Genomic DNA, 108,891 nt, shown 5'->3' with positions numbered 1-108,891 from the left:
TGTCACACTGAGTCCCTCCTCCACTGACTTGTCACTTAGAGACCCTCCCCCACACATGTGTCACACTGAGCCCCTCCTCCACTGACTTGTCACTTAGAGACCCTCCCACACACATGTCACACTGAGACCCTCCCCACTGATATGTCACTTAGAGACCTTCCCACACACATGTCACACTGAGCCCATCCTCCACTGACTTGTCACTTAGAGACCCTCCCCCACACATGTGTCACACTGAGCCCCTCCTCCACTGACTTGTCACTTAGAGACCCTCCCCCACACACGTGTCACACTGAGCCCCTCCTCCACTGACATGTCACTTAGAGACCCTCCACCCATATGTCACACTGAGCCCATCCTCCACTGACTTGTCACTTAGAGAACCTCCCCCCATATGTCACACTGAGCCCCTCCTCCACTGACATGTCACTTAGAGACCCTCCCCCCACGTCACACTGAGACCCTCCCCACTGATATGTCACTTAGAGACCCTCCCCCCCACGTGTCACACTGAGACCCTCCCCACTGATATGTCACTTAGAGACTCTCCCCCCCACGTGTCACACTGAGACCCTCCTCCACTGATATGTCACTTAGAGCCCCTCCGCCCCACATGTCCCACTGAGACCCTCCTCCACTGACATGTCACTTAGAGACCCTCCTCCACACACATGTCACACTGAGCCCCTCCTCCACTGACATGTCACTTACAGACCCTCCCACACACATGTCACACTGAGCCCCTCCTCCACTGACTTGTCACTTAGAGACCCTCCCACACACATGTCACACTGAGCCCCTCCTCCACTGACATGTCACTTAGAGACCCTCCCACACACATGTCACACTGAGCCCCTCCTCCACTGACTTGTCACTTAGAGACCCTCCCACACACATGTCACACTGAGCCCCTCCTCCACTGACATGTCACTTAGAGACCCTCCCCCCACATGTCACACTGAGACCCTCCTCCACTGACATGTCACTTAGAGACCCTCCTCCACACACATGTCACACTGAGCCCCTCCTCCACTGACATGTCACTTAGAGACCCTCCCACACACATGTCACACTGAGCCCCTCCTCCACTGACTTGTCATTTAGAGACCCTCCCACACATGTCACACTGAGCCCCTCCTCCACTGACTTGTCACTTAGAGACCCTCCCCCCACGTGTCACACTGAGCCCCTCCTCCACTGACTTCTCACTTAGAGACCCTCCCCCACACATGTCACACTGAGCCCCTCCTCCACTGACTTGTCACTTAGAGACCCTCCCACACACATGTCACACTGAGACCCTCCTCCACTGACTTGTCACTTAGAGACCCTCACCCCCACGTGTCACACTGAGCCCCTCTTCCACTGACTTGTCACTTAGAGACCCTCCCCCCCACGTGTCACACTGAGCCCCTCCCCACTGACATGTCACTTAGAGACCCTCCCACACACATGTCACACTGAGCCCCTCCTCCACTGACTTGTCACTTAGAGACCCTCACCCCACGTGTCACACTGAGCCCCTCCTCCACTGACTTCTCACTTAGAGACCCTCCCCCACACATGTCACACTGAGCCCCTCCTCCACTGACTTGTCACTTAGAGACCCTCCCACACACTTGTCACAATGAGACCCTCCTCCACTGACTTGTCACTTAGAGACCCTCCCCCCACGTGTCACACTGAGACCCTCCCCACTGATATGTCACTTAGAGACCTTCCCCCCACATGTCACACTGAGCCCCTCCTCCACTGACTTGTCACTTAGAGACCTCCCCCACACACTGAAGCCCCCTCCTCCACTGGGACCTTGTCACTTAGAGGACCCCTCCCCCCCACATGTCACACTGAGCTCCTCCTCCACTGACTTGTCACTTAGAGACCCTCCACCACACATGTCACACTGAGCTCCCCCTCCACTGACTTGTCACTTAGAGACCCTCCCACACACATGTCACACTGAGCCCCTCCTCCACTGACATGTCACTTAGAGACCCTCCCCCCACGTGTCACACTGAACCCCTCCTCCACTGACTTGTCACTTAGAGACCCTCCCCCCCACATGTCACACTGAGCCCCTCCTCCACTGACATGTCACTTAGAGACCCTCCCCCCCACGTGTCACACTGAGACCTTCCTCCATTGACTTGTCACTTAGAGACCCTCACCCCCACGTGTCACACTGAGCCCCTCCTCCACTGACTTGTCACTTAGAGACCCTCCCCCACACATGTCACACTGAGACCCTCCTCCACCTACATGTCACTTAGAGGACCTCCCCCCCACGTGTCACACTGAGCCCCTCCTCCACTGACATGTCACTTAGAGACCCTCCCCCCACGTGTCACACTGAGCCCCTCCTCCACTGACATGTCACTTAGAGACCCTCACCCCCACGTGTCACACTGAGCCCCTCCTCCACTGACTTGTCACTTAGAGACCCTCACCCCCACATGTCACACTGAGCCCCTCCTCCACTGACATGTCACTTAGAGACCCTCCCCCCACGTGTCACACTGGAGACCTTCCTCCACTGACTTGTCACTTAGAGACCCTCCCCACACATGTCACACTGAGCCCCTCCTCCACTGACATGTCACTTAGAGACCCTCCCCCCCACGTGTCACACTGAGACCCTCCTCCACTGACATGTCACTTAGAGAATCTCCCACACACATGTCACACTGAGACCCTCCTCCACTGACATGTCACTTAGAGACCCTCCCCCCCACATGTCACACTGAGCCCTCCTCCACTGACATGTCACTTAGAGACCCTTCCCCACACATGTGTCACACTGAGCTCCTCCTACACTGACATGTCACTTAGAGACCCTCCCACACACTTGTCACACTGAGCCCCTCCTCCACTGACTTGTCACTTAGAGACCCTCCCACACACATGTCACACTGAGCCCCTCCTCCACTGACATGTCACTTAGAGACCCTCCCACACATGTGTCACACTGAGCCCCTCCTCCACTGACTTGTCACTTAGAGACCCTCCCCCCACGTGTCACACTGAGACCCTCCCCACTGATATGTCACTTAGAGACCTTCCCCCCACATGTCACACTGAGCCCCTCCTCCACTGACTTGTCACTTAGAGACCCTCCCCCACACATGTCACACTGAGCCCCTCCTCCACTGACTTGTCACTTAGAGACCCTCCCCCCCACATGTCACACTGAGCTCCTCCTCCACTGACTTGTCACTTAGAGACCCTCCACCACACATGTCACACTGAGCTCCTCCTCCACTGACTTGTCACTTAGAGACCCTCCCACACACATGTCACACTGAGCCCCTCCTCCACTGACATGTCACTTAGAGACCCTCCCCCCACATGTCACACTGAGACCCTCCCCACTGATATGTCACTTAGAGACCCTCCCCCCCACGTGTCACACTGTGCCCCTCCTCCACTGACATGTCACTTAGAGACCCTTCCCCACACATGTGTCACACTGAGCTCCTCCTACACTGACATGTCACTTAGAGACCCTCCCACACACTTGTCACACTGAGCCCCTCCTCCACTGACTTGTCACTTAGAGACCCTCCCACACACATGTCACACTGAGCCCCTCCTCCACTGACATGTCACTTAGAGACCCTCCCACACATGTGTCACACTGAGCCCCTCCTCCACTGACTTGTCACTTAGAGACCCTCCCCCCACGTGTCACACTGAGACCCTCCCCACTGATATGTCACTTAGAGACCTTCCCCCCACATGTCACACTGAGCCCCTCCTCCACTGACTTGTCACTTAGAGACCCTCCCCCGCACATGTCACACTGAGCCCCTCCTCCACTGACTTGTCACTTAGAGACCCTCCCCCCCACATGTCACACTGAGCTCCTCCTCCACTGACTTGTCACTTAGAGACCCTCCACCACACATGTCACACTGAGCTCCTCCTCCACTGACTTGTCACTTAGAGACCCTCCCACACACATGTCACACTGAGCCCCTCCTCCACTGACATGTCACTTAGAGACCCTCCCCCCCACGTGTCACACTGAGCCCCTCCTCCACTGACTTGTCACTTAGAGACCCTCCCCCCCACATGTCACACTGAGCCCCTCCTCCACTGACATGTCACTTAGAGACCCTCCCCCCCACGTGTCACACTGAGACCTTCCTCCACTGACTTGTCACTTAGAGACCCTCACCCCCACGTGTCACACTGAGCCCCTCCTCCACTGACTTGTCACTTAGAGACCCTCCCCCACACATGTCACACTGAGACCCTCCTCCACCTACATGTCACTTAGAGACCCTCCCCCCCACGTGTCACACTCAGCCCCTCCTCCACTGACATGTCACTTAGAGACCCTCCCCCCCACGTGTCACACTGAGCCCCTCCTCCACTGACATGTCACTTAGAGACCCTCACCCCCACGTGTCACACTGAGCCCCTCCTCCTCTGACTTGTCACTTAGAGACCCTCACCCCCACATGTCACACTGAGCCCCTCCTCCACTGACATGTCACTTAGAGACCCTCCCCCCCACGTGTCACACTGAGACCTTCCTCCACTGACTTGTCACTTAGAGACCCTCCCCCACACATGTCACACTGAGCCCCTCCTCCACTGACATGTCACTTAGAGACTCTCCCACACACATGTCACACTGAGACCCTCCTCCACTGACATGTCACTTAGAGACCCTCCCCCCCACGTGTCACACTGAGCCCCTCCTCCACTGACATGTCACTTAGAGAATCTCCCACACACATGTCACACTGAGACCCTCCTCCACTGACATGTCACTTAGAGACCCTCCCCCCCACATGTCACACTGAGCCCCTCCTCCACTGACATGTCACTTAGAGACCCTTCCCCACACATGTGTCACACTGAGCTCCTCCTCCACTGACATGTCCCTTAGAGACCCTCCCACACACTTGTCACACTGAGCCCCTCCTCCACTGACTTGTCACTTAGAGACCCTCCCACACACATGTCACACTGAGCCCCTCCTCCACTGACATGTCACTTAGAGACCCTCCCACACATGTGTCACACTGAGCCCCTCCTCCACTGACATGTCATTTAGAGACCCTCCTCCACTGGAATGTCAGTTAGAGACCCTCCCCCACACATGTCACACTGAGTTCTCCTCCATGGACATGTCACTTAGAGACCCTCCCCCACACATGTCACACTGAGACTCTCCTCCACTGACTTGTCACTTAGAGACCCTCCCCCACACATGTTGTCACACTGAGTCCTCCTCCATTGATATGTTAATTAGACCCCTCCCCCACACATGTCACACTGAGCCCCTCCTCCACTGGAATGTCACTTAGAGACCCTCCCCCACACATGTTGTCACACTGAGCCCCTCCTCCACTGGAATGTCAGTTAGAGACCCTCCCCCACACATGTCACACTGAGACTCTCCTCCACTGACTTGTCACTTAGAGATCCTCCCCCATACATGTGTCACACTGAGTCCTCCTCCATTGATATGTTAATTAGACCCCTCCCCTACACTTGGCACACTGAGCCCCTCCTTCACTGACATGTCACTTAGAGACCCTGGCACTCTCATGTCACACTGAGGCCCTTCTCTCCTGGTGTGTCACTTTGAGTGTCTCCTATACACCTCTTACACTGAGCCCTCCTCCATGGCATCTCAGAGCCCCTCTCCCACCCATGTCACTCTGAGCCCATCCTCCACTGTCATGTCACTTAGAGACCCTCCCACACATGTCACTTAGACCCTCCTCCACTTTCATGTCACTTAGAGTCCCTTCCCCACATGTCACTTAGACCCTCCTCCACGGACATGTCACTTAGAGACCCTTCCCTACATGTCACTTAGACCCTCCTCCACGGGCATGTCACTTAGCGACCCTCCCCCACACGTCACACTGAGCCCCTTATCCACTCGTGTGTCATTTGGACCCCCTCCCCCACACATGTCACCCTGAGTCCCTCCTCCACTGGCATGTCATTTGGACCCCCTCCCCCACACATGTCACCCTGAGTCCCTCCTCCACTGGCATGTCATTTGGAACCCCTCTTCCACAGGTTACACTGAGACCCTCTTCTCCACTGGCGTGTCACGTGGAGACCTTAACCCACACATGTCACCCTGAGCCCTTTCTCCCCTTGTGTGGCACTGTGAGCCTTTCTCTACTTCTGTGTCTCTTCGAGCCCCTCCCTCACATGGGTCACACCGAGTCCCTCCTCTGCCCTATGTGGCACCGAGCACCCCTCATGCTGGTGAGTCCGCTGAGGCCCTTACAGGATCCTGTGCCAGTCTGTGCCGTCACAGTGTGCCTGGGCTGGTCCTGCCCTGGGCGTCACACCCAGCCCTTCCCACTCACGGGGCACCAGGGGGCTTTTCTCCTGTTCCTCTCACTGCTCTCCCCTTTGGGGTTGGAGCTCCTCCCCCACTCAAGCCTTACCGGTGTCACCCCTGCTCCCTTCCCACTGCATGGGACATGGACTCCCTTCCCCCAGGGGCCACATGGACCTTGACTCCACTGTGTCCCAGGGAACTCCTTCCATTCACATCCTCATTGGGCCCCCCACCTGGTGTCACCCTAAGTCACATGGAGCTCCTCTTCCGTATGGTGACATGCAAAGCCCTTGGCCATCAGTGTGTCACTTAGCACTCCCTTTACACATTGCACTGAGCCACCCACGAAAGTGTCACCAAGGCTTATCATCACATGGAGCTCCTTCTCTACGTGTGTGTCACACCAGCCTCGCCCCATGTCATTCTGCACCCTCCTCCACATGTCACTTCTCTGACTCACTGACATGGTGTTCCTCTTTGTACCCATGTGTCACAGGTAGAAGTCCCAGCACCCACATGTGGCACAGATGCTCTGCCCGCTGCTGTGATCGCCCCTCCCCTGCCCTTGCACCCAGGGAGCCCTGACTCCACCCTGGCACTGAGCACCTCACCCTCATGTGTCCTCTCTGCCACTCTGACCTTGGCCCTGCGTGTGCCACACAGAGCTGGGCTGCACATCCACCAAGCACTGCCCGCTGGGCGCCAGCCCCTTGCCCCAAGGGCGGAGCCTGGCTTGGGGAGTGTCCAACGGAGACTGCATTCCCTCCCATCCATGATGTCACTTGTGCCCTGCCCCTGGGACACGCCCAGCCCTCCCTCCCCTGCTCAGGTGTCCCACTGCACCCCACCTCCACTTTCACATGGAGCCCCGGTTGACTGCGACACTGAGTCAGCCAGGAGTCACATGGGCTGCGCCTCCACTCAAGAGTGCCATCGGTGCCAGCGTGAGCCCCAGTGCCGATGTCCCACAGCACCCTCACTTGCCCTCAGGCACCATGCTGACCTTGGGAGGCCATGAGAAGCCCCTCTTCAGCAGCCTTGCACACAGTCCCCTCAGGGTGGCACACGAGCCCTCCCCTCACATGCGGCCCTCTCCTCTCTGTGTGGCTCACAGACGTCCTCACTTACCCCTTGGCCACACTGTGACCCTCTGCCACCATGGCTCACACAGAACCCCAAGTGCCACATGAAACCCCCTTTCCACTAATGTCACCAGTGGGTGACACTGGGCTCCTGTGAAGTTACACCCCACCCCCACTGGAGATCCAGCTTCACTGTTTGTCCCTGGAGACCCCCTCTATCGGGCACAGCCCCTCTTCCTCCCGTGTGTCACCCTCTTCCATCAGTATTTTTTGTCTATGTCCCTGACCTGGACACTCAGCACCTCTGCCATGTGTCCCACCAAGGGAAGTATGTCATCCTGAGTCCCTTCTCCATCCCTGTGTCACATGGAGCACTTCCTCCCCCCCATTCATCACTGAATTCCTCCAGTACCCCCATATGTCAAATGGAGTCCTATCCCTGCTCCTGTGTCACTGTGTCACAGAGCTCCTCCCACACTCAGGTCACATGGAGCTCTCATGTGCCGCCTTAGCTGGGTCACACAGGGTCTCCACCATGTGACACGCCGAGCCCCAGACACATCTCAAGCCCTCCCACTCGCATGTCACACCAGGTACTCCACCAAGTGCCACCTCCCCAGGTAACACTGAGCTTCTCTGTTGGTGACATGCAGGACCCCACCCAGGCCACCCTGTCTCCCAAGCTTGGGTGGCACAGTCATGTCACTGGGCTCCTCCTCGAGCCGACACCAGGAGCACACACTCGTGGTGACACTGAGCTGATCACCCCCTTGGCCGTAGGCAGCACCCTGACGGGCCACACAGGAACTCACACCTCCATCTCTCACAGCGGGCTGGACGCACCCAGGTGTCACAGAAGGCTCCTCCCCCATCCTGTGACAGGTAGGATCTCCCATATCCAGTGTCACGTCAAGCCCACCATCTTTGTCACAGTAAGTCCCCTCTCTATGTGATACCTGGAGCCTCTTCCTAGCATTGGTCATATTGAGTCCTTCCTAAATCCTGGGTCCCCGGGAGCTGTGTGACCATGAGCACCCTCAGCCCATTCAGTCACACAGAGACATCCCCAGCATGTGGCACCAGGAGAGTCATCCTCACAGGTCACAGGAAATTCGCTCTTTACGATGATCAGCTCACCTTCTCGGGTGATACCAGGGTACGGAGAAGGAGTTCCCTCCAATATTAATGTGTCACCGGGACCCTCCCTACTCCTGAGTCACAGAGTCTCCTGGGTGACACTAAACCTCCCCCCTAATGTGTCACAGGGACTCTACTCGGCTCCTGTCACAAGTCACCTGGGTTATATTAAACCTCTTACCTCATGTGTCACAAAGGACCCTCCCCTACTATTGTGGACATAGCCCCCTGTGTTACAGTAAACCCCAGCCCCCACCAGTGTGTCAAAAGGGACCTGCCCTACTCCTGTGTCACAGAGCCACCTGTGTGACACTAAACCTGTCCCCTTATGTGTGCCAAAGGACCCTCACTATTCTGGTGTCAGAGAGTCCTCTAGGTTACAATAAAACTCTACCCTCATGTGTCACAAATGACCCTCCCGACTCATTGTGACATAGTCCTCTGTGTCACACTAAACATCCCCCTTCATGTGTCAAAAGAGACCCTTCCCTAATCTTGTGTGACATAGTCACCTGTGTTGCAGTAAAATTTTCCCCTCTTGTGACACAGGGACTCTCCATACTCTTATGTGACATAGTTCTCTGCATTAAACTAAACTTTCTCCCTCATGTGTCACAAGGGACCCTCCCCACTCTTGTGTGACAGGTCCCCTGTGTTACACTAAACCTGTCCCTCATGTGTCACAGAGACCCTCCCTGCTCCTGTGTGATATACTCTGCTTTGTTACAGTAGACCTTCCCTCTCATTGTCACAAGGACCCTCCCTGCTCCTGTGTCACAGACTCAGCTGTGTTACACTAAACCTGTCCCTCAGGTGTCACAGGGACCCTCCCTGCTCCTGTGTCACAGCCACCTGTGTTACACTAAACCTGTCCCTCAGGTGTCACAGAGGACCCTTTACTCCTGTGTCACAGACTCACCTGTGTGACACTAAACCTGTCCCCTCATGTGTCACAGGGATCCTCCCTAGTCCTGTGTCACAGAATCACCTGTGTTAAACTATACCTGTCCCTCTAGTGTTGTGTCACAGATTCACCTATGTTACACTAAACCTGTCCCCTCATGTGTCATGGACCCTCTACTCCTGTGTCACAGAGCCACCTGTGTTACACTAAACCTGTCGCCTCATGTGTCCCAGAGTCAAAGAGTCACCTGTGTTACACTAAACCTCTGCCTAATGTATCACAGGGAGCCTCCCTACTCCTGTGTCAGTCACCTGTGTTACACTAAACCTGTCCCTCAGGTGTCACATGGACCCTCTACTCCTATGTTGCAGACATCTGTGTTACACTAAACTTGTCTCATGTGACATAGGGGCCCTCCCTGCTCCTGTGTCGCAGAGTCACCTGTTACAATCAACCTGTCACCTTTTGTGTCGCAGGGACCCTCTCTGCTCCTGTGTCAGAGTCACCTGTGTTACATACAACTTGTGCCCTCATGTGTCACAGGGACCCTCCCTACTCCCGTGTCACAGAGTCGCCTGGGTTACAGTAAACCTGTCTCTCATGTGTCACATGTGTCACATGCGTCTCCTGCCCCTGTGACCCCCTCCCTCTCCTGTTATGGGGCAGTTTCTCACAGCATTCACGCAGCTTCCCCGGGTCACAGGAGTCTTTCCCCTGTGACCAGCAGTCCTCCTGAACCCGTGTCCCCTGAGACCCTTGCACTCTTTTATTTAGCAGGTCCCCTCTTTTCCAGGGTTCAAAGTAGCCCTTCTTTCCCTTTTGTCACATTTAGTGCCTTTGCATGCCACCTAGGCCCTCCGTTTTCATGGTGACACTGTGTCCTGTTGGACCTGTCCCTCTTCCTGTGAGTGATTCTCATATCCTGTCTCATGGCTGTGGGCCCCTCTCCTTGTCACCAGACGTCCCTGCCTCATTCATGGCCCACACAGGACCCTTCCCCTTTCCAGGTGGCACAGGGAGCCCTCTGTTATTCATCTGTCCATGTTGCATCTCTGTCAACCCTTTGTCACCCTGAGCCCCCTTTCATGTGTCACACCAGTCCTCCTCCACTCATATTTCACATTGTCCCTTTTCCCTTCCCACGGGTCCCCTTAAGCCTTCTGTGACACTAAACCCCTCCCACATGTCATGGAGCCCCTCCCCCCCACATGACAAGCCTGTCCCTCCTCTGCATGTTAGAGAGGACCTCTCCCATGTCATATGTCACACCTGTCCCTCCTCTGCATGTTAGAGAGGACCTCTCCCATGTCATATGTCACACCTGTCCCTCCTCTGCATGTGAGAGAGGACCTCTCCCATGTCATATGTCACACCTGTCCCTCCTCTGCATGTTAGAGAGGACCCCTCCCATGTCATATGTCACACCTGTCCCTCCTCTGCATGTTAGGGAGGACCTCTCCCATGTCATATGTCACACCTGTCCCTCCTCTGCATGTGAGGGAGGACCTCTCCCATGTCATATGTCACACCTGTCCCTCCTCTGCATGTTAGAGAGGACCCCTCCCATGTCATATGTCACACCTGTCCCTCCTCTGCATGTTAGAGAGGACCCCTCCCATGTCATATGTCACACCTGTCCCTCCTCTGCATGTGAGAGAGGACCTCTCCCATGTCATATGTCACACCTGTCCCTCCTCTGCATGTGAGAGAGGACCTCTCCCATGTCATATGTCACACCTGTCCCTCCTCTGCATGTGAGAGAGGACCCCTCCCATGTCATATGTCACACCTGTCCCTCCTCTGCATGTGAGAGAGGACCCCTCCCATGTCATATGTCACACCTGTCCCTCCTCTGCATGTTAGAGAGGACCCCTCCCATGTCATATGTCACACCTGTCCCTCCTCTGCATGTGAGAGAGGACCCCTCCCATGTCATATGTCACACCTGTCCCTCCTCTGCATGTGAGAGAGGACCCCTCCCATGTCATATGTCACACCTGTCCCTCCTCTGCATGTGAGAGAGGACCTCTCCCATGTCATATGTCACACCTGTCCCTCCTCTGCATGTGAGAGAGGACCCCTCCCATGTCATGTCACACCTGTCCCTCCTCTGCATGTGAGAGAGGACCCCTCCCATGTCATATGTCACACCTGTCCCTCCTCTGCATGTGAGAGAGGACCCCTCCCATGTCATATGTCACACCTGTCCCTCCTCTGCATGTGAGAGAGGACCCCTCCCATGTCATATGTCACACCTGTCCCTCCTCTGCATGTTAGAGAGGACCCCTCCCATGTCATATGTCACACCTGTCCCTCCTCTGCATGTGAGAGAGGACCCCTCCCATGTCATATGTCACACCTGTCCCTCCTCTGCATGTTAGAGAGGACCTCTCCCATGTCATATGTCACACCTGTCCCTCCTCTGCATGTTAGAGAGGACCCCTCCCATGTCATATGTCACACCTGTCCCTCCTCTGCATGTTAGAGAGGACCTCTCCCATGTCATATGTCACACCTGTCCCTCCTCTGCATGTTAGAGAGGACCCCTCCCATGTCATATGTCACACCTGTCCCTCCTCTGCATGTTAGAGAGGACCTCTCCCATGTCATATGTCACACCTGTCCCTCCTCTGCATGTGAGAGAGGACCTCTCCCATGTCATATGTCACACCTGTCCCTCCTCTGCATGTGAGAGAGGACCTCTCCCATGTCATATGTCACACCTGTCCCTCCTCTGCATGTGAGAGAGGACCCCTCCCATGTCATATGTCACACCTGTCCCTCCTCTGCATGTTAGAGAGGACCTCTCCCATGTCATATGTCACACCTGTCCCTCCTCTGCATGTGAGAGAGGACCCCTCCCATGTCATATGTCACACCTGTCCCTCCTCTGCATGTGAGAGAGGACCCCTCCCATGTCATATGTCACACCTGTCCCTCCTCTGCATGTTAGAGAGGACCCCTCCCATGTCATATGTCACACCTGTCCCTCCTCTGCATGTGAGAGAGGACCCCTCCCATGTCATATGTCACACCTGTCCCTCCTCTGCATGTGAGAGAGGACCCCTCCCATGTCATATGTCACACCTGTCCCTCCTCTGCATGTGAGAGAGGACCCCTCCCATGTCATATGTCACACCTGTCCCTCCTCTGCATGTGAGAGAGGACCTCTCCCATGTCATATGTCACACCTGTCCCTCCTCTGCATGTTAGAGAGGACCCCTCCCATGTCATGGAGCTCTTCTAGCACGGGTGATACTCAGAACCCCTTTTCTGTCTCCCCTCTCCGTCTCCCACTCCTCCTCAAGGCCAGGAGTCCTCCCAGGGGCTCTTGCAGGTCCTGCGTCATCAGATCATTCACTCAGCATGTCACCTGTGTGGTGGTTGAGCTGTGCATGGACAGGCAGGTTCTAGTTTTGCCCACTTCACTGTCCTATACTCTATGTGCACTTCAGCCACCTTAAAATGCACAAAGCCGTGTTTTTAGTGTACCCACAGCTGTGTGCTCCCTCTCCATGGCCAGCGTGACAGCCTTGCACTACGCTCAGGGACCAGGAGTTGCCCCCCTCACCTTCCCCCTGAGCAACCACAGAGCCACTGGCCATTGCTGGGACACAGTCCTGCTGGGCTCCAGGAGTCCTTACGAGGTCTCTTGAAGCCCATCATTCCCATTTCCATTTCACAGATGCAGAAGGTGTGGGCAGGATCGAGCCCTGGATGTCCACTCAGCTCCCAGGCCCGCTCCAAACCTGCCCAGCCCCCCTCCTGGCCCGACTCTGCGGTCTCCTGGGGCCCTGTGTAGTGCCCAGCCAAGGGAGGCTGGGGTCCCAGCTGCAGGAGGCAGGGGTGGGCATGTGCCACAGGGCCATGGGTCCTGAGCAGTGCTGCCTGGACCACTGTCCCTTGCCATCACTCCCTCACCACCACTGTCGGCTCCTCCCTCACCTGCTTTCCAGGTGCGCGTCCCTGCAGGAGAAGGTTGCGGCTGTTGTCAGCAGTTGGGGGGTGAGAACGGCTCCATGCAGGAGGTGACTGCTAAATTCTCCAGCTCCTAGATGGTGCCTTTCTTCATCCCCTCCAACCACTTGCCACTGGGGACCCTCCTCTGCATCCTGCGCTGCATGGGGACATGTCCTCCAGCTTGCTCCTGTCGGGCCTGCTCTGCGGACTCTTCTCCCTGTCTCCCACGGCTCTCTTGAGTTCCTGGAAGGAAGGGCCTGGCCTGGGCCTTCTTTGAGGGCCCCTCCTTGGAGGAGAAGGCTGTGCCCCGAGTGGGACCCTCCTTGGGGCTGGGCCCAGGGTCACCCTCTGACTCTGCGGCCATGGGCAGACAGGGCAGAGGTGGAGTTGGGCCAGCCCTGGGGCTTCTGGGATGGTGTTCCCACCGGAGCTCTCTAAGAAGACCCAGCTCACGGGACAGAGGGGCAGATTCTGGAGAGACTGGGGGCAGGGCTAGGACAGAGCAGGCCGCCCTTTGACCCAAGAGAAGGGTTGCCTTGAGGGGCCGCTGCCTCTAACCAGGACTTTCCATGACCAGGAGGCAGAGGCCCCTCATAGGCGGCCTCTTACTCTCTTCTCGGAACAGCCCTCCCAGACACCGTCCCCCTCCTCCCGGACATTCCAGTTCTGCGTGCCCGAGCGGCTGTCCGCAGCCACCCTGTTCTTGCTCTTGTGCCAGGCTGGCATGTCACCTGTGTCTTCTGCAGCCCCTATTAAGAGGTGTGTGTGACCCAGGTGACCCACTCCCAGCCCTGGGACACCAGCATCATCCATGCATTAACTAGCCACGCAGCCAGCTCAGGACACACATGCGTGCCTGTGGCAAGGCCGTGCTACTGTGTGAAGCTGCTGCTGTGGGACAGGGGCGTCCTGCCCCCTCGCCTCCCCCTCCCACGTTCTCCCCTTTTCTTCTCTGCGCCTCCTTCACTGCCTCTCCCCACCCTCCCCCTACCTTAGACTCGCGCCGTCTTCCGTGGTGTTGGGTGGACTTCATGGTCTCTAAAAGAGCTCAGGCTGGTGCACAGAGGTCCCGATGGGTCTCAGGTCACATGGGATGGCCATGAGGTGTGACTTGAGGGCCCATGGGCCCAGCTGCAGGGTTTGGGGTGGGCCGGTGGAGTGGGGTGGGCCGGATTCTGTGTGTCACTTTTTTTGTCATGAAGCGAGCAGAGCTGAGCCCAACAGGTAAGTGGGGAGGTGACCTCCTGCCTCTGCTCTGGCCAGAGTTTGGGGAGCTTCCAAGGCTCCAAGCCCCGGAGTCAGGGGCTTCCCATCTGACCCATGACCACTTGCAAGAAGGACAAGCCAATCTGGGGCTGATGGTGAGCGGGTGGGGATGGCTGGCCAGTGTGTCCTCTGTGGGCTCCACAGCAGGCCCAGTGTGAGCCCAGCTGGAGCCTGGGGTGGGGGAGGCATCTCGTGGAGGGGACAGGTGGGCTGGGGATGGAGAGGGAGGGTGACAGGGGTGGGGGCTGCCAAGGATGGGCCTGGGGGCTCTCCTTCATCTCCTCGATGCTGTCAGCACTGGTGGGGGTGGGGACTGGAGTGACAGAGCCGGCCTTGAGCTTCCTCTTGTTTTTGTGGTGGCCGCAATCTTGTTGAGTAGTGTGTCCTTTAATGTCAATTTTTTTTTTATTTTTCAGGACAGGAGAAAAAAGGTTTGTAATGCATGTTTTGTTGTTGTTTTTTTTTTTTTCCTCTTTCCTGGAAGATGGGGACAAAATAACCTGGTACTTTTCCTTTGTTAGTGGAGCTCTGGGCCTGGGCTGCGCCCTGTCTCTGTGAAGGAGCCATCTCGGGTCTGGGAGGCAGGGGCTGCTCCTGTGCAGGCTACCCCTGTAGCTTGTGTGTGTGTGTGTGTGTGTGTGTGTGTGTGTGTGTGTGTTCGTGCCTGCGCTGTCCTGTGGACAGGCCTGAGTGGGCATCTGGTCCCTTCAGGGCTCTGAGTGTTTGGTGATGACTTCTGCGTGGCTTAGCCTGTGAGGTGGTCCCACTTGATTCTCTACCTTCCAGGAGCTAAGCAGGGAGACAGGGTGGTCCTCACAGGTCCTCACAGCCTCTGGGTCCCCTAGGGGTCACACCATGTGACTTGAGGTAGAGTGCCTGTGCTGGGGTGTGGTCCACACTGGGCCCTCAAGCTCCACTTCTTGGTAGCAGATCTTGGGACCCTCCCCCCTCCGCCCTGCCAAGAAGAGTCTCATCTGGGAACAGTGGGGGTTTTAGGAAGCGACCTGGTGACTGTGTCCCCTGTTGGATGATGGGAGAGCAGGTTGCAAGATGCACAGCCACCCTCTGAAGTCACCCAGCAAGTTAGGGTCAGGGCCTTCGGTGACCAGGTTGCTAGGGGATGCTGGAGTTCTCACAGCTGAGCCTTTGACCTTGACCCACGGTGCCTGCTTGGAGTTGCTGCCTGGGCAGGGTGGACAAACAGGAGAGCTGTTCTGGAGCTCTGGGGCTATTATGATGTGAGCTGTAGGTGGGAGTCATTTGCTTGGCTGTGACCATAGGTTGCAGGGGCAGAGTGGCCCAAGGATGATAGGGCAAAGGCCACCAGATCTCCATTTTAACTCTGTCCCCAACTGTTTGCAGCTCTCTCTGAGCCCCACTTCCCCAAGCTTGTCCTGCATAATTGGCACTAGATGGGCAGGGGGAGTGGCATGTGGGCTGTGCCCAGGACTTTATTTATTGGTGACCCTTCTGAATTGTTACAGAACCCTCATGGGTCTGAATGACAGGTGGGGAAACAGAGGTCAGCCAGTCCAGCAGAGCTGGGGAGGGGACGCTGGCACCTTCCTAGCCAGACAGCAGAGCCTGCCTGGAGGTGAAGCTGATCCCCTGACCTGAGGCCTGGGGATCCTGACCATGATCTCTGGGTGTTGCTGTCGGGGGTAGATGACTCAGACAGATGGACGGGAGGAGGCAGCCAAGCACCCCAGGGATTGTGAGGGCACAGTGAGTCCAGTCAGGGGCCGGGGGAGTGCAGAGGGAGTGGACGAGCTTCCAGCACTGACCTTGGGCTCCTGTGGGGTGTTGTCTCTGTCCAAGGACGCCACATGCAGGAGGGGTTGCACGTCTCGGTGCTGCAGGGCTCCTTGTGCCTTGGCATTCTTCTCGGGGACAGAGTAGGGTCCCATCTGTGAGGCCGCTGAGAACTTGGCTCCGGGACAGGCCCCTGCAGTGCTCTGACCTTTGAACTTGAGCTCTTTGGGTGGTCTCTGGGGGCTTACTTAGGGGCAGATCCCAGGTCAGGGCCTAGATGGCAGAGCTGATGTCCCTAGAGTACTAGGGCCCTGTGCATGGATCCTGTCTTGTCCCCCTCCCAGGGCAGGTCTGGGTTTTGCTGGGAGTGGTCCCAGTTTCCTACGCCCTGCCTTCTTGCGGGGTTCCCACATGAGGGGGGCCAGGGTGGGCTGGGCACCCCTAAGGGTGCAGAGGCCCCTCCTGGATTGGGGGCCTGTGCCAGGTGGTGGGTCAGTGTGTGCTGGATGGGGAGTGGTGAGTCTGAAGCCAGTGCGTGCCACCAACCCCTGCTCTCCTGGCCCTCGGGAGCCTCTTTTCCTTCCCGGGCAGTACAGCCTCAGTACAGCCATTTGCCACTTTTAGGGCAGGGGTCCCTTTGAAATGGGGCTGAGGTGTGAGGCCAGGGCTGGCAGGCCCCCTGGGCGGTGGGCACGGATCACCCTCACTTCCCCTGTGGCTGAGGGGCCTCGGTTTCTGGGCATCCCCGCTCTCAGGCAGAGGCTGTACCCAGCACTCCTGTCCCTCGTGTCCCCTCCCAAGTGCACCTCCCTTCTTGGAATGAGCTTGTGGGGTGAGCAGCCATGTCCACTTGGGAGGAGTAAGTGCCCAGGGCCTGGAAGGGGACACTTTTAGGAGGTAGAAGAGGGCTGCTGTTGTGTTTCATGGGGGCCATTTCAGGGGACCCCCTCCCCCTCACTCCACTTGCTCTTCCCCCATCCATCTGCCACCTCCAACCGCTCCTGCCCCCCGCCCCCTCCTGCCTGACTCCCCACCTGCCCCCTCCCATGCCTGTCTACCCTCCTCCCTCCCTCCCCCCCCCCACCTTTTAGAACAAACCACAAAGTCAGATCATCTTTTATTCTGCTTTATTTTGGGTTGGGAAGCGGGTGGGGTGGGGAGGTGTGGGGAGGGCGTCCTCCGTGGCAAGAAGCGGGGTCTGGTTGGAGCACTCTTGGCTCCTCGGCACAGGGGCAGGGTGTCTGGGCCTTTCTCAGTCTCTCTCGGGTCCCCTCCCTTTACTGGGGGCCTCTGGGCCCTGCACTGTCCAGCTGTGAGCATTGGGAGGGGCAGGGAGTCCATTCAGCACGGCTGCCCGCTCCGGTGTCCCCTGAGTCTCGGGGGCCATCAAGGTGGGCAAGTCCATCTGGTAAGTAGCACTGGCACGTCAGACACTCCTCGGAGCGGCTCTGTCCAGGTGAGTCCAGAGCTCAGGGTCAGATGAAGTCTTTAGTGTCGAGGGAGCCGAACCAGACGGTGGGGGTGGGCTTGCTTGCGGGGTGGGCTGGGGTGGGGGGAGGTGCCTGCAGGACCTCGGGAGGCCGGGAGGGGGTGGGGTGGGGGCCCAGGGGAGCAGGAGCACCGGTGGTGGAGGTAGAAGAAGTCAGTGGAGCACCCGAGGTCAGTGTCCCAGGATGCACAGGGGGCTGCACGCCACTCCGGGCGGGGGTCCCTGGCATCTGCTTGCTTGGCTGCACCCGCTGTGCCTGCTTCTGCTTCTGGCCTTGGGTCACGGGTCATTTCCTGCTCGTCACTGCCCTCTCCTCTCGTGGATGTCAGTCCCAGTTGTGGCCTGGGACCTGGAGAATTTGGACGGGGTTGTGTAGCCCTGAACTGACTCTGGGTCACTGATGACTCGATAGTCCTTTAGCACAGATGGCGTTGCTGGTTGATGAGTCGAAGGAATTTTGCCCTTCACAAGTGGGTTCCCCTTGGGTCAGGAGTGGCAGGAGGGGCGCTGGGTCTGAGCGAAGCTGGCTGAGGCGCAGGGAGCATGGTGGAGACTGCAGGGTGCTGGTTGGAGGAGAGGGGCCTCCTGGCTGGAGAGGAGGTGTTCTCAGTCGAGGTCAGCGTCCTCGAGGTCCGGTAGCTCTTCCAGGCTTGCTGGTTCCCTGGGCTGATGCCCAGCGGCTGGGGCAGGCGGGGCCTGCCTGTAGGTCATGCTCAGGAATCGGGTCAGGGCCTGGGCCACCTGCTCCCTGCTGAGCAGCGTGAGCCTCCCATCGGCACCTCGCACATGGAGCAGGCGATTTTGGAGGAAGTCCAGGACCTCAGGGTCCATCAGGTTGCGTGGGCGGAGAGTGAGGGCACCGGCCGTCTGTGTGGGCAGGGCTTCCTGCGCGTCGTTGTCCTGCGCGTCCTGCGAGGTGTCTTGCAGGCCGTCATGCAGGCCACACTGACGGTAACGTTGCAGGTCGTCTTGCAGGGCTTCTCGCAAGACGACATCCTCATCGCCAACGACGTGCAGCTCCAAGTAGCGGTTCTGGCGTGGGGCAGGGCGGCCACCCTCAGGTGGGGTGACGCGGACACCAAAGAACTCACAGAGTGTCAGCCAGAACCCCGGGGTGAATCGCAGGCCCCCGGTGGTCTGGGGGTGCAGGGCATTTCTCTGCCAGCGGCGGGGGCCCAGGAACAGCTCGGCCATCTCCTGGGCCGGGATGGTGTTGGCGCCCACCAGAGGGGGCATCTGAGTGAGCAGCTGAGCGATGGCCGTGGCCATGCTGCTGCTGGCAATGAGGGTCGAGTCCAGGATGAGGCGCAGGGAGCGCCGAGGTTGGGGCCGAGCCACCGCCATGGTGGGGGCTGGCAGCAGGGCAGGGCACTGTCTCACCCTCATGAGCACTAGGACGGCTGCCATGGCGAGGAGGTTCTTCCAGTAGAGGAGGCCGCGGAAGAAGTGCAGGATGACGGCCCTGATCTGGGCCATGCTGAAGTGGGCCAGGAAGCTGTTGAGGATCTGGTCGATGGGAATCATGGCCAGCAGCTCCTGCTGCAGGGCCTGCTCGTTGAATTCGTCTTGGTCTGGCTCGTTCCCGTTCTCCTCCTCCTCGGATTCGATGGTCTGATCCCTGGGGGATCCTCTTGTGGCATAGAGCAGGACGGGCCGTGTGGCCCTGCCGCGCAGCCCTCGGCGGCCGCGGTGTCTCACAGGTGTCAGGGGGCGGCCCCCGTCTTGTTCAGGCAGCTCCATGACGTCAAAGTTGAAGTGAGAGAAGAAGAAGACCCAATGCCCGGGGAGAAGTACGGTGAGCCTGTCATTATTCAGAGAGGCTAGATCCTCCGTGTTGAGAAGGATCATGATGGGCTCCTCGGTGTTCTCCAGGTAGCGGCACCACACCATGAAGGCAGCCCGGATTGGAAGGACTCTCATCTCCACCAGAGGGTACTCGACCTCGATGGGGGAGAGGTTTCGGGAGTAGAAAGCGCAGGTGACTCTCTTGCCAGTCTGGTCGTCGATTTGGATCAGGGAGGTGTACAGGGCCGTCCTGTAGATGCCCGTTTCCAAGTAGAACTGGTTCTGAGGCCTGGGGTGGTAGAGCATGGGCGCCTTGCGGAAAGCCCTCTTCAGGCACTCGAAGGCCTCCTGCTCCTCTTCTCCCCAGTAGAAAGGCTGGGTGCTCAGCACCTGCCGCACCAGGGGCTCTGCGATGATGGCAAAGCGCTCCACAAAGTGGCGGTAGGGGAACACGAACTCGATCAGGCTGCGCAGGGACTTCTTATTGACTGGGGTCGGGTGCCCCGTGATGATGTTCATGATGTTCTTGTTGAGTTTCACCCCTTTGGGGGACACGACGAAGCCCAGGATTTCTGCCGTCTGCCGGTGGAACTGGCTTTTGTCTAGTGAGCAGTAGACGTTGTGGTGCCGGAAGCGGACGAGGACTTGGCGGACGTGCTGGAGGTGCTCCTCCTGGCACATTGAGTAGACGAGGACTTCCTGGCCGTAGGAGAGCACAAAGAAGCCTAGCATGTCCTTCAGGATAAAGTGGATCACGCTCTGTGGTATGATAGGGTCTGGGGACAGCGCGAAGGGCTGGTAGCTCTTCATGTCTTGAAGCTCCAAGCCGAATGCTGCTTTCCATGTCTCCTCTGTTCGGTGGGCGCTCATGCTTCCCTCCACGATGGTCCCACGCAGCTCTAGTTTTGTGAACCACGCGGCTCCGTGTAACTGGTCAAACAGTTCCGGAATCATCTGTATGTAGTCCTGTCTGTCGGTCAGCATGTCCTGCAGCTCCCAGAATTCCTCTTGCTGCCTGGCTTCTTCTTGCATCCTGGCACCCACAGGTTCCCAAGGCGCGGTGGAGGGACATTCGTAAAAGGTCTCGCTGTGATCACTGTCTCCAGCCTGCTGAAGCTCAGAGGGCTCTGATTCAGAAAGATCATCGGATCCGTCTGAGCTTGGCTGGTCGGAAGTCTCATCATCTGCTTCCTTCGGGTTAAACACGTCGGCCAGGTCTGAGTATGGGTGTGGCAATCCGGGCAGTAGGCTTATGCTGTGTCTCTCCAGTGCGATGCATGGCGGGGGTGGGCGGAAGCAGTTCTTCAGGCAGTAGGGAGAGTGGAAGGTGCAGCGGCCTTTGATCCAGTCGACTTCTGGGGCGTGGATTCGGAGCCAGTTGATGCCCAGTACCACGGAGAAGTTAGGTGAAGGTACGATGTCGAATTCGATGGACTCCTGGTGGTTCTGGTGAATGCACACCAGGGGTTCGGTGTACAGCCAGATGGGCTCATTGCCGATCAGCGAGCCGTCAACGGTCTGGATCGACTGTGGGTAGGGCTTCTCGTACAGCTCCACGTAGTGCTCTTGGGCAAACTTCTCATCCATGAAGTTGCCTTCGGCTCCGGAATCCACCAGGGCCTGGACAGCCACACTGTGGTAGGGGTTCACTCTGACCAAGAGCAGCAGGAAGAGATGGGCGCGATTGATGGCCGGATGGAATTCGCTGGGCAGCCAGCTGCTGACCATCCACTTCTCTGGAGCAGGTGAGTCGATCCAGGTCAGGTTCCGTGGGCGGGCCTCTGGGGGCAGCCTGAGCATGGCCCGTCTCTCTGCCAGCTTGTCTTCTATTTGCAGGATGACCACGATCAGGCTGTCCAGGGAATCCGGTTGTGGGACGCGGAAGAGATAATGCCTGATGTCCTCGTTGAGCCCCTGGCACAGGTGGGCCTGCAGGACTTCGTCTGGCCAGCCCAAGGTAGGTACCAGGCTCTGGAACTCGTTGATGTAGTCGGTGGCACAGCGATTGCCCTGCCTGATGTTGAACATGGCCTCTTCCGCCACACGTAGTGTCTGCCGGTACTCGAACACTTCTGACATGGCCTCCAGGAAGGCGGGGAAGTCTCCCATCAGGGGGCTGTTCTGCTGCAGCAGGGCTTTGGCCCACTCCAAGGCTAAGCCAGAGAGGTGGCAGATGACATACTTCACTCGCAGGCGGTCGCTGTAGAACATTCTCGGGTAGCTTTGTAAGATCAGTTGGCAGAGCACGATGAACTCATGGTATTCTCTGCGATCGCCAGAGAAGCGCTTTGGGGCGGGAAGGCGGCCGGCATTGATCCCCCGTACCAGGATCTCCTCTGCTACTCTCTGTTGTTCTTTGAGGTCTTGCATTCGGAAGTACAGTGAGATGATGGACCGCATCATGGTCATGATTTCTGCGGGAGAGCTCTCGGTCTGGTTTTCCTCTTCGGGATTCTCCTTCTTTTCTGACTCCTTCAGGTCAGTGTTGCCTGCCTCTCGCTTTCCCTGGGCTCCCGATGGGTTGACTGACGCTTCTCTCATTCTCTCAGATGTTTCCTTGAGTGGATCCCCCACTGCCTGGTGTGAACCATAGCATGACTCCTCCAGGTCTTGGAGTAGGTCATTGGGTGGATCCTCTATTTCCTTATGTGGGCCACTGGATGGCTCCTCCATGTCTTGGAGTAGATCAATGGGCAGCTCTTTCATTTCCTGGAGTGAGCCACTGGGTGGCTCCTCTCTTTCCTGGGCTGGGCCACTGGATGGCCCGGCCGCCGCCGCCGCCTGCGCTCCGCTGCCCGGTGTCTCCATGGTGGTGTTGGACGAGCCCTCGGAGGACTCCATTTGTTTTGATGATGGATTCTTACGCTCCATCATCGTCTCAAATGAGTCTTCAGAGGGTTCTATCATTTCGTCGGTTGGAAAGGAGTGTTTTCTGAAGATCGGTAAGGTTGGGACGCCTCCCGTCAGCGACTGGGACTGCAGAGATCAGAACCTAGGAACACAGGGGGCGGAGTGGGGAGTAAAGGCAGCAGTTTAGGGTCTCAGGAGGTCAGGGTCAGGTTCTCAAGCACAGTTCAGATGCCCAAGCAGTCAGAACACAGAAGAGCCAGGGAAAACCTTCCTGTGTCCAAGCCAGCCTCCTTGGCTGGTCACTTGGGGCACCCCCAGGGAGAGACTCCGTCAACCCTGACCTGCCTCCCAGGCGGAGTCTGCCTGCTTGGCCCGCCTACTTCCTCCATGGGTGTGAGAAATTCACAGCCCATAAATTTTGTGGAGCAACTAGCCCAGAGCGGCTGCTGTGGCAAGCAGGCAGGCACCTGGCAGGGTACAGGGCTGCCCCATTACTCCCTGGCACATGTGCCTGGTCAGTCTTCCTCCCCGTCTTTGATCACCCGAGTCACAGAGGTCACATCTCAGTGCCATTCCAAGCCACCCCTGGCAGGCTTGGGGCTCTGGAGCCAGCCCAGCCCGTGTGGTTGTGGAGGCGGGAAACTCCGGCAGAGACGCCCGCTGTGGCTCCAGTTTGGGGGAAGAGGAGAAAACGGGCACTTGGCCACTCTCCCGCCAGCTGGGTCAGCAGCCCAAAATAGCTCTGATTTCCTCCTCCAGGTTTAAAATAAAAAAATACGGAGGGGAGAAATAGAAGGCTGGGTTCTGGCTTTTATTTACCATCCTCCCCCCACCATACATGTTTCCAAAAGGCCTACTATGTGTCGGAGAACTCCACCTCGGTTACCTGATCCTAGGCCACACTTTTTGGGGATTTCTCTTTCTCGATTTGATCTCCTTCCAATGCCATGTTCTCTCCAGCTCTGAGCTGTGAAGGAGATCTTCAGGTAACCTCCCCGCCCTCCTAAGGTCTGCACTGTCTCAGGATTGCCTTCTGGGTCTGCTGGGCTCCTGGAACTTCCCACATCTGGCCTCAATTCCATGCATGCAAACATATTTGCAGGCCTCACCAATCACCTCTTCCCAAGTCCCCTCCTCTGCTCAAGGAGGGGCTGGCCTCCTTCTGGCAGATGCCCCTTCTCTCTGTCCCTGATCGATTTTCTCCTACTGAGGGGTGTATCTGTCAGAGATGTGACCTTGGGTGGGGAGCAGAGCATGGGATACCTTTGAAACCTAAATGTCCTGAAATTTTGGAAAGTCTAGCATGGGTAGTTGTAGTGGGGTGAAATGGAATTTAAAGAGTTGTCTTGGTTTGGGGTTATTTGCATATTGCTTCTCCGGGGCAGAGAAAATTCAGCATTGATTATTTGATAGATAAGTCATAAAGTTATTGCTTTTTATAAATTTAACACTTTTGGTTACTTCTTAGGGCCACTGGGCTGGTCTATTTAAAAAAAAAAAAAAGAAAAAGTGCATTCCCTTTTGTAAAAAATCCTTGCTGGCGAAAATCCAGACTTTCCAACAGGATACAAAATTCAGATCTGCTCTTTCTCAAAATTAAGTATGCCCTTGTTAGCGTGACACTTAAATTTGATCATGCAATCCCTCTGATTAAAGCCTTTCACTGTTTATTTACCGTCTGCAATATTAAATCCAAACCTTTTAGTGTAAACATATCTGACATGTAAACTCACCAAAACCATTCTCTGGATAAAATTTAAAGGTCTTAACATAATATGAAATTCTGACATGTCATTCCTCAAGGCAGGGCCTCAACATTTTTTTAGCATGGTGTACAAATTGGACAAAATCACCGTCATCATCATCACAGAAACATGTAGGTAGCAATTGCATAAATTAGCTCATTTCCTCCTCATGAAAGTCCTCTGAGGTCTGTACTATTGTAAAATTCCAAGTCTCTGATAGAAAATTCTAATTGAAGTACAAAATTTGGCTAAGTAATTCATCTGCCGTCTCATCTATCAGAAATAAAAATCTCAGCTTGTCTCTCCCTTAAAATCCTTGATTGGCTAAAATTCAAATTCCTTAGCAAGATGATTTTAAAACCGTATTATATACTTTCTTAAGATAAAATCTATAACTAATAGATTAAATCTTTCAACTGTCCTGCTTTCAACCTAAAATCTGATCACAAAGACCTTTCCACTCCTTAACCCTTAACATCCAAGTTCAAAACTTTTGCCAAGATAAGTCAAAATCATCCCATAATTTCTGTTTCAAACATAGGAAAGTCTCCTTTTGTTGCCTCTAACATGAAGTTCTGACCACAACATAAAACAAAAACTTTCACCATGTAATTCATTTGCCAACTGATCAATACAAAAATCCTCAATCTCGCCAGGCCAATCCCTGAAATCTTGGATTGGCTTAATTCCAAACCTCTTAGCAAGATATAAAACATCGCCCATGTTATTTCTCAACAGTTTGCAAAGGTCACGTTTCTTGCAAGAAACATGGAATTTGCTCTTGTAGCTTGTGCTTAAAGGTTTATAATATCTTTGAATTACCTATGAGAGAAGGTCTAAACTGTTAGCATAAAATGATACATTATTCGCCATGATTTTTGTGCAGACTGCTCCATCCCACCGCACCGCCCCCCCCCATTCACCATATCACTTGCTCACAGTCTCTGAATGGCTGACATCCAAATTCCTTAGCATGGCATAAAAATGTGATTCTGTCATTCCTCAAAACTGTGTCCAAGCTTCTTAGCATGCAACATAAATTTAATCATAATCTCTCCTCTCTGACCCACCCAGCTCCTCGGCAATGGCGCAGGCTGGGCTCCCTGGGCTGAGGAGTTGCCTCTGGAGGCTGAGGGGTCAGGGCTGGTTCCTTGTGTGGTTCATCCGATTCAGACACCTTAGCTAGAGCATGCTTTGCCATCTGATTCCTCTAGAGACAAAATACTCATCAATTCACTCCTTGAAACCCTCTGCTGTCTCAACTCCAAATGCCTGTGCATGAGGATTCAGAAATGAGGTCATTTCCCTCCTGTAACAGTGCCTTCAGTGCGCACATAAAACCACAGCTCCTTAGCATGTTAGAGAAACTTGATCATATTATCTTAACCGTAAAAATCCACTCTGGCTATGCCGAAATGTAAAAGTTGGAACATGTAACTCCCCAATTTAAACTTTTCAAAGTTTCTTCATTTCCTGTAACATAAAGTCCCAAGTACTTAACATAAAACGCAACGTTTTACCATGTAATTTATCTCCAGACTGGTCTATAAAAAAACCCCAGTCTCACCCTGTCACCCTTTTAAGCCCTTTATTGGCTTAAATCCAAACCTATTAGCATGGTATAAAAATCTGATCATGCCATCTTCTAAAATAAAATTCACACTTCCTAGCACAATACGTTAAATCTGATCTCGTAACTCCTCCTCTTAATTGCGTATGACAGAAAAGTCCAGATTCTTGGCGCGAAATGTGAATTTTATTTCTTAATTTTACTGCATCCTATTTATCCAACACAAGACTCTAACTGTGTCGCTCCCTTTGAACTTTTTATTGGATAAATAAAATTCCTAGGCATGTGCAAAAACCTCATCATGTCAGAGCCTCTAAATAAATTCCAAATTTCTTTGCATATTCACAGTGCTGATCATGTAACTCGTCTGATTAAAACCTTTCAATTTTGGTGTCAACATTAATCAGCTCTTGGCCTGCCCTGCAAATCAGACTTTGGCATTCCCTCAACCAACATAGAAAGTCGGAATGTTTGGGCATGATCCTTAAATTTGTGGCTGTTACTTTTCTGTTTATAATTTTTCAGTGTTTCCTTATTGCTTGTAATATAGAGTCCAAAGCTGTTAGTTATAAAATAGATTTGATTGTGTTTTCTGCAGACCCATCTCCCACAAGCCAAAATCTCACCATCAATTTCTTAAAACTCAGGCAAAAATCCAAACTCCTTAGCATGATGTAAAATTTTGATCCTGTCACCCCTCAAAATAAAGTCCAGATTTCTTTCCATGAGACCCAACTCTATTCATGACACTCCTGCTTAGAATCTTTTCCTGCATTTTCATCACTCATGTAGCCCCCTTGTCTCTGAGTGGCACCCAGACTTAACGATGACATTCTCAGCTTCAAACCTTTCACATTTCGTGTCCACGACATAAAATCCAAATGCCTGAGCATGAAATAGAAATTAGAGCAAGGATATCTCATGTTGAAAATCTTTAGGTTGCCCCTTATTCCTTAAAATACAGACCTTAAATACCTTTGCACAAAACCCAACCTTTTCAGCATCTAGGACCCGAGGCTCCAGTTCTTTCCTCCTTAGGCTTCTCTGTAGACACACTGAAGCCTGGTTTCTCACTCCACATGCATCCTGGTTTTATCGTTCCCAGATCTTTCTGTCTTTTAAAGCTCACAATTCGTGAGTTCATACAGCAGCATACCCTCTTTCTTTTCCTGGGCCAGGCACTGTGCTAGAAGCCCCATGCCAAGAGATGGAGGACCCTGCCCGAGTGCATCCCAGCAAGGAGATGAAAGCCTCACCCAGGTGCTGCAGGAGGTGCCTCTCTACACCTGGTGAGTGTCTCCTCGGAGGCTCAGTTCACAGCTCTGCCCCTCTGGGTGGACTTCAGGCCTCTGTCCTGTGCCCCTCCTGTGGCTGTGATAGTCACTGTGGGCTTCCTGTCTGGCTTCTGTCCTCTGCCAGTCTACCCTACCTCCACCCCGGGCTCTGCAGAAGGAATATACTCAGACCTTCAGATGTTATCTCCCTAAACATTGTTCTCAAACTTCATGCACTTTCTTTGAAAAACAGCTACTGATCAGGAAATTCCCACTTAAAAAAAAAAAAAAATCTGGATTTGCTATTGGGTTCAGAACTGCCCTTCAGATCTTTGATGGGTCCCTCTGCCCCCCCAACACTCAGACAGACACCCCAGCCTCACCACTGTCAGTGCCCAAAGCCTCGGTCAGGTCAGCTCCTTGCTTGCCTCTGAGCAAGTGGCCCATGGGGTCAGGGCTGCCAACGCGCATCTATGAAGGGTTGGGATTGGGGGGGGGCGGGGGGGGGATCCCTCAGCGAATACCTCTCCCTGTACAGTAAAGGAAATCTGATTTTAAAAATAGAGCTTGGAAGAGGAGATGAGAGGATATTTAGGAGCAGAGTTGGGCATGGGCGGGGGGCGGGGGGGGTTGGAGGAATTAGGGGAGAGGTGAGGACAGGGGAGGGGGGGCGGAGGCCCCTCAGGAGCTCAGGAGCCAGGTGAGGACAGAGGGGCTGGAAGGGAAAGGAGGGAGGCTGTGCATGTCCCTCTCCATGACTCCCAGACACCTGCCCAGGGACCCCTACAGCCCAGCTCTCTGGGCTGCAAAGGGGTCTCAGGTGAAGACCCCTGTCACTTGGGCCTCCTTGTAGGCCACACTAGAGCCACTTGAATGTGAGGGTCACAGCCATGAGTCTTGGGTCTCAGTGGCCTTAGCCTGCTGGTGGCATGGGTGGGAGTCAAGCCGTGGGATGGGGCTGGACCCAGAAGCACACCATGAGGGCCAAGGATTGTTGTTCATTTATTTTGTTAAACAAATGTCAAGGTCAAGATGTGCCAAGGCTTGAAATTTGTCTTAATTTCCCTAGAAGGGACCAGGGGTTTGAAGGGTCACTCTTTTTATTCAACTCCCTGGGTGGAGTGGGAAACGAGGTGGTGGGACTCTCAGGGAAACTTCCCATAAAGTATGTGGTGAGGACCCATGGGCCGGGGAGCCTGTAGGGCCAGCCAGGCTGACATGGCACATGCTGGGGTCCCTCCTGCTGGCCCTGACTTGTGGCTAAGGACAGCTTGGGCCTTCACACCTTCCGGGGTCTTCTGAGAGGCCCCCCACTCCTCACCTCCTCATGCCATTGAGTGGAAGGGCAGTGCCCTTGACCCAACAGTGTTGCTGAGGCTTCAGCCCTGCCCCTCCACACTTGACTGGCAGCTCCAGGGGGCAGCTGGATCACTCTGCCCAGAATAACCCTGGGCGGGGGGAGGCAGTCATGCGTGCCCCTCCTCTGCAAGCTGCCCACATCGCGCAGCCAATCAGCTGCTCCTGAGCCTGCGCTTGCCTTTCAAGGCCAGCGGGCAGCGACAGCCCTGTGAGTGGCAGGCCTGCATGACTTTCCTTTTGACCTTTTCCTCCCAGGCCTCAGTTTCCCCTGTTCAATGGGGAAATGGGCATTGATCTTCTCCTTTGTATCTGTAGCTCTGGGACTCCTGAGAGGTGGTTTATGGTGTCCCCTGGGGAACGGTGCAGGTGTGGGAGGGGCTGGCTGAACAGGTGGGGCTCAGGGACCCCAGCCCCTGCCTGGGTTCTACCAGCTACTCCAATAAATTGGGGTCCTCAGACTATTTCATTTGCACAGTGCCCTGGGCTGTGGCTGAGAGCCCAGACAGCTGTTTCTGGTAGCATCTGTCTCGACTTCACAGCTGTTCTGTCTCTGGTGGGCTCCCTGCTTGGCCTGTGTCCTCCTGGCCCTGTGGATGTACCTGAGTGGTGGGAGGCTTGGGGGGCGGCACTTCTCAGAATTGGAAAGTGGTGACTTCAATGCACAGAGGAGGCCCAGGCCCTGGGGACGGACAGTGGAATGAGAGCCAGTGCGAAGGCAGAGGCTGATGACCTGCAGAGCCTCAGTTTCCTCATCTACAAGATGCAGGAGCACCTCCTTCCCACGTGTGGGCATGTTCTTATCATTAGGATTCATGACCACTGCAGTGTGAGGCCACCATCCAGAGCATTTCACACACGGCGGGCGTGGGCTTTGGTTTTCCCATTAGCTCCTGAGGGAAGGAGGCCCAGCTTTGAAAGTGGGTGATTGGGAGTCCAGAGGGTGGCCTAACTGCTCAGTGGCAACATCCTGTGGACCCAGGCCACTGGACACCCCTATCCCTCCTGGGGACAGTGGCCAACCTGTGCTGGTGAGGGATGGGATCCGGACTTGCTCCTTATGGTGGGGAATGGTCCCCCATTCTGTAAAGTCCAGCTGAGGCGGAGAGGGCTTGGTGCTGCCCCCAGACTCTAGAAAGGAGCTTCAGAGGCAGGGCTGGAGGTAGAGTTCAGAGCCAGGTCACTCCCCCACCCCAGCAAATGGCGCAGCCCTGGGCAGACACCCAGGGTGGGGTCAGCTGCTGCCATTTGGGGACCTGGAGGGGGCCTCGTGACTGCAGAGGCTGCCTTCGTGCCAGGGAGCTGATGCAGCAGCCTCGTGGCCTGACGGGCTGCCAGGTCGCAGAAGTGGGGGCCTCGGTGTCTGCCTCCATCTCCCCAAAAGGCTTGTGCTCTCATTCCCCACTCATCTTGGCTTATTTGGTATCGGCAGAGGGGCAGGACAGCTGGCTGAGGACCTTCTAATTATAGCGGCTCAAGTATTTGAACAGAGGTATTGAGTACCTCGACCATGTCCTGCTCTTTTGTACAGACAAATAACTCTTTAACCTTTCTTCTGAAGCACGGCCACTCCCTGTTTATTGCCCAGGCAGCCCACCTCCTCCCTCCCGGTGCCCTGGCAGAGGCCAGCATGGGACCTCTACCCCCAGTCTTACCTTGGCTGCAAGGGTCCAAGTGGATCTCCTCTGGTCCCGCTGGCCTCGAAGCAAGCTTCTCTCTAAAAGGTTTTTGGAAAAATGCATTTTCTTAACACCGAAGGTCCAGTCTTCTTGACACACATGCCTTTTCCACAGTAACGGTCCAGCGGCACTTCGAGACCCAACTTTTCTCTCTAACGAATATAGTCTGTGGCCTGGGCCTTGTGGGACCCTGAGCTCCCCCTTCTCTTCCTCCACCTTCTGGGCCCTGTCCCCTGGTGTCAGTCTGGGTTTGTTGTCCCTACTCTCATCCTCCCCTGCACATAGTAGGGCTGCTGATAGCAAGCAAGGCCTGGGGCAATGACTCAGGGAGGCCCCTATCTATCACACCTGGTCAGCAATCTCTCTTCTTCCTCTCAGGTGGCCTGGAGGTGAGATGGCTGCTTTCTCCCTGCAGGGAGCAAATGCCTGGCCCAGGATCGGATCAAAAGGTCTGAAAAATTATTCCTGTCCCCCCGAATTTATCGGTTTAGACAATTTGCAAATTTGTAAACTTCTTAGAATGGAACTAACTTAAGCCCTCCATTTTGCAGCTGGGGCTCACTGCCCCCAGTGGGCAGTGAGTCAGCAGGTTCCTGAGGCAGCTCTGTCCTGTCCCAGCATGGCCACCCTCCTGGCTGACCTTGGAGAATCAGTATTCCAGCATCCACGGCCTGCTAGGTACGTCGCCCTCCTCTCTTACACTGACAGCTTCTTTTTGGAGGTAGAATTCTAGAGGAGGTGGAAGCAGAATAACCCTGCTAATCTTGTTATGTGTAACCTCGGGATTCCTAAAATCTATCACCACCACAGAGCAGGGGGGAGAAAGCAGTCTGCCCTTGGAGGAGCTAGGTGACCCTGGACACTTAACAGTGATCACCTTCCCCTTCTGTGTGGTGGGCAGCAATTTTCAAGGGCTGCTTTGATTCCTTAATGAAATGAAATAGAAAATGCCTGGCCCTCGGTGGCAACTCAGCTCACGTGCGGACGGCGGGCTCCTCAAGGGGATGCGTCTCCTCAGGGGTCCCTTTGAAAACACTTCTAAGTTTTTAGAATTCAGAGGGAAGATAAGGGCCAAGAGGGAGGGCAGTGCTGGTTTCCGGAGGGCATTTTCTTGAAGCCACTAACTTTTTTATTGGCATTTCCTGGATTTATGAATTAGTGAGGAATGTTTATTGTTCCCTAGGGTCATCCCGGCCTGGAAGTTGGAAGCAGGGAACTTTAGTCTGGGGACTGCATTTTATTTTTATCATAAAAATATTTGCAAAACTCTTGACAGTCACTTCAAGGTATTCCCAAAGATGGAGCCTAGTCCATAATAAAATATCTTGTGATAAATGGCAGGGTCCCACATTTGGGAAGGGGGTTAAGGCACAGGGCCAGATGACCTATCTCACATCTTCTGCACAAAGTCGTGCTTGGAAATAAGGCTGTGGGTGGCATAGGGGAGAGAAGTTCCCTGAAGGCCCCACGGACCCCCATTACTCAGAGTAGTGTCTTTCTCACCAACTCTACCCACGATCTGTGCAGGTGGAGGCCAGGACAGAGCTGCCCAGGGCTTCAGAACTAATCTGGGTTTGCAGTTGTCTGGTTTTGTTTTTTAGGGGTCTTTAGTCTTAAGCTGCAGACAGAGTGCGATCATCCCAGCCTGGTCACAGCCTGTAGTGTTCAAGGATTTTGACAGCCTGTGGCAGCTGCAGGGGCCTGAGGGGTTTCATATGTGCAAGCAAGCCTGGTGGGGGGGGGGCTTGGGAAGGGGGATTTCTGATGGGGGCGGGGTGCAGTGAGGTACCCTAGATACCCTGGACACAGAGGTGGGCAAAGGCCAGCCAGACTGCTTTCCCTTTTCACAGAGCTGACAGGATGCTAATGTCCTTTAGCTGCGGGGCCCCTCTGGATGCGAATGGGGAGGGGACGTGGCAGCTGTGTGCTGTGGGGATTGGGCTGTCAGGGGCTGTGGTGCGGCCCCGGCTCCTGGCCAGCAGGCAGGCCTGGCTATTGATGCACCCGAGCTGCTGCACCCGCTGTTCTTGGGCCTGTGTCCTCCTCTCCAGGACCTATCTCATGTCACATTCCCCCTGAGTTCTCATTCCATTCTGCTAATCCCCGAGAACATGGGCCAGGGCATTAGCTTTCGGGGCCTCTTAAAGACCAAAAAGGAAAGTGCTCCCCCATGGGTGCATTGCGGACATTGCCGGGCAGCGGCTCCGAGGGATTTGGGGCTCTGGGTGGTGAAATCATAGCCACAGGCAGGCACACACCTGCTGGCTCCTGTCACTGACAGGCTGCCGGAAGGCTCCAGCTCCCGCGTTAGTGCATATAAAATTAAAAAAAAAAAAAAAAAGGAAAGAAAAGAAAAGAATGATAAAGCGCGAATCCCCTGTGTCTGTAGCGCTTGCTTTGGGCATATGTAACCAGCTTCCAGTTCATCAGCCAAGTGCTCTTTGCATTAGCAACGACAACAAAAGCAGAAAACGCCACAAGCAAGCAAACCCAACCAAACCAAAAAACCCACACGACATGTCTATTTTAATTCTACGAGAAATGCATTGATAATTACTATGCTCATTAGTAAAAAAAAATCAAACATGCAGATAAAGCTAAAGTCATCTTTAACCCTCCCTCTCCTCAAATTAACCTCCACCATCAGTTTCAGGTGTATTGTTCTAGCTAGTTCTCTGTGCATTTGCATAAGTATGTAAATATACCTCTACGATATATTACTTTGTTTCTGTTTTACATAAACTGTGTCTCAGTGTACGTTTCCCTTTGAGGTTTGCATCAGCTTGTTTTTCTTCCCTCCAGAATCCGCTTGGAGGAAATAAAGATCAACGCCATTCTTTACAATAGCACCTTGGTACCCTCTGATCCATATACCCGGGATTTATTTAACTATCTCACTGCTGCCACAAAACCTGAGGTTCTATGCCACCCCCCCCCCCCCCCCCCGGGATTGGATTGCGGAGGCAGGTGTAAGTAATTGCCGGAAGTCTGGATTTGGGGAGTGGGCTCACGAGTGTTTATGACATTATTACAAATGAATATATAAATGCATAAATTAGCAAAATAAAAGGGGACATGCTTGGGCCAGTGATGAGAAAGTGTCTATGAACAAAGGATCGTGATTAATCCAGTTCTGCGCAAAATACTGAGGTCCATTAAAAGACAATAGGTCTCCACTGTTCCATTTTTTTTTTAAGAGCTATTTAATATTCTGGGGTATTAGCGGGCGGGGGGGGCATTGTTTATTACACCCTCCTCATTGTGGAGAATCCCAGCTGTACCCCCTCCGGGGCGGGGGCAGGAGAATATGTGCAGAGACTCTTTGGTAAAAGTCCGAGTTGTCAAGGTGGGTCACGGGTTTGTGAGTGCCCACTATTTATTAAAAAAATCAAAAATGAGTATGTAAGTAAAAGTGCTCTGCAGCAATCAGTTGAGGAGGGTATGGCACAAGCCGACATTTTAATTAATAGGGTTCTGCTCAACTGATGCCCAGTAAAAAAGACCTAAGCTGCTCCCCCCTTTTGTCATTACTAATGACACTGCAGAGAGCACTCTCTCGTAGCTACATCTGTAAACACATCCCCAACTGCGTTTACCCCACCTTCCTAGAGGTGGGACAGCTGGGTTAAACGGTTCACACAAGTTTATTTTCATTGAGCCATCTTTCTAAAATGCCGTTTTGACCTTGTTTCTGTCTTGCCTTCAATCCTCTATCTGACTTCCCGGAGCTTCCGGGACAGGGTCCAAAACAGAAAAAAAAAAAAATAATAATAAGGGAAAAAAAGAAAAGAGAACCTTAGCTTAGTCTAGCATGAGAGCTCCTTCGGGGTCTGGCTAAAATCCCCCTCCCACCTTGTGCCCCACCCTGTTTCCCTGCTAGGCACACTTCAGCTCCGAGGATGCCACAGAGTGGTCTTTCAGCCAGCCCGTCCTTGACCTTTAAGGGCAGCCTTGAAATATACCCCATGGTGAACCCAGAGTTAGACCCGGCTCCCCTCCACACGTTCCAAAGTCCCTGGAAATGTCATGCCTCATTGATACTGTTTGCGAGTGGGAGAGGGTCTTCACATTTTTCTAGAGTTGACAAAGAGTGGCCAGATGCTAATCACCCCTTTCCTTTGTCCTTTTCCAGAAGCCCCCATCTCCACTGTGTGCTGGGTCTGACTTCCCCTCACTGAGACCACGTCATGTTCTCTTTGGGTCTGATGGGCCGTGTCAGAGGGTCGTGTTTCCTGCTCTGTGGTGCTGGGTGAGTCTGCAGATTACCATAAAGCTGCACACACATGCCAGGGGGCCATGCTTGCACCCCCTACAGTCCCTCTGCACCGGGACCCAAGGCGGGGCATGGGACACAGGCTGAGATCCTGTGATGAGTGTTCGGGTGTAATCACAGCCTGGATACGGCTGATTGCATCTTTACAGCACGTTCCTTGCCAGAGGCAAAGGGGTCTGGTCCCAGGACGTGGGATAGCTGGGTCAGAGTGAAGGTTCTGAGGACAGGGTACCACTGGGCTGAGAGTGGGCACTTCTGCCGCTGGGAATGTTCTAGAAAAGCAGGGGGAGAGGGGCCGTGATGGGCATCAGCACCACCCTTGAGGACACAGGTCTTTGCCTGCATGTCAGGGGAACAAGAGCTTCCAGAATGTTCTTTCCCAGGGAGCGGGGAGGGAGGGAGGCATCTTAAGGAGCTAGCCACCCTGAGCTCAGACCTAGCTACAGAGCAGCGCTGTGTGTCCTTGGCAAGTCCCCAATTGTTTCTGTGCCTTGGTTTCTTGATATTAAAAAAAAAAAAAGAAAAGGAAGAAGAAGAAAAAAAAGAGCCATAATCTCCCTCGCACAGGGCTATTGAGATCTCAATGAGAAAATAACGCAGATAAATCATCCAGCACAGTAGCCAGCACAGGGCGCAGCGTGCCCAGCAAAGACCCCCGGCGGTCCCCAGCTCATCCATTCCAAGTGCTTAACCCGCCCTGCGGAGCCGTAGCCGCTCCTTTTCAGAGTGAGACCAAACAGAGGAACAAAAAGGCAGTCCCCAGAGAATGCCGACCAGAAAATAAAGCCGCCCCCTGTCACCCGCACCCCTGGCAGGCTCCCCCCAGGGGACACGTGTCCTTTTTCTCAAACACCTGGGTCTGGGGAAGGGGCTGCCCCCTGCAGCTTTTAATTGGGTTCTCCTGAAAAGTTTGGTGAGAGTTTATTTTATTTTTATATAAATACATATAAAAAGTCAGACTGCTCTCAGGCAGATTTTTTAGGCTCATATTTTACAGAGTTTGGCAAGGGTGCCTCGGAAGGAACAGTGGTCGCTGTCTCCAGAGGTAGGAATTCCTGGAAAAAGCTCTGGCTAAGCCTGACTTCTCCTCAATTTCACAGGAAATTCCCCCTGGGCCGGGCCCAGTCTAAATGAGGGTTTTGTGTGTTGGACAAGGTGGCTGTGAGGCAGGACTTTCATGCTGCCTTCATGCAGAGGTGACCCTCTGCGGCCCTCTGTGGGGCACAAAGGCTCCTCTCTCCTAGATTTTCCGTTTCTCTACTCTGGAGCGAGAGCCTCGCGCGGGGGAGATTTCTCCGTGGCTGTTTGTAGACTGGCTCAGGTCTCTGCAGTGTAGCCTCAGATTTTCTGCGGAGACCCCCTTTCCTACCTTCCTCGTGCGTGAGGAGGGAGCCAGACCCTATTTGCAAAAGGAATTGGAAGTGAGAGCAGAACATGGCCAGTGTTCCTTCCCTGCCCGCAAGGGCTGAAGGGCTTGTTGCCCTGCAGTCTCTGGTCCTGCCGAGGGTCTTGGGGTAAACGTACTTCCAGATTGACACCACCAAAGCTCCTCAGAGCCACACCCATCCAGAAAGGTTTATTCACAAAATTCTGCGTGTGAGTGCCTCCTTGTTCCAGGCCCCTCACTGTCCCCCCTCCCGTGTACTGCCGCAGGGGCTGCAACAAACACGCATACGTCACATCTCCAAACGTGTTTACATCGAGTTTCCAATCAATCCTTTAATAGGTGAAAACAACATCAGCAACAACAGCACAACAAAAAACAAGAGAGAGCAAACCGTTTCTCCCCGGCGCGCGGTGCTCAATCAGGCGGCCGGGCAGTCTGTCTGTCCTTAGGCCCGCAGAGAGCGGACCAGCCTGCGCTCTCACCTGCAACGCGATGCTGCCCCCCCACGGCGGGCTAGAGCAGCTGTGCGACCCTGAGGCCAACAGACTGGGCTGTCAGGAGCAGGACAATCAGGCAGCGGCCCCCGGCCGCTTATCCTGAACGGCTCTGCCCTTTCTGAAATCTTCCTGCCTCAGAGAGGTGCGTGTCTGTCCCCCGAGGACTCGCCAGGCCCCCTGTCAGGCCACACGTGAGGGACCCCGACTACACACACACACACACGCTGAGTGTCTGCCCTGGGAACAAAGAGCAGGAGCTCCTTTAGACGCTGCAGAACACAGGCGTGTCGAGCAGAGGCCCTCTGATGAAGGCCCTGTCCACCCACAGCCCCTGGGAATGTGGTGAGGGGCAACTCTGGGCCCCACCATGAGTTGCATCATGTGCATGCAGATCCCTCGTCCCCAGTGCAGGTGAGGGGGCTTTCTTGAGTCCCTGAGCATCCAAATCACAATCTTTCAGCCAGATGGACCTGTGGCTATGACCCAGCCTCCAAAACAGACTTTTTCCATGACTGACACCTCAATTAACCAGATCCCCCAACCCTGCTCCCTTCATAGTTAGCCACCCTACTGCCCAGAGGGGACCCTGGCCAGCATTTCTGGGTCTGGGGGTTGTGCTGGCACTTGGTCAACAGTTGGCACAGCCTCCACAACCCCCACAGGCCCAAGCACTCACCCTCATTCTCTGTGCCCCTCCCTCACTGCCTCAGTGGGACAGAGGTGTCCCCCCTCCCCGTCTCTACAGTTTTGCCATTTAGCCCCGGGGGCAAATGACACGACAGAGACTGTGCATCTTTGCCCTGACCCCAGCCTGCCCCTGGCAGGTCAGCCCCACTCACTTGCTCAGCACTTAGAACTGGGGGAGCTTCTCCAGGGCCTGGATACGAGGGCTGCCAGCCCAGGCAGGAAGCTGCACTGCAGCCTCCTCAGCCAGCACTGGCCTGCCTCTCTGCTTGGATGCCTCCCGTAACAGGGAGCTTCCTTCCTCCCTGAGCAGCTTGCTGACACGCTGAGCTGCTCTTCTCAGCCCTCGACTGCCTGCTGCCTCTGCGGCTGGCAGCAGCCCCCAGCCCCTCTGTCCTCGGGTCTTTGCAGGCTGCCAGCTCACTTTCCTGTCAGTGTTGTGCTAAATAGAAACCCCCACCCACATCTGAACAGGTTTGGGGGCCTCTACACCTGTTTGGGGTACCTCCTCTCTGCCTCTTGGCACCTTGGACAGAGCCCTTTGCCCTGCTGTTCTGCCAGAAGCCCAGGGGAGGGCGTGATGCTTCCCAAGGGGCTGTTCCACGTATATCAGTTAAGCAGCTCTGAGCCCTCTTGTTTTTTTTTTTTTTTTTTATGGCCCCTTCGCCAGTTGCCAGGGAGAAAGATCTCTAGGCAAAGCCCCCTGCCTTTCCTGCGGAAGCTGCTGGCTGGCCCTGGTCAGCCCTGCAGCAGCGGCAGCAGCAGCTGCGGCAGAACTGGGGGGCTCCCTGTGCAGACTGACCGACTCGACCCCAGCTCTCCAGCTATGAGGCCACGGCAATTCCCTTGACTTTTTAGAGCCTCGGTTTTCCCCCTGTGAAACGGAGATGAGAGTTTCTCTCTCACCAGCTTGAAGAAAGGACTCAATGAGATAAGAGTAGCCTAGCACACATAAGACACTTCATAAATGCTTGTGGAGTCAACGGTAGGAACCCGGGAAGGAGGGATACACGTAACAAGTGTCCTAAGAGAGAAAACAATCTGGCCTTTCAAGACCCTGCACCGCATACAGACGGGAACCTCTCCTGGCAGAGTCCCCTCTGCCGGCTTAATCGCACAAATCAAGTCAGATGCAGGCAGCCCCCGGCCTGCGGGACTCACAGTAGATGCAGCAGGCAGCAGAAATGACACGCAGAGCCCACGTCTGCATTTAACGGACTCAGAATTTGCATCATATATAACAGCACCGTAGGCAAAGCATGAAGGCATAAAAAAATATTTTCCCCTGCTACTTTTGAAGGGCCACCTTACACAGAGAGGGGTCTGGGGAGGACAAGCCAGCAGGCTTCAGGCATCCCAGAGACTGGGGAGCTGCCATCCCTCCACTCACTCATTTCCCAAACCCCGCAGTGCACCTACCTTCCCCGGGCCCAGACCTGACCCGAGAGTGAGGCTGGGGATGAGGTGATGCCGGTCGGCTTCCTGTCCCCGAAGCTCAGTCAGTCTGGTGGGGGAAACAAACAAGGAACAAGTCAGTATAAATCAAGGTGATCCAGGGGAGTGAGGGCAGTTGGCATTCATGGAGCTCCATCCAAGAGCCCCGAGCTGAGCTGCCTGCACAGGAGTCACTGGGCAATAATCTCATGATCCCCATTTGATTGATGAAGAAACTGAGGCACATAAAGGGAAGTCCCATACTCACCGTCTCAGCTGGTGTGAGGTTGGGTCAGGATGGAACCCCAGGCTCTCCGAGGCTCCCCACCACACCCTGCTGCTGAAGACTGCTCAGCGAGGCTGTGCCGAGTGCTGGGGGGGTGTGGGTGGGCAGGGGATGGATTGATTAGTTATAAGCACCTCCCAGCGGTGCTTGAGATCCCAGCTCCTCTGTGGCCCAATCCGTTTGAAGGGCAGATTCAAAATTAGGTGTTAGCACCTATGGGCAGAGGCTTATGAAAATGGCATTATTAACCTGATGTGCAGAGGGCTCTGCCTGTCTGCAAGCAGATTGCAGATAGAGATGGAGGGGGCTGGGGTTTGTTTGTGTGGACAGTGAGCTAGAGAGGACAGAGAACATCTAGGGGCCCTCCAGGGCTTCTGATGGGAAGAACAAGCTTTAAGAGGCTCGGGCTTGACAGCTGGGAGCAGACGCCTCTTAGGGTAGCCCCTCGCCTTAGGGAAATGCCCGATGCTGGGACCCCTGAGGGGGGTACCCAGCCCTAACTCTGACACAGACAGGGACCCCACGCTTCCCCTCACCTCATTTTCCCATCTCTGAGAGAGATGGAAAGCCACCTCATTGCAAGGAAAGACCCTGTTCCCACCACATCCCCTGGCCACTGCCACGATTGCCAGACACCTGTCTGCTTGTCAGAGCAGTGTTCAACAGGAGAGCGCAGGCCCCTTCCGGGAAGAAGGAGGGAGGGATGCGGCCCGGGAGGGGGAGGGAGAGGAGCCCCCTACTCAGCGCAGCAGCCAGAGGAGTTCTGCGTCGGGTAGGAGTTGGGCCACTTAAGATTTGTGCCAACTCACGGTGCGGTGGAATCAGACAGTCTGAATTCTTCAGACAGCAGCCAAGAGTCTGTGGCGCCCCCAAGTGCCACAAGGGGGCTGCCTGGGCCACATTTCTGAGTCCGAAAAGTGAGGAGGGGGAGACGGTCCAAAGGGACCGGCGTTTCTGCTTTTTCAGTGGCGCTTTTAATTGCGGCAGCAGACACCGGTGGGCGCGCGGGCGGGTGGACTGTGCCCTGGGCCAGGGTCCGCGAGGAGGGACGCCCCGGGCTGCGGGCTGTGCCGCAGTGCAGCAGCCTAGCTGCGGAGGGTCACAGCTGAAGCTGTCCGGCACTGTCCGGCGGCGCGCAGCTTCCCAAAGTGGGAGCGAAAGCGCGGGGGGAGAGCTTGCTGAGTGCGCAGTGGCCGTGCGCCCAGGAAGCTGATGGGAGAAGGGAAGAAGGGGCCGGAGCCTCCGGCTGCTGCCGCTGGAGAGGGGCCTGGGGGCGGTAGAGGGCTGTGGGTGGGCGGGCTGGGGGGTCGGGGAGTAGATGAGATGGGGCTGCAGGGTGAGTCAGTCCGCTGTGCAGTGGACCCAGGGTACTTGGCACAGTTTTAGTGAAAAGGAAAGCACCAAATCTTGCTCTTTCTAGAAGGGGGAGAGAGGGAGTGAGAGGGAGCAGAGAGGAAGACAGGGAGAGGGAGAGGGAGGGGAACAAGCCTTTGAAAGCTGACAGCTGAATCCTCCCAGCGTGGCTGAGCTGGCCACTCTGGGGTCTTCCTTCAAAGCCTGTCTGATGGGTGACAGCGTTGTCCCAGTAACCAAACTGGCCAGCATCATCAGGTGGCTGGTTCTGTTTTGAAGGGAAGAGACACCCACTGTCCTTTTAGAGCCAAGGGAGGGCCCCCAGGGACGCTGAAGGGGCAGAAGTGGCAGGAGGTGGGTGCACAGCATGGGGCACCTTTGCCCATTCTCCTTGGTCCACCCACCTTTGAACAGTTTGCCTCTTTCAGCCCCCTCTCCATTTTGAGGCATTTTTTCCCTGTCAGTCAGTCCCTTGATATTCCTCAAGATTTAGTTTGAACCCCAAGCAGCCCTTTATGTTTTTCAGTGTCTCCTTTGCTTAATTTTTATGGTAGATTAAAAAAAAACCCAAAAAACAAAAAAATAAAAAATGTTTTATCATGGGAAATTTCAAATGACACAAATATAGAAAAAATAATGCATTTTTAAAAATCATGATTTTAATTTTCCTATAGCCATTACCCAGATATAGTTGTCATCCAATCCAGGACTCTCCTGTTTCATCCAAACCCCAAACTGTACCTCCACTCCTAACCCCTATACCCCGACCCTCAGGACTGTTTTGAAGCAAATTCTGTATAACGTATATCATCTCCCCTGAGCATTTTTGAGCATATATCTCTGAAAAGAACTCTTCTTTCATAAAAATATAAGCATGATACCATTATCACAATTAAAAAATTAGTGTATCCTTAATGCCAGCCAACCTCTCTCCAGCGCTGCAATATTCCTGATTCACCCATAAATTTCTTTTACAGCTCCTTGTTCAGATCTGTGTCCAAATGATTTCCTGTACTTGCAGGGGACAGGTGGGGTTTCAGAAGATTGGTGCAGCTATGCGTCCAGGGTTTTGTGCATCTGCCAGAGCTCAAGGCAGAAACACGACCCAGGCTGACCTCGCTTTTCTCACTGAACATGGGCAAGACCTGGGTCCCTCCACAGGCACTGGGAAAGTTAGAGATGTCGCATATGAAGCCCTAAGTCCTGGGTCTTATACACAGTTGACATCAGTAAAGAGTAACTGTTTGAATTATTCCTTTTCCCGGAAGCCTCTGGAGGAGAATTGGGCTGGGGTAGGCAAAATGGAGTTGGCCATCATCCACAAAACAGGCTCCTGGCAGTCCAGGGCCCTCAGTGATTAAGGTAGTACGTGCTCCACATCACAAGCAGGGCAGTCTGCAGTCTGGGGGTCTGGTCCTTTTGGACTTCACAACTCGGTGCCTGACAGCAGCTTTTGAGACCTGGGATCAACAGGGGACCCTGAGGGGTGTTTATCTGCTAGGTGGCACCCTTTTCTGTGACCCCAGGATACACCAGTACCCCTCTGACCGCGGCCCCAACCCTGGGTGCTGCTGAAGTATGCACACTGCTAAAACATTGCAGATATTTTCTAAAAAACATTTCTCAACATGACATGCAAGATGCAGTGGTTTTCTCCCTGCTTAACTCCCAGCCCAACAGCAGAAGCAGAGAGAGAGAATGAACGTTTAACGACGATTTGCTGAGGCCAGGTCCTGGAACGTCTCTCGCTCCTACATTTTTTCATCCCAGCTACATCTGATTTCTCTTTATTTTACAGATGAGAGGACTTTGAGAAGTCAGTGGCTTATTCAAGTTCTGCTAGGACACGAGACCCAGGGTTCCAACCCAGGTTTGTCTGAATCCTTTGCCAAAGTGAGAGGCGGAAGGATAGAGGTTTAGATGTGGACAGAGGTTGAGATCAGATGGGTGGATGGTACGTGGAAAGAGGGTTGTCTGGCTGATGAATGTTGGTAATTCAGGTGAATGAGCAGGTGCAGAAGGAGGACTGAGAGACGAATGAGTGAATAGGCAGTCTCTCACCAAGGTCCAATGCTTACTTGATCTTCCAAGATAGGCTTCCTCTGAACGGAGTTGCTGATGAAATTCCTCACTTCTGTGATGCCTCTTGGTGTACTGACTGGCTCAGATGGCCGTGGGACAACAGGTGAGCTGCCCATCTTGGGATCTGCGCCTCAGCTTTGGTGCTAGAGCTGTTGTGAGGTAGTTCTCAGAGCCTGATGTTTTCACACAATGCTGGGAGCAATAGGCAGCTGCCTTTCCACTGCTCTCCTGATAACTAGGTTCTGACCCCAACCACTTGGTGAGGCCTTCCCTGGTGTTAGGCATTATTTTGTCTCCTCTTTATGATCATAGCCACTTTATGACACAACTGCCATCCTTAATTAAAAGAAAAGGAAACTGAAGATTAGGAATGGTATAGAACTTACCCAAAGATGCACAGGGAACAAATGCATGCCCAGGATCTGAACCATAGTCTTTTTCCCATCCAAACACACATACCCTTAACCTATTTCCTTTTCCTTATGGCCATTCCTGAAAAAAGTTTGCACTCTTCGGAGGTTCCCTCATGTCAGGCTCACTCCCTGTCCTGTTAGTCAGTTGAACTCCTTATTCAATCAAATTTTATTAGATTTCTCAAGTAACGACTTCCCTAGAGTACTCTACTTGCAATTATCATGGAAACAGGAGCCACACTGTGGCTCTCATGCCGCAATTTAGTCAATGTACGATGCTGGCATTTCACCTTGTCACTGAATGCTAATAGAAGCAGATGTGAAAATGATTCCAGAGCCTAGAGGGGTTCAAAGCAAGGAGGGAGGGGACCAAACAGAGGGTGGAAAGGTGAGTCAACACCCCCCCACACACCAGAATTGGCTAATATTTACCAGATATGTTTTAGGAGCCTGCTTATGGGCCAAGCTCAGTTATGCACATCTAAGATGTTGAGGTACCAACTCATCTCTGCCAGTGAGTGATTTTGTGAGTTTGGACAAGGTATTTAACTTCTGTGCCTCAGTTTCCTCAGTTGTGAAATGAAAATACCAATACAACCATACTAATGGGTACTTGAAAATTAAATGAGTCAAGCATAATCAAGTGCTTAAAACAGTGATTCCCGCATGGTGGGCACTCAATGAACTCAATAAATATTTTGCTATAGTTTATAACCATTTTCATTGAGATCTCATTTAATCTCTTTGGTAAGAATCATTACTCACATTTTATAGATACCCAAACAAGTACTCAGACAGGTGTGTGAGTTTTCTTTTGGAGATTGAATCAGTGAAATAGAAACACAAACAGATTTAAGTCTAAAATATTCTAGCTCTAGCTATGGAAGTGAGCAGATCAAATGGATGTGATCACACCAAATGCACATGATCCATTTACAGAGACTCTGCCATAGATGAGGCATAATCCTGAGCAGTGCAGGGTGTTGCTAGAGGTTGGGTGGAAGCTGGGGAGGAGGTGAAGGGCAAGATGCATATGCCAGTTGTCCTAGTTGAAATTTCTGGGGAACCCAGTTCTGACATGCATTCCCACCAACCTTCTTTCCCGTTTTTTATTTTTATTTATTTATTTTAGAAAGCAGCCAATTTGGCTCATCTTTTGAAGGTCACTTGTCAGAACAATTTTGAGTCTTATATCATGTGGGTCATGAGGGCAGGTAACCTCCTTCTGTTTTGGGGCAGAAACTTTGCAACTTGAGCCTAGGTGGCATGTGAGTAAGTCAGCACCAAAGCAAAGCCTGTCTCCCCCATCAGACTGTAGGGTATCCAATGGTAACCGCCCCGGCCACTTGCCACCTAGGCTCAAGTTGCAAAGGTTCTGCTTTGCTCCAATGTCACCATCTTGGGGAGGCTTTCTCTCCTCATCCCTTCCTGATTTGTTTTTTTCCTTGGTTCTTGTTACTGTCCCCTACCACATGTATTACACCTATTTATTTTGAATATTCTCTGTTCCTGTCTCTACCCATGGAGATATTAATTCTTAGAGTATTTGTCTATTTTTTTCCACTAGGACCTGGACCTAGCCCCTGGGAAAGAGTGCAGGTGGGCTAAAAAGACTTTGAGGAGTAGCAGGGTGAGGGGAGCTGGTGCCACTGAATCACATCCACACATTAGTGTCAATGTATGCAAAGCAGGCAGCGGGGTGCTGGGTCCAGAGTATGCATTCAATAAATATTGGCTAATTATGATTATTATGTCTAATTCACAGGACGGCTGTGAGGATCAAGCAGGATAATGTATGCTAACCCATGCTGTGAACGCTGCGTGCTGGGTGCAGAGGTACAATGTGAACAGTCCCTGGTGCTTGGAGGGAGTCTGCACCTCTCTGTTGTGCCTTGTGTCTTGACACCACCTGGGAGGGAGGGAGGCTGCCCGAATGATTGCCCCCTGAAGCTCAGTGAGGGAGCAGGCCTTGTCTTAAAGGCAAAGGCAGGAGGGGGAGCCCCGCCTGGTGGTCTTTCCAGGATTTTTTTTGTGTGGAAATCCTCAAATGGATATGTTTGTGTGTCCATAACATTCTACTCAAACACGTAATTTACAGAATGACTTTCTGAGGTCAGTATGCTGGGTACCTGCCCAGGCCATTCTGGGAGGGTCTGGAGGAGACTGGCTGTGTATTGTCAGTAAGAACTGCTTTGGTTCCTGAAAATAATTTGACCTTCAAGAATCTTGTGGCATAGACTCCCCAGAGAGCAGCCCCATTACCTGCAATGAATTTTGGTTTCCCAAAATGCATTCCTCGGGTGGGTTTCTGCTTTTCATGGCACTTGTTTAAGTTTTGATGCCATGTCCAAAAAAGAACAGATCCCACAGTTTCCTTTCTGAGTTTGAGGTCCATCCTCCCTGAGACCCTCAGCTTGGCCTGAGCGTCGAGACCATGTGTTTCTCTAATCCAACGGGAGCCTGTTGCACTGGTGGGGTGGGGGTGTGGGGTGGGGGTGTGGGGTGTGTGGTGTGGGGCAGGGGAGGGCACGCTGTGAGCAGGTGTATGCAGGGCGGGAGCTGCGTGAGGATCGGTCCGTCCATCGCTCAGTAGTCCTTCACCCTCGCATTGGACCCAGGAGGGTATGGCTGTCCTCATTCTGCAAATCGCACAACTCGGGGCACAAGACAGAGAGGCCAGGTCACGTCTCTGCAGTTACACAGCTCATGAGTGCCTGCTGGGGTGGAACCTGGTTTGTCTGTCTGTCTAGCACCACAGCTCGGGCGCTGCTGCAGTGGGAGCACAGATTTGGATGCGGGGCTCAGAGATGGGTGGAAGGGCTTCTACCTGGCTGACTTGGCATGCACATGATAACTAACTTTGCTGGGGCACTGGTTTTGTGACTATGTTGCATGGAGAGGTTAGTGAGCTTTCCTAATGTCACTTCACTTAGTCAGAGCTTGGGGCTGGGCTTCAGGGACAGACACAGTTGTATGGGCCTTTGTGCTCCAACCCCTGGGAGACCCTGCCTCAGGACAGTGCAGGACAAGTGGTAGAGGAAATGGGGGTGGGGTGGGGTTGAGTCCTGGAGGAAGCGCAGGAGGGAGGGCGTGCTTGGAGGAGGGGCCGGAGGATTTCCTTCCCCGTTGATTCCTGCACGTTCATCAGAAACCTGTAGAGGCCCAGCAAGCCACGGCCCCACAGGAAACAGATTTCAGGAACACATACGTGACCCACCAAAGACGGATTTTATGAATATACATATGTGTTAAAATTTTCTACATAAACAAGGGGAAGGGGGTGGTGTCCAGGAGACTTCAGAGTGGTCACAAAGGTTTACAGAGGCAGGGGGAAGGGAAGATGGAGGTGGGCCACGTGTGGTTTGCCACAACTATTTTTAACAATCAATAAAATGAGAGTGAGGGATGCAGGGGGCAAGGGCAGAGTGGGTCATAAAGCAGGGACTGTGACTAATTCACCACAACTGAGGGACAAGGGGAAAGAGCTCAGAGTGGTTTGTGGCTGTTAATTTTATTATTAAGAATAATAAAAGAATACGAAATAATGTAATCAAGGTCTTGAATGGAACAGTTGTGAGAATCCTCTGGACAAAAGATGGTGACTAATTCAGGCCTGCTAACCTGACATTAATGAACAAGGAGGGTCCACAGGCCTTTTTCTTCCTTTCAGAGTGGTTTTGTGTTCCCTCAAACGGGCTCGCTGGGGTTCCCCTGCCAGAGAGGAGACCGTGGACAGGTAAAAGCCAGGCTTAATGGAAGTTCTCTCCGTAGGCAAAGATGATGACTGTGTAAATAAAAGTGAAGAGTGCCAGAGGTGGCCAGTGACAAAAATGGACTCTTCCCCTCCAGCTTAGTGAGGTTCAGTTGAAAATCAAATTTGTATATAGCCAAGGCACGATGTCCTGCTGTACCTAGGTACCTCATTGTGCATTGGCCTCCGGATCCAAGCCAATCAGCATTTCATCCACACCACAGTGACTTCTTCTGTGTCTGTGGCAAGAATCCTTACAATGTACTCTTGGCAAAGTTCGAGAATTATTAGCTCAAGTCACCGTGCTCCAGAATTTTTCTCACAACTGCACGCTTGTACCCCTTGACCAGCTTTGTGTGGTTTTCCCCTGTTAACCACGTCCTCGTCTGTGTTTCTGTAAGGCTGTTGTAAAACCCCAGCCCCCAAAGCTCTAGGCTGTGGTGCTATGGGCAAGAAGCTACCGACAGTGTATAGAACTAACATTGATTTTGGGCTGGAGGGGACTTCAAGTGTATTTGTTGTATATTAAGCATGAATAAAATGAATCAATAAATAAAGTACGAAATGCGAGATGGTCAAAAATGGACCATCAAAAATGATGTATTTTGAACTAAGGATTAAGATTCATCTGTTCCTGTACAATTGTTGATCATTTAAAATGATTTAAAAAAAATAAGACCTCTGTGGTTAAGAAGCGTTTGGATGTACTGACTAATCAATTTGTTGTGGATTAGTACCGGGTTCATCTGTATTTATTGTATAAATAAAAGCAATAAAAGGATGAGTAGGAAATTTCGATGAGATTGTTTGTGGCGTCGAGGGTAGTGATGACTGTAACTCTGCATGCCTGTGTTTTAGGAATGATGTCTGTGGGTTCATTTGTGGGGAAGAAACATAGGGGCAGATTCTTGTAACAGTACATGTTTTTGATTTGGGTGGTAAATTAATGCATGTCTATTGTAATAATAAAAATGAATAAATACAAATACTGATGTTTGGGCCAGTGGGTGAGACTGTATCATGAACCAAAGATTGTGATTCGTCCTGTTCTGCTCCCCAATGGCCATTAAAAAGTGTAGGCTTTATCATGTTAATATCTGCCTTATGTCTCACAGAATGATGGAGGCCCCACAGTGGGTGTGATGCCACTTTGCCAACAGCGACCTTGGAGGTGACCTCTGTGGAAAGTGCCGTGGACCAGCCAATGTGAGTTGTGGCTAGTGCTACTGTTTTGGGCTTGGGTGGTTGGTGGATGGATATTTACTGAATTATTAAACCTGAATGGGTATGTAAGTAAAGTCAAAGGTGACCATGCCCAGGACAGTGATGAGACTGTCATGAATCTAGAGTGATAAGTCCAAGTAGGCACAACTGTCGCCAAATTAAAAAGAAAAAAAAAACACTAGGTTGTTCTCTGTGTAGGAAATAGCAAAAGAAAAATGGAATGTCTACTTATAGATAAATAATACGTATCAGATAATATGTGAGATATAAGTGTTTTTTGTTTTGGGGTTGGATGGTGGGTTCATGTATGTTTATGGATTTATTAAAAATAATGGATACATACATAAATAAAATCAGAGGGTCCAGGATGGAGTAATGAAGGTCATATTTAATGACTTATAAACCTTAAGTCATCTATATAATTCTCCAAAGTTGAGAGGCATCAGCCCAATAATGAATGTTTTCATTTACTTTAATAGTATTTTACTATTTATGCACTATGGTTTATGTAAATACTTCCTTATTAATGAAGTCTGGGATATTATCTGTGAGAGAGGCTCATGGAAGGAAAAAGGTATCAGTAGTCTTTTGTTTGTTGGGTGTGATAATATGAGTGTTCTTTCAAGGATTTTAATTTTAATTTTTTTAGTATTGGGGATTGAACCCAGAGGTGCTTAACCACTGAGCTCCAGCCCCAGCCCTTTTTTTTATCTTTTATTTAGAGACTAATAAGCAACACAGTTTGCTTAATTTGAAAATTAAGTTGCTTATTAGTGCTTTGCTAAGTTCCTGAAGCTGGCTTTGAACTTGCAGTCCCCATGCCTCAGCTTCCTGAGCTGCTGAGATTATAGGCATTTGCCATGGTACCTTGCTCTTTCATAATTTTCTTTTTCCTTTTTTTGCAGTGCTGGAAATTGAACCCAGGGCCTGAGTACTGCCTAGGTCAGCACTCTACCACTGAGTCAAATCCCCTGCCCTATTTCATGATTTTTAAGGGATAAATAAATTTGAAAAGGGCTAAGCCCAGACCAATGAGGCTAATATTTAATAACCCAAGGCTTATTAGTTTAACTCTACACAAGTGAGTGCCACTAAAAACAATCCAGGGTGTTTGGTTTTCTAATAGCTGCTTCTCGTTGGACAGAAAGGACACATACTAGTTTAATCATGCATCATTTATGAGGACTTTGACTCTTACTTGGGTAGGTTAGGTTCATAAAGAAAATGTAAGTAATAGTTGGTGTTTTAAAATCTTTGGACAGTTGTTCAAAGGTGTTCAGAAATAAGTAAATGAATGAGTGAAGAAATCAATGAAGAAATCGAGAGAAAGAAAAATGGGATAACGATGATCAAATCTTACTTCAGTATATTTTTCTGGTGTCTTGGTATCTAGTTTGAACGTGAGTTTAACTTAGATGAGAAACAGGGCTCAGTCACGGTTATGGGTTGGATATGTGGTGTCCCCCAAAAGCTCCCATGTTGGACAATTCAGGAATGTTCAGAGGTGAAAAGATTAGCTTCTGAGCACTGTAACTTAATCAGTGGACTTAACCCACCTAGGTGGATTAATTATGTGGATTAACTATAGGCAGGTAGGGTGTAGCTGGAAGGAGGTGGGTCACTGGGTGTGACTTTGGGGTATACATTTTGTCCCTGGTGACTGGAGTTCTCTTTGTTTCCTGCTTGTCATGTCCTGAGCTGCTGGCCTCTGCCACAACTATCTGTCATGATGTCCTGCCTCACCCTGGACCTGCGGCTAAGGAGTTGGCTGACCATGGAGTGACCTTGAAAACTGTGAGCCAAAATCAACTTTTCTACCTTTAAGTGCTCTTGTCAGGTCTTTCGAGTGATGAGAAGCTGACTAAAACATTCACCCTGACAGTTTCCCATGTCCCACCTCCTCGCCATTCCTCAGGGTCTTCCCTGTACCAGCACCTCCTGGCGGCACTGCCCACCTGACTCTCCCACTCACTGACACCCTCTGTGTAGACCATGAGCACATGGCGACTGCTCTCAACCGCCAGGTGAACTGTTGGCTCTCCAAGGCAGGCTACCTTCTGGTATTTCCTGTTCTGTAGAGTTGCTACCTGCGTGTTTCACCTGACTAATGCCCGAAGCTTACTTTAGTTCATGTCGGGGCTGTCCTAGAGAGTGGCTGACTTGGTAGGAGTCAACTGGGTACAGAACAGAGCTACAGAGCCTCTGCCAGCATAAACAAGTTTCCTGTGAGAAGGACCCCTGGTCACTCCTCAGAGGCTTGGGCGTGGTGATGTCTGCCAGGAGTATTGATTGGTTTTGTTTTTTGGAGAAGATGATGTGCATGAACAAATGTCTGGTAAAGGAGAACTCTAGGGAAGATGAGCACATGGCCAAGGTGGAGAGAACCCAGCAGTGAGCCAAGGCAGGGTCAGGGAACCCCGAAGTGCATTCCGAGGGTGCCCCGTCTCTGTGCGGGAAGGGACTCTGCAGCTAGGGTTACGAACACCTAAGAGTCTGGCTCATGGGTATTGATTACCTTATTGTATAATCAATCAATGAGTAAATCACTAAAAATTGAATGAGTTTACAAACAAACTCACTAAATAAACATGTAAATAAGTGAATAAAGACCAATGATGAGTGCATGTAGTGAAACAAGAACCTTTATTAATATGTTTTTTAAGCACTAAGTCCATTAAACTATGTAAACACACACACACACACACATACACACACACACATATACACTGGTGGATAGTGGCTCTTGTCTCTAAACAGAGGAATTTTACATAAGTAGGAAAGTGGAAGAGCACCAGTGTTTGAGAATTGCAGGATAAGAATTTCTGTTAATCCAGTGACAATATAATTGATCATTTCTGTGGGTCGGGACAGATTGGCAGATGTTAGATGTATATGGAATTTTTGTCCTGTTTCTTTGGATTCCCAGCTATGAATCATAAAAAGGAAGGAGTGAATAAGTTTATGTCACAATTAGTTAAGAGAAGCAGATGATGGGTCAGCCAGGAGAATTAATTATGAAGCTCATATTAGGATCCGGGCATTGGCATGCTGCTCCTGTCCCTGTAGATGGCATCAAGTTAGGCTCCTGTGTGTTTAAGGTTCCCGTGTAGATTCATGTGAAAGGACAGTGATAATGTCAGATTTTATATGATATTAAATTAAGCAGTAAACAAACTATTACAGAGAGGGTCGAGTGGTTTGCCAATTAACAATAAAATAGTAATTGAAGGACGTACCATTCTGACCAATGTTCCATGGAACAAAATTAATATTCCTTCAATTGTGAACAGGTGGGATCAATTAAAAAAGATAGAGGAAGAAAACTGTAGCTTAATAATTCATCTGTCTTACCCCTAAGAGAAGGAAAATGTGAGGAAGGGCAGAAATATTGTTAGTGAGGTAAGACGAGAGGTTTCTGGATGTGTTTTGTTAAATATTTAACATTTGGGCAAGTTGAAGGAAGAGGGCCAGTCCATGCCCTGATGATGAGGGTTGTGTAAGGGACACTGGTCCATCCTCATGTGGTGGTGTCCCCTGGGGCAAGCTGTCCAGTGTGGTAGCAACTGGAACCACCAGCACAAAGACTGGGGTGGGTCATGTGATCTAGTTTTGTTGTGAAAATTATCAGCCAGTTAATGCATAAACCAGTGACAAATCTGGAAATGAATATACAGCATTGCTCCCCAGCCCAAATCAATGATCAGCACCCTAGGGTTTCTGAATCAAGGATTTCGATCGAACCCCGTGACCCAAGGACCATTGCGCACACACACCTGATCCATCCTCCCGGTGGGACATGAGCTTGTAGTTCCATGAGGGGGAAGGGCATCTTGGTTTGGGTCTTTTGTAGATCTTGGGTCTGTCCCCAGTGAGTCAAGACACTGGCGGTTCCACATTCATTAATCATGACAGTAGGTAATGGATATTAATTATTATTAAATTCTTTCTGAGAAGGTGGGTTGCAGTCAGTCCGCGGGTCAAGGGTGCTGCCATGTGATCAGTAGCAAACATGAATGTATGTGAGCTTCCGGTTCTTTCCTGCTTGGCGATAGCTAATTCTATTAAGACTTTTATCAGGGGCTTTGAGTGTAGTGCAGGTAGTTGTACAGGCCCTGGGTTCCATCCCCAGCACTGAAAGAATCAGTTTAAAAAAAAATTATATATATATTTTAGTTGTAATTGGACACAATACCTTTATTTATTTATTGACGTATGGTGCTGGGGATTGAACCCAGTGCCTCACATGTGCTAGGTGAGCACTTGACCACGGAGCAGCCACAACTCCAGCCCCAAGAATCATTTTTTTTTTTTTAAGACAAGGGAAAAAAGAAAAACATAACAAATTATTCAGAACTTTCCAACTGATAGAAGATCAAGTCCTGGCCAATAGTAAGAGGTGTTATAAGATAGGAGCAATGAACCGACGAGGCCCGCTCGGTACGTTTCTAGTGTATGTGTGGGTGTTGAGACCACAGGCAGGTGTTGGCATTGTTTAGGGCTCTATTCCTGTGTATGCAGTCTCGCAAACAGTGATGGCATTCTTATCGGTGAATGATATGAAGGAAGGGAGTATTTAAACGAGGGCAGACATGGACCATGGAAGACCACCTGTCATTTGAAAAGTTAATTGCAGAGCTGGGGATGCATCTCGGAGCACTTCCCTAGCATGTGTGAGGCTCTGGGTTCCATCTCTAGTACTGCAAGTAAGTAAATAAGTCATCGAAGGAACTAAGGAATGAAAAACTCAACGTTCCTCTTGTTCTCATCTACTGATGCCCAAGTCAATAAAAGGAGCCCGAGATTCCGCCCAGGTTATTACCTGTAATAATACTGCACACTGTTTTGCATTTTCTATGAAGATTTAAAAAGTTATTCTGTGGGTAAATAGAAAATAAATGAATAATTGAATGAAATCATAATGCAATCGGAGAAGATGTGGGAGGAAATGAGAAGGTAAACTGAGTTATGATCCAGGAGCACCCACGAGAGAAGACCCAGGTTCTCGCCTGTGTGGGGGTATTTTCTAGACAGAATCGAAATGTGCATAGTTGTGACTTGCCTACAGGGGTGTTTAGAACTAGCAGTTTTTATTGTAACACATAAATTACTAATTGAAGTCAATAAATAAAGTGGGGGACATTTTGGGCTAGTAATGGGAATGTGATGAAAACTTGGGTACTTAACACATTGGGTACAGCAGGATTAAAGTCCCACCAGGAAAACCTAAATCTGCAGTGCTTGAATTTTCTAAAAACTGCTTTTCACTCCACAGATCCAAGATACCAAACCTGATTTATTTATTATCCATTGTTGAAAACCGTGGCTGTGGTTTCTGTGGCTGAGGAGCAAAGGGACTCGGGTAAGTACCAGCGTCTGTGCTCTGGGTCTGCAGGGGTGAGTCATACTATCTGGGAGCTGCCAGCTAGGGAACTGGTGGCTGCTGCAACCAGACAGCATCACAGCTCTCGAGCTGAGGGGAGGTCGGAGTTCTCACCACAGAACGATAACTGCTCCAGGTAACGCACACATTAATTAGCCAGAGTTCGTCACCCCGCCTCTCGTATACTTGAAAACATCCAGTAGTGCACATGCCTTAATCTTTCAATTAAAGAATAAAGTAAAACAAAAACAATCCAAGAACACCACACTGGGAATGTGCTAGGAATGTGCATTGGACCGTGGATCAGGCCATTTCCCATAACTGGAGTCCACTGGGGACAAAGAAGAGGGTGTCGAACTCATTTCCACAGGTGCTCAAACTCCCACTCTATTTTTGTCTCATGTTTTAAGAAAATATATCTGCAGTTAAAGATCTGGGTTTCCAGGCTTTGAGGGGCAGGGTGCACAGCGCTGTCCTTGCTGTAGCAGTGAAGGTGGCCACTGGGTTGGTCACTGTACTGTCTTCAGTTATGACGAAGTTGAATGATTGACAGGCAGACAGCAGTGGAGCGCAGGGGCTGGTGGGAAGCCGTGGCTTGAACTGCACATGCAGCACTGCGGTCCGACCGAGAGCAGGTCTCGCCTCCCAGCTCCGTGGGAAATGGGTCCACCAGCAGCTTCTGCAGTAGGCAAAGATCTGTCGTGGCGTTTTTGTGACTCTTGGATGTTGATATTTTTAATTGCTGAAGCCAGGAGTAAAATACAAGATAATATGTAAACCATACTGTATGAATAAGAAAATGAAGAAAAGGTGCTGGGCTTGGATCCATGAGAAGTTCTAGGGAAGACAAATCAAGAATTTTGATCAAACTTGAAACTGAAGGCCATTAGAACCCAGGTGTTTCCCGTGGGGGTGTGGAGACCCCAGTCATGAGTGGCCTGGGCTTCAGTGGGTCCTGGGTGGATACGTGAATTCATGAGTAAATGAGTGTGTAGGTAAGGATAAAGATTGCTAGGTGTGGGTCATTTATGAGGGTGTGTCCTGAAAGAAGTCTTATTAGGAGTGAATTTGTCTAATACTGAGTTCCCATGTAACACAGGTTGAGACCGTTGACCCCTCAGTGCACTCAGGAACTCCAGACACAAATGGACAGACATGGGGGCATCTACAAGTCCATGCCGACATTCTGGATTTGTAGGAGTTTGCTACTTGTTTGTTTTATTAAGAAGAAAGAGAAAGCATTTCCATAGACAAAAAATTACAAGACAAGAGATTTAAGTAATAGTTTCATGTTCTTTGTGATTAAAAGAGACCAAGCAGGGTCCAGTTGTAGAGAACATATTATATGACTACAATCATGATTAATTCATGTTCACTGAAGTTTATGAAAAACAACAACAAAATTTGACAAGAGGTATATAGTCAAGTATTCCTGTGGTCAATGAGCAGGTGGGCAGTTGTTCACATTTATGGTGTTCAAGGGTCAGGTCTGGGCTGGGTGTGGTGGAGCGTGCCTTGGCTACCTGGGAGGCTGAGGTGGAAGGATCACAAGGTAGAGGCCAGTCTCTACAACTTAGTGAGATCCCATGTCAAAAAAGGGGTGAAAGCCTGAGCTCCCCCACCATGTGCCAGGCACTGGGCTAGATCCCAAGTACTGGAAAAAGAAAGGTATAGAGTGCACAGGTCCTTAGGCACCAAGATAACTTAGAATATTAAGGAAGGTGCTCATCCAGTGGTTACCTAAGAGAAGGGCAACACGTGGCAGATGAGGAGGGCTGAGCTACTGTCTCCTCTAATTTGTAGGGAGCTTACTATTTTGTTTTAAATTTGAGAAAGGGCCAAACATGAGCCAATATTGAGAATGGGATATATAATTAGAATTATGATTAATCCAAATATATTCACCAAGTATTATTTTTTAAAAAGTCCAGAGAGGGTTTACTTGGTCACATCTGTGGGTCGTGAGCATGTAGGTAGATATTCCAACTTGTTGTCTCTTGTGTTGACTTTAACTGCTCCTAAGAGAACAAAGGAATGTGTTCATATCTTGATCAGTTACACAAAAGAAGGGTCAAAATACCAAAGACCATGCTTATTACTGTTACACCCCAGTGACTGACCAGATAAATAAATAGCGCTTGAGATTCCCACCAGCCCTTTGGGTAAGTGCAGGAAAATGCATAATTAATTTGTTCCATGCATAATTATAGACACGGATAAATACATGAACCACTAGCCATGGAAATCAGAAAAACCTGTTCATCATCTGTGAGGCCATGCCATGAAATAAAGATTTACATTTATCCAATTTGGTACAAGTGAGGTCCATTAAAATCAATAAATTTAGTTCTCAAATTTATGGGTAGAGAGTGTGGAGACAGATGTTTATGATAGATAGGACTCTTATTCGAATGGTGATATTTATTACTCTGTTTAAAAATAAAAACTAAGTAAATCAATAGCTAAAATGTACCCTTCAGGGAAAGGATGAAATTATGAGATGACACGTTCAACTAATACTGCAAGATAAACTTCGTTAAACTACCTGAGTGTAGGTTTTTTCTTTTGAAAGTTTATGTCTTACTTCACCAAGTGAACATCCCCCAGTTGATTTAGTGATGCTAAAGGTCTTGGTTCTCACCTCTGTAGGGAGGAAGAGAAGAGATTTATGTCAGTAATAGCCATAGTTTCATGTTCTTTGCTTGGGAGGTTGGTTTATCGTTATTGTCTGCATTTTTCAAAGTCATAAATGAGTGTATTCATAAATAAGACTAACTAACATCAGCTGTGACCCCTGATGAGTTTGTGCTTAGATTGAGAGTTAACCATATCCAATAAAAATGATGCCGGATGCTGCATTACATTCATTGCTTCCTACTCTGTTTTATTTTTGCTTTGTGATTCACTGAAGTACTCCCCACTGGTAAAGGTTCTGACGATTAATTCCTTGAATGAGAAGCACAAAGGAAGGTGGGCAATATTGTCAGTGTTCCTTATGGAGTGAGATGATGGTTCTGTGGCTATTGGTTGCATCATCTTTAAGTAAAAAGGGGCCAAGTGTGGCTGGTATGGAGCTGCTAGAATGTCAATTATTTTATGTGTCCAAAACGATGTCGTCTATTAGCTCCATGGGAAATAGGCACTTAGACAGTTATAAGTAGCATTCAAGGGATGTTGTTTTTTGGACTTCTGATTTATGAGAATTTATCCTATTTTTAGTGGATCATTGGAGTAAAGAATAAGGAATGTATATAAACAAAGGAAGAAGATACAGCAAGCCTTGAGCAATAGGTATTCTGAGATGTGTAAATCAAGATTTCGATTGAATTCTGTAACTTACAGGTCTCTTGGGAAATCTCTTCCTCTTTTGTGTGGTGGGGAGAGGATGCAAAAGTCAGAATAGTCAAAGTCCTGGGTAAAGTGCAGGGAAATGCATGATTGTTTCATTCCATGCACAATTATAGACACAGATAAATACATGAGCCACTAGCCATGGAAATCAGAAAAAATCTGTTCGTTATTTGTGAGGCCAAGCCATGAAATAAAGATTTACATTTATCCAGTTCTTCAGGTTTCTGAATTGTATAGATCAAGATGTGTAAGTGCATGGTGCTGCTTTGCAAATCTGCAGCAAACAAGCTATTATTCACTGTTATCATTTTCTGAGCAATGAGTCTCATGAATGGATCAAGTCATTCTTAGTGTTTTCCCCAGAGGGCATGACTTACTCCATGGGAGTCCTTGTTGTTTTGTGGTTTGGTGCTGGGTAGCTGGTTGTTGGCTTTATTTGGAAAAGAAGCAAATCATTCATGTTAGAAATGATTGTTGGAGTAATTGCCTAATTGAAAGAAGGCCAAGAATGGACTATAGTTGTGCATGTGATAGTTAATATTATTAATCTAATTCTGTTCACTGCCCACTATTTAAAAAGAAAAGGACCCAGTTGATGATATCTGTGAGCAATGAGATTATGGACAGATCCCGGTAATGTTAGTTGATGACATTGTCTTACCTTGACTTTTATTCATTTTGCTGCATTGTTAAAAGTGAAAGAATGAATGAGTTTATATCTTATTCCATTACTTAAAGTATGGCATATCGTGAACTGGTGAGGAGCAGGGGTCTTGAAAGTTATGATTAATACTTATTTTTTTTGCATAGGAAGAAAAAAGAAATCTAGACTTATCCTACTTTGGAAAAAATGCCAAAAATCAGCAGTTGCATGAAGTGGTATTTCAATCCTGAACTACTGGTGGGTTTTATTCTTTCTTCTTTAAAAATTGAATAGAAGCAAATTATTATTTGAATAAAAAAATCATGAGTGAGTCAGTTAATGCATAAATTAGGGTAAATCCGGGATCAATGCTTCAATGATACATTCTTAGCAACACACAAAAGATTAATGAGGTTAGGGTCTTTATGTGGCTAGAGAGTATATAGGTGAATAATCGTGATAGTTTTATTTATTCTCTTGTGTTGGGTGGTAGATTTAAGTGTTTATTATATTAAAAATTAAACAGTAAATAAGCCAGTACATAAAATGTAGCACTATTCTTAAGTCAGTAATGAGAATGTGATGGGAACCAAGGCTCATGATCCATCTAATCCCTCACGACTCAAGTCTATTAAAAGGAGTTAAGTCTACCCTGTTCCATTTTTTATAAAATGTGCATTTTACTTTGCAGAATAAGAAAACCATAGCTGATTTAATTATTCAGCAATAATAGAGACATTGGCTTTTTCTCTGTGGGTAAGGAGCTTAGAGACCATTACAGAGAGAACAGTCAAATTTCATGTGCTGGGTTTACGTGGTTCTTTTATCTCTAAATTATATCAAATAAATGAATAAATGACTAAGTACATAGATAAAACTGTGTCATGCACGAACCAGTAGTGAAAACAAAACAAAGTTTGTGATAAATCCAATTTAGCACAACTTAGGGGGCTTTTATGCATTTTTAGAAGTTTTGAATATTAAAATTTAGTTGGTACCATCATGGATTTAATATTTCTTCAATCATAAATATTGAGACCATGACTTTGTTCAAGTGGGTAAAGACAAGAAGAGGGGTTGTGGTGTGAGTTGAGATGGCGGTTCATGGATGTTCCTGGGCTAGTTTGAGCATCTGTCACCTGAAAGTCCAAAATCTGGAGAGCACAGCTGACCTCCTGTGAAGGGTTGCAGTCAAAATGCAGACACACTAAAAATATTATTTAAAATTATTTTCAAGCCTTGCATATAGGATGTGTATGAAATGTAAAGGAATTTCATGGGTAGACTGGGGTCCTATCCCTAGAATATCTCATTACGTATATGCAAATATTCCAAAGCCAGAAAATAATCCAAAATCTTGAAACCTTTCTGGTCCCAGCATTTCTGTGTTGTGTGAGCTATCTATTGCCATATAATGAAACACCCCGTGTGCTTCATGGCTTCACACATCAAAAATATTAATAAACTTTGATCTTTCTCTCAGTTTCTGTATAACAAGAATCCAGGAGAGGCTGACTGGGCAGTGGTGGCTTGTGGTCTCTTGTGAGGTTGCAGTGAGAGTTAGGTGGAGTCCCCTCTGCTGGGGACCTGATAGTGCTGTGGGTCAGCCTCCTGGCTCACACACATGGCTGCCTGTTGGTGGGAGCCACAGTTCCCTCCGGCAGGGAGCTTTCCTTAGGACTCCCCTGAGCAGTCAGTCCAAGACAGAAAGGTGGAACCCTCCCTCAGAAGGTAGAGCCATCAGTCCTGCAGGATCCTGTTTGTCAGAAAAGGCAATCATGATGCAGGTGGAAGATGCGACACGAGACTCTGTTCACCCCGGGTCCCTGGTGCCATCTTGGAGGTTGCCTACTACATGTGCTATCTTTTTTGGGGGGTACAAAGGGATGCTCGACCACTGAGCCACATCCCCAGCCCTGTTTTTTTTTTTTTTTTTGTATTTTTGTATTTAGAGACAGGGTCTAACTGAGTTGTTTAGTGCCTCACTTTTTGCTGAGGCCGGCTTTGAACTTGTGATCCTCCTATCTCAGCCTCCTGACCCGCTGGGATTACAGGTGTGTGCCACTGTGCCTGGCAGTCATGTACTGTTTTTACCATGGAGACAGGTTACATAAAAGGAGGGCAAGCACAGACGAAGTACAGATGCAGGGTGATACAAAGCAAGGAAGTTGAGTGTCGGTTAACCCAGTAGAAGTATCTTGGTAGTATTGAAGGATCTTGTTCAGAGGTTTATATTTCATGGATGTTGACTTTTTAAAAATTTTTTTAGTTATGAATTCTTCTTAGTTATGTAGGACAGTAGAATCCATTTTGACAAAATTGTACAAGCATGGGAAAAATCTTATTCTGATTAGGACACCCTGCTTGTGGGTGGGCACGATGGTGGGGTCCACCTAGGTATTTTCAGGGGTGTCAGCTTTGTTAGCATTGAAGACTAATGAGTGAAGGGTGGAGGGATGGCCGAGTGAGGAAAGGTGTGCTGAGCCTGGACAATGATGAGTATTCTGGGGTGTCTGAATCAATGATTTTGATTAAACCCTGTAACTCTGAGGTCCATTATGAGAGCTGCCTTTACTAATCCCTATGTGATAAATTATCTCACAGCAGAAATTAGGGACATTCAGGATTTTGTTCTCAGGCTACCAAGATTCATGGGTCTGGATGTTATTACTGTAAGTACATTAATAAAAGAATAACAAGGAAAATATGTAAATGAGTGAAGACAAAGGATAACCATACATAGCTTTATTATGAGACTTGGGTAATATATTTATTATTATTTTACATTTGAAGTGGTCAGTTCCAACACAAATTGATTAATTCTCATGCCTGTTTGGGTAAGGAGCAGCTAGAGATTAAATACTGAGAAATTAATGTTGTTGTCTTACATTATGTAGGTTGTTGGTTGCTTGTTGGAAATAAGACCTACTGGGTTATATCTAGGAATAATAAACACATGGACAGCTGTTAAGGCCATTCAGATTTCTTCCTTCCTTGTTTTTATTAATTTTTTGGCTGGGGATTGAAGCCCAGGACCTCATGCATGCTAAGTACCAGCACTCAGTTCCACCCCAAACCCACTTCAGACTTGTCCTGCCCTTCATTTCCGTGCTCACAGATGCTGATGAGATTGTGAGTGAATTTATAAATATCTTCATCTTTTGGCCAATTATTTTGGAGAGGGTAAAGCAGTGTTTTCTAACCTTAGCAGTATTGATATTTTGATCTGGATTTTTTTTTGTGTGTGGTGTTGTTTAGTAACTCTTGGTTTTAGGATGTTAGTTTCCCCCCATCTTAATCTGTACATTCAATGCAGTCCCAATAAAAATCCCAGAAAATTGTTTCTGGGGATGTTAACAAACTCATTCTAAGTTTTTTCATAGACAACAGACTCACAATTATCCACACAACATTGGAAGCTCAGTAGTGTTCCACTGGGTGCATGGACCATATTTCCCTAACCCATTCATCCATTGATGGACATTAGGTGGATTACATATCTTGTCTATTGGGAATAGTGCTGCCAAGAACACGGAATTTTGTTAACAACCCCAAAATGATCTTGACCATCATTTTGTTGACTAAAGAGAGGGATAGACAGAGGTTAGTATTTTCATTTTTAGTGTGCTTGCATTTGTATATTGATATATTATTATAGTCAAATAAATAAAATTTTATAAAATAAGACAAACACAGATCAATGAGAATGAGGTTTTATGAGAAGATGATGATTATTTGAGTTCCACCACTGATATTCATAGGAAAATACTTAGCCTGCTGCCATTTTCTTAAAAAAATTTTTTAGATGTAGATGGACACATACCTTTATCTTATGTATTTATTTTTATGCGGTGCTGGGGATCGAACCCAGAGCCTCACTTGTGTTAAGCAAGTACTCTTCCGCTGAGCCACAACCCAAGCCCTACTGCCATCTTTTTTTTTTTTTTAAATTTTTTTGAGAGAGAGAGAGAGAGAGAGAGAAATTATATATATATATATATATATACATTAGTTTTCGGTGGACACAACATCTTTATTTTATTTGTATATGGTGCTGAGGATCGAACCCAGTGCCCGGTGCATGCCAGGCGAGTGCGCTACCGATGAGCCACATCCCCAGCCCGCTATTGCCATTTTTAAAAAACAAAATGTTTATTTTTTTAGTTGTACATTACCTATATTTCACTTACTTATTTTTATGTGGTTCTGAGGAACGAACTCAGGGTCTCGCATATGTGAGGCAGGCACTCTACCACAAGCAACCACCCTTTTGGCCACTTTTACAGAGGACTTTTTATTTTTATTTTTTTAATACCAGGGATTGAACTCAGGGGCACTAGACCACTGAGCGACATCCCCAGCCCTTTTATTGTATTTTACTTAGAGACAGGGTCTCACTGAGTTACTTAGTGCCTCAACTAAGACTGGCTTTGAACTTGATTGAGATCCTCCTGCCTCAGCCTCCCAAGTCACTGGGATTATGGTCGTGCATCATGGCACCTTGTTTACTGCCATTTTTTATAAGGTACATGTAGATTATTGCACAGAGACTTTTTTCAGTTGTGAATTACTGGCTCAGTTACAATTTTGGTTATTCTTTAGATCATAAACAGCGAATCATCCATGAGTAATCATCATTCAACTTTCGGTGGCCTATGCATAATTCTGTCTTACAACATCTTAATTTATTGACTCATCTAATTACAGGTGGCACACACCTGTAATCCCAGCAGCTTGGGAGGCTGAGACAGAAGGATCACAAGTTCAAAGCAATGGCGAGGCACTAAGCAACTCAGAACCTGTCTCTAGATAAAATACAAAATAGGGCTGGGGATGTCAATCAGTGGTTGAGTGTCCCTGAGTTCAATTCCCAGTACCGAAAAAAGAAAGAAAGAAGTAGGTGAATATTTACCCCACGAGGCAGTGCTTACCTGTGTGAGTTGGGTATTTACACAACAGGCGTTGGTCATAGGGGTAGATCTTATTTTTGGGTGACAGATGCAACAGTGGTGATAACATTATTTCAAAGCAAAAATAAAATACTGAATTAATTATAAAGGACCAGTGTTCACTACTATGTAGTTCCACATAACACCTTGCAGAATCTAAGTCAGGCTAAGTCTATGTTTTTCCCACAGGGACCAGAGAAGAGTGGCTTATTCCCGAGAAACAAAGCCTGGGTGGTTGGCTCTGTGGGTAACGAACATAGAGAACAATGTAAGTGAGACCTCACCCTCTCCTGTCCTTGCCTGTGCTGCTTTTTTTGCTGTGTAAAAAAAGGTACCCATGTGCACAAGAGAAAGAAACATCACCAAGAACGGACCGGTGATGGGAATATGTCACGAACCAAAAAACAGTTTAATCTAATTTGATGCAATGAAGATGACTTTATTTTCATTTTTAATTTTTGGAGGCGACTTTTAAAAGTAGTAGTTGTTTCAGTTATTTTCAGAGCTGTTTGTAGCTTACTTTCCACCACACATGATTGGAACCTTTCCCTGTCTGTGTGGTCCCGACTGAGGCGTCTGCCCATGGCAGCCGGGGAGATGAGCAAACTGAGTCCAAGAAGGTCACGGAGGACCCGTGGCCCCATGCAGATCTTGGTGTGCAGCACAGACACCAGTAGGTCACACATGTTCCCTGAGGTCCAGTGTTAAAGGGCTCTTGTCTATGAGGAGAGGGTGGCTCCCCTGGAGGTCCTGTTCCTAAAACATGGTGATTGTATTGTTAATTAATTAATTAATCAATAAACAAAGGAAGAAAATGTGCTTGGACCCGTGATGAGTTCCATGGGGTATCTGAAACAGGATATTTTGATTAAACCCATATGTATCTCTGAGGTCCACAGAGAGAGAGATAATGATTCCTCCTTTGGACATGAGTTAAGGTAAGGTAATGTTTCCTTGGTTTGGGGGGATATATTCCCCCCACCCTTTTTTTAGTACAGTGCTAGTTAGATCAAGCCCAGCAACTGCTCCACCACTAACCCTAACCCTAACCCTCAGCCCAGATTTTACTTTTTGTTTAAATTATAAAGTCAGCCTATTAATTTTAAAAAGTCTGAAAAAAAGAAGGCGAATTATGCAATTATTATGAAGGAATGACATGCCACATGGATTATTAAAACTTGTCTGGGTCTCCCAAAAGATTCATAGTCAAGGCTCTTGCCATTTTTGGTGAAGGTACAGGTGGTCATTTGTATACAGAAGCTTGTGATCTGTTGTGGTGATGGTTACTGATTGATTGTTTTGTTAAGGAAACAAAGTGCATCTTCATATAAATCGTTGGTTAAATAACCACATAATTGTCAGGCAAACAGGGTCAATGATCCAACCATTCATCTTTTCACTTTTACTAATTTTTATTAAAACAACATAAAACCAAATGGATCTGTTATCCCGAGTTCCATGACTGTGGACATGTAAATACTATTTTGTGTCATGGCCCGGTGCTGTGACATTACAGATTATAGTGTCTTGATATTTGAAAAGCAAGGCATGATTTTTTCTTAATTTTCAGTTATACATGACAGCAGAATTTATTTTGATGTGACTATACAAGCATGGGATCTATCTTATTATAGTTAGGATCCCATTCTTATGAATATACATGATTTTATGACTTTATTATTTTTTTTAAGTCAGCAAACTGGACCAATTAGGAACAAATGTCATGAGGATTCCGATCCCTGTTTTTTTTTTTTTTTTTTCCCATGACATTAAACCGGGGCTCTTGTATTTTTTACAAAGATGTACATGGAGTTTTAATCTGGTTCATTAAAGCATGAGGACATTTTTAAAAGTAGGCTTTCTTTCCCCACTGTAGAACGCAAACCACAGTGGAGATGTTATTGCTCTATAATCAGAGTAACCATCATTGTTACTTCTCAACAAGGAGCATAAAGACCCAAAGTGAGGAACCCTCAGAGCGGTTGTTCTGGGCACAGATGGCCTTCCTCCTTCAAGGGAACCCCCTAAATTTTTTCAATAAAACAATTGTTGATTGGAATGTGTCATGAACCAAAAATTACAAGTAATTTAACTCAGCCCCACTGAGGACCAAGACTGAAGAGATGGAGGGCATTTCACATATTTAACTTTCTACTTTATGTCTCTTCCAAGGGTGACCTAGTGTAGTCCCTTATTTACAAACGTTGCTAACGCCTTGTGGCAGGAGTGCTTTGAAAGGTAGTTTTGAAGAGCATGTACTTTGTTCTTAGGTCCGTGGCTGCTGGTTTCACCAGCCAATCAGAAGTTAGGATTGACATGAAGCATGTTGTGCTGATTGGTCTGTATGTTGGACCAGGGGCTCACTGAGATAAGATGTCTTATCTCTTTGCTCTCAGTGAAGGGGAACAGTGAACAGATTTTGGTTTCATTAAACCCATTTGTTCTTGGTCTTGTCATTATGGGGTTCTGAATGTATAATTATTATTCATGAATCAGAGAATGATTGAACTGGTTCAAGGAGGGATACATGCTTGAAGAGATGGAACGCCAATGGATCAATGGTGACCATTGGTTGAGGTGTCCACACCAACCTTCTGATGAAGCCCTCTGTGTTAACTCGGGTTTGTTACAGAATAAGCAGCAGCTAATAGGTTCTGTAGAAATGACCTAAGAGCAGAAGTTAGGAAAATTCAATAAACTTGGCCCTGGGATTTTGTGGTTTCAAGATATGGAATGTATTATACCAAGCAAATCAATACCTTCATGAGTTGAGAAATATACATGAAAGATTAACAGAGCTATTCACGGAGCAATTAGTAGAGGACAATAAAACAAATATTATTAGCATTATTACTTGCCATAAAGAAGGGCAATTATTAATCTGAAGTAAAATGAACAGACGGAGTCTATAATGCTTTATTTTAACGTGGAGCATAATACTGATAGTTACAAGACTTTTTTTTAAATTTGCTTCTTTTTTTTTTTAATTAAGAAAAGGGAAAGTGTTTGTATCAACCAGTAATCCTCTGAATACCCATCTACTTACTAGATGTTTATCTAGGCAGGTATTTGTAATTGTTATAGATCTTTCTGGGGGGATGGGTGGTGTACTCAATAGTATTTATCACATTATTTAAAATTAAAAGTTCAATACTGACTAATGAAAAATTGCATTTTGAGTCAAAGTTTATTGCTACCTAGTTCTGCTTGAATAATCCATTAAAAATAAATCTAAATCTATTCTAAATCTTTTTCCTCCCCAGAGTGAACACCAGGCAGCTGATTTAATCATTTAATCAAGAATTATTGTCCTGAATGAGGAGCAGAGATGCTGATAAAGGTAAGCCCCTTGGTTCATAATCTCTGCTTGGCTCATTTTTTTCATGGTTATTAGCTAAGGAATTTCAAAGTAATAAATGTCTTCATACATAAAATAAGTAAAACTCTCCAAATATGGAGCAGTAATGGAATGTGTTAGGAACACATTCCACATTAATACAACTGAAGTTATTTTTAAAAAGACAGAAATTATTTAAATTATTCTCACAACAGTTTAATATTATTCTTCATTCTGTACTATAATTGATTTCAGCATTCCCACATGTGTGGAGATCCGGGCTGGTACTGCCTTTGGGACCGTCCACAAGAACATGGATGATCTGTGAGTGTCTCAGGTGATGGAGGACAGTGGGTCATTAGTTTTCACTGAGCCATCTTTGCATATGGACAGATTAAATAAAATAAAACCTTTGAGTGCTGTTGAAGAACTTTAGTCACAGTTTAAAGGAATAAGAGCCTAAAAACTCATAAGATCTTTTCTTGGGGATTTTGTGACTGTGTTGTTATTTGTGAGTAGGTGAATTAACCAGAGATGGACCTGTGATGAATGGCATGGGGTTTCTGACACGAGGACAGTGATTAAACCCATCTGCAACTCTGAGGTCCATTGCCAAGCGGTACTGGTATTTATCCCCTGGGAGGAAGAAGCATCTGTGTAGTCTTGTTCTTTTGGTTTGGGCGTTTGAATGACATTATCATAACCAAACTAGCCATGAATGAATGTCAATGAGTGAGGAATAAGAAATATATGTATGTAATTATTTTTTAAGACATATAATGAAACATGGGCCATTATTAAAACCATTTTGAGATTCTTAGTCCCAATTAATTAATAGTTGAGGCTGTTTGCCCTCTCCGACCATATAGTCATCTGAGCATAAAGAGGCGTGATTTTGTTCTGTGCCCATTGATCATTTTATTAAGAAAGAAGGAATGCATTTACATAAATGAATCGTTGATTGAATGTTTGAGTGAGAGAGCATGGAGCAATGATGAGACTTTTATTCAACTGCATGTACAATTAATGCAAATTTTCTGTGCAGTTTTACTTAAGCAAACAAATTGAACCAATTTGCTACTCTTTGGGGTAATTACACACACAAAAAATGTAAATATTATTCAGGGTACTTATCTGGTGTAGGTGGGCTCACATATAATGAATTATAATGCTATTTCATAAATTTGTGTCTTAATTTTTGAAAATGTTACTAATCAAAGTACCGATGGAAAACATGCAGTTGTGTATAAAAATCCTGATCATCTTATTATTCAAGCATGTATTCATATTCAAGGCAAAGATTTCTAGACCTTTGCAGTGGTGCATATAGAATTTGCTATATTAGTGTTTCAGTTCTATTTTGATGGTTGTTTAAACTTCAAAGCTCTCTTAGACAAATTATCACATGAGTAAATAGAGATATTAGTGAATTAATAAGTATATTAAAGGAATTCACCTTGGACTATTGGCAAGATTATGTCATGAATTGAATCTCCAGTGGATCCAGTTTTGCACAAAATTCAACAAAATGAGGATCTTGTTCTTGCCCATGTGGGTAGCAATAATGGATTGGCAATCCTAATAGTTATTTTTATTGTTTTCAATGCTGGATTCAATGGTGTTCATTATATTATTTATACCAAAATACATTATATTAGTTAATAAAGTATTGTCCTCTCTTCTAAATCACAGAAGTTAATAAATATAAAGTACTGCTCTCTTCCAAAATGTTTAGTATAGAACACAAACCAAGGTTTATGGTTAATTGATGACTGCACAAGTATGGTCCATTTAAAACAATTTAATCCAACTATTCAATCCATTTGAATACTTGCTTTTTATCCTCCAGGTGAACCCGGTCACCTATTCATTCACTGCTTCCTGTGAAGACCTGGCCTTTCCTCTCTTTGGATAAGAAGAGAAGATGTCAACGTAAGTAAAGATCGAAGTTCATGTTCTTGCTGATGGTAGGGCTTAATCATGTATTCACAGAATTATTTCAAAGGGATCAGTTCAAAAGTGGTCATGTCTTGACCAGTGGTGGAAATCATTATACATTAAGAATTATGTTTAATCCAATTCAGAACAATTGAATTTCTTAGAACAAAAAGATGAAAGGCATTTCTGTCATGTTAAGAATTTTTTAATATGTAATTTCGCTTTTATACCCCAGTGGATTTAACACTTCTCCAGTGATATTGCTGTAGACTCTTAGAGGAAATGGAGACTCTGACCTTTTCATTAGCTGTGGTATAAGATGGCAGTTCATTGCGTCATCTTGAAAATATGGATGCACTTTAAATGAAGGTGGCCCAACCATGGACCAGTGACTAATAGCAAATTGATGTGGTGCTGGGAGGTGGATTAGTTCATATCCGCATGTCTGGAAATTGCAGAGATTTAGGTCCCCAGCTCTATGGGGGTGTGAACTTTGACAGCCATATTTGTATCTTCCGAGCCCTTAATTCATGGCTGTTGATCATATTATTGGGGAATCAGTGAATAAGTCAGGAATTTTAACATTGAATAAAAGCATAGAATACCAAGTCTGGATCAATGATGAGTGTGCGTGGGGCATCTGAATCAAATATTTTGATTAAACCCAGTCTGTAACTCTGAGGTCTGCTCTGTCTGCAACATCACAATTCACTATTTAAAAGAAATGTGCTTATAGACATTAGAAATATCCGAGGGAACATGTTTTTGTTTTTGTTTTGACACTGGGGATTGAACCCGGGGCACTTTACCACTGAGTTACACTCACAGCCCTTTCTTTAAAAAATGTTTTATTTTGAGGCAGGGTCTCCCTAAGTTGCTGAGGCCTCCGACTTCACATCCTCCTGCCTCAGCCTTCTGAGTTGCTGGGATTATAGGCACGTCCCACTGCACCTGGCAGAGGGAATGCAGTTTTGCTCTTTTGTTTTTCATAGGTTTATACTGCACTATTTTAACTAAATCAATGCCTGAATAAAGACAAGGAGGGCCATAACTCATATAATATGAGGGGAACAAATTAAGGATTGTTCATTTCTGAAATTTTGAGTTTCAGTAAAGCGGGTGTTGACAGAGTGTCTCTCCATGTTTTTGTTTTGGGCTAGTGGTGAGTTGCTCATTGCATTTCTTATTTTAGAAGTGGCATACACTTTATATAATTAAATTATATATTTGACATAATAACATTTATTATGTCATAATCATATTTATTATGTCATGTTTATTATTATGTCATAATAACAATATAATATTTATTATTATGTCAAATACATTGTATTGTTATTATGGAATATGCATATCAATTATCTAATAAAATTGGTATGTATATTCCATAATAACAATACAACTAATAGTTGTGCTGAATTCATTAATGTAGTAACAACTGGATATAATTAAATAACTTGATATAATTAAAAACTGAAATACTATGACGAGATAGTTATTGAAATGTGGAAAAAGCCTAAGCAAGAAAAATTTGAGTATGAACATAATTATTACAAATCCTCTTATTCAATGATTTTTATTTAGAAGAAAATTATAAGTGCATTTTTGTATGATTTTTGGTAATAAGTGAGTGTATAAATAGACGCTTGCCCATTGCTCTCAGGGCTTATAAATATTGTTGTTATTTTTACAAATGAGTAAAAGAACAACATCACAATTCACTATTTAAAAGAAGGACCAGTAAAAGACATATATGGTTTGTGAATTGGCATCTTTTATTCTGTGGACCCTCTTGAAATTCAGGTGCACAAGGCTGAGGCCCCTCCACCTTGATGTATAGACCTTACTCTTCAGGTGCAACTTGCCATTCGCATGCAAATTCAAATTACTTAAAAATAAAGATTCGGTTCCTCAGTCACACCAGCCACTTTCCAAGTCATGTGTGGATAATGGTTCCGTATTAAATGGTACTGAGAGAACTTCTGTGATCCCTGCAGAGAGTATAGGGGAGAGAAGGACAGTAGAGACAAGTGGTGCTCAGTTTTAGGTAATAAATGTTATGATTCATTATTGGTAAATTAATAAACCAGTAAATAGAGGAATTAAATTACAGTGTGGCCCATTGACCAGATTGTGTCATGAAACATGAATTTAAATTCATTCTATTTTGCAAAATTTTTCTTCACCAGTTATCCCAGCAACTCAGGAAGTTGAGGCAGGAGGATTGCAAAAGGGAGGCCAGTCTCAGCAATTTTACAAGACCTGCAGTAACTTAGGAAGATTCTGTCTCCAAAATAAAGGTCTAGGGACGTAGCGCAGTGGTAAAGCACCCCAGAATTCAATTTCCAGCTTCCCTCCCACCCCAGTATCTGGTCTTTTTTTGGTGTAAGGTAAGATTACCTAGATATATATTAATCATCTTTTTTGGGGGGGTGATAGAGTCAAAAATTTATGTGGTATCTATTCATACTAAAGTATTTCAGTAGATGAAGATAATATCACTGTTGGATTGATGATAATTGTGTGATATAAGCCAATGATTGTGATTAATCAAATAATGCAGAGCTGACCTTTATTTAAAAATATTAAAATTTTATACTTTTCATTTTCTTGGAACTCTGTCTTTTCCTCCTGAGTGAGCACAGCACCTTGGATTTGGTCATTCTCCATGATGAAGTCCTTGACAGTTGCTTCCATGGGTAAGGAGCCATGTTAGTAACAATCGCAGTCTCCATTCTTTGTTCATATGTGGCCACTGAAGTATAGGACCAAAGATCATGCACAAAAATTAACCGTAGGAAGTATGGACCTGTCGTAGAGAGAGATGTGTGAAGGGACAGCTCAACTTAAAAAAAGAAACTTAAGAAATAAAGTGGATGGAATTTAATTTCCAGAGCTGTTTGACATTCTGCATTGTTCCCGCACTGTGGTTGATTCAGGAACTTCCACAGTGGTGGAGGTGCACATCACTTGTGTCCTAGTTGTTGAGGATTTTGATTGTTCATTATACCCTCTTTAAGGAAAAAAAAAACCCACATTCAATGAATGTGGCCGTCATGGGCCAGATTCACTGAATAGGTCATGAGAATGGCACTGAGCTCCTATCTGTACGCCTTGTGGGGTGGAGTATAGGGACATATCATAGTCATATCAAGGGTCTTTTTTTTGAGCCTGTGGCTCATGGGGAAGTAAAGGCATAAGGGAATGAAGAAGGAGAGTGCCGAGTCTGGACCAGTGATGAGATTGGAGGGTGTCTGAATCAAAATTTTGATTAAAGCCATCTGGAACTCTGAGGTCCGATTTATACAGTAGCTTCCCATTTTTCTCGATATCTTGATTGGCAGAGTACACATTTTATGGAAATAGACTGGGTTTATAAGTAATTCAGTGCATGAATAAATAAAGGAATGTAGAGATAGGTAAATCTAAAGAGAGCCCAGCGTGGTTCAGTTCTGTGATGCACTGTGCATTATTATTGCATGTTTCTGGAGTACTGAACTCCAATGCTACATATGAATAAAGATGGTTACTTTTTTGGAAAGAAGTATGTGACAGGTGTATGTAAGACTTTATATAATATTTTGATGTAAAGGGTTTGTTTGCTAATTATTTTTGATTAGCAAAAGGAAAATTACATAAATAGTAGATGAAATAGTAATGTAATTGGCGAAATGAATGAGCATTATTCACCTTAAGGATATACCAATGAAAAGAATTATTATTATTCCAACTATGAATTATATTATAAATAAGCAAAACATCTGTTTTTTTCAAATTCCTATTTTCATGTGCTAATTGTACACATTGTAAGTTGCCCAGGCTGATCTTGAAGTTGTGATCCTCCTTTCTCAGCTTCTAGAGTAGCTGGGTTTTAGGTGCGAGCCCCCGCACCTGGCTCATAGCTAAGTTTTTAAAAGTGTGCAAAACATGGCCGAGGAAGAAGTGAAAATGATACTCTTTCTCGTTCAGGTGTGGGAGTGTAGGTCCTTGACCATGAAAGTCAGCTCTGTTCTGGGTTGGTCCTGAGTTGACCCCTTTGTGTATGTGTGCCTGTTGTGTGCATGGGAATAGATGAGTGAACATTCTAGCAGCAAACAAATAAAACAGTGAATGATAACATTGTAGGGTCAAATGCAGATTATTGGTGAGGACTGACAATGAATCATGAATTTAAATTCACCTATTTATTTAAAAGACTACTTAAAAAAAGAGATCATCTGTGGGCTGGGGGCAGTAGACATGTGTGTGCAGAAGTGTTAGTTCTTACTTTTGATTGATGAATTTAATAATTTAATAATGAATTTAATAATGTAATAATGTTCATTCTATTATTTGAAATTAATAGGCCAGTAAATAAAATAAATGAAAAGTTCTTTTTCTATAAAGTAAATAAATAGAAGTCCTTCAATGGTGGAAACTGAACTCAAATCTAGAATGTGATTAGCCTACTGTGCAGTCAATGTCTTTTAAAATATCTAACCCTGTACTCTTTATTCTTTTAAACATCTGTATTTGATGCCACAGAGTGAAGACCACAGCTGATTTATTTAGTCTCTGCTGTCGAAGATCTTAGCTGTTGCCTTTGTGAGTAAGAAACCTAATGACTGAAGTAAGTAAAAGCTCAAGTTTTGTCAATTTGCTTGATATTTTCATTAGCTGCTTATTGAATTGCTTGAATTAAGCCATATATGGAAAAAGGACATGTGTTATGAAACTCAGATTGATCCAATTAAGCACAGTTGTAGTTAAAGCATAGAAGATATTCCACTCATTTTCAGAGCTAATCATTCATCTAATTTCTGCTCTACATTTAATTCAAAATTCATCCAGTCACAAAATCTAGGGTCGCCATGTCCAATAGGGTTGCCCCATCCGTCCGTGGCTGTCTGTATTTTAAATGATGGGGATTACAGGAATTCTTGTGTTCAGTTGCTGTAGTCCTCTTGGTCGCTGCCTGGGGTTGTGGGGCAGTTGGTAGCACGTGTCCGTCATCATACAAACTCCCTGAGGAAGAGCACAGGGGAAGGTGAGAGACAGACAGAACAGGTTGGCCAGGAGCAGGACGCTTGCTCCACCCAGGGCCACTCCCTCAAGAGGTTCTGTGGAGGGAGGAGGCCGCATCTGAAGGGAAACAACCTGTAACCAGATCCTGGTAGTAATCCAGATTATTGTTCTTGGCTTTTTCAAAACATTCGTGATGATTGATGTTTTTTACTCAAGTGAAGCCGTGCCTGGATCTGTAAATAAAGATAGAAATTAAGAACAAGATTGCTATCCTGAATCAATGATGAGCAGTACCCTGGGTGTCTGCATCAAGGATTTTTGACTAAACCCTATCCCTGGGAGGTCCATTGTAATAAGATTGAGATTTGTTATCTCTATAAGAAATGAGCTGGTTCTAGGAGTTAAAAATAATAGGGATAGTGTTTTGGGGGCTTCTGAGTGTGGAATATCTTATTTTCAGTAGAGCAGGGCATAAATAAACCAAGAAACCTATAAATGAGAGAGAATGGATGACTCTCATTCAAGCCTGGGGGTTGATAAGGCAACGAGAGTCCCTGCTGACACATTTTTGGAGGCCAGTTCCAGGGACATAGGTGATCAGAGCCACCCCTCTTGGTGAAGGAGCACTGAGATAGGTGGATGCTAGACACTGTTTTGTTCTAATTATGTTTTATTTAAAAAAAAAGGCAAAATATTTACTTAATTTCATTATTGATTAATTGAAAGAGGGCATAGGTCGGGATCTATGTTGAGAGCCTGTCACCTGGCCAGTTCTGATTAATACAGTGATCTGCACTGTGCTTAACGTCAGTTCTTGGGTTTAATTAAAAAAATAATAATAAATGATTGGATCTTTTTTTCGTGTCTAATGAGCATCTAGACAGGCATTAATATTGTGCAGTTCCTGTGGAGTCACAGATATATAATGGTCTCATTATGAACTTGAAAAACAGTAAGTTAATGCCGCAGTTAATCATTTAAAAGGAAGCAAATCATGGACCAAGGAGGACCCAGGTTCTGAAACAGGGAGATGGATCAGTGTAGTTCCCCACGTGCTCCAGATAGTTAAAATAGACTTAGGACCTTGCATTTTTGGAATGATGGCTATATTTATGAATTTAAGTAGAATTTCCCTTTTTTGGCTTATTGATACAATGTCCTTAAATATGGAATAGCTAAATGACACTACATGTACCTAGAGAGGGCCTGTGTGTTCATGTGCATGTGGATATAGCTGAGTGTGCTTCCATTCACATCCTGTACCAGGGTTCATTCAGAAGATTCAGCACTTCCCTCCATGGGTAGAGGCATGCAAATAGACATGTGTGATAGTCAGGGTTCTTATTCGTTTGTCTGGTGCTCATTATAGTATATTTAATATTCGCCCAATCGGTAAGTCCACAGGGATGTTTAAATGTATGACAAGCACTGAGTTTTATGCTGATCAAATATTGGCTTGAATTGAAATAGAAAAAAAAATTCCCTCTATCTATCTAATCTGCTTTTTTTTCTGTTTATTCTGCAGAATGGATGCACAGAGATACGATCTTTCTCTAGCGAGGAAGGTTTTGGTTGTTATCCTTTTGAGTAATGAGGTTAGAAATCTATGTAAGTAACAGATTAATTGATTCTGGTTTTATGGTCTATCATGGACGTTAATTCTGTCATTGAGAGGGAATAAGTGGCTACATATACAAGTGAAATGAATGAAGGTCAGACGTGGACTAATTCATCATATCTTTAGTCCATTAAAGAGAAAGAAGCAAGACCATTCTATTTTCATACTCAATTTATTCGTGAATTAATTAATGTAACATTCATTATTCTGTTTTATTTCCGAGTGTCAGTTGATTTATCCTCCCTCTCTTATGAAGACATAGTTTAGTCACATCCCAAGATGTAAGCTATTGTCAGCACTGTATGTGTGGAGTAAAAGGATGGCTTCATGCTCGTTTTTGTCATCCCCTTAAAAATGGGTGAAGTAGCTAAAAGTTGATCCAACCCTGACCTGTAAAAGAGTATGGGGTTAACATAAAGCAAGGGTGCTTGCTCTTAATCACTAGTCTACGAAACTAAGTCTGTCACCCAAAGAGAACTATCTACTTTCTCTGTGAGAAATGGACTTTGGACAGGTATTATTAAGCACACCTCTGGAACATTTTTTTTCTTTCTTTTGTGTTACTAAAGATTGTACCCAGGGCTTTGCACATGCTAGGCAAGTACTCTAACCCTGAGCATAGCCCCAGCCCTGTAAGAAACTTCAGTTTCTTATTCTTGTGTTTTGTGAACCATAAGTATTGATTATATTTTAGTGGATTCTTGAGCCGGGAGCAAATGTATGAATGAAAGATGACGAAGAATACTAAACAAGGAGCATGCTGGGTTTTTGTTGGCTTTGAACCAAGGGTTTTGGGTAGTCCAAATTTGGTCAGTGCCAAATCAGTATTTTCCATTCCCAAGACGATCCCTCTGGCTTAGAAACATATAAACATATCCTAGTAATAGGCATTGTTCTTATTATCCTAATAGGGTAATTTGGTAGTTGTTCATTTTAATACAAAAAAAAAAAGGAAAAGAAAAAACGTTGAATAAATATAAGTGAAAATAAACAAAAACGACCAAATGGCACAGGAAGTCTGGGTTATGTAACAAGGATGATGGTTCATCCTGTTTGGTGCAACCTCTACCCAATATAGGAGACACAGGCTGCCTGTGCCTTGGACATCACCCATGCTGGGAGAAGCACTCATTTATTTTACTTCTGCATTGCTGGTTTGTTTACCCCATTGATTTTTTTTTTAAGCAGTGTGAATGCATGATCAAATTAATCCACGAGGAAGTCCATATAGGATAAATACATAGGTTCATCAACTTATGCGTACATCCACAGGGGTAATCAAGGCCCATTGGTGAGGCTGTCAAACAGTCATTTAGATTAATTATATTTGAGAATATTCTATTTTTAACGTAGACATACATGGTGATCTACATGGGATGGGGCATAGAAACAGCAGCTCATAGTAGATGTAGCTCTTTTCCTTGTGTTTGCTGATCAGTTAATCATTTTCATCATACAATTAAAAAGTAAATCTGAGAAGGTCCTAAGTGAATCGTAAACCACCAGTGACAAAACTCTTGTCACATCTCAAGGACTTTAATTAGTTTAGTCATACATGACATCCACAACACGGAAAACAACCACAGAGTTTCCTTCCTTCTGACATCGGTTTTCTGTTCCGCAGCCTAAACGCCTGACAGCTGGTTCATCAGTCTCTGGTGATGGAGGCTTGGATATGCGCCAGTGTGACGTGGAGTGCAGAGGCTGACCCCAGGAACTGTCAACGTTCTCCCATCTGAACACAGGCCCCTGTCATGAGGTTCTGAGTTAGAGAGTTGTGATTTTTATCATCGTAAGTTGATTCATTTCACAACCAATAAGCAAATCTATAAATAAACTATAGAGGATGGAAGCATTGTTCAACTCTGAATCCATGTGTTTAGGCAAGAAGTCTGGGACTGATATTTAAGGATGCCTCCTTAAATATCTTTAAGGTAGTGACTAGAAGGAATAGTCCATGTCATTTTTCTGGGTCAGCTCAAGTTTGACAGCATTAATTTTAACATAGAGGGAATATGTAGATATTATCATAGATTCATAAATACCCAAACGGAAAGGGCAATAAACAGATTAATAAAGATAGATCATCCAGTTTTATAATTTGCATTATTCTGAGTCTCCAGCCTGATTTCAGTCTTGTGCTCCCAACCTGCCTCCCTCTGTTAGCATGAAGACTCTTTTGAATAGTAGTGCAACTTTCCTTTTTGGATTAGTTTGTTTAAAGTGATTCTCTGTTATAGGAAAAAGATGTTCCCAAGATGGTGTTCCCAAGATGGTGACTGAATTCTTCTGTAGTCATGAGGTTTGTGGTCACTGCCATGTTGTTCACCACATAAGAATCAATGTAAGTTGAGTCAAATTGCTTGTCCTGGAGCGGGTGGTATTTCAAGTATATTGGTGATATGATAAATGGATTACATACAATCTGAACATAGCAAATGTGGCTGGATGACAAATATGGCATGAACATGAAATATTATATTGATTAATCATCATTTATACAGATAACATTGGTTAAGGAGAGAGGCATGCACTTTGGAGAAAGATCTTACAGTGGGCAATGCCCTGTTCCTAAGGATCTTGTTCTCAGAGATTTGTGACTCATAGTCACATAAATACTTTCAGTGAGAAGATGAATTGGTCAATAAGCAGCGGTAGATATTATTGAGAAAAGAAGAGACAAAGTTGGATCAATGATGACCACTGGTGGCATATGAGTCATGGATGATGACTGCAGGTCTGGATTTCTGAGGTCCAATACAGATGACACCTAGTAGATACTGGGTGATGTTTGGTATAGATGTTAGGAAGAGTCAAAGATGTTTTTCTTTGTCTCTGGATTCCTTTTTTCTTTTAAAATATTTTTAGTTGTACATGGACACAATATCTTTTTTTTTTAATTTTTAATGTGGTGCTGAGAATTAAACCCAGTGCCTCACATGTGCTAGGCAAGTGCTTTACTACTGAGCCACAACCCCAAACCCTGTCTCTGGATTCTTGAATTTTGATTTTATTTTTATAATTGGTTCAAAAATCTGAATTAGTAAAGGAGAAACAGTATTCTCTGAAGGACAAATGATGTGTGAAGGCACAAAACACCAATGATGTATATTGAATCACAGATATCCATTAGGAAGTGAAGGATCAGAGGAACTGTAACTTTGGATGAGGATCATATATTCATGAAAAAAAATGTCCTCTGTCTTTGTTCTGGGCTGAAGCCCATTCAAGGAAAAAGAATTATAGTTTAATACAAACATAAATGACTAATAAAATGAAACAAATGCATGGAGTAACAGTGTCTTTAAAATCTGTTGTACTTTGTACTCTTCGGAATGAGTGTTCCAAGGATGACCAGAGTTGCAAGGTCCATGGATCTTTCTTGTGTTCTTGGAGAAGAGACCAATGTAAGTGGAGTGAGGTTTCCTTTTGTGGGTTGGGTGGTGTTTCGGGAGGCTCATTGAATCCATAAAAGCAGTTATAATTTCAGAAGGGCAAAAGTGTCTTGGGCATGAATTGGCCAGGTTCCATATTCTTGGTTTCTTGAGCAAAACTGTGATTTAAACTCCTGCTGAATGAATTATGAAATGGAAGGAGAAAGGCAAGGATCAAGGGACAGAAGGTCAATCTTTTCCTAACCCTTTGTGCTCTGTACCCTTAGAATGGACACTCTTCAGATGATGGAATCATTCTTCTCTGGCCCTGTGATGTATAGTTCCTTGTGAGTGTTAGGAACAGGTGAGTAGAGTCAAGAGCTTTTATGTTGGCTGGGGTGGTTTCTCCAGGCCATTCACTGTCCTAGAAAAGCATTATACATAATCTATGAAAACAACAATGGCTGAATGATAAATATGGCCTGGCCATGATCACATTGGTTGATCACAGTTGGTAAAATCAACATGGCATCAGGGAAGAGATGAAGCCATGATCTTAAAGATCTTGCAGATAGCTATGCTGTGTCTTTAAGGTTACTTTTTTAAAAAAGTTTTTTTTTTTTTTTTTAGTTGTAGATGGGCACAACGCCTTTATGTTATTTATTTATTTATTTTTATGTGGTGCAGAGGATCGAACCCAGTGCCTCACATGTACCACATGAGCGCTCTACCACTGAGCTACAACCCAGGTCATCTTTAAGGTTCTTGATCTCAGATACTTGAGAGTCATAATTATGAGGTGGCTTGAGTGACAATTCGACAATAAGCAACTGAAGATACTATTGAAGAGCAGGGTTGGTCTTGGACTAATGATGACCACTGTGATGTATGAGTCAAGGATCGTGATGATAGGTCTGGAAGTCTGAGGTCCAAAACCATAAGGTAGCTAGTGTATTCTTTGTTACCCTAGGGATAGATATTATCAAGAGTTAAGGATGTTGTTCTTGAACATTAGTTCTATTTGTTATAATTGTATCAAAAATATAAATAAGGAAAGAAGTGGACAAGGCTTTCTCCAGTGGGAAAACCGTGTACTCTGCTTCCTCAGACCATTGATTCTTAAAACCAGAAGTCTACCTGGGAGGAAACAGATGAGCTATGTTTTTTTTCTGGAATGGATGCTGTGTCCAGTTTAAAAAAAAAAAGTGTGGGGAACAGAATTCTGTTCAGTGTCTTATGAAGAAGAAAGTGTGATGATTTAATGCATGGTTCATGAAGAAGTAATGGAAGAACAAATGGACAGAATTCCAATGTCTTTAAAATCTGCTGTGCTCTGTACTCTCACAGTGGGTGCTCCCGAGATGTCGACAGCATTCTTCTCTGGCCACAAGGTCGGTGGATCCTGCTTACGTTCACAGTATAGAGATTAATGTGAGTTGAGTGGAACTTCTTGCCCTGGGTTGTGTGGTATTACAAGGAGGTTCACTGTAGTGGTAAAAGCAGCACATGTCATCTCAGAAGGGTCACCGTGGCCAAACAATGACCATGTCATGGCCGTGAATCATTATGTTGACTACTCAATAATGGCTATAATATTTTGAGCGAGTACGAGTCATACTCAAAGTAGGGAAAGCTCCTGTAGAGAGCTGTAAAGTACACGTCAAGAAGTTACCCTAGGGCCTTTGGACCATTGTTATAAATATTATCAGTGAAAGGATGGATAAGTCAATAAACAATGGTAGAAATTAAGGGAGGGGAAGAGCGCCAATCTGGGACCAGTGATAACTACTGGTGGCGTATGAGTCAAGGATGATGACTGTCTCTGAAACTCTGAGGTCCACACCAGAAGACATCTAGCTTGTAATCCTAGGGATAGATATTAGGTATTATCTAGGATATTGTTCTTTGTCCTATGGTTCATGAATTTTCATTCTATTTTTATAATTGGAACAAGGTAAAATCTTTACATCAATATATACAATATATAAAAAATGAAGATAAAGTGAGGGAGGCATTGTCTGGTTATGAAAGTATATGTCAAGGCCAGAAGTAGCTTGAAAATGTTTGAAAAACATGGAAGTCTATTCAGACATAAATAGTAGTGATTTTTTAGAACCTTGGACGAGAATGGCATGTGCAGAAAAAATAATGGTTCTGAATCCTTGCTAGGGTCAAGGCCACATTCAATGTTGTTAGTTTCTTGAGCGAAACTGTGATTTAACTCCTACTGAATGAATTATGAAATGGAAGGAGAAAGGGAAGGATCAAGGGACAGAAGTTCAATCTTTTTCTAACCCCTTGTGCTCTGTACTCTCAGAATGGACACTCTCAGATGATGGAAGCATTCTTCTCTGGCCCTGTGATGTATAGTTCCCTGTGTGTGTTAGGAGTATTGTGAGAAAGGTGAGTAGAGTCAAGAGCTCTTATCTTGACTGAGGTTGTTTCTCCAGGACATTCACTGTCCTAGAAAAAGCATTAAACATCTATGAAAACAACAATGGCTAAAGGATAAATATGGCCTGGCCATGATCACATCGATCGATGAACAGTTTGCAAAATCAACATGGCGTCGGGGAAGAGATGTAGGCCATGAGCCTCAAGACCCTGTAGAAGGCCATGCTGCGTTCTTCAGGATCTTGATCTCAGATGCTTGAGAATCCAGGTTATCTAGTTGCTATGCGTGACATTAGAAATTCATCAACAAGTAACATTGATAACACAGGAGGGAAAGAGGGCATGTCTTAGATCCCTGGAGACCACTGGTAGCACATATATCAAAAATGATGACTGTAGGTTTGGAAGTCTGAGGTCCAACACCATCAGACATCTAGGGTTTACTCTGTTATCTTAGGGGTTGATGTTGGCAAGAGTCAAGGATGTTGCCCTTGGTCTCTGTGTTCTTGAACTCCTATTTTTTGTAATTTTATCAGAAAATAAAAGTAAGGAAAGAAGTGGGCAAGGTGTTCTCCAGTGTGGAAATCCATGTGGCACTATTGATAAATATGAATCACAGAGGTCCAATTGGGAGGAAAGGTATGGGATGGAGACTTTTTCTAGAATGGATGCTGTAAAGTTCCAATGAAAATATCAATAATTAAGTATAAATAAATATATATGAATAACTGAAGCATGATAGCATTTTTATAGTCTGTGGACATGTCAAATGTGCCACCAATTTTTATGGAAAATGTAAATATATTAATTGTACATTCTTTTAGTATTTCTCCTGTATCTAAAGCTGATACAGATGATAAAACAAAGAGCTACTCTTCTTATTCTGAATTTCTGAAGATTAGTTAACTAGTTTTTTTAGGGTCTAAGGAAACATGAAATGTGTTACTCCAAATCAAAACCCATATGTATATCTCTCTGAAATGCAGACTGAAGGATCAGTGTAAAAAGCATGTCAGTGTTTGATCCCTGCTTTTCTCTTCTTTCTTGAACAGATGCACTCTATTTGAGTGATGGATTTCTGAAGTTGCCTGTCTTATTGGGGAACTGATAGAAATGTGAGTAGTGATAATAGTTTTTTGAATTTTTTTTTTAGGAAAATAGCTTTTTGAATGTTTTTTAAGAAGGCATTCCATGTATTAATATAATGTGTTTAATATTGTCAAAGAAAGCCAATTGTCTCTGATGATAGTTATGTATTCATATGAAATACTGTGTGGTGCTCCACCTGGACCCTAATGATCCTTGGCCAGCACCATTCATGATGCATGGCTGATAAACACCAGGTGAGGAACTGGAAGTTCCAAACAAAGGCAGTCTAGCATGCTACCTCAGTAGGAAGTGATCCTGCAGAGAGATTGTAAGATGCGAGTATTGTGTACTTGATCTTTGCGTTCATGGATTTTAATTCCAGCGTTATAGTTGGCTATATTAAAAGTATCAACAAATGAATGTAAATAAATAAATAGGTAAAGTATCATCCAATTATGAAAAGCGTGTGGAAGGAAGAGAGAACATTAATACAAGTAAATTAGAAACGCTCAAGTCTATTAAGAAAGGCATCGTTTAAGAATGGTACTTTAGCTAATGATCATATAAACTGTACAAGTAATAATCATTATGATTAGTACAAATAGGGCAATGAAGAATTAATCAGCTAAGATAAGCAAATATGTGAAGTCTTTTCCCATTGTATAAATGAACGTGCACCTAAGGGCCTGAGCTGGAAAGACTGGCCAGGCGGCCCTGGCTCGGCAGTCAGTCACATTTTTGCTTTGTGCTCCTCAGGATGGATGTGCACGTGGGCACATGATGACAGTGTGAGTCCTAGCCCCAGGCTCATCCTGCTAGCCCAGGCTGCTGTTGAGGTGTTCCCTCTGAATTTAAAAGGTGTGAAATGTCTTCTTTGAAAGCCGTCCATGACACGATGATATACATATTTGTGATATGTATGTGGCAATAAAAATTTACATGATGTAGTATATGAACAAATCCATGTAGAAGCATTAATAGCAAAAGTACCTGTAGGTGTAGGAAGTTAGTCTACAGAAAGCTATAGCGTTAATCAAGGCTCCAGCCCGTTATTTTTCTGTGCTTTTATTATTGTTAGAGAATTAATGAATTCAGTCATTAAGAGGTGTATATGAGAATGAAGACAGGCCCAGCCAGGACCAGTGGTGATGACTGTGGCACATAAGCCAGGGATGACCGCTGCACTGGGGACTGAAGCCAGAGCAGGGTTGCCTCTGGCCACTGCTGACTCGGCCCTGTTGGCAAACGTGGGGAATACAAAAGAACCATGGTTTTGGTTTTGTGTTCATGGACTTGGGTCTCATTACAGGTAGATCAGTGAGAGAATAGGCAAACAGGAATGAATAAATATGAATGAGCGAAATGTTGTCTGATATAAATCACATGAGATGAGAGAAAGGAATAATGTACGTTGAAAACAGTGAGATCTGTAAAGAGATGAATAGTTAAAGGGTGTTATCCTATGGGATAAGGAAGACGTAGAAAAATACACATACACAAATATATGCACCCATATACGTGTGCACATACGTATGTATTTTAATGTTCTTGTTTTATTTGTGTCAAGATTGATAGTGTTGGCTTTTCTAAAAGAAAAATTAACACATTAATTTCAAATATTAAATACCTACATCATTAATGATTGACAGGTGACCTGCACGGACCAGTAGAGATAAGGTGTCATTTTTTCTTCTGTGGTTTGTTCTGCTTTTCGTTTCCCTGAAGGAGACCCTGGGCTTTGCTGAGCATTCTGCCTCCATCGTGGGTGCAAAGGTTGCCTATCTGGGTAGGAGCCTGGGCAGCAAGGTGAGTCATGGGTGATGTTCTCACCATATTTTGGTGGTTTGCTCACGGCGTTCACTGTAATAATTAAGAAATACCAAAATAATTAAAGAAAAAGCTATCTATAACCCAATGATAAAGAAACATGTTAGTTGTTGATATTTACAACTTTGAGAATGATTAAGGAGAATATAAAATGAAGTGAATGATTCTATAAACAGATATTGAGGATGTTTAAGGATCTTCAAGGGTTTTTGGAATTGTGTATATTTTTCAGTCACACATGTTTACTTTATTGTTATTAGATTATGGATAAATGAATCATTAAGGACATAGAAAGGAGCTAGACATGGTGACAAGCACCTGTAGCCCCAGGTACTTGGGAGGCTGAGGGCGAAGATCATTTGCATCCAGGGTTTCAAGGCCAGCCTGCTCAACTTAGTAAAACCCTGTGTCATTAAAAAAACTGTAGAGGTAATGACTCTATAGACGGATTTAGGATTTCATAAGGATCTTCTTTTTTGGTGGCTTTTGATACTTTTGCAATAAATGGGTCAATAAGAGAATCAGTATAAAATTAAAATATGTTTCACAGTTTCAATGTATAGAATTTTCAGTCAGAATATTTTAAAAATGAAAAAAAAATCAATGCACAATTTAAATAAGTAAAAATGAAGACACTGTAGCATTGTCTAATTATCAGGAGTAGGTGAGGTGAGAGAAAATACTAATTAATAGTGATAACAATCTGGTAAGAAAAAATGGTTCTGGCTTCCGATGGCGTAGATAATGTGGATAATGCCGGTGTTCTAGTTCTGCACTGATGGAAGTTTCACATTGTTTTTTCTTAATGGAATGTGAAATGTATATCAAGCCAAATCAGGTATCGCCTAAGTGACTGAATAATGACTTGTGGGTGTGAGATCAGTGGAGGGAGCATCTCAGTCATGTTGTCATCTGCTCTTTCTCTCTAGAGTGGACACACCCCGACTGATCAAAGCACCTGGCCCCGACTGTGACCTCTGTGGCAGACCCTGGGTGCGGGAGCATAAAGATCAACATGTGGTCGTCAGTTACCATCTTTGGGAAGTCTGTTTATTTTGTTTGGAACATTCAAAGTTAATAAAAGAAGTACATTTAAAGTAAAAAGAACAATTGTTGTCCAAAAAAAAAAAAAGGGGGTGGGGATTAACATGAAACGTTGTGTTGATGAATCATTCTTCTGGCGATCAGGATGATTGAAGTGCGGCCATGGATTCTGGAGACATTTCTGTGGACACTTGAATCATCATATTTAATACATCCGTGAAACACTGAGGGCCGTGTCTTGATATGCCCATGTTGACAGTCAATTTGTAGCTACATGTGGGTGTCAGGTCTTTCCTTCTTGTTTTCTCTTTGTCCCTTGGAGTTTAAAAATCATAGGAGTTTTAGAAAGTGATATTGATGGATTAATCAATGAAGAATTGTAGATGGGAATGAAATGCATGGGGCACGTGGACCATTGATGGCAAGGGGTGGCAGGCGAGTCCTACGTGATGCGATGCGAAGTCAGACACAGACTAGTAGCTGCCTGAGGAGGCTGGGGTGAGGTGGGAGAAAGGGGCAGATCAAAGTACACCCAGCATCATTCAGAAAGGCAGAGGTTTAGGGGAGCCTCACCCAGCCTGGTGAGAGTGGTTGCTGACAATGGGTAGCACTGTCTCAAAATGGCTCAAAGGCTAGATTTTTAAATATGAGAATATTTACAAAAATATACAAATATGTACAAAAATGACAAGACTATGAATTGATAGATGTGTTTCATTAGCTTGATTTAACCATTCCACAGTGAAAACATATGTCAAAACAGCGCATTGTATCCTGGAAATATATATAATTATTTGTCGATTAAAAATGGAAAAAGAAACCCTGACTAGACCGATACTCTCACGTGAGACAGATTTTAGAAGTATGAAAGAATTATTTTCGTGGATTTTGATCCTCGTGTAATTGGTGGCCCCATGGCAGAATCACATGCACAGTATAATGAGAGAGGGCGTGGAGGGTGGAGAGTGCCTACTCTTAATACCCTTCTAAGACTGTGAATGTAAGTTGAAACCTATTTCTCATTTTCTTATGGAAAAGTAACAAATATCAACCCAAAGTCATATAAACTTAATTGCTCACTAAACAAAAGGGGGATTGTGCAGATCAGTCTTAGTCATCGACCCTGTCCTTCTCAGGAGGGGCAGAGCCAGGTGGGCAGGACGAGGCTGTGCGGTCACCTCTGTGTGTCGGACCGTGGAGACCAGTGTGGATAATGGCCGGTGTGCTCATCATTGTCCGGTGTTTTGTCCGGGATATCGAGTGTGCTATCCCAGAAAGTAAGGCTGATCAGAGAGGGCAGCCGTGGCCCTGTGATAAATATGGCGTTGAAATGGAACATGGCGTTGATCCATTGATCTTTTTTTTTTTTTTTTTCTTGTCACAGTGAGGATGAATGATGAAGGAAGAGTAGGCGATGAATGTGATTGTCTAGAAAAATATTAAGGATCTCCTGTGCGGTTTTTATGATCAGTAGCTATTTATTTTATGATTACTAGAGAATTATAAATTAATTGCTTAACAAAAGTAGATGAGAATGTAGAGAAATTGACCCAAGACAGGGTCATGAGGATGACCCTGGGGTATGAGTTGGATGCAGTGACTACTGCGTGCTCCATTCAGCGAGACCTGATAATAACAAAACAAAGTATATCCATTTGGGTTGGAGTGATCTTATGTACAGATTCTAGCAATGTAAAGGGACCATTTTCTTGGATTGTTCTTTCTATAGTTGGGCTCTACTGTCATAAATGACAACAAGGTAACAATCTTTGGAGAAATGTAAATAAGCGAAGATAAGAAGTGTCTACTCCGTAACTGTGGTGAGGCAATAAAAATACTATAAAATATATTGAAAATACCAAATTTTGGGCTGGGACTGTGGCTCAGTGGTAGAGCGCTCGCCTAGCACATGTGAGGCCCTGGGTTTGATCCTCAGCAACACATAAATAAATAAAATAAAGATATTATGTCCAACTACCACTAAAAAAATAAATAAATATTAAAAAAAGAAAATACCAAATTTTATTAAAAAGAATTTTTTATTCTTAAAAATTAAAAATAGTCTATTAAAAAAGTGTCTGATTTCTTTGAAAGAGGATGATTTAGACAATTCAAATTGTCTATGGATCAGTGGAAATTTTGATATTCTTCATTTTCTTGAGGGAAAACTTAATAGGTATTACCTCAAATTCATATGCACCTAGAGGGCTCGATGAGGGAGCACCTCCATCTGGGGTCAGTTGCTCAGCACGTGCACTGCTGAACTACCCCCAGCACCGACCACACTCTGGGTGCCCAGGCTGCCTCTCTGTGCTGAGGCACTCGGTCCACTCTGGGCTGGAGTGAAGCACATCTACTGGTTTTTGTGACAAGGGGATCAATCAGAGGCCTGATCCATCAGGCAAATGGTTCCCAAGACAGGTGGTGGGCACACAGATGGATCTTATGTGGTCTTTGAGTGTTTGTGATTCACACGCATTTAATTATTATTGGCAAAATCACAGAGTCATCAATAAACCAGTTTAGGTGAGGATGAAGGAAGGCCCAACCTTCGTCCATCAAGGGCAGCTGGTGGCACCTGAGTCACGGTTAACAGGTGCCATGTCTGGACATCTTAGCCAGACCCAGCAAGGTCCTGTCCCGAGGGATGCCCTTGTTCTGTTCCATGCTCTCACCTATGCAGATTAATTCGTTGATGAACAACAAATAACTAGGTGTGTCAAACAATAAATAAGTGCATGAAACCTTGTCCAGCCATGAATGACTGTGGTGAGGCACGGAATAGCGTGAATATAAACAACACATTGAAACACGACAAGCCATCAGCGGACTGACGATGTCACTTCTTTTCCTAAGGACCACTAGGCAGTGACATGGGTAGTCAGCATCCAGTTTTGTAGGTGTGCATCCAACCCACCCAAACATGTTTCTGGGTTTGTATCCATGTTTATATTATGAAGCAGTCAATACCTGACTGTCGGCACAAAGGAGGACAGTAAAGACCCCTTAGGGACCACCTCAGCCTCTTACTCATGTTCTTTGTCTCATTGTCCTCAAGAAGGACACACGCCCCGTCATTTGTGCGCTCCTCCATGGAGCGAGCTCCGTGTTCCCTCTAGCCTGAGGGCAGAGGACCACTGTGAGGAAGGCTCACATCCTTCTGAGAGTTTTGCCATGAGGTGGTCACTGTGTCCTTAAAAATGTGAAACATGATCCCAAAGGCCAACCGTGGACAACAATTAAGGTGGAATTAATGAGATTTATGAATCCCCCTGTGATGAAAGTTCATGGAAAAAAACACATGGGTACGCCGAGTGATCCATCAGACATGCACGACACTCATCGCCCTGCCTCTCAGGTTTTTGTGACACCTAGTTTTAAAACTTATATCAGTAAGGTAATCAATTGATCGATTAACAAATACACACAAGAATAAAGAGAAAGGGGTGTGATCCTGAGTCACAGGATGAGTGTTCTGTGTGTGAACCTCTGAGGTCCAATAAAAAAGTGGGTGTAGTCTACACCTCTGTTTAAAGTGCCCCCATAGACTGATACCAGGAAAGTTAAAGGCTCACTTTTTGGAATGACCCAAAGAAAGAATTAGTGTACAGATATATTATGATGAAGATGGTCTCGCATTCCCACTGGTCCTGTACATGGGTGAGTAATTAAAACCATGAACACAGTAAATATACAGACATCTATCAAGGAATATAACTGTCTCCATCCTCGTCCTTCTCTGGACAGGAATGACATCTACAGCCAATGATCAAGTGCTGTAATGTTGTAATGTTCTCCAGAGAAGAACAGCGAATGTCCTACTTCCCTGTGCAGTATAACACCGAGCAAGGGACAAGTGAAAGGCGGGGCCCCAAAGAGGAATCACAACCTTGTGTTCATGTGATCCACATTGTACAGTTCTGAAACTTTGTGGTAAAGCAGGAAACATATCAACATATACAGATCCTAGTGCAGTTCAAAGAGAAATAACTGGTGCGTGCATGTCTCCTTTTGACTAACGGTGGTGTTGACCTAATTATAGACAGTGTTCTGGGTCAATGGCAAGTTCAAATGAATGAATTGGCACAAATCAAGAATGAACAGTGAGCACACCCCATTTGTTGTCAACATCTCTGCTCTCTTCTCAGAGTGGACATTGCCTTTGGACAAGAGGGCTGGCCCATGGTCAGGTGCTGTTAGCGCCCTTCTGAGGAGGAGCTGCAGACCTGTGTGAGTCATGACTAGCGTTCCTGCTTCAGATGGGTAGCAGGCTTAAGACCATTTACTGATTCACAGGAAGTGTACAGCATCGGCACAAATGTGACGTTCTGTACCTCCCATAGATAACAGGAGGGACGTGAAGCCTTGCATTGATTATGCCTATGACACAGAGGTGTCCATGTTGGAATGATTACACGTACAGATGAAAACAACAAGGCATTTCAGACTTAGTGAATCAAAGGCTTATCATTTATCAATTAATGAATTAATAACTTAGAAAGTAGCAATGGTTGGACAGATTGAAGACCCATAGTGAATCGATGATGACTGCTGGAGGTGTCTGAGTGAAGACTGTGACTTGCCTCTGGATCTGAGTTCCTTCCCTGAGTGCAATGCATGAGGATTGCATGAAAGTCTCAGTGTGAGAGATGCCAAGAGGGGCGTATCTCCATTAGTTGCCACCTTCTCTGCCCTCTGCTCCTCAGATTGGACCCGGCCTGAGGACAGCAGGATGGCTCCGTGGTCTGGTGCCCTTAGGACCCTCCTGAGGGGAGCTGCCGATCAGTGTGAGTCCTGATCAGTATTCCTGTTTGAGATGGGTTGGCTTGCATAAGGCTTGTGTTAGTCAGGTATACATTAATGAATCAGAAAGTAGCCATGGTTAGACAGATCAAGGACCCCTCCTGAATCGGTGATGACTGCTGGAGGGGTATGGGTGGAGACCTCTGGATCTGGGGTCCTTCTCCATCTCCCACCAAGTGTGTTTGTCTAAATGTCTCCCTGTGACAGATTAAAAGTGGGGCACTTCTCCAATTGTTGTCATCTTCTCTGCCCTCTGCTTCTCAGAATGGACATGGCCTGTGGACAGGCGAATGGCTCCATGGTCAGGAGCCGTTAGCACCCTGTTGAGAGGAGCTACAGCCCAGTGTGAGTTGTGGTTAGTTTTTCTCTTTGGGACCGGGTGACTTGCATAGGGCTTATGATTCAGAAAATGAGATGGTTGGGGTCAAGGAGCAGCCATTGTGGAACCATGATGATTCTAGGAGCTGTATGAGTGAGGACAGTGACTACCTTTTAAATCTGAGGTTCTTCTCTAACTCCAACCAAATTTGATGGCTTAAGTGTCTCACTGTGACAGGTGAACTCTAGGGCACATCTCAATTTGTTGTCATCTTCTCTGCCCTCTGCTCCCTAGAATGGATGTGACCTGTGGACAGAAGGGTCTTCCATGTCCATGGTTGGAAGAAGCTGCTGACCACTGTGAGTCATAGGAGTGTTCTTGTCTTGGTTTGGATGGTTTTCTTGAGTGCTTCCTGAATGATAAAAAAAATTAAAATATAATAAAAAATAGACTGTATGTTTTTGATAAATATACATGCACTATGAAGTATTGATACCGTGTATATGAAAAATTGAGGGTTATTAATGAATTAATTCCAAGGTACTAACATTGGAATGATTCCATAATAGACTAGGAATCATGTGGCTCTTCTTTGGGTTTTGTGAATCAAGGTTCTATACTTATAATTATTCCATTAATGAATTAATCAATGGGCAATGAATGAATTAATCAATAGACAAATTAGAATTCTTTGGACAAACAGAGGATGATGACTAGTGGTGGCGTATGAGTCATAGAATATGAACGCATGCCAGGCTTTTTCTTCTTGAAATAATGTTATTAAACAGGCATTAGTAATATAGAATATATTTATTTTTGGTCAATGTATTCATTGATTTTTATTCTATAATTGTATTTGGATCAGTGAAAAATCTGTATAATGGAAATACTATTATAAGAGGCCTGACCAGTCATTGTTACGTATTACAGCTATTGACGGCAATGTAAGTAAATGTCGCACTGCTGTGCCTTCCTTGGCTAAGAGTATTATTGTACACAGTGTGATTGATAGGTATTACTCAGCATCCGGGACAAACAATATTTCTGGTTATTCATTTTTGTACAAAAAAAATGATACAAATATCCTCCAGATAATGAATTCCTAGTAGAGCAAGAACAGGGAATATGAAAAGCCAGGGTCAGGGGACAGGTGTCCTGTATCAATGGTCTGCTTTGTTCTCTGTTCCGCAGACTGGATGATTTTGAGCCCATTAATGCTGCCATCATGTTGTCATGGAGTTTGGATTACGTGAGTAATAGCTGATGTTCCAGTTTTATCTGCTTTTTTTTTTTAAAGAAGTATTGCTACATTTAAAAAATCAAATATAACCCAAGAAGGCAAAATGTTCCCACATGAAGTATACAATGTATAATGTTACACCCGCCAGCTAGACATGAGCAGAAAGCTCAGGATGTCACAGATGCTTCTTCCTGGTAAATAATATAGATGAAGCTTAGTGAGATTTAATGTTTCTTTTCTAAAAAATTTTAAACCAATAAAAACTAACCATGGCCCCAATAATGAATATGAGGAACCTTGCAGTTATTAATTGATCATGAGCCACACGGAGGTTGAATATTGAGAGATGCTGTATGTTTGGCAGAGGATTCTACAGACAGATGTTGGATTTGTCCAGCAGCTTAGGTCCTGGACATCACGTTTCATCTTATTCTTATACATTAATTAATCACCTAATCAAAACAAAGGTGCAAATGAATGAACCATGAGAGACCACGACATGACCCTGTGCCCTTGGCTGGTGTCACGTGAGCCACATGAGGGAGAAAGCGTGTCTGGACATGATGTCCAACATGAGGAATAGAAGCAACTCTAGTTACCTGAGAAAATGCCAGAGAAATGGCAGACTGAAGCATTGTGTAATGGCAGAACTCAGTGGTGGGTCATGGAACACATGGTGTCAGCACACAGGTCCAGTCTGCGCTGGTGTTCCCTGGCCAAGCCTTCATGGCTTAGAGGACACAGTGAGTGCAGGGACCCTGCAGGGTTCCTGCTGTGGTCTGGGGCCATTTTGAATTAGCTGCTTTTGCTAAGAGCTAAAACAATACCCTTTCAGTTAACATGCAGAGGCCACATGAGTGAGTTTCTCAATGAAGAGTGGAAAGCAAGGGTCCGTGGAGAGAATGTCTCAGTGTGTTGTTTGTTTGCTTTTCTGTCCTGGGTTCTGCTGTGCGCTTGTCCCCAGTGGACCCTCTTGAGCTGGTTTGGAACTCCTCTGTGGCCAGGTGCTCCATGGGTGACTCTCCAGCAGACTTGGAGGTCAGTGTGGGTCTTGGTCCCTGTTCCTGTCTTGGTTTGGGTGGTATGCTTAGGGGAACTCCTTGTATGTTTGAAATGTGTGTGGCACCACCACATGAAGCTTAGTGTAATCCTTTTAAATTTTGGAGTAAGATGAATCTTGATAAGAAGTAAAGCAGATATAAAAAAGTGTGAATGAGTAGTGATAGATGTATATTGCGGTGAGGATCTTGCTAGATCTTTATCATGCAGAGTTATGCCCTTGTTGGGTGTTTGTGAATCACAGTCTTTGAGGAACATTATGAGTGAACTAACAGATTAACAGTAACTGTAGTTCAATAAACCTGTTATATGTTTTATGAACAAGTGTAAGAGCTGTGCACAAAGTTTCCAAATTTAAAATAGTAATGGCCAGGCGCGGTGGTGCACGCCTGTAATCCTAGCTGCTTGGGAGGCTGAGGCAAGAGGATCGTGAGTTCAAAGTCAGCTTCCGCAAAAGCGAGGTGCTAAGCAACCTGGTGAGACTCTGTCTCTAAATAAAATACAAAAAAGGGGCTGGGGATGTGGCTCAGTGGCCAAGTGCCCCTGAGTTCAGTCCCTGGAACAGCCCTGCCCCCCAAGCAAAAAGAAAGTAATGATGGTAATGTTAATGACCTTGGTTGGAAGAGACGTGCTCTGAGATAGCACTGTGCAGTTATCACACTCATCAAAGAGTCTGAAGAACGTTTCCCGTGATGCCAGTGTGAAGCTCCTCGTTTAGTACTTGCCACTGCATACGTGGGTCACGTTTCCATAGTGCTTCCCATTAATTTGTACAACTGGAATAAAAATTAGTTCACAGCTCAAATGGTCAAGTTGGATCTACTCATGCAGACACTAAATGCAGAGATGAATGGTGTTGGCTGAATGAGGTGGGTCTTTCCTTGGACTGCTGATGATCACTGCCGGCGTATGAATCTCTGATCATGAATAATACGTTTCTGGAACTCTGAGGTCCAACCCCAAAGGGAACAGGATCAGCGAAGGTGGGTGGGTGGATGTCTCACTCTTGCCATCTTCTCTGTTCTCTACTCCTCAGCATGGATGCTTCTGAGGGGATGGAGCCATACCTCCCTGGTCGCCAAACCATGGGCTGCATCTCTGTGTCAGGACTTGGGACCGATGTGAGTCATAGCTAGAGTTCTTTGAGTGGTTCTGCTGGATCATTGAAGGGTCTTTGTTTAAGTTGTAGAAAATGTGAACTGTAATACATTAGGCACACCCAAGGCCAACGATCAGATGAATGGGAAGTAAGATACCAATTACTTGTGTTAAAAGCTGAGGATGGTGGTTGGAGAAGTAGAGTGGGAAGATGGTACCTATACAGATGACCACCACCAGGGCTATCTGTGGGCTTTCTGGGAATAAGAAGGATTTCATGAATTATTAGTGAATCAATGATTAAATCAGTAGGTCACTGTTGTATTTGACTCATATACTATGAAAGTGTCTAGAGCCAGCACGATAACACACAATTGCAATACCAGAAGCTCAGGAGGCTGAGGCAGGAGGTTCATAAGTTCAAAGCCAGCCTCAGAAAAAGTGAGGTACTAAGCAGCTATTTTGTATAAAATACAAAATAGGGCTGGGGATTTGGCTCAGTGGTCAAGTGCCCTTGAGGGTATCCCACAACAGATCTTTATTTTCAAGTGTTTTATGCTATTATTTTATTTGGACCAATAAACAAATCAGAGGTCCAACAGAAGCAGACCCTTGTTCATACCTGCTATGGAATGGATCCCATGTGCAATGTCAGGTGATGGTAGGATGCATAGATCTTTCTCTCCATGTATTTCATGTGTATTCTCATAACCTGATTAATGGTGGCAGAATACACATATTTAAGGGCTGCAGCATTGTCCACTGGTAAAGTACATGAAGGGTATTTCCTCTGGGGTCAGGAAGGTATACACAGTGAAAAACTATACTTGAGCATTGTTCTTGATCTTTTGCAAGTTAGAGTTCATCCTATTTTGAGAAAAACAAATATTGCCGTCATTGATGGAAGCCAAGTGAAGGATGTTAGTGAAGGATGGGATGCATCCATCAGTGGAGAGGGCGTCCCTGGCTTAGTGTAATCTTGTCTGCTTGGTGCTTCACAGTGGCTGTCCCTGACTGGTATGAGGACCCTGCTGTGTGGAGACATTCTGTGCTGTCACTGTGTCAAGGAGGTGACCACTGTGAGTGACAGATAGCCAAGGTGTTTTTCCTTCTCCGGGGGATGGTGTAGAGGTATCGTAGCATCCTTAAAATTCTTAAACCAATAAAAACTAACCATGGCCCCATAATGAATATGATGAGGAATCTTGCAGTTATTAATTGATCATGAGCCACACGGAGGTTGAATATTGAAAGATGCTGTATGTTTGGCAGAGGATTCTACAGACAGATGTTGGATTTGTCCAGCAGCTTAGGTCCTGGACATCACGTTTCATCTTATTCTTATACATTAATTAATCACCTAATCAAAACAAAGGTGCAAATGAATGAACCATGAGAGACCACGACATGACCCTGTGCCCTTGGCTGGTGTCACATGAGCCACATGAGGGAGAAAGCGTGTCTGGACATGATGTCCAACATGAGGAATAGAAGCAACTCTAGTTACCTGAGAAAATGCCAGAGAAATGGCAGACTGAAGCATTGTGTAATGGCAGAACTCAGTGGTGGGTCATGGAACACATGGTGTCAGCACACAGGTCCAGTCTGCGCTGGTGTTCCCTGGCCAAGCCTTCATGGCTTAGAGGACACAGTGAGTGCAGGGACCCTGCAGGGTTCCTGCTGTGGTCTGGGGCCATTTTGAATTAGCTGCTTTTGCTAAGAGCTAAAACAATACCCTTTCAGTTAACATGCAGAGGCCACATGAGTGAGTTTCTCAATGAAGAGTGGAAAGCAAGGGTCCGTGGAGAGAATGTCTCAGTGTGTTGTTTGTTTGCTTTTCTGTCCTGGGTTCTGCTGTGCGCTTGTCCCCAGTGGACCCTCTTGAGCTGGTTTGGAACTCCTCTGTGGCCAGGTGCTCCATGGGTGACTCTCCAGCAGATCTGGAAGTCATTGTGGGTCTTGGTCTTTGTTCTTGCCTTGGTTTGCGTGTTTTGAATCATAGGCTCTCAAAAATATTATCAGTTAATTAATAGGTGAATGATAGTACTCTTGTGTTTTGTTATTCATATATATTTATTAATGAATTGTCTAACAAATCAATTTCTATTAGTTTTAGTTGAAAGGGGGCTTAGCACTGGACCAATCATGACATCTGGTTGCATGTGAGTGACTTGCAATGAGCACCTGGTGTCTGAAACTCTGAGGCCCCTTCTTCATTTCTGATCTTTCATCTTTCGATATCAGTGTTGTAGGGTCTTATTTTTGATCCTTCTGTTCATGAGTTTTGAAAGTAATGTAAGTGATCAAGAATGTATAATTAAAGATGTAAATTAAGAAAGATGAAGATGGTCAAGCATTGTTTATTAATAAAATATATAGTTAGCTAAATTAATGTTAACACAGATATAATATGCAGATGAAAATTGTCATGATAAGTAATAGCTAATCATTACTCTTGGAAAATTTGAGATTTGATTAAGAGGAAAAGAAATCTAATTACAATAGATTAATCAATGCCTAAATTTCTCATTTATAGTAGATAACATGGACAATGGAGAGAAGGTTTTCATCATGTCCCCTGCTTTGTACTCTTTGGAAGTGACGCAGTCACCTGATTGAATCTTCTCTTGTGACCAAAAATGTCATGCTTCCTCTGAGTTAAGAAAGACTTCAGGTGAGTTTTTGCCAAAGTTCTTTCTTAGCTTTACTCATCTGAGTGTGTTCATGGTAAATGAAATACTGTTAAGTTAATTCAATAAGGAAAATAAATTCAAAAGATATGTTACACAATATTATGCTGTTGTTAATAATATATATTATATTTTTAAAGTATATGAAAGGAGAAATTCTATGTTCTCACCTCAAAATTCATAAATATATGAGGTAATGCATATATTGATTAGCTAGATTTAGTCATTGTACAATCTAAATAGATTGTACAAAATACATAGGTCTTTTTTTTCTTTTTTTTATTACGAATTTTATTTTTTTAAATACACGACCGTGGAATGCATTACAATTCTTATTACACATATAGAGCACAAATTTTTATATCTTTATATAAAGTATGTTCACACCAATTCATGTCTTTATACATGTACTTGTGTTTTTTTCATTACAATTCTTATTACACATATATACCACAATTTTTCATATCTCTGTTTGTTTATAAAGTAGGTTGACACCAAATTCGTGTCTTCATACATGTATTTTGGATAATGATGTCCATCACGTTTCACCATCCTTGCTAATCCCCTGCCTCCTCCCTTTCCCTCCCTCCCCTCTGCCCCATCTAGAATTCATTTATTCCTCCCATGTTCCCCGTCCCACCCCACTATGAGTCAGCCTCCTTATATCAGAGAAAACATTCGGCATTTTTTTTGCAGGGGGGGGGGTGTTGGCTAACTTCACTTCGCATTATCTTCTCCAACACCATCCATTTACCTGCATATGTCATGATTTTATTCTCTTTTATTGCTGAGTAAAATTCAGTTGTGTATACATGCCACATTTTTTTATCCATTCATCCACTGAAGGAATCTTCTCTCTGAATTAAAAACTTAAAAAGTTTTAAGTGAATAAAATATTTACCATGACCTAATTATTAGTATAAGATTAAACTTAAGTTATTCAGTTTAATTTTACTCTTACGTTGATAATTGTTCTTTAGACTGATGTCCAAAGATCTTTTTGGTTTTTCTAAACCATGCAGTTTTGTTGTTATTAATGATATAACCTTTTTGTTGATCAGAACGTCAGAACAAATGCAGAAAACGTTATCCAGTCAGGGACCAATGATAGCAATGATGACAATTTGTGTTATAGACTTTGAATAATATGTGTCTGAAACTCTGAGGTCCAACACACTACAGAATTAGTCCATTTTCTCTATTGGAATTGACTCTAGAAAAAAATCAGGGATATTAACACATGATGTTATTGCATTTATGGCAATAGGTTCATTATTAATGTGTCATTAAGCTAATGTAATAAATTCATAAAGAAGAGGTGATGTATTCTTTATGAGCATTTACATTGAGGCAGAAAATATTGGTTATATGTGCAGATATTTAAGTTAAAATAGAAATATTGTTTAAAATGTATAACACTTTATGGCTATTTAGAAACAGTGTTACCATTTTAGGAAAGAATTGTATAGACAGTAAATAAGAGTCAGTTTTCTTATTCTGGGTCAGGCTCAAGATGGAGATATTCCTTTTGTAAGATGTATGGGCATGCACGCATATGTGTTCATACAGAAGCACAAAATATACACATACATATGCATACACACAAACACACACAGCACAAATTAAACAGTAATAAACAGCTGAATGACTGCATGAATGAAATGAAGAACATAGAAATCAGTGCACACAGAGCTTCCTTTTGACTCTTGGAATGAGGCACTGAGGTGACTTACATTCTTCCCTGGTCACCAGCTATGGTTGCTTAAGAGTGCTGGGATTCACGTGAGTAATGGTTAAAGTTCTCTCCCTTGTGTCAGGGTCTTTCTTCATCCTACAATTATGCATGTATTATTAAAAGTGTGATATTTTGATATGGAATTTGGTAGGACATAAAAGCATTTAGTATCAATCTTCTCATAGAGAAATGTCTACATAAGGACCCAGGTAATCCATAGTGTTCAAAATTGAAAGCAAAACCTGGAAGGACAAGAAGAAAATGAGTTTGGCAGGTACAGAAAACATATTCTGTTTTCTTTTATTTTTTTTTGTTATTTTTTTTTTGTTTTCTTTTAATATTTACTTTTTAGTTTTAGGTGGGCACAACATCTTTATTTTCTATGTGTTGATGATAGAGCCCAGTGCCTTATGCATGCTAAGTGAGCACTCTACCTCTAAGCCACAACCCCAGCCCTGGGAAACATATGTTTTAGAAATAGAAACAATACCTAAAAACACAGAGAAATATTTGTAATTGATTCTGTTCAGGGGTGAGATTCAGGATTATAGAAGGCTTTTAATTGTGATAATTAACTTGTACAAATAAAAATTTTAGAAATAATCAAGTTGCTCTTTTAAGCCCCATATAAATATAAATTTGAAAAAGAAAAAGAAAATCCTCTATTTGCTTATTTTTCAACTCTTTGCCTGCTTTAATTCTACATAAATAAAATCTTACTTTTTTTCAGAAAAAGAGTGTGAAGTAGTTAAAGAACACAATCGTTTCTTGTGACATCTATGGATATTGAAGCTTTGTATTAATGAATGTAGCCACAAAACAGGATAATACACAAAAGGACATAATAATAGGAGAGTACTTCTTTGTGTGCAGATCAGGGTTATAAAGCCTCTTCTAATGCAAAATGATGTTCCTAACTCTTCTGAATGGTAGCATTTTAAAATTTTTAATTTATATTCTCAAATTTTCATTACCAAATATAATCAAATGAATCACGAAAGAAGTCAGGTAACAGTGGTGGAAGATGGCAGTCTGGGCCAGTGATGACCACAGGAGTCATATACGTCATATGTGTGGAAGAGGTGCGTGGAGCTCAGGTTCAGAGTGGAAAACTCATCCCCTCCTGTGGGTGTGATCCTGTGGTCAGGCGTCAGGGTTCACAGGAGCCTTGGTCGAGTACCTGTGGCCAATGAAACGACCCATCAATAAATATGAATAAATAGACATGAACGAACCAAAACATTGATGATTCCAGAAAACTGTTAAAGTAATGTAAACCCCAAATCCAGTTTCAGGAGAGCCCCCACGAGTGCTCTCGCCTTTCTGGCAAAGGATCATTTAGAGAGTGTAGGTCATAGGCAAAGGTTCCTTCTCTGTCAGGAGTATGTTCAAAGTTGTTTGTTTTCATATGGAATGTATATTTCGAATTACTGATTACCTCAGTGAGAGGCTACATGTGAGGTAGAAAACAAGGACCAGGGTGCAGAATGTCCTCCTTTAAAAAGCACTTGCTCTCATTCACAGTCCTCAGAATGCACCCCTCCCCTGGCTGAAGGGCTCTGCTTTGGTTGCATGTGATGTTAGGAACCTGGAGAGCCCTGTGTAGCTCAAGTTCTTACCCCTGATTTAGGGACTTATTTAAGGACACAAGAGTTCTCCTGGTCCATCTGGGATGTGTTTCGGGACCCCCAGTGAATGCCAAGACTGGATACAGCCCTGAACCCTACACACACTTAGGTTTTTCCCTGTATGCATGTACTTAAAATAGTTGGATTATAAATTAAGAGCAGTTAGTGGTACAAAAAATAACTACCCATGAAATAGAGCTGTTATCACATATACTGGAATAAAAGTTATTTAAAACATGATTTTTTTTCCTGAAATTTTTAATTAAATATTCTTGGATCATTGCCATCCTGAGTAACTGAAACTATGGAGATTGAAAGCACTGATTATTAAAAATCGTGAAGTATAATAAATAAAGGCAAATTGTTGCCTAGTGGCAAGTAAGGGATTCACATGATGCATTATTGATTAATGTATATCAGAAATACTAAGGGTGATGAGTGAAAGGGATGTAGTATAATGGGAATGATCCTAGTTGAGTATTTTGGATCTTAAGTCTCTTCTTGGACCTTTGTCATTCATAGTGTTTTAAAATTATAAAATTATAATTACTGAATTAATCAATTAAATAATTCAGAAATGAATGAAGAAATTGTGCGCCTTCCCCAGGCCAACAAGAAATGCTAGTGTGAGTCAAAGATTAAAAATGTATGTATGACACCCTGAGGCCCAACATAAAGACAATCTTGTCTTTGTTTTCACACACTGTCTTTCTACCATTATTATTGATCAATGAAAGAATCAGTGAACAAATAGATAAATAAGTCGACATAAAATAGATGGAGCATTGCTGAAGTACAGAAATATCTGAGGAGGCCAGAAAGACGATTAATGTACATTGGAAACATGAAAGGCCATAAGTAATGAATGGCACTTGAGTGGCAGCTCTTTGGCTGATGATGATCCAGTGTGAATCACAGGCAGGGTTTGTGTTCTGGGTCAGTGGCAAGTTTGAGGTGGTTCGTTTTCAGCACAGGGTGCACACAGAATGCTCTATTTATCAATTCATTTATGAAAAGTGAGGATTTTTAGTAAAGGAGATACTTTTTAAAAAATATATTTTTTTAGTTGTAGATGGACAAACTATCTTTATTTGTTTAATTATTTTTATGTGGTTCTGAGGATCGAACCCAGGGCCTCACACCTGCAAGGCAAGCACTCTATCACTGAACTATAGCCCCAGCCCAGTAAAGGAGATATTGATCAGAGAATGATTTCATATGCAAGTTAGGGATATTAGGACTCTTCAGGGGTTTTGTGGATCATAGTGCTTTAAAATTATTATTAGTGAATTTCTGAATTAATCAACAAATCATCTAGAAATCAGTCAGGATCAAATGGCCCCTGCCTGGACCGATGATGACGACTGGTGGTGTGTGAGTCCAGCATGATGACTACCTGTGTCTGAAACTCTGAGGTCCAACTCTGAGGTCCTTGGACTCTTGTCCATTCCCAGATTCAGAGGGGTCCCCTAGGGAGATGCTGGGCATGAAGTCATGGGCTTAACCCAGAATGAATTATAAGGTACTCTTCTGTGCCAATGGCAATTTCCAAGTTGTTCGCTTTCTTAAGAGAAAATGAAATGCCAACCTTTTAAGGAATGATTTTGCACGTGTGACTGCCTAGATGATAGACTCTGCACAGAGCAGGGGTCTGGGGAGGATGCCTAGCATCCCTAGAATCCAGGGCCTTGCATATGCTAGGCAAGTGCTCTGCACTGAGCTATATACCCAGCATTGGGTACAGTCAACTTCTTGAGAGTCCACATAGCATCATTAAAAAATACCAGACAAGCCACGCACAGTGATACATGCCTGTATTCCCAACGACTCTGGAGGCTGAGGCAAGAGGACTTGAAGTATGAGGTCAGTCTCAGAAACTTAGTGAGAACCTGTCTCAAAATAAAAGTGACTGTTTTTATTTTTGTCTAAAGTCCTATATTGGTGAGTATGTTTTTCTAATTAAAAAGGATTGGGAAATACATTTACCTTCTAATATCTGTCACATGTCAATGTTCAGTGTTGTCCTTATTTTTTATGTTTCTGTGGAGCACTTGAGTTACACCTAACAGTGTTCGTTTCCCTTATCATACATGCATGGAATATCATTTGTTTCACTTCAATCCCCACCACTTACTTTTTCCCTCCAGTTTCCCTCCCTTCCTCCCCCTGCTCCCTTCCTCAATAAAGGGTTGGATACAGCTCAGGGATGGAACTCTTACCTGCATATGTGATGCCCTCAGAGCCATCGCTAGTGCCACGAAGAAAAAATTAGCAAATATTTATCAAAGGCCCATCAATACAAATGGTCCATGCCATCGATCTAGAATATCCTACAGATAGAAAAGGGAAATAGCCTGTATTTGCCTTGTACCTCATATCATGCATTTTTATTCCATTGTAATAAGATTAATAAAAGAACCAATATATAAGAATATAAAGATAGGTTATGTAAAAAAAATGCCGTATCAGTAAAACCTGGTGAGGCAATGTATACTGTTAACATACACTAAAACAATCTAAAAAATAAAAGACACATAATAAACATCTATTTAAAAAATTCAGCATAGACATTATTCAACAATGTTGACAGCTAGTTCAATCAAAAGTTCAGAAATACACATTTTCTGGAAGAGGAAACGTAGAATAATGAATATCTAAATAAGGAACAAATAGTAGGAAAAAGCAGAGTGCAGTAGTGAACACTTACAAACAGTTGTCATCTCATGTGCTCTCTCCACCTCAGAGTGGACATGACGTGTGGACAGGAAGACGATGCATGCTGAGGAGGAGTTATACACCAATGTGAGGCGTGGTAGGAATTCTTGCTTAATATGGGGTAGTATGCATAAAATTATTGACAGAACTATTAAAAGATGTACAGCAAAATGAAAAATGTGAAGTTGGGTAATTAAAGAAATAACAGAAAGTTGAAGATTGATTATGCATCTGTGAGACTTTTGACTAGCACAGAGGTGTCAACTTACAAAGGTTCCAATGCAGAATAATGAAAACAAGACACATCAGACTTGATGAATAATGACATTTATAATTAGCAAATTAATGAAATAATGAATTAAAATTACAGTAGCAATGGATGGAATTAAAAAGAATATATCCTGTTGGATTATGATGCAGAGGTATATGAGTGGGGAAAGAGAAGGCATTTGGATCTGAGATTCTGCACTAAAAGAAAAGCAAGAGGATTACATAACACTCTGAATAGGACAGAAATCAAGCAGGGAGAAACTTCATTTTTTGTCCCATTTTCTGCCCTCTGCTCCTCAGATTGGACCTGGCCTTGGACAGGAGGATAGCTCCGTGGTCTCGTGCCCTTAGGACCCCCTGAGAGGAGCTGCCCATGAGTGTGAGTCCTGGTGAATGATCCTGTGTGGGATGGTTTGGCTAGCATGGGGACACTGTCAATCAAGGATAAATTAATGAATCTGAGAGTAGCCATTGTGGGAAAGGTGGAGGAAAGCTGTTGGATCGATGATGACTTGTGGATCTGTATGAGTGAGGACTGTGAATTCCTGCGGCATCTGAGATCCTTCAGTATCTCCCACCAAGGGTGATTGACCAAGAGTCTCAGAGTGCCAGAGTCAAAGTAGGGCACGTGTCCATTTGTGGTGTTCCCCTGTGCCCTGTGTTCCTCAGAATGGATGCGTCCTGTGGACAGGAGGATGGCTCCATGGACAGATGCCCTAAGGACCCTACTGAGGTGGAGCAGAAGCCCCATGTGAGTCCTTCTCCATGTTGCTGCATGGGACAGGGTGGGATGTTTAGACCTTGTAGTCAGTCCCTCAACACATTGCTTAATGAATTAGAAAGTAGCAGTGTTTAGACAAAGTGAGAACTTGTTGGGCTCCATGATGACTGCTGGAGGTGTCTGAGAGGACGGTGACTAACCTCTGGATCTGAGGTCCTTCCCTCACTGTAGTTGGTGGTGATGGCACAAAAGTGTCTTTGTGAGAGGAGAAAAGTGGGGACCACCTCCATTTTTGCCCTCTTCTCTGCCCTCATGTTCTCAGATTGGACAAGGCCGCTGGACATCAAGATGGCTCCATGCTCAGGTGTGATGAGCCCATGGTGGGCGGGGGCTGCAGAGAAATGTGAGTCCCAGTCAGTGGTCCCCTCTTGGCGGGGGTGGCATTCTGAGGGCTTCTTCCCATTCGAGTTGTGATTTACTCTGTGAATCAATGAGAGAGTAACCCCTTGGGTGAAAAATGAGGACCCATAGTGATTCGATGATGACTGCTGAGGTGTATGAGTGAGGACAGTGACTTGCCTCTGGATCTGAGTTCCTTCCTGAGTGTAATGCACGAGGATTGCAGAAAAGTGACAGGGTGAGGGATGTCAAGGTGGGGGGCGTATACCAGTAGTTGCCTTCTTCTCTGCCCTCTGCTCCTTAGATTGGACCTGGCCTGTGGACAGAAGGATGTATCCGTGGTCTCGTGCCCTTAGGACCCTCCTGAGAGGAGCTGCCCATGAGTGTGAGTCCTGGTGAATGATCCTGTGTGGGATGGTTTGGGTAGCATGGGGACACTGTCAATCAAGTATAACTTAATGAACCTGACAGTACCCATTGTGGGAAAGGTGGAGGAAAGCTGTTGGATCGATGATGACATGTGGATCGGTATGAGAGAGGACTGTGAATACCTGCGGCATCTGAGATCCTTCAGTATCTCCCACCAAGGGTGATTGACCTAGAGTCTCAGGGTGCCAGAGGCAAAGTTGGGCAAGTGTTTATTTGTGGTGTTCTGCTTTTCCCTGTGTTTCTCAGAATGGATGCATCCTGTGGACAGGAGGATGGCTCCATATTCTTGTGACCATAGGACTGTGCTTAGGCGGACTGCAGCCCTGTGTGAGTCTTTCTACGTGTTCCTTATTGGGACAGGGTGGGATCTGTAGAACTTGGAGTCCCTCTGTCAACGCATTGCTTAATGAATCAGAAAGTAGCAGTGTTTAGACAAAGTGAGAACTTGTAGGGCTCGATGATGACTGCTGGAGGTGTCTGAGAGGACGGTGACTAACCTCTGGATCTGAGGTCCTTCCCTCACTGTAGTTGGTGGTGATGGCACAAAAGTGTCTTTGTGAGAGGACAATGATGGGGCCCACCTTCATTTATGCCCTTTTCTTTGCCCTCAAGTTCTCAGATTGGATGAGGCCGATGGACACCAAGAGGGCTCCATGCTCAGGTGTGATGAGCCCATGGTGGGCGGGGGCTGCAGAGAAGTGTAAGTCATGGGCAGTGGTCCCCTGTTGGTGGGGGTGGCATTTTGTGGGCTTCTCCTCATTCGAGTTGTGATTTACTCAGTGAATGAATGAGAAAGTAGCCCCTTGGGTGAAAAATGAGGACCCATAGTGAGTCGATGATGACTGCTGGAGGTGTATGAGTGAGGACAGTGACTTGCCTCTGGATCTGAGTTCCTTCCCTGAGTGCAATGCACGAGGATTGCAGAACAGTCTCAGGGTGAGAGTTGCCAAGGGTGGGGGTGTATACCATTAGGTGCCTTCTTCTCTGCCCTCTGCTCCTCAGATTGGACCTGGCCTGTGGACAGGAGGATGGCTCCTTTGTCTCGTGCCCTTAGGACCCTCCTGACAGGAGCTGCCCATGAGTGTGAGTCCTGGTGAATGATCCTGTGTGGGACGGTTTGGGTAGCATGGGGACTGTACCAGTCAAGTATGAATTAATGAATCTGAAAGTAGCCATTGTGGGAAAGGTGGGGGAATCTGTTGGATCGATGATGACATGTGGATCTGTATGAGTGAGGACTGTGAATTCCTGCGGCATCTGAGATCCTTCAGTATCTCTCACCAAGGGTAATTGACCGAGAGTCTCAGGGTGCCAGATGCATAGTTGGATAAGTGTTTATGTGGTGTTCTCCTGTGCCCTGTGTTTCTCAGAATGGATGCATCCTGTGGACAGGAGGATGGATCCATATTCTGGTGCCCATAGGACTGTGCTTAGGCGGACTGCAGCCCTGTGTGAGTCCTTCTCCATGTTCCCTATTGGGACAGGGTGGGATCTGTAGAACTTGGAGTCCCTCTGTCAACTCATTGCTTAATGAATCAGAAAGTAGCAGTGTTTAGAAAAAGTGAGAACTTGTAGGGCTCGATGATGACTGCTGGAGGTGTCTGAGTGAGGACGGTGACTAACCTCTGGATCTGAGGTCCTTCCCTCACTGTAGTTGGTGGTGATGGCACAAAAGTGTCTTTGTGAGAGGACAATAGTGGGGCCCACCTTCATTTTTGCCCTCTTCTTTGTCCTCATGTTCTCAGATTGGATGAGGCCAAAGGACACCAAGATGGCTCCACCTTGCTGTATGATGAGCCCATGGTGGGCGGGGCTGCAGAGAAGTGTGAGTTTCAGGCATCTGTACCCTCTTAGTGGGGGTGGCATTCTGCGGGCTTCTCCTATTTCCAGTTGTGATTTACTCAGTGAAATAATGAGAGAGTAGCCCCTTGGGTGAAAAATGAGGACCCATAGTGAGTCGATGATGACTGCTGAGGTGTATGAGTGAGGACAGTGACTTGCCTCTGGATCTGAGTTCCTTCCTGAGTGTAATGCACGAGGATTGCAGAAAAGTGACAGGGTGAGGGATGTCAAGGTGGGGGGCGTATACCAGTAGTTGCCTTCTTCTCTGCCCTCTGCTCCTTAGATTGGACCTGGCCTGTGGACAGAAGGATGTATCCGTGGTCTCGTGCCCTTAGGACCCTCCTGAGAGGAGCTGCCCATGAGTGTGAGTCCTGGTGAATGATCGTGAGTGGGATGGTTTGGCTAGCATGGGGACACTGTCAATCAAGTATAAATTAATGAACCTGACAGTACCCATTGTGGGAAAGGTGGAGGAAAGCTGTTGGATCGATGATGACATGTGGATCGGTATGAGAGAGGACTGTGAATACCTGCGGCATCTGAGATCCTTCAGTATCTCCCACCAAGGGTGATTGACCAAGAGTCTCAGTGTGCCAGAGGCAAAATTGGGCAACTGTTTATTTGGGTGTTCTACTTTTCCCTGTGTTTCTCAGAATGGATGCATCCTGTGGACAGGAGGATGGCTCCATATTCTTGTGACCATAGGACTGTGCTTAGGCGGACTGCAGCCCTGTGTGAGTCTTTCTACGTGTTCCTTATTGGGACAGGGTGGGATCTGTAGAACTTGGAGTCTCTCTGTCAACGCATTGCTTAATGAATCAGAAAGTAGCAGTGTTTAGAAAAAGTGAGAACTTGTAGGGCTCGATGATGACTGCTGGAGGTGTCTGAGAGGACGGTGACTAACCTCTGGATCTGAGGTCCTTCCCTCACTGTAGTTGGTGGTGATGGCACAAAAGTGTCTTTGTGAGAGGACAATAGTGGGGCCCACCTTCATTTTTGCCCTCTTCTTTGTCCTCATGTTCTCAGATTGGATAAGGCCAAAGGACACCAAGAGGGCTCCATGCTCAGGTGTGATAACCCCATGGTGGGCGGGGGCTACAGAGAAGTGTGAGTCATGGGCAGTGGTCCCCTCTTGGCGGGGCTTTCATTTTGCAGGCTTCTCCTCATTCTTGTTGTGATTTACTCAGTGAATGAATGAGAGAGTAACCCCTTGGGTGAAAAATGAGGACCCATAGTGATTCGATGATGACTGCTGGAGGTGTATGAGTGAGGACAGTGACTTGCCTCTGGATCTAGTTCCTTCCCTGAGTGCAATGCACGAGGATTGCAGAGTGACAGATGTCAAGGATGGGGAGCGCATATACCAGTAGTTGCCTTCTTCTGTGCCCTCTGCTCCTTAGATTGGACATGGACTGTGGACAGGAGGATGGCTCTATGGTCTGGTGCTCCTCGGATCCTCCCTAGAGGAGCTGCGATGAGTGTGAGTCCTGGTGAATGATCCTGTGTGGGACGGTTTGGCTAGCTTGGGGACACTACCAGTCAAGTATATATTAATGAATCTGAGAGTAGCCATTGTGGGAATGGTGGAGGAAAGCTGTTGGATTGATGATGACATGTGGATCTGTATGAGTGAGGACTGTGAATACCTGTGGCACCTGAGATCCTTCAGTATCTCCCACCAAGCGCGATTGACCAAGAGATACAGAGTGCCAGAGTCAAAGTAGGGCACCTGTCCATTTGTGGTGTTCACCTGTGACCTGTGTTTCTCAGAATGGATGCATCCTGTGGACAGGAGGATGGATCCATATCCTGCTTACCTTAGGACTGCACTTAGGTGGAGCTGCATCCCTGTGTGAGTCCTTCTCCATGTTCCTTATTGGGACAGGGTGGGATCTGTAGAACTTGGAGTCCCTCTGTCAACGCATTGCTTAATGAATCAGAAAGTAGCAGTGTTTAGACAAAGTGAGAACTTGTTGGGCTTGATGATGACTGCTGGAGGTGTCTGAGTGAGGACGGTGATTAACCTCTGGATCTGAGGTCCTTCCCTCACTGTAGTTGGTGGTGATGGCACAAAAGTGTCTTTGTGAGAGGACAATAGTGGGGCCCACCTTCATTTTTGCCCTCTCTTTGCCCTCATGTTCTCAGATTGGATAAGGCCAAAGGACACCAAGATGGCTCCACCTTGCTGTATGATGAGCCCATGGTGGGCGGGGCTGCAGAGAAGTGTGAGTTTCAGGCATCTGTACCCTCTTAGTGGGGGTGGCATTCTGCGGGCTTCTCCTATTTCCAGTTGTGATTTACTCAGTGAAATAATGAGAGAGTAACCCCTTGGTTGAAAAATGAGGACCCATAGTGATTCGATAATGACTGCTGAGGTGTATGAGTGAGGACAGTGACTTGCCTCTGGATCAGAGTTCCTTCCTGAGTGTAATGCACGAGGATTGCAGAAAAGTGACAGGGTGAGGGATGTCAAGGTGGGGGGCGTATACCAGTAGTTGCCTTCTTCTCTGCCCTCTGCTCCTTAGATTGGACCTGGCCTGTGGACAGAAGGATGTATCCGTGGTCTCGTGCCCTTAGGACCCTCCTGAGAGGAGCTGCCCATGAGTGTGAGTCCTGGTGAATGATCCTGTGTGGGATGGTTTGGCTAGCATGGGGACACTGTCAATCAAGTATAAATTAATGAACCTGACAGTACCCATTGTGGGAAAGGTGGAGGAAAGCTGTTGGATTGATGATGACATGGGCATCTTTATGAGTGAGGACTGTGAATAACTGTGGCACCTGAGATCCTTCAGTATCTCCCACCAAGCCCCATGGACCAAGAGATTGAGTGCCAGAGTCAAAGTAGGGCATGTGTCCATTTGTGCTATTCTCCTGTGCCCTGTGTTTCTCAGAATGGATGCGACCTGTGGACAGGAGGATGGCTCCATGGACTGGTGACCTAAGGATGGTGCTGAGGCGGAGCAGCACTCCTGTGTGAGTCCTTCTCTGTGCTCCTGCTTGGGACTGGTGGGGTTTGTAGAGCCTATAGTCAGTCAGTCAACACATTGCGTAGTGATTTAGAACATAGCACTGGTTGGACAAAGTGAGAACTTGTAGGGCTCGATGATGACTGCTGGAGGTGTCTGAGTGAGGACTGTGACTAACTTCCGGATCTGAGGTCCTTCCCTCACTCCAATCGGTGTTGATGGCTCAAAAGTGTCTTTGTGAGAAGAGAAAAGTGGGACCACCTCCATTTTTGCCCTCTTCTCTGCCCTCATGTTCTTAGATTGGACAAGGCCACTGGACATCAAGATGGCTCCATGCTCAGGTGTGATGAGCCCATGGTGGGCGTGGGCTGCAGAGAAGGGTGAGTTGCGGTCAGTGGTCCCCTCTTGGTGGGGGTGGCATTCTTAGAGCTTCTCCTCATTCGAGTTGTGATTTACACAGTGAATGAATGAGAGAGTAACCCCTTGGGTGAAAAATGAGGACTCATAGTGAGTCGATGATGACTGCTGGAGGTGTATGAGTGAGGACAGTGACTTGCCTCTGGATCTGAGTTCCTTCCCTGAGTGTAATGCATGAGGATTGCAGAACAGTCTCAGGGTGAGAGTTGCCAAGGGTGGGGGTGTATACCATTAGGTGCCTTCTTCTCTGCCCTCTGCTCCTCAGATTGGACCTAGCCTGTGGACAGGAGGATGGCTCCTTTGTCTTGTGCCCTTAGGACCCTCCTGAGAGGAGCTGCCCATGAGTGTGAGTCCTGGTGAATGATCCTGTGTGGGACAGTTTGGCTAGCATTGGGACTGTCCCAACCAAGTATAAATTAATGAATATGAGAGTAGCCATTGTGGGAAAGGTGGAGGAAATCTGTTGGATCGATGATGACATGTGGATCTGTATGAGTGAGGACTGTGAATTCCTGCGGCATCTGAGATCCTTCAGTATCTCCCACCAAGGGCGATTGACCTAGAGTCTCAGGGTGCCAGAGGCAAAGTAGGGCACGTGTCCATTTGCGTTGTTCACCTGTGCATACTGTTTCTCAGAATGGATGCGACCTGTGGACAGGAGGATGGCTCTATGGACTGGTGACCTAAGGATGGTGCTGAGGCGGAGCAGCACTCCTGTGTGAGTCCTTCTCTATGCTCCTGCTTGGGACAGGTGGGGTTTGTAGAGCTTGTAGTCAGTCCGTCAACACAGTGCATAATGATTTAGAACATAGCACTGGTTGGACAAAGTGAGAACTTGTTGGGCTCCATGATGACTGCTGGAGGTGTCTGAGTGAGGATGGTGACTAACTTCCGGATCTGAGGTCCTTCACTCACTCCACTCGGTGTTGATCGCAGAAAAGTGTCTTTGTGAGGGGACAATAGTGGGGCTCACCTCTATTTTTGCCTTCTACTCCACCCTCATGTTCTCAGATTGGATGAGGACCATGAACATCAAGATGGCTCCATGCTCAGGTGT

General features: G+C 46.2%; 1 protein-coding gene, 2 long non-coding RNA genes, 12 other non-coding genes and 2 pseudogenes across 18 annotated transcripts; 16 read left to right on the top strand and 1 right to left on the bottom strand.

Moving 5' to 3' along the window:
- Positions 1-18,515: 18,515 nt before the first annotated feature.
- Positions 18,516-22,601, bottom strand: Rtl1 (retrotransposon Gag like 1). The gene has a single exon (XM_026415040.2). The coding sequence runs from the start codon at positions 22,599-22,601 to the stop codon at positions 18,516-18,518; it is 4,086 nt and encodes a 1,361-aa protein (XP_026270825.1).
- Positions 22,602-33,248: 10,647 nt separating this feature from the next.
- LOC113201352 (small nucleolar RNA SNORD112) lies at positions 33,249-33,325 on the top strand. Its single transcript, XR_003303148.1, has one exon. It is a non-coding gene; the product is annotated as a small nucleolar RNA SNORD112 (small nucleolar RNA).
- Positions 33,326-59,412: 26,087 nt separating this feature from the next.
- LOC113201347 (small nucleolar RNA SNORD113/SNORD114 family) lies at positions 59,413-59,483 on the top strand. The gene has a single exon (XR_003303144.1). It is a non-coding gene; the product is annotated as a small nucleolar RNA SNORD113/SNORD114 family (small nucleolar RNA).
- Positions 59,484-62,696: 3,213 nt separating this feature from the next.
- Positions 62,697-62,772, top strand: LOC113201350 (small nucleolar RNA SNORD113/SNORD114 family; annotated as a pseudogene).
- A 2,975-nt stretch (positions 62,773-65,747) lies between these two features.
- LOC113201348 (small nucleolar RNA SNORD113/SNORD114 family) lies at positions 65,748-65,822 on the top strand. Its single transcript, XR_003303145.1, has one exon. It is a non-coding gene; the product is annotated as a small nucleolar RNA SNORD113/SNORD114 family (small nucleolar RNA).
- A 1,939-nt stretch (positions 65,823-67,761) lies between these two features.
- LOC113201343 (small nucleolar RNA SNORD113/SNORD114 family) lies at positions 67,762-67,838 on the top strand (annotated as a pseudogene).
- Positions 67,839-70,377: 2,539 nt separating this feature from the next.
- On the top strand, positions 70,378-70,450 carry LOC113201344 (small nucleolar RNA SNORD113/SNORD114 family). Its single transcript, XR_003303141.1, has one exon. It is a non-coding gene; the product is annotated as a small nucleolar RNA SNORD113/SNORD114 family (small nucleolar RNA).
- Positions 70,451-71,673: 1,223 nt separating this feature from the next.
- On the top strand, positions 71,674-76,062 carry LOC113201339 (uncharacterized). The gene is made up of 4 exons (XR_003303138.1): positions 71,674-71,759; positions 73,680-73,762; positions 75,397-75,564; positions 76,013-76,062. It is a non-coding gene; the product is annotated as an uncharacterized LOC113201339 (long non-coding RNA).
- Position 76,063: 1 nt separating this feature from the next.
- On the top strand, positions 76,064-83,516 carry LOC113201338 (uncharacterized). 4 transcript variants are annotated; one of them, XR_003303134.2, is made up of 8 exons: positions 76,064-77,179; positions 77,434-77,510; positions 78,494-78,577; positions 79,464-79,549; positions 80,593-80,655; positions 81,386-81,487; positions 82,279-82,435; positions 83,386-83,516. It is a non-coding gene; the product is annotated as an uncharacterized LOC113201338 (long non-coding RNA). The 4 variants fall into 4 exon arrangements; XR_003303137.2 differs by lacking the exon at positions 81,386-81,487 and having other exon boundaries at positions 76,068-77,179; positions 82,355-82,435; XR_013343737.1 differs by lacking the exon at positions 81,386-81,487 and having other exon boundaries at positions 76,070-77,179; positions 78,494-78,537.
- LOC113201342 (small nucleolar RNA SNORD113/SNORD114 family) lies at positions 76,459-76,530 on the top strand. The gene has a single exon (XR_003303140.1). It is a non-coding gene; the product is annotated as a small nucleolar RNA SNORD113/SNORD114 family (small nucleolar RNA).
- Positions 78,009-78,079, top strand: LOC113201357 (small nucleolar RNA SNORD113/SNORD114 family). Its single transcript, XR_003303152.1, has one exon. It is a non-coding gene; the product is annotated as a small nucleolar RNA SNORD113/SNORD114 family (small nucleolar RNA).
- On the top strand, positions 78,918-78,987 carry LOC113201355 (small nucleolar RNA SNORD113/SNORD114 family). Its single transcript, XR_003303150.1, has one exon. It is a non-coding gene; the product is annotated as a small nucleolar RNA SNORD113/SNORD114 family (small nucleolar RNA).
- On the top strand, positions 79,889-79,960 carry LOC113201349 (small nucleolar RNA SNORD113/SNORD114 family). The gene has a single exon (XR_003303146.1). It is a non-coding gene; the product is annotated as a small nucleolar RNA SNORD113/SNORD114 family (small nucleolar RNA).
- An 8,287-nt stretch (positions 83,517-91,803) lies between the features above and the next one.
- On the top strand, positions 91,804-91,878 carry LOC113201356 (small nucleolar RNA SNORD113/SNORD114 family). The gene has a single exon (XR_003303151.1). It is a non-coding gene; the product is annotated as a small nucleolar RNA SNORD113/SNORD114 family (small nucleolar RNA).
- A 2,276-nt stretch (positions 91,879-94,154) lies between these two features.
- Positions 94,155-94,229, top strand: LOC113201345 (small nucleolar RNA SNORD113/SNORD114 family). Its single transcript, XR_003303142.1, has one exon. It is a non-coding gene; the product is annotated as a small nucleolar RNA SNORD113/SNORD114 family (small nucleolar RNA).
- A 1,577-nt stretch (positions 94,230-95,806) lies between these two features.
- Positions 95,807-95,881, top strand: LOC113201346 (small nucleolar RNA SNORD113/SNORD114 family). Its single transcript, XR_003303143.1, has one exon. It is a non-coding gene; the product is annotated as a small nucleolar RNA SNORD113/SNORD114 family (small nucleolar RNA).
- Positions 95,882-99,419: 3,538 nt separating this feature from the next.
- On the top strand, positions 99,420-99,493 carry LOC113201354 (small nucleolar RNA SNORD113/SNORD114 family). The gene has a single exon (XR_003303149.1). It is a non-coding gene; the product is annotated as a small nucleolar RNA SNORD113/SNORD114 family (small nucleolar RNA).
- The last annotated feature ends 9,398 nt before the right edge of the window (positions 99,494-108,891 follow it).

The sequence above is a fragment of the Urocitellus parryii genome, chromosome 6 (genome assembly GCF_045843805.1).
Source record: "Urocitellus parryii isolate mUroPar1 chromosome 6, mUroPar1.hap1, whole genome shotgun sequence".
Classification (NCBI taxonomy): domain Eukaryota; kingdom Metazoa; phylum Chordata; class Mammalia; order Rodentia; family Sciuridae; genus Urocitellus; species Urocitellus parryii.
The sequence above is the reverse complement of the archived record's forward strand: the minus strand, read 5'-3'. Positions and strand labels throughout refer to the sequence as shown.

Bases quoted from the DNA above. Each gene is read 5' to 3' on its own strand.
- Rtl1 (XM_026415040.2), bottom strand. From the start codon at position 22,601: ATGATAGAACCCTCTGAAGACTCATTTGAGACGATGATGGAGCGTAAG.